Here is a 144,179-nt window from a genome sequence, read left to right on the forward strand (position 1 = left end):
CCCTTGGGCTGTAGTGAGGTGTGCACCTGTTGCACTCTTCCCTCTGAGCCTTTGGCCTGTGGAGCCACATAATCACATGTGCAGTGACGAGGTCTCCATTGCTCCCCTTCATTTTGTACTTCCTTTCTGAAATGGCAAAGAGCTCAGCCAGAATGTAGGATGGATGATAGGCTTTTCCAATACAACTTCTTGGTATGAGGATTTACTATAATCTCCTAAAACATACTGCTAATTAAGATAAGGCTAAGTAATGTTAATCTGATTAGCAGAAGGCAAGTCGTTAACTGCTTCAAAACTATACATATTTTTCCTTCACAACTTTTATGGTGCTGCCGCAGATTTGGTAAAATAGACATTGCAGTAACCTCATGGAAATTGCCCATAACTCTAGTTAATGGTCCATTTGATTGTTTTTATCTTTTTGTTTGATCAGAAAGAGTTGTCCCTTTGCAAGACAAATGTAAATTTACCTTCTCAAGGGTGGGCCAGCTGATTTAATTTGAACAGTGGTGGTTCATCTGGATGGCTACACAGCATGTGTCTGCAGAAACATATGGGTGTCTCTTTTGCAGGACATACGCTGCACTGGCCTATGTCACTTAAAAGGTAATTGCGTTGCCTAGAGATTTGTTGTTGATTGTCACTAATATAATGCCATATGTCATTCATACACACACACACCTATATAAGCAGTTAATGACTTGCCTTCTGCTAATCAGATTAACATTAACAATGTTAAATAATTAGCCAATTATTGATGTTAAATGAACTATAATATATAGAGTTCTTCATTTAACATCAATAATTGGCTCATTTCTTGTACCAAGTAAACAGACTGTCACATATTTAAAGAAGATCTCTCTAATATCCATCCTAATGTTATGTAAGAAATTTCGAACCAGCCTGGCCTGATTCGGTACTGCCGTCATGTGGCAGACTTGCTTTTGAAACTGATGTCAGACCAGCAGCGACTGAAAGCATCACAGCATCGGACCCACTGCTACAAGGTAAGCAGCACACTGAACTCGCATCAAAGTCAACAGGAGTTCAAAGCCCTCAGTACTTCACAGGATCAGACCCCAACTGCATAGCACCAAAGATTTTCTATTGCACCCAGTTAAGAGAGAGAGTTCTCAGCTCTGCCAGCCATTGCCTGACATTTCCCAATCAGTTTTGTGCACTGTAACCCCAGCGCTGTTCTGTGTCTGCACATGTACAATTGAATGAGAAGTGGGCAACAGTAATGCACTAAGGTTAGGACAGGTACGGAGGGGAAGCCTACAACAGCAGTGGAGGTATACGTACCTGTGGTTGGGAACCCCCACAGCACAACACCTGTTAGCAAGTTGGGTGATTTTTTTTTTTACAGGCTTATATGTGGCTTTCAGATTGTCTTGGAAGAGAAAGTAGTTGTATGTACATGGAGAAGAAGGGCACTTCAGAATGATGATGGTGAAAGTACTGTAGTCCATGCTCACTTGCTTGTCCCAGTTCCAAGCCTATGTCTCGGAGAGCTAAGAATCCCATTGATCTAGCCCAGCTGGTTAGGGTGAATAAGTGAAATCCAACAGTCCAAATAAAAAGAATCTAATAAATAAACATGGGTATGATCCAGCAGATGTGAATTAGGCAAGCATCTCTCACTCAGGTGTTACTTCCTTGTATTACAGGTAATACTGCAGAGCATTAAACTGAAAGTATTTACCTTTTCGTTATTGATGCTGGGGTCTTCCCTCCTCCTACCCAAAAAAATTTGGACAAGGGAAGTAGAATAGTCAGTGAAAGTGTTAAACACGAAACTGTCTGACTCATGCACTAGCCTAGTCCTACATTACAAATATGGCAGGTAAATGTTCGTATATTACAAATGTGGCAGTTGAACGTTTAAATCCCGCCAGAAAGTTTTAAAGATCTTTTAAAATATACAAACATCTCTACATAATCTAGGAATGTCACTCAGTATGTCACTCTGAAGCCTAAAATGTCTGAGTCAGTAAGAAGCGATGGAAGCAGCTACAAGCATGGCTGAGGGTTCTTTTAATTCAGAATATGACAAGGTTGAATCATCGCTGGTGTCTGGAGTCTGTTATCCAATTTTTAAATTCTCAGACCTTTTGATTTTATGAATTATGTCCATATGGCACATACCTACAGTGAGGCATGTATCTATGCCCTGCCAAGAGCCCAAGGCCTTTGTGATATCAGAGATAACTCAACCAATCACCACCCTTAGTCTACAGCTTATTTGCATTCAACAGTTTCATTGATTGTATGAGGGAGACTGCACAGATGGTAGATGACTTGGACCAACTGCTCACCCATGGGCCCAACTGCCACCCTTTCAAATCCACACAACCCAGACACAATAACCCCAAACACACACAGGCCCTTCCTGCACTACATAGCCCTCAATAATTCTATTGACTTCAGGGGGCATACTTATGTGAGGAAAGTTAAACATATAAATGTTTGCAAGAACAGATGCTATAACAGGGAATACAGCCCTGTGATTGTTGGAAAGCTCCAGCTTCAGTAACAAAATATAAAAAGCAACTAATGTATATGCTGCTTAGAATAAAGATAGGACAAAGAAGACAGAAAGGATGGTCCAGGGGTAAAAATGCTAGGCTGGGACTTGGGAGATCTACATTCAATTCCCAGCTCTGCCTTTGGCTTCCTATGTAACATTAAACATCTCTAGGATAATAGCATCTCCCTACCTCATAGGTGTTGTGAGGATAAATACAGTCATTAATTAATGAGTGTGAGGCACTCACATACTATGGTGATGGGGACCATATAAGTGATTTGGGGGGTGAGTTCATTTCTGTTATTGTACAATTTGTGTGTATGCGTGACAGTTTAACCTTCTAATGCATAGTTAGCATGCTGCTGTGCTTACCAAAGGAAGAAATTGATCAAGTTAGCACAGGGGTATGCCACACTAACTAAATTGGAAATATTATATGTAGTTAAAAACAAATTTGAGATAATCTTACATATACATTTAAATAAATATAAATTTGCTTCTATGATGAAATGTAAAAATAATGTTGAAATACAGAATTCCATATGAGGTGGTCACCTTCATTTTATTTTTTTTAAAGGTAAAATAATCCATTTGAAGAAATATACCATGCATTTTTCTGGAGTAGATAATCTTGAAAATTGACTCTTATGTCTTTCAATTGTATTCAAGTATCTACCTAGCTGCATGAAAGTAGCAGTAACAGAAATTGCACACACACAATGAGAAAAGGTAACACCCCTCCGGCTACAAAACACAGGCAATGTATAGTTAAGCGAATCATTTTGGCAAACCACCAGTTCTTCTGCAGTACTTTCTGACTATCTTTTATCTCTTCACTGGGCAAGCAAATCAATTTTAGAAAAATTATTTTCAAGTATATTCAGGCTGAATTATTATGAAAGTAGAACTCTTGGTTTTTATTATACCATAGACAGCTACTAAAATAACAAAAAGCTCTGAAATTATTACAGTAATTCCATCCTGGGATTTTAGTAACTATGTACAGTCACATGATTTTTGCCGTACTGATAATTAGCCCACCATATCCTGTATGTGACAGCACCAGCTCTTTTAGATGAAACTATGGCTGTATGATTTATACTTACTTGTTTACTAGGTATGTTACACCAAGTACCTGTCTATCCATCAGAGAAGAGCCATGAGAATGATTAAAGGATTGGGAAACACTTTATAGTGATAGACGCAAGGAGCATAATCTATATAGTTTAACCAAGTGAAGGTTAAGGGGTAGCTTGGTCACAGTTTATAAAACCTATATGGCAAACAACATTTTGATAACATGTTCTTCAACCTCGCAGACAAAGGTATAACATGTGGCTGAAAACACTGAGAGTAATGAGTGGTTGTAACAATTTACTTGGGGGTGTGGTGGATTCTCCATCGCTGGCTATTTTTAAATCAAGATTGATTGTTTTTCTAAAAGATATGCACTAATTCAAACAGGATTTAATTCAGGGAAGTCCTGTGGCTGTGTTATATAGAAGATCACACTAGATCGCACTGGTCCATTTAGGCCTGATAAATTTATGAATCTCTCTATCTGTAGTACCTGCATAAGTATATATCTTGCAGTGCAGTACTTGAGTGTCTGGTACTACACACTTTTATTTTAACTGGGTATAATAGTTTCAAGTTTTTCTAAATCCATTCCCAGAGATGAAATAGTATGTTGCCACTTCTGGGGAGCTACCCGAGCTAAGTGCTGCCTGGAGCCAGCTCCCCAAATCCCCTCCCACACCCCAACCCTCTGCCCCACCTGAGCCCCCTCCTGCACCCCAAACCCCTCAGCCCTGCCCCACCCCAGAGCCCACATACCCAACCGGAGCCTGCACCCCAACCCCTGCCCAAGCCCTGAGCCGCCTCCTGCACCCAAACTCCATCCCAGAGTCTGCATCCTCTCCCACACTCCCTCGGCCCCAGCACAGAGCGCCTCCCGCACCCTGAACCCCTCATCCCTGACCCCACCCCAGAGCCTGTACCCCCCGCTGGAACCCTCACCCCCCCACCCCAGCCCTGAGCCCCCACCTGCACTCCAAACCCCTCATCCAAGAGGCTGCACCCCAGCCAGAGCCCTCACCCACCTGCCCCAGCCCTGAGTCCTCTCCTGTACCCCAAACCCCTCATCTCTGGCCCCCCATGAGCCCACACCCCTCTGCCCCCAACCTCCTGCCCCAGCCCAAGCCCCCTCCCACACTCCGAACCCCTTGGCCTCAGCCCAGAGCCCCCTCCTGCACCCCAAATCTCCAGCCCATACCCCCAACAGGAGCCTTCACCCCACCCAAACCCCAACCCCCTACCCCAGCCCGGTGAAAATGAATGTGCATGAGCAAAGATGGGGGAGAGCAAGTGATGGAGGGAGGGGGAATGGAGTGAGCAGGGGTGGGGCCTCAGAGAAGGGGCGGAGCAAGGGTGTTCAGTTTTCTGTAATCAGAAAGTTGGCAACCCTATTTGGGGGGCTGGATGAGGGTCTCACTTTCAGAGCTACTCCCCTTCTAGGGTGACCAGATGTCCCGATTTTATAGGGACAGTCCTGATTTTTGGGTCTCTTTCTTATATAGGCTCCTATTACCCCCTGTATTTCTCTACCCCAGAAGTGGCTGTAGTATCTTGTCTAAAGAGCTGTAGTGTGTGACACACTGTGGGATCCTAACCATTTCCACCCGACACTGTACCTCCTACGCCAACTGTGCCCTGGCTAAAGATGGCGACTCCCATGCGCACCTTCCTGCCCTGACTAAAGATGGCGCCTGGTCACATCCTCCCTCGCTCTTCTGTTAAATGTGGCGGCTGCTCCTAGGACACCTTCTTTTGCCCTTACTCAAGATGGCGACGGCCCACATTCACTACCTCCTTTGTTCTTAGTCCTGAACGCGGCTGCCCGTGGTCACTGCAATGTCTGCCCTCAGGCAAGATGGCGTTTGACCACAAACCCAGCCTGTGCCCTTAGCAAAGATGGCGGCGCCCCCATCGATTTCTATCGTGCCCGCTTCCCGTGCCCTTCCAGATCGGCCTCAGCGGCTTCACAGTCGGCTATACAAGATGGCGGAAGCGGCTGCGGCCGTTTGAATTCCAACGAAGCCGCCAAACTCGGACAATAACAACCGGAGTCGCCGCCGCTGGAGGGTCCCTGCGGGGCTCGGAGCCGCCATGGACTCGCTGCCGGGGGAGGATCTCACCCTGCCCGTGGAGTTTAGCGGCAGGTAGGAGCGGAGCGGGACAGGCAGCCTGGGACCGTTTGGTTTGGAGGGGGATGGTGGGGGCAGGGCCGCTCGGGATTAACGCCCCCATCTCCCGGGGGAGGCAGGCGCGCTCCCAGGGGTCTGGCATGGGGGGCAAGGGCGCTCGGGATTACCCCCCCCCATTCCCTGGGCTGGATCTGATCGGGGGCGGGGGGGCAGGGCTGCTCGCCTTTGAGCCCCTCATCCCCTGAGTGTGAGGTTGGTGGAGGTTGCTGTTGCTTGGGTCTCACACTGGGGCAGGGATGCTGTTTATATCCCTCCGTCCCTTGGGTTCGACACAGGGGAGGCTGCTTGGCTCTTCATGTCTGATATTGGGGAAGGGGTGCTAGGCTGCTACCTAGATCCCATCCCTCCCCTCCCTCTCGGTATCTGTCCCGTACTGTGTGAGGGATTGCTGCTGGAAATCTTGACGGAGGAGGGACTTTTTGTGGGGTTTCTAAACTTTCCATCACTGCATTTGCCTCCTGTCTCGCTCTTAGCGTCAGTGTTTCCAGACTGCCAGATGTCTCCAGAGATGAACCTCGCATTGGCCTGGGAGTCAGTGGAGGTAAGGGCAGCTAACCTGTGATGGTGAAAAGGAAGGGGTCAAGAACACATTAAATGTTAATTTTAGGAGACTGCAAAATTAGGTTTTAAAGATAAAAATCTTATTTGCAGGGACTTAACTGGTTCTTACAGCAGTGAAGACCAATAGAAACATTTCTGTGATGTCCCTGTGATTGCTTATTTTTCCAAACCATTAATCATTCCCACAGCATTTGCAATCCAGATAGTGCAGCACTGAAGCTGAAAGTGAAACTGACTACAAAGTGAAACTGAATTAATTACCCAGCTGGTAGAAATGTCAAAAGTTAACAAAGAGCATAAATAGTGAAAAGTAAACATGAAAGTCCTATTCACTTTTAATAGATGTTAGTAACCGAATCAAATAAATCTTTATATTTGCAACATAAGATTTTTGAATGTCCCTTTAAGAAAATCAACAAACCTTATACATTCAAGCTATCACTGCAGAAACTGGTGTTAGTCCAAGATACCAAGCTATTAAGTTTCTGTTGTTAAAGTTCTGATCCTGCAAGACATTTAGCAGCTTTCAGAATCTGTTCCTGAACTTCTTGTACTAATCATCAGAGAAGATGGTGGTGGTTTACTTAGTGCTTTGTTTTAGGGATATCACATGAAAGTCTCTCACCAGACCTTCCAGCTGTAGTGCAGTTACACACTGCAGATTCCTTATACATCTATGTTTTAAAAAAAGCATTACCATCAGGTATTACTGAATTGTTTTGAGCAGGGATAGTAATTCGGCATGTTTTGCTTTATGGTGTGATGGCTGTGTGTTCATCTTACTGCAGGTTTGGGAGAAAATACAGCCTGAACTATTTATTTTGAAGTAACATAGATGATTATCTTTGAGAAGTCATGGAAGACGGGAGAGATTCCAGAAGACTGGAAAAGGGCAAATATAGTGCCCATCTGTAAAAAGGGAAATAAGGACAATCCAGGGAATTACAGCCCAGTCAGCTTAACTTCTGTACCCAGAAAGATAATGGAGCAAATAATTAAACAATCAATTTGCAAACATCTAGAAGATAATAAGATGATAAGTAACAGTCAGCATGGATTTCTCTCAAACAAATCATGTCAAACCAACCTGATAGCTTCCTTTGACAGGGTAACAAGCCTTGTGGATTGGGGGAAGTGGTAGATGCGGTATATCTTGACGTTAGTAACGCTTTTGATACTGTCTCGCATGATCTTCTCATAAATAAACTAGGGAAATGCAGCCTAGATGGAGCTACTATAAAGTGGGTGCAAAACTAGTTGGGAAACCATTCCCAGAGAGTAGTTATCAGTGGCTCACAGTCATGCTGGAAGGGCATAACCTTGGGGTCCCACAGGGATCAGTTCTGGGTCCAGTTCTGTTCAATATCTTCATCAATGATTTAGATAATGGCATACAGAGTACACTTATAAAGTTTGTAGATGATATCGAGCAGGGAAGGGTTGCAAGTGCTTTGGCGTTTAGGATTAAAATTCAAAATGATCTGGACAAACTGGAGAAATGGTCTGAAGTAAATAGGATGAAATTCAATAAAGACAAATGCAAAATACTCCATTTAGGAAGGAACAGTCAGTTGCACACATACAAAATGGGAAATGACTGTCTAGGAAAGAGTACTGTGGAGAGGGATCTGGTGGTCATAGTGGACCGCAAGCTAAAAATGAGTCAACAGTGTTATGCTGTTGCAAAAAAATCAAACATCATTCTGGGATGTGTTAGCAGGAGTGTTGTAAACAAGACACGAGAAGTAATTCTTCCGCTCTGCTCCGCTCTGATTAGGCCTCAATTGGAGTATTGTGTCTAGTTCTGGGCGCCACATTTCAAGAAGGATGTGAACAAATTGAAGAGAGTCCAGAGAAAAATGATTAAAGGTCTAGAAAACATGACCTATGACGGAAGATGGAAAAAATTGGGTTTGTTTAGTCTGGAAAAGAGAAGACTGAGAGGGCATGAATCTGGTTTTCAAGTATATAAAAGGTTATTACAAGGAGGAGGAAGAAAAATTGTTTTTCTTAACTTTTGAGGATAGGACAAGAAGCAGTGGGCTTAAATTTCAGCAAGGGAGGTTTAGGTTGGACATTAGGAAAAGCTTCCTAACTGTCAGCGTGATTAAGCACTGGAATAAGTTGCCCAGGGAGGCTGTGGAATCTCCATCATTGGAGACTTTTAAGAGCAGATTAGACAAACACCTGTTAGGAATGGTCTAGCTAATTAGTCCTGCCACAAGTGCAGGGGACTGGACTAGAATACCTCTCAAGGTTCCTTCCAGTTCTATGATTCTATGAAAACTAATAATGCACAATTATTATAATAATTTTTTGTGTTCTGGGAGCCAATTTTTGGCCTCTTATTTTGAATGTTATTCTGCCCACTATTCTTTTTTGTTTTTAGCCAAATAGTTGAAATTCAGTCTACAATATAACTTCTGCCATGCAATAATGAAAGCAATTTACATACACCTTCTCTGGAAGAATATTGAATATGAAAGCAAGCAATTATAAGAAATATATCTACATTGCAGTATGGCTATAATCCTGTTACTGTAGGTGCTCTACGAACTATCTATCTCATCAGGTTAATCAAATCTTCCAGGTTTGAAGACTGCTGGTTGGCATTCCTGGGAATATTGAAAGGCTGTTTAGAGTATATAGAATTACTTGATAACTTTGAAAGTACTTATTTCAATATTTCCTCTAAATTGTGACAACTCTGACCTTGGTACCTCAATGAGAGAGAGAGAGAATATAAAATGTTACATTTTGTGTATTATTTGGCTTCTTGAAATCTTTTGTACAGAACCTCTTTTCCCCCTCTTTTAAACGTTTGCATATGTTAACAGCAGCCTTAGTGCCATATTTGCATCCCTTGATAAATTTTGGTTCTTGCAGAATGAGTATATGGGGGAGAAACATTTTGATTATTTATAATCCATATATATAGAGAGAAGTAGTTAATATTTCTTTGCTACATCTTCCATGTATGCAAGTCTTGGTCTTGTGTGGGACAATACTGTGCAGTAATGAGCACCCTCAACTTCCATTGATTTAAATGGGTGTTGCTGGTGCTCAACACCTTATACAGTGATGCTTATGGTACATCTTGTCTGGATTTTCTTGTTTTTTGTCACAATAACTTGTTTAGTCCATAATGTAAAAAGGGGACATGAAATGACAAATGTGTTTAATGCTTTTAATACATTCTGATTATTAAAATAAGCTTTTTACCTCTTCCAAATAAAATTGTACCTTTGCATCCTTTGGTGTTTGGATCTATTTTAATTGTCTTCTCAAATGTCTAGCGTTACTGGATGTGGCGGAAGATGCAGTTTCACCAACCAGAGCTCGGACCATGAAGGATTATGAAAATGTAAGTACATTTGTAATGTAAATTTAGTGACCGAGTTGGTTACTAAATCCTATGCAGTGTGCTGCGGAACTGACTACTGACAGGACAGAGATGTACAATAACTTCATGGGGACCCATAAATAAATGCATGCTGACTTTGGGCTAAGACCTCAATTGGTGTCAATTAGCATAGCTCCATTGAAGTCCATGATTAACACCATTTTTGAACTGTAAATTTCAAGACTGAAGCAAAATCCTGTTGTTAGGGCTAGCAAACTCCCCATCTTAGTTGCCGAATAACAGTGGGCACAGCTCTGTGTTCAAAACTCCTCCTAAAGAATAGTATTGGTGTATATCTTTACAATACAATATATGGCATTTGTCTGACTTCATAATTTTACTTAAAAGGAATCAATTGCAGCCTCATATTTCAAAGAATTACTGAATGTGCATTGATTTAGGGACAGCATAATTTTTTAATGATTGAGTGCTATATCAATACCTTCTGCCATCAGATTTACTAGCCAAATGTGTTTGTAACACAAATAAGGAAATGCATTTTTGACTTAACAGGCAATGACATTTTAACTGATAGACTTATGTGGAACAGAATCGTACTGTTGTCAGATTCGGTTTGGAAAACTTGTTACTGGAGCTCATTGGAATATAATGAACATTTTTGTGAAAATGTGGGGGTGAGGGGTTGCCACTTTCCCAAATGTGAGGGATTTCAACTGAATAAATTATTTAGCAGTTTTTAATAAAGCTAGCAATTTCTGATCTCTGAATGGTTGTAACATAACTAAACCCTCGTATATGTTGTAGGATCTTTCTGGTATTCAAAAGATAAGACTTAATTACTTTTTGGGACATATGATTTTAAAATGTGTAGCTGATTAAAAAATTAGCATTGTTTGTTTGCATTTTGTAGATTGTTATGGCTGAGTGTTTATCTCCATTCTAAATCCTTCTTTCAGCTTCCTGTACCTTTCTCAAATTCTTCTGGGCTGTTCACAGGCTTGATGTCAGTCCAAACATGAATTGTTCTGGAAAGCTTTGGCGAAAGCTCTTACAAACTCCTTGTCTGTCTGATTCTCTTTTTTTGAGCCATCAAATATTAGATGGGGTAGGAATAACCTGCTTCAAACAACTGTTACTGTTTTTTGCATTCAGATGAGCTCAATATTTTAAACATAGCATGTGACTACCCAGTGAGGAATAATCACTTTGGGGTGGCTTGGTAATTTTAAAGATTCAGATTGTCCATTTCCAAGGAAAAGTGCTGTCGGAGAGTTGGGCAAACTCCATGAGATTCCCGTTGCGGAGTCTCTCCCAGATAGTTCCATGTGAGGAAAAGAGAGATGGGTTGTGTTTTCCTCCCTACAGAACAGGCACTGGATTTCCATCCATCCATCCTTCCTTCCTCCCTATGGTTCAGAACCCTCAAATTCTCAAGGTTGTCCTCATGGATGTTGGGTTCTGCTAGAGGCTAGGGCAATCTCTGCATGGGCCTCCATGCTGGCTCCAGGTATCCCCTTCTTAAGGGTCTTTTCTCCACTCCCAGTTCCCTGGCAGCTGCAGACCTTGTCTAGACTAGTATTTGGAAGTGTGATCTCATCACATCTTTAAATCCTAGTTCAGGCAAAGCTACAGATAATGCTTGATGTTGCCGCTTTCCATGTAGAGTGGCTGTGAAGAAAAGTTACTGTCTGCAGTGCATGCATCCTGAGGCCGCATTAACCTTTCAGTGGATTCTGTGCCGGACATGGGACGGGAATGGTATGCTGCTCTCCATGTGAGTGATGTCCCTGACCTGTATGAGAGAGGAAGAACAGAGCAGAGGAGGCAGTTGACCCCTGCATGGGCAGTGGGGAGATTCATGCAAAGAAGTTTCCATCTTTGTGCAGGCCCACAGGATGTTCTGAGCCCTAAGGAATTAGGGTGTAGAGGCTGAAGTTTGAACATGCATAGAAATAGGAATTTAAGTGCTTGTATGGTCTGGTTTCTTTGCAGTAGAAGGAATTTTTGCACCAAGCTTGCTTTTGTGTGCAACTGGAAATGCAGCTAAATGAGTGAAAGGAAAAAGACTTTTTAACTGCGCCCTTTCCCCATTTACTTTGCGCTGGTAAGCGGAAAGGAGGAATGTCTGGTTACGTGGCTAAGGACTATTTTTTTGTTTGTTTGTTTTGTTTTTCTTCTCAACCATTTAACTACAGTTTTGTTGTTGGAAAATGGCCTCCTCTGGCAGGAACTGTTACTGTGCAGTGAAACCACAGCCTGTGGTGACAGATGTCATTTTGTATAAAAGTGGCTTTATGCAAAAGTGAAATTGCAGTTAAATTGAAAAGGACAAGTGCTGTTTTCCCTACTGATGCTGTCATATGGCACCTGGCTGTATAGATCGTACTTGAATCGCAGAGTCAACTTCTCTCAAGAAACCTGTTGGGTTTATTTCTTTTTGTTTATATTTTGAAATAAGGAAATTTAAAGAAAAATAAGTCAAAACTGGAGACTCAGAGTTAAAATTCCTACAACTGTGTTAACTTGCTCACATTTTACATTGTGGCTTTACTGAGCTGTCATTTTAACTGCATTATGTAATCTAAAAAGTCTGTGGGTATGACAGAATTGCCTTTGCTCTGAGTTTGTTTGGCTTTTGTGTTTTTAAGTTCTTAGTTTATTATTGCATTTTAATTGTTTGCATTTAGGATGAGATTTTCCAAAACTCTCAGTATTGCCCTGGCTCTGCTCTGTGCTGCAGGTGTGATGAACGTAGGACTAGAAAAAAGTTTCACTAACATAACTTATGTTCAAATGTTTTTAACTTCAGTGTCTTTATTGGCCGAGCTATTTAAAATAACGGCAACCTGGAATAATCCGCTGGCAATTTAAACAATTAAGGGATAAATATTGTTTGTAGAATTCATACTTATAGTTAAACTGAACTCAGTGGGACTACTTGCTTGAGTAAAGTGGGCAGGTTTGGTCCCTCAGGGCCCAATTCTATAGCCTTCGCTTATATGAGAAATTCTTGACTTCTGAGACTACTGCAAAACAGGGTTTCTGTATCTTCGTATGCTCTAAGGCTGAAGTCCCCAAACTGTGGGGCACACCCCCTAGGGGGGCAGGGAGGAAAGTTTGTGGGGGGCACAGCTGGGGCCAGTCCAGCCCCCACAGGGCTGGGGAGGGAGCACCAGCTCCACTCCTGGCCCTGGCTGCTGGGTTTGGCTCTTGGCTGAGGCTCTGCTCCTGGCCCTGGCCCCGGCCCCGCCCCCACCCGCAGCTGTGGCTCCGGCCTTGGTCCCTTTACCCCCATCCGTGTCCCTGTTCCCAGTTCTGGCTCGGAGGGGTGTAGACAGGGGTATGGGGGGCACAAGGTAAAAAGTTTGGGGACCACTGCACTAGGGCTTGGTCTTAACACAAAGTTGCGTTGGTTTAACTAAGGTGTGATGTTGCACCAGTTTAATTAAATCAGTGCAACTTTGTGTGCGAATGCTTAAATTGGTTTGTGTATTCCCACAGATTTGCATTGGTCTAACTAAATTGGTGCAACAACACACCTTAGTTAAATCGATGTGGAGTGTGTGTGTAGACAAGGTTTGGCTCTATCACTCTTCGTGATCATTCATTTTGCTTTTTAGTGCTGTGGAGTGAAGACTTCCAAAGTCTGATAACGTAGATAACCTTTCTCATATTGCAGCAGTGTGTGCAGACTTTTGGCCCAGTCCTGAAAACCCAAGCTCCCTTGGGCGGTCCTTACTTGTGGAAGTAACGCTGAGGCTACTCAGTGAGCAAGAACGACTCAGCCTAGAGGAAGAGATTGCATTTTTGGGCTCAGGGTTAATTATTTTTGAGGAAAAAACTCTAACTTTTACAGGCCAATCATCTTTTAAAAAATTGTATTGTTAATAATTTTTACAAGCTGCACAACACTGTCATTCTAGAGAAGCCTATATAAATATTTTATTAGTTGCTCAGTTACATATTCAGTTTCTTTCTCCAGAAAGCAGCTGGCAAGAGGCACTTGTTTTATTTGAATAAATGTTTCATGCTTGGTCTCTTAAAAAATTTAAAAGGAGACTTTCTCTTTAATGAAATCATTAACTAATATGCCTTCTTCCTATTGGGAAAGTTAAGTCACAATTGTTAAAGGACATACGTACAAGAAGACTTGTTTTAATACCCTGCGTGTATTTATACGCTAACAGTTGTACTGTAAAGTATGTGACTCTGTAGGATAAAGCGTTGATTGGCATTTGATTGGGATGACAAGCCTTATTTGTGGCTTTGCCTCAAGATTGGTGTAGAGACATTCCAAGCTTTTACCAATAAAACCTTTATACTCCACACTTTCATGTATTTTGTTCAAGTTTCCTTTTTATAGGAAAATAACTACTACAAAAAATATTTTAAACCTAATTTTTTAAAATCCTTTTGTCTGTAAAGCCAGGCTGCTGTAATACTTGATTTGTAAGCTCTTTGGGGCATGGGCATTCCCTTCTGGTCTGCAAAATGTCATGCTAAAATGTAATGTGTTTATAAAATAGTTTTTGTGTTTTTTTAACTGTTTTTTCCCCTAAGGGCCAGTGTCTCATGGCCTTGGGGGGAGCTGTATCATTAGCAGTGGCGTGGGTGGAATAGATTCCTGGCTGTCCGTGGGTAAACAGAAAGCAGGTGTTTCTAGACTCAAGGTACTGGCCCTTATCCAGTCCCAAATTAGTAGCAAGTGTATTACCTATTCTGGATCTTGTGCCAGTGTGGTTTTTTTGGGCGGCGGCGATAGGCAGGAGGAATTCCACATAATGGAGAAGAGGGAAAAGGTGGTGGTCTCTTTTTCTTTCTCTTTGGATCAACGTAAGGGGTGAAGCAGCTGATTTGAAAGCTGTACAGAGGTTTAGAATGTCAGAAGTAGCCTGAGGGAGGGTAGTTTGGGGGCAGTGTGCATATGAGATGGTCCCACAATTCTAGTGTACTTGCAGAATATTAATTTATTACTTTTGACTAGGATGGTGTCAAGATGACTGTATTCATTTCTATTGTTGGGTAACTTTTTAAGTAGGGACTTAAAGTCTCATATCTTCATGGTCTGTTAATTTGTGATCTTTATTACTTTTTATTTGCCTTTTGCACTGTGAGGAGCTAAAACAAATACAATATCAATTTTACTTGTGAAATGTGGCATAGTTTATTTATTTCTCTTCTTAAACAGCAAATAACTGACCTGAAAAAAGAGAACTTCAACCTAAAGCTTCGTATATATTTTCTGGAGGAGCATATGCAGCAGAAATTTGATGGTCCAACTGAAGACATCTACAAAATTGTAGGTATTTAAAATCGTTGCAAGTAATTGTGTCTCTTTCCAAACATTTTCTATTGTGTGAAAAATTGATGTTCATCCTTTGCTGGAAATTTTCAGTATTGCCAGTTCTTTTCACTTCAGTCTAATTATATGCAATAATAAAGGGATTAAAATGACCTTTATACAATATGAAAGATTAATTTCAGTTTTTCAGTACTAGCTAACGAACAATTAAATTATTAAAACAATAAATCAGAGCTTCCTTCTCCTCGGAAATCTTAATTTAAATAACTTGTTCTTGTGATTATTGGAGCCTTCTCATTCAGTTATATCACTGATGGTTAATGTTCACAATGTAATCTCCCAGACCAGTCATAGCAGGAAGAAAATGAAAGGTCAAGTCTGCTACCTACACCACCTGAATGTCATACTTACATCTTCTGAATGTTAGTTATTTTTCCTGCTATGGTACTTACAGGAGACATGAAATTGACAAGAAAGTCCCTGCTTCCCTGGAGAGCTGCGCGGCTTGGTTCCCAGCTGGGAGCTGGGCCGAGAAGCCGAGGTGACTTGGGCCCCTGTTCCCAGCTGGGAGCCGGGGCTGTGGGGGAGAGGGGGTGAGAAGCCCTGGGCAATTTCCCTCCTACCCCCGCTCCCTCTGGGGAATGGGCAGGTCAGAGGGGGCAGCCCACTGGGAACCTCTTAGGTCAGTGGAAGTGCTCTTGGTGAGGAAACGCACCAGCGACCCAAGGAGGGTAGTGTGGACATGCGGTGGCTGTAAGTTAATGTAATATTGGTTGACTTAGGTTTGTAGTATAGACATACCCTAAATATCTTGTGTAGGCAAAACCGCTTGTATGGCTGTGAAGAACTCAAGGTAACTGGTTTGATGGGTTTAAAAAAAATGTCAGATTTTCTTGTAAATATGGTAAAAGGGAAAATAGTTTTTAATGTTGCTGTGTGACATATATACTGTGGTGTTTTAATATTATGATTTTTAAGAAGCTTTAGAGACTTTTACAAGGCTTGAAAATAGTCTCAAAATAAAGACTCTTTTGAAGGCTAAGAATCGGAAGTAATTTCCTATTTCCATCATACTCTGCACCTAATTTGTTTTTGAATTTGTTATTGCCTATTACAGGAAAATGTAATCAATATGCAGGGTTAACTTTGCATTGCATTGGCTTGTGTGGCATCTTATCATCTAACTTTATGTTGTAGAATATTGAGCTGAAGGTTGAGGTAGAAAGTCTGAAACGTGACCTGCAGGAGAGGGAAAAACTGCTCATCAAAGCCTCGTAAGTATGTTGTCTCTCTAAGGGTCTGCAATCTTTCTAGAACTTAGGACTGCCAAGAACTTGCCATGTATATAATGAGTCTTCTTGGTACCTTTCGTACATGAGGATCCCTGAGGATTTTTGCAAACTCATGTTTCGAAATTGCTTCACCTATCTCTGGAGTGAATTACAGTAATTGTTTAAAAGCACAAAGGACCATTACATAGTTAGAATAGGCAGTGAAGAATATCATATCAAATTGAACCTCCAGGAGTATTTTCAGGTAGATAGAATGTAATTGCCAACATTTGGGACTGGCTTAACATCCCAACACTTGTAAAAGATGAAGATATCCTCAGAGCTTAATGGTCACTTGCCATCAGGGCACCTGTTTTGATCTCTCATCCAAAAGATGGTATCTGAAGTGTCACTGTCAGCAGTGGTGGGACATTAGTTCAATACTGATGGAAAGTGAAACATGCCACTTCCCGTTCTTCAAACATCTAAAAAATGTGCACATTTATTATTATTATTATTTATTTTTTAAATCGGGGTTTCTAGTAAATTTGATGAGAATAAGCTCTTCCAATTGATATTATCCAGTGCATATTTAACTTGATTCTGACTTTATCAGTATGTTGTTCAGATTCTTGATTGTGAATGTTACTGTATCTATGTATAAGCTGGAAGAGATGTGTATTGTAGAAAAATTGGATGGCTTGGGAGGACTGGTAATTGGATATAAAACTCTTCACCTCCAGGTGCCTGGTTGAAAACCAATCTAGGTTGGTAGTGACTGAAAGCTGTTACTACCTAACAGTTGCTAAGTGGCATCTGTTCAGTGAATTTAGGTCTCTGTGTAGTTCACCTCACAAAGTATCAAATTGTCACTAATGAGTCCTCTTGTTGGCAGCCTGAAAGAGGCCAAGTTTCTAATGGGGCCCCGAAGACTGAATTGCCCAATTACCCTTAAATATGGTCCGTCCAGATCGTTGTCAAGGCATATGGCTGGTCAGTGTAGGGAAGCATGCACTACTGAAGCTCATGATAGGAAGCAGAATTGAGGAAAAATAATAGGTAAAGCACAATAAAGGTAGGATTGCCACTTCATTACATAAGAAACACAAAGTCCTGAGACTTTTTAAAAAAAGACTCATTGAAAACTAGGGAAAAGAGAATTGCGTAGGGATTTATATATATGTGTACCCTTCAACTAGTTCATTTTCTGTTGTAATGCTGCTTTCTGTAGAAATTTAACATTGCCAGAGGCTTGAGATAATTTTTTGAAGCTTTAAAAACATCAAGATAGTATCACATTTGTACACCTCTACCCCAATATAACGCGACCCGATATAACACGAATTTGGATATAACACGGTAAAGCAGTGCTCCGGGGGGGGGCTGCGCAGTCCGGCGGATCAAAGCAAATTCGATATAACACGGTTTCACCTATAACACGGTAAGATTTTTTGGCTCCCAAGGACAGAGTTATATCGGGGTAGAAGTGTATATATTATCAAAGAAATGATAAACGGCTCTTTCTTATCAACTGTGTCAAGACTTGTGTGGAGAACTCTCATTGCTTTACATCAAGCAGAGACAATACCCCAATCGTTGTTCTATAAATGTAGACCTTTATATTTAATCCGTAAAGTAACATGCAGGTACATTGGAATCCCTTTGCCTATATAATCTGCGTGCCCATGCTTTAAGTGCGTCATACTGTGCAACCATAATCTGATCATGCTAGTACAGTGTCTGTCACCTATGTAAAAACAGGAAAGCTGCCCAATTACCTTGTTATTTCTCAAAAATACAAGCACTAATTATGAGCATGATCCGCACTCTTTTTTTTTTTTTTTTTTTTTAACGCGGAGATTTCTACATCTTGTTCCCGCAGTAAAGCGGTTGAAAGCTTGGCTCAAGGCGGTGATGCTGAAATACAGCGCATGAAAGAAGAGGCTCATAAGAAAGTACAACAAGTGGAAGAAATTCTCACCAGCAGAATAAACCTTTTGGAAGAGGCAAGTCTCCAATATTGAAGAGTAATTGAATTAGTTATTGACTCTGCTGTGCAGAGCTCCCTAGTGCCTTTATGCTCTCAGCTGAGATATTTAGCGTTGTGACCTGCTTAAATGCTGCTTTCAGAGCCGCTGTTTCAGCTTCACTGGAAAAATAGCCAGAATAAAAATAGAATAAATGCCATGAATGGGGAAGCTTTGTCAAATATTATTAAATCTCGGAATGTGGAAGATGGGCAGAGCCCTATGAAGTACTTACTTTTTTAGTGGATTTTGGGTTTGTTTAGAACAAGGCATATTATCTCCTCATTGGGGTTGGGGAGTCCATCTCTTGCAAGGTAGGCTTTTGCAGGAGAGGTGAAAGGTTATCCGTGATACTTGGGGTAATGGGGAATTGGGTTGTGAAAGGTCTTGCCAGCAAGGTCTCTGCTTTGTTAGGAAAGTGAAACCATGCTGCAAGAGGTGGTGTCATTCCACAGGCCCCATAACTCTGGTGTTAGAGACCTTTATATACCAGTATGAGTCTGTGACATGGGGACTTCTAAAGTCTGTGCTCCGTATATGTGACTGAGTTGTGACAGGTCATCTGCAATACCTATTTCTGGAAAGATGGATTGAGAAGTACTTTCTTGTATTTCGCTCACTCGCCTTCCACTCCAGTATCTGCTTTGGTGCTGGTGGGAATTGGATTATGACATTCCATCTGCCAGGTGTTGACTGCAGCAGGAGTCTGGTAGCACATTAATTTGTGTGTCTCTCTGAGAAGGTATCTTAGCAAAACTTTCTGGAACTCCTCTGGCAGTGACGGGTTACCTCTGCCAAATACTGGTCATTGATATGGTTCTGAAGGATTAACAAGGAGCTTGCCCAAGTGTTCCCAACTAACTTATGATAAAACCTGCTGTTCTGGGACATGTGCTCACAGCTGAGTGGCCAGATATTGGGAGCTCTCAGATAGTCCATCCCCCTCCCCCCGCCCCCCCCGAACAGAAATGCTTTCTCATCATCAAGAAGGGAGGCAGAACCACTCAGCAAACAAATTTATATTAAGTGCCTTTTGCTGGAAATGCATGTACCTAGTTCCAGAAATATATATACAGCATATATTGATAACATATCACAACCTGGAACTTGTATAATTTGTCCAGGGGGGGTGAGATTTTGTGTGTGAGTGTGGGTTCCTTCTCTGAGAAAAGATTTCCCAAAAGATGTATACTTGGTGCAGTCTGACATGTTCCAAAGGTATACTCTCCCACTCAGGAAAAAAGAGATACTTTAAGAGAAATTGTTATGAGCTTCAGGATTGTGTTCTCTGTTGGGATGACGTAGCAGTATCCCTAGAGGGGGAGAGCTCCTTCAGAGGGATAGCAGCCACTCCAACCTTCCCTTTAGTTTGCTGGAATCTTAACATTTGTATTCTCAGAGTGTTCTTTTGCACTTCACTGGTGGTGTTAACTTAATGTCAGTGGATGGAGAGAATCCTCTCTGTGCCAAAGGGATCCATCAGACCATTGTTTGCCTAGAACTTCATCAAACAGAAGATTGGCAAATATTCTAATATCAAGGTTATTTTAGTGTTTTCATACAACTTGGAAAGAATAGTGTGGGCCTCTGAGGTTAATTTTCTTTATGCTTCTGAATCAGACAAACATAGGAATATTATTAGTGATATGTTTATATAACACCATAAGTTTACATAGCTTCAAAGGACATAGCCAAGCCATGTTCTCTGTCCTGAAGAGGTTTTGATTTAAAAGTAAACACACACAAGACACAAAACAACTTTTCAGGCGTGGAAGGGTCTGAGCATTACTAATAATAAAGGATTTCCTAAAGAAATCCTTTTTTTGTTTTTGTTTTGTTTTGTTTTGTTTTTTTGTTTTAAATAGCGAATTGAAGATGAGTTTACTTGGCAGATAACAGGGAGACTGTTCTGGGCATAGGGAGAAATGCTCACAGAAGGCACAAAGGCGAGAATGGGGGGAGTAAGGAAGATTGAGAAGTACATAGGGAGACAAAGACAGTGTTGTCTTTGGCTACAGGATATGTTAGAAAGTAGTCCAGCCGTTTGGTTATTTTCAACATAACCACTAAGATCAGTTGCTTCATGTACTCTGGGAGAGTATATATTCTCTTTATCACAGCCAACGTCCTCAGAAAATTCCTGAAGAATTTGGTCAGAATTTAACAGATCTTGCCTATGTTTTGGTTGGCGTTGGGGAGAAAATTCTCTCTGTGGACAGTGTGTGTTGATAGCAGTTCTTGATGAATACTGCGGACAATATATATTGGAAAGGGTACTTCTTGCTTCCATCATAGCTATGAATATCAATTTGATTTTTTACAGAGTAAAACATCTCCTTGATTTAACATCGCCTTGATTTTGATTGTAAATATTTATTTCTCAAGTTCAAGAGTTGTAGGATAAGCCTGCATTGTCTGGTGGAAAAAGCAAAGCATGGCAGTTGGGAGAACTCCGTTTTGTTTCCAGGTCCGCTACATACTTGCTGCAAGTCTCTTCACCTCTCTATACCTAATTTTCTTTATCTGTAAAATGCAGATTGTATACTCATTACTCACGGGTGCATGTTGAGGGTTCATTCATTAATGTTTATAGAGCACTTGCAGATCTTAGTGAAGGGTGAACTAGAGGTGCAAAGTATGTTAAGGATGTTAAACTTACTTAATGATTGACCATATACAATGTTGGGAAGGGAAATGTAGCATGAACTTGCTGAACATTTTGTTTTAATGTTCCAATGCATTATGCTTGTTTATTTTGAGTACAGAATCTTAAAGCTGCCCAAGAAGAAGTGGAAAAAGCCTTTGCAATGACAGAGAGGGAGAAAGTTCTAAGAATGGCTGTCGAACAAAAACTCTCTGGAGTTACAAATACACATCTGAAGGAGCTGGATAGTATTACAGAACTGCCAGAAAAAGACAGGTCAGATTTCTATTGGTAATCTTTCTAACTAATGGAAAATGTTAATTGTTAAAAGGTGATAAAAACAAACCAGTCAATATGAAATAGATTTTAAGGGCTTGATCCTACCCTCAGATGTATCCGAGATCCAGGAGCGTTAATACAAGTGTTGTAAAATGAGCTGTTGAACAAACACAGCAACCAGTGTTACAAGCTACATGTTTCATAGGAAAATTGAGCCTTAAATGTGGTCTGAAAATGAAGAGTGTGTAAGGGCATGTGACCTAGAAACGCATGCACTGCTTTAAAGCATGTTCGTGGCCACATTGCTTTTTATCTGTGTGCAAGAATAATATGCTTATTGAGCCATTGCTGAAGGGGGGGGAGGGGGCTATGATTTGTATGTTTGTACCCATTTCCTGCTTTCATAGTGTTCAATGCTATTCAATCCCATTGACCTGTCCATTGAGGTTAGTAATTCTAGCAGGAATAGAAAATTATTGTTCAGCAGTTTGGACTGTAAATGCTTTGGTTAGTTTTTGGAGGTCTTTGAGTTGATGGGAGATGAAAAGTGCCTGAATCATGAGTTGGTGACTATGAGGCAATGTGAACGTGGGGACAAGTTGGGGGGATGAGGGAGGGAGGGAGGAATATCCGGTTCTGTGCATTTTTCCTCTTTAGAATTAAAACGTCAGAGGTTCTGTGAATATCTGTGATAAAAATGTATATCTAGTCAGCAGAGGTCCTGGCAAAAGTTTTCAATTGTCAGTGAGAGTCTAGGGGAGCTCTTAAACTCTGTCTTCATGGGCTTAACTGTAAAGAATGTCTCTTCCGATTCTTGGATGCTAAACTACACAGTTGGTCCACACTACTAACAGGTGGAAGGTTACATTTGTCTGAGTCCTTTAACTTCCTACGTGTTCTTGGAGTAGTGTCTAAAACAGACTACTGGACTAATGGCAGGTTTAGGTGTGATATTTCATAAATTGTCAGATATAAATGTTTTATACAGTTGGAAAATTGTGAATCCAAACTCTCTAGTGGCATAAGTCATTCACTTGCCCTAATAAGTCTTGATACTTTACCTTAAATCATGCTGTACTGAATACTATGTTGCTTCTGCTTCCCCCCGGCCCTCCCAACTTCAAATCCATCATGATTTTACCAGCTACTGTCCTGAATCCCTTGACCTGGAAACAAATGCTTGATAATTCCTGAGATGTTCAAATCGGGTAAAGCGCTAATTTCTAACTGTAGTAGCTTCTGTGAGAGCAGCTGCTAAAGTGTGGGAGAACAAGGTAATCAGAATGTCTCAATTTTTATGGTCCAGTATTGCATTGATCTACCAGGGATAGATGCTTGGATGCTGGATCAGCACAAATACTTTCGGGCGTAGAAAACTTGAGAACTAATGGAGAAAGTTTACTGTAAGGGCTGAAATATTCACTATGCATGGGTTTGGCAATGTAAGAGTCTAGGAACTTCAGTCTTGAATTACAACCACAACTCTGAGGATATATTTCAAAGTGTTATTCCACCAAACACTGGTGGTGATCCACTGCTTTTGCTACACAGCAGTGGATCTCCAGCTCTTAGTCTGCAGACCACTTCATTGGAGAATGCATCTGTTGGACCTACCTGTACGCCCAATCCCTCCATTATTTGATCAAAAGATTTTATTTTGTAGATTATCAGGAAGACCTCTGTGGACTCCTGGTGGTCCATGGACAGTGGTTTTGGAACTGCTGTTAAATGGGGCTGAAAATTCAACTGTGTTGTGTTTTTTATTTTATTTTTATTTTATTAAATCAGTAGAAGCAAGTTAGATGCAATACAAGCACTTGAGTAAGGAAGGGACTATAACTGACATTTGTCAACACATTCTGTGCAAAGACATTAGGACTCTAATATGTGCTCTAGCTTACATACTTCCTTCCAGTTATATTTTAATATATACATGTTCTACCATTCATTACTTTGTGTGTGTAATATGGAAATTGGTAGGAAGTTGTCTGTACTGATGACTCTTAAATATTAGAGAGCATTTAGATACAGCACTGTTCATGTGGAAAATGTTAGGATGAAAGGGTTAAGCATTTTACTTTCTTACCAGTACTTGAGGAGAGTATTGTTCCTAAAAAATAAAAATTAATTTGATTCTATTAGTTGCTTGCTTTAAATGTTCTGGTTACTATGGAGGGAAAGAGAGGGGTTGGTAATTTGAGAGTGCTTTCCAAAATGTTACCAGTGCTGTTTGTCCTACGGGAGGCCTCCCATAAAATCTACCGCAATGGTTTGGTATTTAGTTTTAGACGATGCAAAATTAATATCCACATCTTTGTAATTTTTTAGACTTATAGAGCAACTGACTCTGTCTCTGAAAAGTAAAGAAGCTATAATTCAGCACCTTGAGGAGGAAAAGTCTCAAAGTCAATCTTGTGATGGGAACTTACCTGCAGAAAAAATCCGAGAACTTACTGTTGCTTTGAGGCATGAAAAAGATAGTGAGATAGAGGTGAGGAAACTGACTGAAAATCTGACCGTTACAAATCTCCCATGGTTAGGTCTTAAGAATAACTGTAAGTAAGTGACTTGAGCTAACTTTTTAGAGGCCTCCTCCATCCCAAATTCCTTTCATTGGTCACCTTGTAGGTTTGGCAGCCATTGTTGAGCACTACTACACTTCATGCTTTTCATTGTTTAGATGTCACATCACAGAGTTTTTTTTTCATTTTTGGGCGGTAACTTTGTTTTCTACACAATTCTGTAACACCTAATATATCACTGTCTCATAACAGAAATCCAGAAATAATCTGCTAGATGTTTTGAGCTGAAGCCAATAGGCATGTAATTCTTATTAAGGCTTCCCCCCTTAATAGAGAACTTTCCTTATGTAATACGGAATATCACATGAAAGTTAAAATGATCTCTTCACTGCTGTGGTCTGCATGGGAGGCTTTGATAGTAGAGGTAGGCCTAACCAGGTCTCATGGAAATAGAGAAGGCCAACCCCCAAATTCTGCAGAGGGAACTATCTACCAGTCACCTGTCTATTTTACGTGCCTTGTGGAGAAAGTCAAACATTATCTTGAATATTGGAAAACAGAAGCAAGTCTTAAGGCTAGTTTGAGGTCTTCAGGGCTCTCCTCATTTATGGTTTGAAGATTGATGGTAGACTCCAAATGATAAATAATGGAAGCTGTCAAGCTTCTAAGAAATTTTATCCTTGGTAGGTTTTGGGTTTTTCTGCTCAAGATAGTGTCTTATGTTCCAATCAATATAAAACAGTGCCTTTCCCTCCTTTCGGCCCTAAATCAAAAAATAGAAAGGAGATCACTTTTAGACTCAGTCTGAGCAGTGGACTTAAAAGTTCAGAAGAGCTCTAGCTCTTTATAGAAACTCATTGAAAGGATTGAAACCTTCAGAAAATCTACCCTGGCTTGATTTGATCAGGAATATCATTTTTGAGGTTCATCAGGCTTAACATAGTTCTTTTAAAATCAGTTTATGGCATGAGGGCCAAAATCAGTTCCTTTATTATTAGGTGACCATGGCTATATCCACCTTAGAAACAGTATTCTTTTCTCAGGGTGTAATAGTGATGAGAGAGATTTGACTAGTATTACTGGTACAATAAATAACCTTTACTGCACTGTCCTCTTAAAGCAGTGGTTCTCAAACTTTTGCACTGGTGACCCCTTTCAAATAGCAAGCCTCTCAGTGCGACCCCCTGCCCCTCCCCATATAAATTAAAAACACTTTTTAATATATTTAACACCATTATAAATGCTGGATTCAAAGCAGGGTTTGGGGTGGAGGCTAACAGCTCGCGACCCCCCATATAATAACCTTGTGACCCCCTGAGGGGTCCCGACCCCCAGTTTAAGAACCCCTGTCTTAAAGATATATAAAAGTATAAGTTGCTGCTGCTTATCTCTCTCTCTTTTTCTGGGGGAAAATTACCCCCCAAAAAGTCTTACTTAAAATGGAGCAGTTTTTAGTAAATCGACTTTATAAGTGTGCCCTGCTGTCATAGATAACTGCCCCTTTAAAAATGCATTTTTTAAACTTGTCAAGCAGAGTTGTCATGTGTCATCAAGGAACATGGCTTTCTTTAGTTTTCCATAGTACAATTCTGTAGAAAGATGTCATTTGGGAGAGTTGTTTTCTAGATGTCTACAATATAGTCTTGTCATAATGTTGGAGTCCTATAACTATACATTTTATTAATTAACTTGGTTTGGAGGCATACTTCTCTTAACAAGCTCCAAAAGAGAGTCTGTATATGAAGTACTAACGGTTTGATTTTTAATAATTAATGATGGTACCCAAAAGCTTAAAGTATTTTTACTTCAGAGTGACAACTATTCTGTTCTTATAGGCTATTAAAATGGAACTTAGAAATGAGAAAAATTGCTTTGAAAAAAAAATCCAGGTATGTTTAAAACTTGTTTCTCTTTGAACATTTATAACATATATGTTGGGGAGTCTTTTTTTTTCTCGTATGTGTTCTTAGATGTAAAGAGTTAGTAATTCAAATTGGATTAAGGCAGAACCTTTGGCAAAATTTCTTTTGTTGTATTAGGAGACAAAGCCAAGGCTCAGTTTATTTCCAAACAGCAAAGTAGATAGTATGCTTGATACTCATGCCCATCCCGGGAGATCAGCTTTCCTTCCTCATATTCCTGTCACAGATCTGTAAGGAGACATCTTAGAGTTGGTCTATAGTCTGCTTTAATAGTTTGACTAATGAGATGTAAGAACTGCATGAGCTAGTGCATTTAATACATACTGTGCATTTATGGTGTATTTTAGTATGAACTTTTTAACTTAGTGCAACCTAATGTAATCTATTTAGTCTCTTCAAGAAGAACTACGAGAGAGGGAGAATGAGCTTAGTGTTGAAAAGAAAAATGGTTTGAAAAGGGATAAAACCATTCAAGGTCTAACTCTTGCATTAAAAACAAAGGAAAAAGAGGTATGTTGATTGTATGTTTCTGGTTAGAAGTATCCAGGTAATTTAGGAGCTAATCCATCTGAAGCCACTGTCTTTCAGTTGATTTGAGTAGGCCTTGGAGCAGGCCAGTAGTACAGATCCAAACAGTTCTGTGGAAGACTGTAGGTCATATTTGCTACTTGAAATCTGAGTGTGATAGCTGGAGTTTTGATATTTGGGCCATGGAAAAAAGATACATGACTGAACTGATACACTTGCTCTTGAGAGATGGGAAGAGACAGCTTCTTACTGAATCCTCAGAAGCAATTGTAGAGCTGGCAGAAAGGCACAAGCTATAATACCTTGTGTGGTGAGAATGAGCTTAATATTAACAAAAGCCAGGGTAGTGGGGGGCCACCTTCAAATGAAGGTCAGATATTTGTGGAACATTGTGGACATATAGCACAAGTTATTGAACTTATATGTATAGTTATTGTACTGCTTTCTTTACATACAAAGCTCAGTTGGGCATTCAGTGTTTTATGAAGTTTTTTTTTTTTTTATGTTTGGGTGAATAAACAATTTGATAGTTTATTATCCAGCTCTGCCCATTTAGAAAGATCTTTGTTTTGACACTGTCACTTTTTTGATACTTGTATTCATGCATCCATGAGTATTTCTTTTGTCTAAAGAATGAAGAACTTAATTCTGAAATTGAAGAACTAAATGTTTCATTGGCTAAGGCAAGAGAGGCCACACACAAAGCTCAGATCCAGAAATTCAAGGTAAGATACAAACAATTTCAATTGCTTTTCAATATTTTCATGCAGAAGGTGCACTGGGTGAGGAAACTAAAACTAATTTAAAATGTTTAATTGTTCTAATTGTTAAGCAAATTGCCTAAAGTAATTCAGTTTAAATTATGGAACACTGAAAGTACAGCTGTCTCATTACTATCTTGTTCCTCAATTCTTTTTCTTAATAGCAATTGTGAGAATGCATAATTAAATTAAAAAGAGTCCTCTTTAAATGTAAAATAAGAATAGATTTTCATAAATTTCCAATATTATGGAGGCATGGATAGAAACTCCATTTTTTAGGTGTTGTAGAGCTTTCTTACTTAGTGTAGGAAGAAAAAAAACACTAGCTTTGGTAAACTCCAGTGATCAGTTTAAATTTGTTGATGATCTCACAAGAGTTGAATAAAAATGTACTGCATGTGTTGACACTAGTCTGGACCATGCCAGGGAAGATAGAAGCCACTCAATTTCTTTCCTCTCAAATCTCAACTGGTGGTGCTGGGTAACTTCTCATCCACTACAGAAGTCTTTCTTGAGGGTTTTTGAAGAGTTCTTTTGTTGTTTCTTTTATTCGCTTATATGAGACCACTTGGGAAGATCGTGAAAGATTTTGGGCTGCATCGCCATAAGTGTGGTGACGGCACACAGCTGTCTCCTTTTCATTAGCAGACTAGGAGTGGGTGTGTGAGACTTGGCGTTTTTGTTTTTATTTTGTTTTTTGTAATAGGTGTGAAATGTTTATTTTAGAACAGTGGAATGTTTGTAATAAAACAGTGGACGTTAATAACTTCCATGTGTGCAGAGGAGAAAAGGACTTTGTTAGTTCGTGCAATATAAAGGGCTCATTTTATGGAACAGGAGGCCTTTTGTAAAATGAATATTGGACTTCAAAATAGTTCACAGAACCAAAAATCCCATCTTATCTTTGTGCATTTGTCTTCAATCCAAAAACTAATAAAACACAGATTCCCAAAGTGAGTAACTAAAATAACACTCACTCATTAAAAACAGAAAATGATGTTCCGTCATGAGGTTCCTTCTCTTCCTGATCTCTGTGGAAAGAGACGCAGGAGTGTTATATGTGCTAATGTATGTGCACCAAAGCTACTGAGGTATGTCTACACAGCAAAGACAAACCTGTGGCTTGAGCTTGCTTGGGCTGTGGGACTCTCCCATCCCGCAGGGTCCTAGAGCCCGGACGCCATCCCAAGCCCAGAAGTCTACACAGCAATGAAACAGTTCTGCAGCCTGAGTCCCATGTGCCTGAGTCGCCAGCCATGGGCTTTTCTTTGCTGTGTAGATATACCCTGAACGGCCTGAATCTTAGTGACTGCTGGCATTTTTGCTTTGAATTGAATTGAAGCAGTCACAATCTAATGAAACAGGAGCTTTTAGCTCAAAAATTAGTATTGCTTTATAAATTGATCTCGGAAATGAAAAAAGGTTTAAAATAAAAAAGCAACACACTAAACTTGGTGTAAATAATAAACTGTTATCCCCAGTTCTGTAACAAATAGCTTTTGGCCTCTGAATGGACATGTTGGAACCCTTTCAGTTTTACACGAGTAGAGTCCCATTTAGTGAAATACAGTCCGTCCACCCTTCCTTTTATAACTTTGGTCTTGTGAATGGTGTTAGTTTTATAAAGTTGAAAACTAAACTCTCCTGTCTGCAGAACCAACGTAGCATGGTGGGTGGCAAAGCGAACCTTTCCCCTCATTATCTTGCCAGTTAATTTCAACACTGCGTTGAAGGGACCTCTGCTCTGGGTCAGTCAGTAAATCAAGCTGCATGGCCCATTCCTTCATTATCATTTCTGCTGTGATCATTAACAAGGAGGCCAACTACAGTGGTTTATATGATCTGAAGTGAACAGCGACTGCCTTCCAGTTGATATGCACAACATGCTTAAGACTTGGTCACCACTGATAGCCTGGATGTGAAAAACTTTATTTACTATTATCACTTCCAAAAGCCCCAAATTATTCTCATTTTCACTCTAGACTCCTTTGCAGTTCAACTTTTATTGTCTAAACTTTAAGTTACCGAATTACTTGTTAGCCCAACCTGGATCTCATTGAAGGCCTTTTTTACACTGAAAATTATCGTAATTACCCCAAAGAAGGTAATGTTCCTATGCTATTTGGATAATTGATATTGCACTGAATTTTGCAAGTTGAATGAAATGTTGGAGGGAGAAAGGGGAAGAAAAATAGGCAGGAGTGTAGACTTCTGAGCTTCATAAAGCACATGTACAGATGATGAATGCTGCTTTCTCTTCTAGGGTGCTGAGGATTATCAAGCTCTCTTGATGGAAAAAGAAACCCTCCTTGCAGAGCTGCGTTCCGAAAACCTTACAAAAGATACAGAGAACCGTAAACTACAAAGGAGGATTAAAAGGACTGATCAAGAGCTAAATGATTTGACTCTAGAGAGAGAGAAAATGGAGAGGGAACTGGATGAAGCACAACTACAGAAGAGTAGAGGCGACAAAACCATTAATGTTGTTATCACATTTTTCTCTTTTTTTTTTTTTTTTTTTAAATAGTGGATGAAGTTTAATCTAGCATGTCTTTCCTTTCTAATATATTCACTTCTGCACTCTAAATTTCAATTGAATTGTTTTGAAAGTTAAATGCAAGTGTCCAAAGTCAGTCTTCAGGACGATATGGCTGAGAGGATTAAGACAAGTTTTGGGGGTGTATCTTTTAAGTTGTTCTAACTGACTGGGGCATGTTCTTCAGATCTTATTTTTAATTAAAGCCATCTGGTTGAGTCCTATATAAAATCAGTAAATAGAAAAAAGTTAATTTTTAGACAGTCTCTCAATCTTCCTGTAGGTAGAATCTCTAATTTTTCTAGTAGTGTACATTTATGATAATTTTGTCATATCTGTCAATTTACAAAATATGTAGCCTATCTTAAATTACACTACTCTAATTTAAACTATTTTCTTTCCAGCCCTGTTATAGTATAATAGCAAATTATTTAAGGGTTACAACCTTGAGCTGAATTCTTGCTTGTTTTTACCATCCCATCTTGTTCTCTGTAAATTCTGTACTTTTTAATTTCCGTTTCTATTTGTAAAAATCTCATTAACAAAGGATTGGCTGCTCACAATCCAAAACAAGCCTTAAGTGCTGTGTCTGTTTGTTAATTTCTCTGCAGCTCTCTACTTTAGGACCTTTCACCTTGCTTTCCTGTCTAGACTAGCACATTCTGTTTCAGAAAGCAAGGCTCCTGCAACAAAGTGAAAGAACAGGTTTCCATCTTTCCTTATTTTGAGTAAAAGCTGTGCCTCGTGCTGCGTGCCTAGCTTAAAGCACAACTTTGTCTACTTGTGTGTCTGCTCATGTGGATTTTATTTTAATCTTCTCACCTGCTGCTTCAGCGAGGGCTGGTTTGTTCTGACAACAGCAGGAACAAAGGGGTTGAGCTTTCTCCATTGGGCATGGTCAACTCATAAAAATCCCTATTGCTGCCTTTCAGCAAGGACTGACCTTGAGCCATGTTGAATTACACAGAAGACGGAATGAGCTTGCATCTGTAGACAAAAAAGATTGCACAGACAGACTGAACTCTGTTTATTATTAAAGGGTGTATAGTTACATAGTGACAGGCTAGTCATATGAAGGTGTCAATGAGGTTATGCTCTGTATTCGAGCAGCTTCTGCCACTGTTAAATGTTCTCGGCTGGGGGCACTGTACTCCAATTATTAAAGGCCTCTCACTGCACCAATTATAGACGAAATTTGCAGTAGACTCTTGCAATATTGTCTAAATCCAGTAGAGGGGTCTCTTTCCCTGTAAACAATATATATTTTTCTCTACAATATCCGTTTATTTTAGTTGTAGCTTTAGTTTGATCTCAGGTGCAGTTCATTTGCCATCGCAGAATCTCTGTCCCTGCTGTTCCTTGAAATTTCTTCAGTGTATTGAGTTTAGAAAAAAAAAAAGAGAATGGATGATTCCTGTCATTACAACAGCCATAAAAAGCACATTTTATTGATTTAAAGTATTTTATCTTCAACTGTCTTCTCTACCCACAACCTTCATCTTCTCTTAAGGGAGCTGGAATATAAATGTGTACAGGAAGGACAGTTTTGAAGGGGGATTCACATAGTTACAGCCCTTGGAGAAGTCTGTTTGACTCAATTATGGCCAAGTTCTTCATGTATGTGATTAAGTTCCTTGGGGAAAAGTGTCCCTGCCAAAAGATGAGCAGTCTTAAAAATTACATCCCTCATCTACTCCTACTCTTAGGTAGTTTCACCACCTCTGCTTCAGTTGCGGAGCTGCAAGTACATTTGGATCTAACATTGCCTGTGAATTGTGGCTCACTGAGTAGAGGGTATGTGGGAGTAAAAATGTATGCTATAATATCTTGCTCTTTAGTAAAATGGTTTTCTGTTTCTCAATCTGATGCAAACATTTTATGTGAGCAGCCTTAAAAAAGCTGTTCTATTATTATTTTCACATGGCCTGGCATACAGTTAAATAGACATAAAACTAACAAAATGGACCTGAACTGTATAGGACCCTTTATCCAAATTCATAGTTAGATGCCATTTCATCTCTTTCCTGTTTTTAAGGTGTTTGGGATATTTTTAATGACCTTTCACACAGAATAATCATTATCTATTTCTGTAAATAACAATATCAAAACAAGCTAGTGGGATTGTGTCAAAGAGAGAGGCCCATGAGGGGTGCCTCCACCCAACTTCTGACCTGGGCAGTATAGAATGATCAAGGAAATATTTTGGTAGAGTATGGGGTAGGCCTGTGTATTGGAAAAAGTGGAAAAGATCAGTTAAGTTTAGTATGTGAAAGACTTGGAATTTGTTCACCCAAACCATCAACATAAATCACTAAGATCTTCCTCATGATGAATAGGAATAGGGACTGCTTCAAAATGGCTACTCTGTCCTACTTTCATATCCTCTTTGTTCAGTGGATTTGTAGCTAGCTTCAACTAATTAAAAACAAAACAGGAACATCAACAACAAAAGAACACACCACCCCAGCCTTATGTATTAGCTGGCACTTAATCATCTGCTATTTTTTTGTCTTTAAGCGGGAACTATCTTTGGACAGTATCTCAACATTATCAGCTACGGCTAGTTTAGTTGCTAAAACAATCAACTATTGAGATACACCTTGTTTAACAAAGTGCTTCTTATAGAATGACCAGGAATAAAGATCAACACATCTTAAATATCGTGTGTGTGTGTGTGTGTATATGTGTGTGTGTGTGTATATATACACATACACACACACACACAACATGGTCTCAATATTAGGTAAAATTCAAAATCCATGAGTTTGTTCAAACTCTGATGGTGAAATATGTTAAGTAGCTTTTCTATCCTGTTCTAAATACAGGCAATTAAGGTATATTTCTCCGTTATAGTCATGTTTGATCAGTTGGTTAGGAAGTGCACAATAACTCATTAGCCAGAATTTACCACCCGCTCTTCCCTCTTGAAATTAAACTGAAAGAGAGGTTTCGAGGCTTCAAGCCTTAATTATTCATCAACCTGTTCCCCATCTGACAAAGAGGGGAGGTACTCCTGTGTTCAACCAATATTAGTTATAATCTTTCAGATTCATTTTTTCTAAGTTCAACTAACTATCATTAATCATAGAAAAAATCCCTTGAGACAGAGGTTGGCAGAAAGCATTGTAAAGGGCTGTAGCTACCATATTATCCGTGTAACTCAATGTATAGAAACCAATAGACTTTCTCCTATTCAAGCAATCTACTGTAGTGAGGGGTAGTTTTGTGTGTTATAGAATCCTAGCCTATGCAAAGAAAATAATTTTCAGTTCCGGTCATGGCTTAGTCTAGCAAGGATTTGGAAATCTCATGGCCTGCACTACTGTCTCTACAGATGGACACATAGAATCCTTTACATTCTACTACACTACATATTGTCCATTCAAAATCTCCCCCTTCCCCCCTGCCATTAATATCTGTTACTCCAGGGAGGAAGCAGTCTCTGTGCCTTTCTTGACAAGTACTGCTTTTTAGATCATGTAAGGAGGAGAAAAAAGGTTCTTTTCTGTCCATGCCTGCTTACGACTTCTCTCCATAAAGCTGTCTCTGACTCTTCTTTATCAAAGCTAATAAGTTTCTGGGCTCTAGAAGAGTGTTAGATCACAAGTGTTTAACTTTAAAGTCTTAGCTGCCTAAAACAAGATGAAGGTCGGTCAGTCAGTCAGTCTCCAAATGTAGTGGGGAAAAATGCAAAAATTAAAGTCAAGGTGTGAGCTATAGAATGCATCACTAAAATCATAGCTCTTCAGTCAGGCCTTGAATGCCAATTTACATGTTGCAAATGAACATGATTGATGTGACCCAAATAAGGAATTCCATAACTTGGAGCCGAAGCAACTACAGTCATGCAATTTCATACCACCTTCAAAAAGGTCATTCTGTCCTACCCTGGAAGTTGTATTAATGGTCACTAACTAGGTGGAAATGGACATGCATTTGAGGACTAGTGTATGTATGAGAGCGATGGTGGTATGCCTTCAGCAAACACAAAGTTTGGGACTGATCCTTCAGTCTTCACTTAAATAGTCTCTACTCCAAGCTCGTAATCCCTCTGAACTCAGCTGGACTACTTGCATTAGTTAGTTTGCAGATTTGGGGTCTGAAGTGGCTATTAGTGATTTCTTAAAGTGAGTGCCAATATTCAGCTAAGTAAAGCAAAAGGCAGTGTAAATAATTGGTATTTAATGCACAAAAAAAAAAAAAATAAGGGTCTGATGTGAACTTCCATAAAGCAAGTAATTAAGTCAAGAAAATCACACACAACTTAATAAACAGATTGCCACTAAAGTATAACCATTGTTATTTCTCTATACTTAGAATAGAAGTAACTGTGATGTGTTAAATACCAGTCTGGGTAAATGTTCTTTATGGGTGACTACTGTGTGTGCAATATGCAAAATATTTAGAGCATACACTTCTTTAGTAATGAAAGTTAAGCTAGTGTTCCGTAAAACTCATCAGGGTCTACGGGGTTTTAAAAACGGTTAAAGTAACGCAAACTAGTGTATCTTTTAAATGACATCAAAGCAATTTTTGACAACTGCTCTTTTGTTGGTAGGCATCTTCTTCCATTCTATTATACAATCCTTGCACTGAACATTTTTGAAATAAGAGTTGTCAAACAAGACCAATATAGAAACAAGACCACTATAGGACACAAGCTGTCCCTCCTTCCCTTCTTACTCTTGAAACTTCTAGCAAAATCACCATAAACAGATCATTTTACATGGAAGCAACTAATGACTGATGCTGGAAGTAGGGTGGGGGGAAGAGGAAGACTGAGAAACCAAATTACCGTTATGTTTTGTTCCCTTGTCCTACGCTGCCTCTTTCCTCCATACTGTGACTGGAATCTGTCTAGTAATAAAATGTATCGTGCTAGTGCTTGATCCTGTAAACACTCTCCTATATATAGTTCCATTGTTTTCAGGATCGATCCCTTTAGTGGTCAAATGTTAGGAAGTGGACATATGTCATTTTTGAAACACACTTTGCCCAAAGACTTCGGATGGGATGCACCCTCTTGACCCCACATATAGCCTTCCCTGAAGATGAAGGACTTCAAACAGACAAGGGAAATGATTGATAGGAGAATTAGGAATGTAAATAGGTAGAACATATGGAAGTTTGTGACTGTCTCTCTGACAAAATAAGGGGGTAGTATTATTTGTATTACAGTAGTGCCTAGAGGCAGCAACCAAGATCCTGGTCTCATTATACTTGCCCTTGTACATGGATCCAGTTAGAGACAGTCCCTGTGCTGAAGAGCTTACAGTTTAAATAGACACGACATGAATTTGACTGATGGGAAACTGAGGCACAGAGAGAGTACGTGAGGGTCACACAGGAAGCATTTATGGAGCCCACTCCAGTGCTTTAATCACAAGACTAACTGTTCTTCCCTGGTTGGTGTCTAAAGCTCATGCCATAAGGGAAGGGAAATGTTTTAACACTTCTGCCTTTTGGTTAATGCAAGAGCAACTAGTAAAACAACCGTAGTGCAAGGATTTCTATGGTGTGAATGGAAGAAGGAAAAGATGACAAATTGAATTACCACTAAGCCATTTTCTCCTATTTCTGGCAAAGGCATAAAATTGCTTTGATTTAAGAAATGAATGTTCATGCTGACTGACAGTGACAAAGTGTGTGTGTGTGAGAGAGAGAGAGAGAGAGAGAGAGAGATTTTCTACTGCCTTTGAGTCCAGTTATTCTGAAGGAAAGGCATTAAGACAATAATACCATAGATTAATGTAAGACAGTATTGACATCTCACTCTTAAAGTTTTATTGCCTAAACTTTATTCTTAAGATGCTAAAAGGAAGACAGTGACTTAGATACATTCTTTAGAACATTCAGTGATAGGAGTAATTTAAAGCAATGGAAAGTTAAACTAATAACATGGGTTGTCACTCAAGTTTTTTGTGAAGCTGATTTTCTAAATATTCAGTTTCATCTTTTTGTAGGACCTTAGAAATCAGCTAGAGAAATTACATGGTGAAATGATTGAGAGAGAAAAAGCAGTGGAACATCATTACAATATTCTTTTGAGTGAAAGCAATCAGAAGTTGCAGAGTCAAGAACTAGTTATCAAGCGACTAACAGACAGTGTCAATCAAAAGGATCTATTGCTTCAGGTAGGTAGACTTAAGCTGAAATGAAAAATGAAAACTTATCACTTGATTTTGTATGAGGAATGATTACAAAATCCCATTTTTGTTTGGAATTACTGTTGATTTTCATGATAATCCTCTACTTTTTATAATATTGTATTTGCAGAATAGATACATAGCTGTGTCGCTTTCAACAAGAGTTCTTATTAGGGTTTATGAAATTTAGGGCGGGGGAGGGAGGAAGCTTTGCCAGTGTTCATGTAGAGATTTTGCTGTTGTAACGAGGTGCTTTAAAAGGTCCCAAAGCATCCAGGGTATTCATAGAAATGTAGGGCTGGAAGGTATCTTGAGAGGTCACCAAGTCCATCCTCTCACATTAAGGCAGAACAGGTGTTTTTCTAACCACATCTTTAAAACCTCCAGTGATGGGGAATCCACACCCTCCCTTGGTAACCTGTTTCAATTTGCTCCCCAGAAACTAGAAGTTAAGGAATGGGTATTGATACTGAACTGCTCTCTCATCCTTATAAGGAAGTTCCTTCAAACCGGGGCTAAGGTACATTGATGGGCAGCTCCAGGGATGCCTGTAGTGCTCCTGCTTAAACCTGTTCTGTGGATAAAAGATGCTCTCTAGCAAAGTCAGTAGGAATTGAGGGTGTTTGCACCTTACAGGATTGAGCCCAAACTGAGTACCATACTTTAGTGTATCAGTGCTGCTAATTTGGCATTTTCTATGCTCTCTAATTTAACTATTTAAATATAAAAGAATTTTGAACATTTTGGACATTAATGGGCAATCAAAGAGGGTCAATATGCTATCTTTTTCTCCTACTGTGGTTTTGCATTGGACTTTTTTTCACCAGATAACATAGAATGTACTTGAAATAAGTTGCTTTTGAAGTTTCTATTAATAGTTATACATTTTTTGCACTAGTATTAGTAAGCTTTGCAGGATTTTCATTACATGCATTATTTTGTTTCGCTAGAAACTTGATGCAGCAATTAAAGAAAAGGATGTAGAACTTCAAGGACTTGTTAAAAAGTATAAAAACCTTTTAAAAGCTAAAGAAGATCTTGAGTTGAAGAATGAAGACTTAATAAAGGAAAAATGTGCTTCCGAGTCTCAGCAGTCAATCATCAAGATTGTCAAAGAGTTGGAGGTAAGTTTCACTCAACCTTGGCCTCTACAGATAAATAGAAACATTGGGCCTGATCTGCCTCCGATTGGAAATCACTGGGGATTTTCCCATTGATTTCAAAAAGGTGGGATCAGGTAAATTGTAATTAACCTATATAGCACAGGGCAGTGTTTCTCAATCTTTTCAGCTTGACAGCCCTTATTTTGGAGGGTAAAAACAAAATAAAAGACCCCTTTTATAGTATATGTAAGAGTAAAAAATGTATCTTTGATAACAATGGCTCTACTTTGTGTGTGTTTCAAGAGGCTGTTTGCAGTGCTTTTGTAACCATGTTGGTCCCAGGTTTTTAGAAAGACAAAGTTGATAGAGAGAATACATGACCTTGAAGGATAAGGGAGTGGGGGAGTGAGTTTTTCTTTGCTTTGAAATGTAATACAATTTTCAATACCTTGTGACCTTTTTTGACCTCTTGGAGGTTGTGATCAACAAATTGAGAAACACTGACATAGGGTAATAGAATCAACCCATTATAATTTAGGGTAATGGAATTAGCCAGTGTAAACCAGGATTAACCCATTAAAATTAACTCAGTTCAGGATTATTATAATTTGTGCAACTGATGAAACCTTTGTGTGGCAGGAGGAAAGAAACCAGCCTTGATTAATCATTTCATCATCTATTTTCTCTAATAGCTGACTTCAAGGTCTTAAGAGTGTATATTATTATTATTGTTTACATAGTACCATAAGCATACTCTGCACTGAACACTAGTGAATTATGTGAAAATACAAGTCTGTGCCCCAAACAGTTTAAAATCTGAAGGCACAAGCAGGCAAAATTCTGTATAACGCAGAACAGATAGTTGTATGGTCACTATGGCTGGAATATTTCACTGAACATTTAGGTTTTTGGATATGTTACTGAAGGAGGAGGAGAAGGGAGCTTGGTGTACTTCTAACAGGGAAGAGGAAAGAGTGTACGAAGTTGAGTGAGCAAAGGAGACAAAAGGAGCAGTCAAGTAAGAATTTTGTGTACAGTTGGGGCGGGAGATGTAGGTGGAAATGAAGGTAAATTTAAGGAAAGAATACTGTACTAAGTTAAAAGCGAAACTAGTACAGAGACTTCTGAAGTGGGGACATGTGGTGAGAACTGGAGGATGGATAGATAACATGGCTGTCTCTTTCATTTGACAATATAAAGAAGAGTTAGGATGGCTTAGAGATGTCGCCAGAAACCTGAGGTCATAATACAAAATCATAGTATATACATTTTGGTTACTATATATAGTACTCTGGTACCAGCAAAACAATCACATACAGATGTGAAGATTTTAATCCTATTGTGAGACATTACCTACTGTCTCTGTCAATGTATGTTTTTGTTCTTTTAGTGCTTTTATCGTGTGCAGGTAGAGAACAAATAGGCTTCATTTGAAGGCACACATTAAGTTTCTTGTCTTTTTCCTATTATTTCAGAGAACTGTTTAAATTCAAATCTCCAAAAGGGCAGTTAAATAGAAGCAGTAATCACTTCACTTGTTTCACAGTGTACCATTCATTAGTGAAACCTGCTCAAGGACATACACCTGCTGTGCTATGTAGACTGTTGAATTAATTCCCTATGAGGGTAACAACACCATTGCCCTGGGCAAACCCAAAATGAATTAGTAGGGGACACATAAGCACAGACTGGGACTTAGTGGATGTGTGGTAAACTCACAGTTGAGGAGACGTATCAGTGTTGGCTACAGTATGCAGCAAACCCATAAGCAGAAAAAAATAAAACCTGTGAAAAGTCAGAGATTTTGCCTCTATATTTATCTGCAAGAGAAACACATCGAACAAAACCGACTAGACTTCATTCACAGAGCTGCCCCCATGAGGAAAAAGTAAGATGCTACAATGATCTCCATCTCTGGAGATATTTAAGAGTAAGTTAGAGAAATGTCCATCAGGGATGGTCTAGACAGTAATTGGTCCTGCCATGAGGGCAGGGGACTGGATTCGATGACCTCTCGAGGTCCCTTCCAGTCCTAGAATCTATGAATCTATGATGGACTCGTATAGAATTAATGAAAATGAAAACTAACTGCCCCCTCTTCGACCGTACCGTCCCATACAGGTGTACAGCCAGAAATGAGAACAATGACAAATGGAGCTATGCATAGTAATGACCCAATGTCAACTTCTAATCACTAATCCATTCTCTTGTGCTAGTTCACTCCTTGACTGAGAACAATACCTAATCAAAGCCCATTCTCCTCTCAGCTCCACCAGTGTCTAAGATCACATCCTGGAAGAGCCCACAATGGCATATTAATAGTACGTCTTTGGACACTGATTATCCAAAGCTGTGTTCTCATTGGCTGATTTGGCCTCTTTGATGAAGTTACAGAGCTGCACCATTTCCCAGCCAAGTGCGCAGTTGGAATCTCATCACCAATAAATACAAGACACTAAATCCCATATTTTAGCATAGCTGCTGCTTTAAAGTTTAAGAAACCAATTTGGGAGGTGCTGCAACTTAGCTCTTAATATCTTTTTACTTTAAAAAAGTAAAGATAAATTTTAAAGCAACTCATCTGAAGCACTGCTGGGTGCCTTGGCCAGGATGGGGGAGATAAAAGGCAGTTTCTAATTGAAGTTTGGATTCATGAGCCACAGTAGTGAGCTAGTGGAGAGAGAGAATGTGTGCACTGGTAATTGGGTTAGTCATGCAACTGCGGACTCCTCTGATATCTGTGAAGTCTCAGAATGATGCATTGTGGGGTTTACCACTAGAGAATGCAGAAATGCAATGGACTCCTATGTAATTTTGAAAATATTTGTTATTTCTGTACTTAATGCCCTTTTCCCCATTCTCTCCACCCAGCCTTGTTAGTGGGGCCATTTGTCACACACATATATTTTAATTCAGTTGTTCCAAACTTTGCAGTTCAATTTAGTACCAACAAAAGCAACAGAATTTATGAGATGAGGCTCTTGCTCAATCCTTTAGTTATGCTTCCAGGCTCTGGTGTTAAAACAGGGTGCCCATTTTGTAAAGCATGTGCTTCAGTAACTGGGCACAGAGGTATCCGTTTTTAACTCTAAATTGATTTTGTAGGTGTAAATAAAATCTGTATAATTATTGTAATGTAGCTTTTCTGTGCTAATGCACCTTTCCAAGAAAGCGAGCTACTTTATACAACACTTGATGCGGAAATAGGAAATCTCGTTAGCTGATACCCCCATGGTAAAACTGACTTCTCGGCCGACACAAAGCACATCCTGTCTAGGGTTACCATATGTCCGGTTTTTCCCAGACATGTCCGGCTTTTTAGCAATCAAACCCCCGTCCGGGGGGAATTGCCAAAAATCCGAACATGTCGGGAAAATGCCGGCCGGGCACTTCCCCTCCCGCTGCTGCTCTGCTCCTCCCCTGACTCTTCGGCTCTGTTTAAGAGCTGAGCGCTACGGGCTTTGGGCAGCCCCCATGCCTCCGGACCCTGCGCCGCCGGAGCCCGGGAGGGGAAGTGCCCGGCCGGGGGCGCAAGGTCCGGAGGCATAGGGGCTGCCCGAAGCCCAAGCGCTACCGGCTTCACGGTTTGCCGGGCAGCCTCCAGACCCTGCGCTCCCGGCTGGGCGCTTCCCCTCCCAGGCTCCAGCTGCGCTGGGGAAGCGCCGGCCGGGGGCGCAGGGTCTGGGGGCTGCCCAGCAAACCGTGAAGCCGGTAGTGCTCGGGCAGCCCCTTTCGCGTGGCTGGGAGTGGGAGGGAGGAGGGGGCGGAGTTAGGGCAGGGAATGGGCGGGGCTGGGGCGGGGCTGGGGGGGTGGGGAAATGGGCGGGGCCAGGGCCCCGCGGAGGGTCCTCCTTTTTTTATTTGTTAAAGATGGTAACCCTAATCCTGTCATCAGCTCATTGTTTGTCTTTTGTTCTAATTACTTCAGTATTTAGGGAGTTAATACTGTGTGATAAGGGAATTGAAGAATACTGTGTGCATACAACTGTGGTGTTTAATTTACTGTATTCAGAGAATTATAGTCAGTGCACCAAAGTTATTGATATGGCTCGAGGATAGCTGTTGATGTGTGCCCTGAGAATTGGAATTGAGGCAGTTGTTGCAGTACTGCAGACGTGTCTCAACTATTGAAATTGATGCAGTGTGCACTTTGTTGCTGAGTCATCATGACTGTGGAAAGTGATGCAGTTGACATGTTTTTTTAAACATGTGTCTTCTCTATTAAATTGTGATCAGCACATTGCAATCATTGCATTCAGCTTGTTGAAGCTGAAGTTGTAAACGCATTACTAGGGAAGTGATTCAGTTCCTGATTTTGGTGAAGTGAGCTTATTGCTGAAAAGAACCATCTTTTTGAGGTTGATGTCCATGCATCATCACACTTAAATGTGCTGTTTGTTCACTACCCTGCATGTGGCCTGATGATTGAAATGGGCATAGCTAGTGCATTTACACATTGACTAACTCCCCTATACAGGAATTTCTCCCAATGGAGTAACACCTCTAATGCATATATAGCTCTGCCTTACAGAGCAGAAAAAGGAGACTGGTGCTTCAAGCCCTCAGCCTTACGGCGTTTCCAACTGTTGTGAATATAACATGTACCAAGAAGAGTCACCAATAGGAACAGTTGTTATGCTATTCTTCCTCTCTAGACAGAGGACTCGGTGATATCTGGCAGCGCCACTCTCCTAAGGGTGCCACGCTCCACAAGGGTTTGTCTGAGCTCATTTCAGGGCAACCTTGGAGGAAGCTGCCAACCTCTGGGGTGCCTAGTCACATAGGAGTTAGTCAGTGGGGAAGCGTAGGTTCTAGCCTCCTCTCAATTGAAATCAATCAAGACTTCAACCTGTAGACGTTCCCAAATGACCTCGATTTTGTTAGAAAACTCTCTCTTGCTTACATGAAGAAATAGGATACTCTTGTGACTATGCTGTTGTGTTACCTACTGTGGAAATTTATATATCCTTTCCTTCCATCACTTGCCATTTAAGAAATCTTTAGATGGAAATAGCCTTCCAAGTCCTCTAGCATTTCTACTTAGCAATGGATTTTCAGACTTGAATGGATTAGGTTGCCTCCTTACATAGTCTTGTAGTGAAAGTTTAATATTTCTATCCTACATGTCTTGCGGCTATCTGCACTAACTTATTTGCTCTAACACTATATGTCAAGAGGTTTAATGTTTCATTAACTCCGATAACATGGTAGTCTAGGCTAGGATGTAGGTTACATATCTGCCTCACTCTCATGAACCTTTGGGGATTTGCTTCGAATAATTCATTCCTACACCTTGTATAGGAGTGACAGTAATAGTACACAGAAAAGGAGAGGGTGGATCATGCTATGTCTCTTCATCCTTCTTGATTTTCAGAAAAGTAACAACATTTCTTCACATTTTGGTTCATTTGTATCTAACTTCTAGCTAGCCAGTTGAATTTACAGGTCACAACAAACTGGCGACAGTCCTGACTGGTGCCATGAGGCTTGTGGTGTTCATATCTCCTAAAACTATTCTAGTCTGAACTACATGCGCCATTTTATTAATAATATACATGCTGTTTAGGTTTCAGTTCTCTAACAGCTTTGGTCTTGGTATTCATGAGGGATTTATTCTGTGGAAATCTTCCAGTACTAGGAGATATAGGATGGTCCGTTCTAAGCTAATGAAGCCTTCCCTTGAACTCCTCACATACTTGTACAGCCTGGCTGTCTCTGTGGATTTTGTTTCTGGTGATAATGACCACAGCCAATGGGGTGAGGAAGCTTCCAACACAGACATGGAACCTCCTTTTCTAATTGTGCTGTCAAAGATGGCTATTGCTTGTTCAGAGAAGGATATTCCCTCACCTCTACGCCCTTTCCACCAAGATCGTACTTTTTATTCAACCAAGATTGATGTATAAAAGTCCTTAGGCATTTCTCTAGAGAAGTCTAAAGCTTCAGGAATGTCAGTTTAAGTTATTTTTTTCTGCCACTGGTTCACTGATCAAACTTCTTTTCCATGTGAATCAAGATCTATATATTGTCTGACCTCCATGCTTAGAGGTTATTCTTGACACACTACAATTCCAAAGTTTTGGTATGACGCTCTATGTCTGGTAACCTGAATTAATTTTCCTTTATGCTTTCACAAGATACTTTCTGGAGACTCTTCACCATCCACTGGAAGTTTAGATTTACCCTTTTAGTCTTCAGCTCTCAATTTTGGTTGAGAGTCAGCATCTCTGCTACCTCCTATCGTATTTACTTTATTGATTATAGGATGTCTCTTTAAATACTGTAGATCTTGCTAATCTGAATACTTTGTTGTTTGTGGATATAAATTACCCTTTCATATGTATCTTGCAGTCGTGGCCAGAGACCCCAGTCAGGAGAGGACCACTACTGTGGTAGGGCATAGTACAAACATATATAAAGATATGGTCCCTTCCTGAAAGATCTTATAGTTTTAAAATGATGTCCTATCTTCTTTTCTTAGAAAGCACTGTTAAGCTATAATGAGGTCTAAGTTGATCAAAACATTATTACTTTTTCAAAATATAGAATGAATTGAATGTTGAATATTTACAAAGTATGAAGTTTTAGCATAAATAATGAAAAGTAAACTGCAAATGTCCCTGCTTTTGTATTGGTTGGTTTGTTAATTTGAAAAATTCAGTAATTTGCTATGACTCTTCACATCATTAGTATGAATTAACGAGGTTCTACTGTAACTGGTCCTTGTTGCAGTGCTTTGCTTTGGGATTGTAATTGGAGTACTAACAGCTGGTTGAAATCCACAGTGTAGGTTTCTCCTCTGTTAATGATCTGTTCACTAATGATAAAGTGTCTCTGGAGAATGTAGTTTCCAAACTTGTGGATGTAATATGGAGAAAACAGAATTACCTTTAATTCTTGTTCTCTAAATGTATGTTGCTGTAATAGATCAACTCTTAATTTTCTTCACAAAGCTGGAGGATTTGATTTTTGCTCTCTGTATCTTTGGTCAAAAAAGAAAACTGATGATTACGGGCACTAGGAGTTGTTATTCTCCCTCAACAAGAGCAGAAAATACAGTGGTTACCGTTAGAAAATCAAAAATTGCCAACTGATATCCCACAGCTACTCCAGTTACTTCCTGTTCTGGGCATGGGGAAACCAAATGTTGCTGGCTGCAGGTATGCCACCTGCTGAAAGGGACACCTGAGAACTCAAAAATCATAGAAAATCTCTCTGAGGCATATACTGGAAACATAAGACCTTTTACAACAGCATACCTGCAATTCTTGCTCTCAAAAGGCAAATCATTTGTTTTTCTGGAACAGATATTTAAGTATCTGACTCATAGTAATCAGGCTTATTGTTCAGGAAGTTGACTCAATGCATGCATGTCTCTGACATGTTCAGCCTTTGTCAGCCATTTACAATCCCTTTTCTTAAATAATAGAACCGGGGTTCTCAAACTCGGGGTTGGGACCTCTCAGGGGGTCGCAAGGTTCTTACATGGGCGGTCGCGAGCTGTCAGCCTCCACCCCAAACCCCGCTTTGCCTCCAGCATTTATAATGATGTTAAATATATAAAAAAAGCATTTTTAATTGATGGGGGGGAGGGGTCGCACTCAGAGGCTTGCTATGTGAAAGGGATCGCCAGTAAAAAAAGTTTGAGAATCACTGTAATAGACCAAAAAGTTTGTTGCTAGAATTCCCTGCCAATAGAAAGTTAATTTTATCCAAAATATAGCAAGTACTCTTTGAGCCATAGATGCCGACTCTGTGGGTGCTCCGGGGCTGGAGCACCCATGGAAAAATCTAGTGGGTGCTCAACACCTGCTGGCGGGCCCCTCCAATCAGCTCCTCCCCCTGTTCAGCTGCGGGCAGGAAGTGCTGGGGAGGAGGGGGAGGAGCGGGGGCAGGAAGAGGTGGGGTGGGAAGAGGCGTGGCGGGAAGAAATGGAGCGAGGGTGGGCCTTGAGGGAAGGGGTGCATTGAAGTGGGTGGGGTGCCCCTGGGGAAATCAAAAAGTCAGTGCCTGTGCTTTGAGCAGCGTTCTAAAGTGGAGCATGAAACCCTCAAAATACCTGCCTGCCAGATCATTCCCTGGTTTGTTAGTGTGTAAACTTTTGGAAGTGAGGAGGCTGGGGATAGGAAGAGGGTAGGAAGCTTATTTTGTATACTGTGATAAAAATGATGAACCACTGCTTAGATATGTGACTGTTTCATGATAAGTAAGTAACAGAGCACTATTAGCCTTCTTTAATAACAATTGTTTTTAAGTAGCATGAATAGCTTTCAGATTCAATTCTGATTCTATTCTGCTACTCCAGCACTAGGTGTTCTTTTGCCTTCTCTTAAAAGCAGAGACTGACATAATTGTCATCTCTAGAGAATATATATATATATATATATATATATATATATATATATATATATTCTTACGCATGCACACACACTTAAAATCACTTTCTTGGATTAATATGAATTTATTTTTAACTCAGGAAAAAAAAGAATCTGAATATGAAGAGTTGATTCTTGTTTTAAGAAAAGAGCAGCACATTTATTCTACTCTAGTGAAGACTCTGAAAGATTCAGACAGGTAAATGTTATTTCGTCTTTGCTTGAACGTCATCTGTGCTACAAGCTGGGTAAGAAGGTGCAATTCCACTGTCAAATCAGTGGATTTTCATGGGTTTACGCTGAACTGGAGTTGGCCCCAAATATCTCCTTTAAAAGGGGGGATACGTGGACTAGTTTGTATGGTCCAAAATAGCCCAGCTCTGATGATACTCAGGATTTGTTGGAAGGCTCATTTTCTCCTCCCGAACATTTGAAATTTAAAGAATTATAATGGTTGGGATTGCGAATTGCTCAAGGGGCTGGGGGATTTGTGGTGTGTTATGTAAAAGTCAAAATGCAAGTACTGCAACTTATCTGAAGGGCATCTAAATCCTGTTGATGTGCCTTTTTAATACTTCTATAAAATGAAATCAGTCGATCATGAGAGGATGCATTGTTTAGTGGCAAAAGCCTAAGCATGGAAGACATGAGATCTGGGTTCTAACCTTGGCTCTGCCCCAGATTTTCTGTGTGACTCTGGGCAAGTCAGTTAGGGTAAAATTAAAAAAAAATATTTAGTCACTTAGGGCCAGATTGTCATAGGTATTTAGATGCCTAAAGATGCACTGCTGGGATTTTCAAAAGTGCCTGTGAGTTTAACTCCCATGAAATCAATCACTTAGACGCTTTTGAAAATTGTATCCATAATCTCTTTGGGCACCAAAATGAATGGTTAGATTTTCAAAAGAACCTAGCCAGGGTTCTCTAAATTGAGGGTCCAGGTCTTTTGAAAATCTGACCCAAACCATCACGGTGTGAGTTGCGGGGTGCTGAGCCCTCTTGAAAATCTGGCCCAATGTGGCTTAGTTTCTCCTTCTTTAAAATACAGTTAATACTTACCTGTCTCAATGTGGGGTGTGAAAATTACTTCATTAACTTTAAATTTATAGCAAAGGAGGTAAGCAGATTTTTGGGGAAGTGTAAAAAAGAACAAGATGATTGTATTTTTATAGTATGTGTTTTCTTTAAGGTATTCCAAAGTGTGTTACAAAGCATGAGTTAGATAAGATTTTGGTGGTGGAATGAATATTTAGCAAATCATGATAGTCTTTATGTATTTCACAATAGCTCACATACATCTTTAGGCTATGTCTATACTACCTCTTATGTCAACAAAAAGTATGTCACTCAGGGCTGGGAAGAACACCCCCCTCGTGAGCGACATAAATTTTGCCAGCATAAGCGCTCATGTGCACAGCTCTATGTCCAGAGGGGGACACTCTCCTGCTGGACATAACTACCGCCGCTTGTTAGGTGGTTTTATTATGTTGACGGGAGAGCTCTCTCCCATCAGCATAGAGCGGCTACACGAGCACTGAACTGCTGTAAGCTTGCTAGTGTAGACATGACTTAGACAGTAGAATCTGTTTTGTTGAGAGAGGAGTTAGTGGTCAGAAAACAGGGATTATTTCCTACTGTAATGGGATTATTGATTTCTTTTTGAATAGTCAGCTGACACATGTAGAAGAGAGTTTGGTTTAACATCTCTTTTGAAGAACATAAGAATGGCCCTACTGGGTCAGACCAAGGGTCCATCTAGCCCAGAATCCTGTCTTCCGATAGTGGCCAGTGCCAGGTGCCCCTGAGGGAATGAACAGAACAGGTAATCATCAAGTGGTCCATCCCCTGTCACTCATTCCCAGCTTCTGGCAAACAGAGGCTAGGGACACCATTCCTGCCCATCCTGGCTAATAGCCATTTATGAACCTATCCTCCATTAATTTATCTAGTTCTTTTTTGAACTCTGTTATGGTCTTGGCCTTCACAACATCCTCTGGCAAAGAGTTCCACAGGTTGACTGTGTGTTGTGTGAAAAAATACTTCCTTTTATTTGTTTTAAACCTGCTGCCTATTAATTTCATTTGGTGACCCTGAGTTCTTGTGTTATGACTTCTAACACTGAAATTCCCTTTTTTAGTATGAAGACTGCAGGGAATAGGTGTAATATTAGTAACCAATACTTAGCTTTGATGTGGCACTTTTCATCTATAGATCTCAAAGCCCCTTACAAAGTTGAGGAAGTATCATTGGGCTCGATCCTACACTGTTCAAGACAAAGGGAGTTTTGCTACTGACTTCAATGGGAGCAGGATCATGCCCGTTCTATAGATGGGGAAAGTGTAGCACCGAGAGAAGAAGTGACTGGCTCACGGTCACACGGGGAGGCTGTGAAAGGGCTGGGAGTAATAGCCAAGTCTCCTGACCCCCAGTCCAATGCCATGTACATCGGATCGTGCTGCTTAAATCCTTGAAGCCAGAACCTGAAGGTCCAGTGTGCTACTAGATAAGCCCTGCAGATAATTTCCACAGTCATGTGCTGACCTTCATTAACAAAAGGATTTTAGACAAAGAATAGATCCTGGTTTTGGCTGACATGTGTCCTTTTCTTAGGCATTATTTATTCCAAACCACTTTAATGGTTACATTTTGGAAGAGTCCCTTTCTCAGAGCCAGGACCACGACATCTCTTTTGTCTCCCCACAGCAGGGAATTGTTGCTTTTTCCAGTAAAAGCATTAAGCTGTGAAGAGGAGATGGAAGTGTGCTTACTTAGCTTTTAGATGTGCGTTTTATTTTTGCTGAGCATTTAATAGTATTGAAACCTTTCTCTTAGAATATATTCTTGAGTGAGGGAGAGTTGGTTAAAGCAATCGTTGTGGAAAAAATACTGACAGCAGCATGCTTGTCATTTTGTTGGAAGATGGAATGAAAATCTTTTTGTACACAGGTCCTTAATAGCATGAGTTTTGCTGAAACAATTTTCTTTACTATGCATTTATATGCAATGCTACTGCACTCATGCAAGTGTAATGTGCCCCAGTGTAATCCCCTGCAAGCTGGGCCTAAATTCTGTTGAAATGTCCCTGGATTCTAAGCTACTTTGGTGCAGTAGGTTGGAAATTCTGCAGCAGCTTCATTTATATTAAAATATTGAGGTTCTGCATGAATTAAATATGAAAATAAATATATAATCAGTGCAGTAACACCTTGTTATTTTAATATCGAATTCCAATTATTTTAAGCTGTTTCATTTTCAGTATCTACTGCAAGGTTTCAATATACCGCAAGGTTTTTTAAATTGTTCATAACGTATCATTGAAATTGCTGGGGGGTGTGGTGGAGTAAACTGAAGCTTTTCTTAGCTACGTAGGGGACAGCTGGGTCTGTTGACATCCAGGAGGAATGGGAGGCAATTTGGGAGTCTAGGATAAGCACATTAGGTGAATGTTCCTGCTAAAATGCTCTAATTAATTTAGTTAATGTTGACACTTAAATTGTCATCTTTAGGTTTTGGAGTTAACACCCCATTGAGATAAATGAGACAATTTATACTTCTCAGAGCTATTTTTCCAGAGAAAAACAACACTTCAATCTACATTTGGTTCACATTTTCAAGATTATCTTTGTGAGTGATTCCTCCCAGAGTACCACCTGGAATTGGGGTACCACTGAGCCCTCTGTGATCCACTGGCCTGGGCTCCCTCTCACACTGTGCTGCTGTGACAAGTTGCAAAACCCTCCAAGCTTTCACTTTCACCAGCATTCACCCAGGTAGGGACACACCCAGTTGAAGTTACATGCAGGCGCTCTAACCACCAGCCTAGGACCCCAGAGCAGTACCATCCATCCCTGGTCAAATCTGGCCAGTATATGGTTTAACACCCGTTCCGCCTCTCCCTCAATGTGAAGAGGACCATGCACGCTTGTGGTAATCAAGCTGAGATTTTCCCCAGACACCTTAGTCAAATGCACGCTGGTTTGGATTAAAACATAAAATAAGTTTATTAACTACAAAAGGATAAATTTTAAGTGATTATAAGTGATAGCAAACAGATCAAAGCAGATTACCTAGGAAATAAACAAAACCGCAAACTGAATTTAACATACTAGATAGGTAGGATATGAATTAGCAAATTCTCACCCAGAGTGATAAACAGGCTGTTAGATTCTCAAGGCACAAGCTGCCTAGACTTTGCAGCTTGGGTTTCCCAGGTTTTCATACACAGACTAGAAATCTCTTTAGCCTGAGACCACCACTCCTCCCCCTCCCCCCCCCCCCCCCCCGTTCAGTCTTTGTTCCTCAGGTGTTTCCAGATGTGTTGTTGTAGGGTGAGTGAGGTACCATCATGATGTCATTTTCCCCCTTTTATATCTTCTTCTCACTTGCTGGAAAGCTCTTTTGCTGTGACTTGGGTCAAACAGTTCCCATTGTGTAGTGTTATCTCTGAGAGGTTTCTGTTGTACACAGTTCCTGGGGTAATCCTTGTGCTTGTGTGCATTTCCTTAATAAACCATTAACATTGTTTGGCCTTTTACTATTGTACCTGAAAGGCTGCTTTTGGGTGTTTTCAACCTCACATGTGTTCAGTAACACATATCTAGCCAAACTTCATAACTTCACTTACGATGATAACACATACAATCCAATGAGTCATTAATGTCTAGCAGAGCAAGACTTTTAGAATGATACCTCACAAGGCATACTTTGTGCAAAACATATCCTAATTATATAACAGTGGTGAATAAGGGGGTGCCGGGGTGTCACAAACGTTATAAGCATAAAGGCTAGATACCTGTTTTTTTAAACAAAATCTTAGATTCTATAGAACAATTGTATAGCAAGGGGTGGATTTTGCCACAATTTCCATGACTGAAGTATGATGGAATACACAGGGCCATCAATATAGCATATTAGTGATACCTGTCGGATGTACTTTTCATAAGCTAGTGATTTTGATTTTCCTAAAAAAGAATTATTTAGAAGTTGGCCTGTAAAATATATCTACCCTGTTCAGGGTGACTTACAAATAATAGTTCTCAAAACTGGTAGAAAGGTGGCATAGACATAAAGGTTTATTTTCATCTTGCTATGTGGGACTTGTTTATTTTATGCATCAAGATAAGATAAGTGTATGATGAAAAACAATGATTGCTACTGTGGAATAGAGTCCTTATGGAAGCCTTGATGTATAAAAGATGCTGTGGTCGGTAACACAGCAAAACATTTTAAAAGTTTTGAATTGAAACGTAAAAGAAATATTTAAAACTTTCTGATTTCTTCTTTTTGTTTAGTATCAATAGCTTGCAAACAGAGTTGAATAATATTTTTTTGTTGCGAAAACAACTGGAGGAAGATATTTTAGCGAATCGGAATCTACGGAAGGTGCTGGAGGATCAAATTAAGGACACAAAAAACAGAGAAGGTTTGTCTATTTGTGGTAACATGGTCCGGTCCTTTATCTTTTGCACCCAAGAGAACTGCTTTTATTACACTCAGTTTGTTGCGATTGTGTAGAAAACGTTGAAAGTAGATAAAGGTGTAAAAAGCTCTTTTGTCTGTTTTCTTACACTGATCATCACTTTGGGAATTTGTAGCTGAGTGGCTTTGAGCATTCAGGGTATAGGACAGCTTTTATCTTCTCCTGCAGCCAGTGTTAGTAATTCTGTGGCAATTCTGCTGCAGTGATCATTTCAAGCTGTCTACAATTTCATATCCACAGAATTTACTGTTCTCTGCGGAAGTCAAGGATCCCTGGCTTTGGATCATGTCATGGGCATGGGATCACTTCCTGGTGATGGGATCTAATTCTTTCACCATATTTGATAAACAGCCTCTGTTTAGAGAAATGGATAGATTCTTCCTAACATGACATGCATTTTCAGAAGCAGAAAAAAAATGTGCCAGTTCTATTATGTGGAAATTTCCTTGAAACACGATAGAGCTTTTTAATACAGTAGATCCTCAGAGTTATGAACACCAGAGTTACGAACTGACCAGTCAACCACAGGAATAGAACTTAGATGTCTCTTTCCTATTCTAACCACTAGATTACATCCTCCATATATAAATAGAGTTTTACTGTGTACTGTATTGGATATGAACTGGTGTTTTCATTGTTTGCATAAAAACAAATCACTTAACACAATTATATAGGAAAGGAATAAGCAGCTATCTTCTATTCAGTCTGTTGAGCCAATGGCAAAATAAAATTCACTCACTTTATTTAAGCTGGCTTTTACCATTGAGATTTACAGTTCATTTTCTGGCTAAAACAGAATAACTATTCATGCCATACTTTTCCTCACTGAAAATTATTTCTAAATGTAATGCTAAATATGCAAATTATAATTCAGAATTAGATTCACAGTGCATGCTGATAACCATGGAAAATACAGCATGTCTAGATGTCAGAGGCACAAAAGAATGTAAGGGGAAAGTTCTTTCAATTAAACAGAAAGCTTAGTGTGAGGGATGAAACATTTAACTCTCTAGTTCCTATGGTTTTAGTAGTGTGCACTTATTTTAAAGTGTCCTTATTTTGCATTTCTGTGTTGTATTCTCATATAAAGGAGTAATGTATCTGAAATGATACCCACTCTTGGTTATTTTGACAGATGAAACCTTTTCTTTTTGTGGAGATCAAACATCTTATATGAGTATTTGCCTAGGAGAGCACGATCATTTAAACCTACAGGTAGACCATCTGTCTCTTGAAGAACTTAAAAAAAAGGTATAGATCTGTTTTATTATTTACTGTTTTTAATGGCTTAACTCTCCTACATTTATAGTTCTCTCTCTCTCTCTCTCTCTCTCTCTCTCTCACATAAAACCATTTTGATCATTTAGGTACAGTTGGGGTATTCTGAAAGTATTTAAAAATTCTCATCTGTGACAAGAGGTCAGACTAGATGATTTGGTGGTGCTTTCTGGCCTTAAATGTCTGGCTCTATATAAACCCCAAATAAATTCTTTTATCTGTAAGCCTCCCAAGAGCAGAACATTTCACAAATGCCTCCTTAATAATAATAAGATGATGGTGATGATTATGATTTGCACTTCTATAGCACATTCCATCCAAGGATCTCAAAGTGCTTTGACAAATTTGATGTATTAAGACTCACAATATCCCTGTGAGGTAGACTAGAAGTATTACCTGCATTCTGTAGAGGAGAAACGGAGACACAGAGAGATTAAGCGACTTGCCCAAGGTGACACATCAAGGCTGTGACAGGGTACAGAGCCCAGATCTTCCTCTCTCCTCATCCTGTGCTTTAACCACTAAACCATGCATGGGTTCATCCTAAAGAATGCTTTTCAATATCAAAGTCCTTTGCAAATATATATTAATGAAACCTCACATCAATCATGGCCAATGAAAAGATAAGTGATTGGTTAAATGAAACACAGAAAGATTAAGTGATTTGTCCAAGATCATACAGAGAGTCAGTGGCAGAATCCAGATTGACTCTCAGTTCTATGCTCAGACCATTAGACCATGCCTCCTGTGTCTCTGAAGTATATATTTGGCTCTAAATTTGGGCACACTTATTAACAAAAGACATTGATACGCCACCTGAGTATAGGTTGTTAATGTCTGCTAAAGTGTTTTGGGACCTGATTTTCCACTCTGGTTTGCTACTTTTACATAAGTGCAACTCCATGAAGTTATATTGGCATAGAAATGGTAATAGATTGGAGACTCGGACTCCTTATTTTTAAATGCTTCTCAGTGAATGCTGCTGCTCTGTTCCTATAACACAGCTTTCACTTGCATCAAAATAACTTTTTTCCCAGTCAACCTGCAGGCATGATAGAACCTGAACTTTTCTCTTGCTAGTGAATTTTGAAACCTGAGCTTCACGATTGAAGTCTTCCAAATTAGCATTCTTTGAACACTAGCTTCTAATATATTTGTATAATGTTACTGGTTCAAATGCATACAATCCCTTGGGCAGTGATGGAAGCATTAAGCTTTACTGGAAATAACTAACGTTATAATTCTGAAGTTTAACATATTGTATAGCGTTATTTAGAGAAATTTAAATGTCTCTAGTTCTTTATGTATTAGGAAGAGCTTTATAGTTTCTGATTGTTTTCCTGTGTGTATTTAGGTTGCTGAACTCATCTTGATGGTTAAGGACCTGCATTCAATTAACCAAGAGCTAAAGAAAAAACAACTTGGACTCTCCAGATCAGAGACTCAGGGGAAAGAAACACTGAAAATATTAAACCAGAATGAGGTAGGATCTCTATATTAAAATATTGTGCCTAATTCTCAGTTGCACTGCACCTTGTATGGTCACTTATATCCGTGCAAAGCGGGTGTAAAACACTGCTAGATCAGACTGCTAATATTTTATACTCCATTTTAAAATGATGTAAATAACTGTACAAGATGCAGGGCAACTGAGTATCAGGCCCAAAGTATTTTTAGTGTTCAGCAATATTTTCAATTGATTTTTAAGAAAACATATATTTTAAAATATTAATTGGCTCTATGATCTTTTAATTTTACAAATTTGCAGGTAAGAGTGGTTGATCTTATTTTTCGAAGAAAGTTGCAACCTCCATAACATTTAGGTGTCCCTGAGTGGCTGCTTTATGCATTCCTCAGCTATCTGAGAACTGTTCTCACTTCAATGTGCAGTCCTATTAGGGTGTAGACCATATCTGGTCCATCTCCGAGGCCACGTAAGTCCCTCTGGCAACAAAATTGGGATGGTTCCACTATGCACCTGTGTTTTAGGGATCAGTGCAACACAGAACAGCGTACAAAGAAGGGAGCGGAGTTGTAGAAGATTGGGCTGATAGATGTGCAGGGGAAGGAGCATTGGGTCCTCTGTTCTTTTTGCCTATGACTGGGGTTTATTAGGAGTAGAACTGGGGAAATAAAAAAAATTCGGCAAATAGTAAATTTACCAAAAAATGCATTTCTTAAGGTGCCAAAACTATTTGTGAATTTGGGTCAAATTTAGCAAATAGTTTCTGCTGAAAACACCCCTGAAAACAAACATTTTGGAAATGTTGAAGTGGTTGATTTTGGTGTTTTGTTTCAAATTGACATTTTTGAAACAATGGCATTTCAAACTGACATTTTCTAAATGAAATGTCATTTCAACCCAAACAAAAATGTTCTGTTTTTTGTTTCAGTAAGTAAAGAAAATACAAAATCTAGTTTCCATTCAAAACTAGATTTTATTTTTTTGATTCAGCCATCAAACAGAAAAATCAATTATTTGCTCCCTAATTAGGACTGCTTCAGCAATGGGGCTGAAATACCCACCGCATAGCAGCTTCACAGTCTGATGGAAAAGATTCTGGATGTTGGGTCCCTATATTTGTCCTGTTATACAAGAAGATAAGGGAAATAGTGTACATGTCCAGTTCACTTTCATGGCTTGTCATAGATTATTCTTGCTTTAAATGCTATTGCTAATACCTTTCTCTTCTTTAATTTCACCTTCCTTGTGCACTACGTACTGAATGATAATGAGATCAAGAGCAAAAGGGACAATGAGTGTGATCAGCATGTTCTGTCTTGAATTTCTAAATCTGTTTAAACCCAAAGAACAGAAAATGCAGTGTTTAAATAACACGTTCCAGTTGTGTTTAGGTATTGAACTCATTTGTGGGCTGTGTGGCATGTATTGCCTAGGTGTTGCACAGATCCCTGGGCAGCAGAGGATGAGTTTATCATATATGCTGCAGTTGAATTGTAAAGACAATTATCAAAATTCAGACTAAATTTCCTTGCTTTTTGTCATTTAAGTCAGGCCTCTCAAGTTACTTGTATTTTTAATTATAAATTAAAGGTACTGCTTTAGGTACTCTTGGGATAACATCCATTTTAAAAAAACAGTTAACTTACAGATTTATAGAATAACTAGGTTAGCACTGAAAGTCTAGTGGGTAAAATATACATTTTAAAAATGGGGGTAAGTACATATATATTCATATTTCCAGCAATTTGTTTAGCAGTCCTGTAGAGGGCACTGCCCCCTCACTGATTCTACATTTGATGCCAGTGGCAGCACTGGTATGTGCTGAGAATATGACAGCCCAGAATATTGTGCCCTCCTGGGCTTGTCTTGGTGCAATTGGAACATGAAAGGCCATTCAGTAAAGAATTATATACATGGACCTAGCTTTAGAATAAATAAGAGAGAAATTTGTAAAGTAACCCGTGTATAAAATGCTGGTAAAGGCAAGGAGGCAAGTAAAAAATGCTGTTCAAGTCAGTGCCAGAGTGACTAAGGTACTATTGAACCCCAAGGTTAAAGGCTCAGCAATCCAGTGTGTTTCATTTTAAAGGTTTATATGGGCCATATTATCAGTCCTGTCAGTAAAAGACCTGCTTCATGATTTTGGGCTATGGACCATGACTGGTGAATTTTTACAAACTGAAAATAAATGAGAAAAATACTGGATTCCGCCGGTCTTGGTGCTGCATCGGTATCTGTTAGCATGCACTGCTGAGAAGACACTAGTGTCTGTCCTCCGTATGAAATTTGGCAAGTTATAACAAGATATAGCACTCTTGGGTGCTTCTTAAAATGAACAGACCTTTCTTTTCTTTAACAAAACTGGAATTCAGACCAGATAAATCTGCACCTTAGATCCTCTGCAAGGCATCTTTCAAAAGACTGTCAGCCCTGAGTAGTCTGTTTCTTGGCTCCAAAGTGGTGGTGGTGGTGGTGGTGTACAGATAAAAGGGCTGTTTTTGCACTGTCCACTGAACATCTGCTTTCTGTGAGAGAAGCAGCTTCACTGATTCTAGCCTTCAGGGCTCCAGGGATCTTTGCAATCCAAGCATATCAGTGGTTCATTTAGGAAAAATGTTCTCAAGGTTTTCAGTCTCTAAGGAAATATTTTAAATAGGCAGCTTATTCTCAATAGATTTCCTCCTGGCGTTAAGCCACTTATTTTCTTTTAATATTTTGTTGAACATTAGATTGTATTCCTTGGAGCACAGAAAGTTTCTTTTCAATCTCTGAGACGTTAGCAGCAAAAGACTCAAATTGCAGCCAGTTGCTGTAATGTTATACTACAGTCTGTTTAGTCTAAATGTTAATAGTTTCATTGTGAGCAGCATAATTTATGGATTCACATATTGACCTGGAAAGGGGATACACCCCAGAAAATGATGCTGATTAATACACCTCTACCTCGATATAACGCTGTCCTCGGTAGCCAAAAAATCTTACCGCGTTATAGGTGAAACCGCTTTATATCGAACTTGCTTTGATCCACCGGAGTGCGCAGCCCCACCCCCCCGGAGCGCTGCTTTACCGCATTATATCCGAATTCGTGTTCTATCGGGGTAGAGGTGTAAAAGACAGTTGTTCTGTGTTGGAAGCTGTATAAATTAGGTAAGTATGAGCACAAATGAATCTAACCAGCTTTAAAAATAAAGCTTGGCCCTACAGCCTCATTTTGAAAATCAGACCCTGGTTATAAATTTTTGGATGCTATAATTAGTTAATATTTTCCAATTTTTTTATTTTAAATAATCTGTGAGTAAGCTTAGTGTCCATGGAAGTCAGTGGCTACAGTCAGACAAATTACAAGCTATTCCAAAGCACAGCTTTACCTGTACATCACAGTCCTGATATGTAGCATCCCTGCTACTCCAGTTCTGAGACTGCCGAAAATGGGGATTTGGATGAAAATACCAAATTAATTCAAATCTGAGACCCAAACCAGGATTTGAATATAGGGCTCTAGAGATAAAGGGAAAACTACTAATACACTGCACCGTCCAGCTCCCACTATTATTTTGTTTTTTAAATTAATACTTAAAATTCACACGTAAACAAAAGTAGCATGGTTTACTTTGCTGGAAGGTAGAAGGCAAAAGTGCTTTTCTCATTCACTGCTAGTACATACACCTCTACCTCGATATAACGCTGTCCTCGGGAGCCAAAAAATCTTACTGCGTTATAGGTGAAACTGTGTTATATCAAACTTGGTTTGATCTGCCGGAGTGTGCAGCACCCCGCCCCCCCCTCCCCCCCCCCGAGCGCTGTTTTACTGCGTTATATCCGAATTAGTGTTATATTGGGTCGTGTTATATCGGGGTAGAGGTGTATATACATGGTAAACAAGTCACAGTAAGAAACCCACTTATACGCTCCCCACTGCTCATAGAGAAAAAGATATGCACATATCCCCAGTACACCTGCAGAATTCTCTTAATCTGAGACTGGATCCATATGCCTTGAGCCTTGTGTCTTCAGTGTGACACATCGGGGAAGCAGGTTGATCTTTTCACGTCATAACTATTGGCACTGTCCTGCACATGCATCAAGGCTATAAATTCAACATGCACTACTTTTAGTCATCTGCTCCTTTGCTCCCAATGCATCTCTAAAATGCTGTGTGCCCCAGGGCTCAATGAACAACTGCTCCCCTGGCTAGGCTTAAGAATCTGCCTTTTTTGTCTTTATTGAATTTAGGGTAATTTTTTTTTAGTCTAGGTCAGAAAGGAACTGACTGTTAGATGCACTAGTGTGATATTACTGCCTTTAAGGCATGTACATTATAGCCTTGCTCCAAGACTAAAATCCTTGTCTAATAGAGCTATGAATCCACTCTCCCAATACCTTGTATCGTCTGTAGATTAGATAGACAATATTACCTTCAGAAAACGCTACTTACAGGTAATAGATTCTCCTGTGTCTCATTTCCATTTCTTAATGATCTTCCAGCACCAAAGTTCCTTTACAAAAATCTCTTAATCAAATTACTGAGAGATGTTGCTGTAGAATAAGACTCTATTGATACCACAGTACAGGCTAATTCTGCTGAAATGCCCTAAACATTTGGTGTATATGGTGCAAAAGCAGCATTACTGGGTACTTATAATCTGCCCAATGTTCTCTCTCTCTTCCCTGGCCCTGAAAACCATTCTAATCAGGAACATAAATAAACTTTGAGCGTTTGTGCATTGAAACCATTGTTGAACTTGGATGTATATGAACAAAAACGTGGGCCAAGGCCTCTCCTGGAGTTCTACTCTGAGGCACTGTTCACAGAATAGTGGAATGACTTCACTGCAGCTTAGTTTCAGGGGAGCCAAGTTTTTGGTGGAAAACTCCTTCCCTGCTTTCCAGTTGCTGTGTGAGGGTTTCTTGCAGGGACTTGCCAGAATATTGCTCCTTAATGTAATCAGATTAATCATTTTAAAATTAGTATTGTCGTCATTGGAACCTTTTTAGATGCCTCTAGACAAAAGATTAAATTCTGACGTCTGTTGCCGGAGGGGAGCTGAGCTGTGGTGTGGGAGCATTCTGCCTGCGTGCCTCGGTCACTCCTGCTGTTGAATTCTAACAGGCACAATGCAAGGGGTTCCTGGCCTTGCTCCCAGGTTGGCTGGCCAGCCCTCTTGGAGGTTTGGAGTGCTACTGGATAACACTAGACAGTCGGTTTACTCGTGGAGTGTTAGTAGCAGCATTCTGACTGGGTTCTGGGGAGGGGAGGGTAGGAAATGGGGAAAGAAAACATTCTTGGCACCCTCCTCCTTCCCCATGGTACATCAGTGAAGGACAAAGCAGTATTTAGCCTACAGTGTAATAGTAAATCTTTTTATTGTTATGCCAGACAGGGTCTGCCCTGCTTAGCAAGAGGTTTTTTTTTCATGAATGCAGAAAAAGATCATAAAATAGTAGGAAATAAAAATAATCATTAAATGGAAAAATATGACAGGCACAATGGAAATATGGCTTGGGGAGGAGGAAAGGTGTTTGCAGAAAGGGGCTAAATTAGCATTTTTGTACAGTTCAGAAGGATGTGCAGCAGTGAGGGAATGTAAAAATTCAGATTTCAGTGTACTATGTATGAGTTATTTCTGTTTTTTTTGTGTTAACTCCCTTTTGATCTTACTGGATAAATCTAATCCAATGTTTGTTACTTTGTATTACAGGCATTTTTTATTTTTCTTTTAAGACATGTCACTGACTTATTTATGCATGTTTCATACCACATTATTTTTGTGCTACATTTTCACATCGTTCCATACTTTGTATAGTTTCTTGAAAGAACAGAGGAAACCATGACGCAAGCCGGAGATTTTGACAATAAGAATGCAGAGAGCTGTCAGCGTTCTGAGAGGACCAGTGAGGTAGGATTGTGTCAATATCATTGTATAATATTTTTACCAGAGAGTTACATGTTCTGGGTGCACAATTACAGCTATTTAACTATATATATTCCAGCTGGGTTTCTTTTTGCTGTATGTTTAAAGTATACAAGTCTAGCCTCTGCAATTCCCTGTAAGCAGGTAGAGTCCCCTCCATGCTCTGAACAGCAGATACTCTCACTGGATATAATGCAAACACCTTTTTCTGTTTGAATTTTTTTCTTAGCTTAAATAACTATAAATCATAAACGTCAGCGTAAGTTTTCTCCTCAAGTTTGTCTGTTCTTAGGTTTTTCCCTGCAGGATCTCCTCTGTCCCAGTCCCTAGTTCCCTTTGATCCAGAGAGATACTCAGCCTCTCTTAAGGGGCCTGATCCCAAGTCCCTTAAAGTAAGTGGGAGTCTTTTGATTGTCTTTAGTGGCCTGTGTAATCATGCCCGGAGCTTGGCTGGAATTAATAAGATCCACCTGCTATTATGACTGAGCAAAAATTACTGTGCATCTTTGTATAGGTTTCAAACGCCTGATGTCAGGGTGACTCAACAGAAAACCTCCATTCCTGTGCAGAGTCCTAGAATCTGCCATCCTTTTTTACTGGCATTCAAAAGAGATATAGTTTATTGTGAAAAACACATAACTAAGATAAATACCATGTTTTCCGTTCAGTTCAAAATGGTAATATTTTTAAAAAATGACAGTGTGATGTGCCTCACAATGTATAACTTTTACATATCCTTACTTATCTAGGCATGTCCTCAGTTGCCTTTGGATCATCATCTTGATCTGGATATGCAGGTAAATGATACAATATAAATAGCCTCTCGTTGTGTGTGGAGAAGCTTGTACTAAGTATGTACTTCAATCGCTCATTGCTAATGGCTCCAAAGTCAACAGGGTTCATCATGAATGGGCCCAATCTAAATCGTATTGAAATAATTGAAAAGACTCCCATTGATGTAAATGAGAGTTGCATCATGCCCCATGTGTGTGCATCCTGAGTGCGGATCTGTGGAGGTTACTAATTCAGAGAAAAATAGCTCTGCTTCATGAAATAGTCTTTGCAGATCTTAAATGTGCCATGCTTTGTAAGCTGTGGAACCATTTAAAACACTAAAAAGTTAGTTTTTTTGAGCCTGCATCTGGATGTTCCAAACCACAGTTATGAAATGGCCTTTCATAACTGTCATCCTCTGAGTAGTTACAGAACCAGCTCTGATCCTTAGTCATTCCCTGTTTGCTGAGTTCTTTAACCAGATGGCCTCTGCAGATTCGCACTGGCCCTCTGTATTTCCCACTTCTTCACAATCTTATACTTAGATTTCATCAAGATGGAGAGGTATTGAAGGAACTTGATCGGAGAAGTCTTTTATTACTGCAGTTTGGAATGTTTGGGTTGCTGACTGATGTACCCTATAGTGGGTTCTACTGCTTTTGGTAGTTCTGTGGCTTCTGAGATAGGTTGTACAGCTGATTCATGCTATGGCAATATGTATGGAGAATTTTAGAGTCAACTAACCCAATTTTACACACACAAGAATGGTAATTCTAAACACTTCAGACCACATTCTGCCCTTGGGCATTCATACTAACTGGGTCAGCACACGGGCATCAGAGGGCAGAATTTTATATTTAAAGACACGTGATTCAAATGTGAACTAATCATGGAATGAATTACAATGTGGGGGCCACATACCAACAGCTTCATTAGCCAGGAGAGCATTCATAGATAAACACCATCAGGGAAATCTACTTACTGCTAAACAACTGATCTCTATGAATTAACCATATCAAATTGATGTTCATTAGTTCCTGTATTAATAAACAGTAAGTTGAATGTCTGTGACTGCTTTATAATGTAGATTAAGACCATCAAAGATTACAAACCATGATTATGAAAAGATTGCAGCCCTGAACATAATAGAACTGCATACCTGCCTAATAAGAAAACATTTGCAATTTTTTCCCCCAACAGATAGCTCCTTCAGACTATTCAGATGGTTCCTGCAAAGATAGACATTATAGGAATCCAAATAAGCCTCGGTTTGAACATGATATAGCTGGCAAACACTTTGGCAGAATAGAGATGAGTGAACATGAAGTAGAAGAGATGAGCCTGCTCACATCTCTTTTAAATGAAAATGGAACATCTGTACTTGAATCTAGGTAAGCCTGAGGGATAGACACTACTTTTGACAGTATTTCTATTTGAGGAGAGAATAAAGTAATTTTGCTAAAGTGAATTTAGATAATGGCACTAATTTACCTGAGAGATTGGCAAGGCTCCTTCAGAGCCATTTCAGTCTATCATACAATTAAGTAATTACGAAACATACTATCAGTAGGAAGACATCCTTATGAAAAATCCGTTACAAGAAAAGTTTCTCTAAAGGTATTGCTTCATAGATCCTTACTATGGGAACTGATCTTTTTCAGGATGTGGGACTGGTAGTGTTAAAGGGCTAAAATAATAATACGTTGTGCTTGCTTTTTTTTTTTTTTTTTTTTAATCCAAGTATCTCGAAGCACTCTACACACAGTGAATTAAATGGAAAAAAACCCCAAACACTGCACTGGTGTACGAAAGTTGTATGTGTGAAACTGGGGAGAAGTGACTTGCCCAAGATTATTCAAGAATGAGAGAGCAGCCTATATAACCCCATAGTTCTGATTCTCAGTCCCCTGCTTTTAAATATGCCACTAGTCAACACTGCATCCTTCAATAGGAATTTTTTTAACCCCTGTGACCTTAGGTTGGAAGTTGAGGCTAGAGTATGGTGGGAAATAAAATAATGCCTTTAACCGCAGGTACCTTTCACTGTAGCTGACGGATCGGTGAGCTTGTTTTGCTTGCTTGTGAGAATGCTTGTTTTTACTGACATCACTGAAAAGGAAGTTTACAGCTTTGACTGTTTTACCGCAGCATCAGTCCTTTAGCTTTTTCAACAACACATTAAATCTCTTTTAAAAAAAACCACCAAAAGCGCGAGTTTTAGAAGAGGGTATTTTTAAATTGATTTTTTTTCAAATATATGTAATTTAATGTTAAATAAGAGCAGATGGCCCTCCAATGGTTCTCTGGCTGCATTCACTCTCAGAGCTGAGGTGAACTTCAAATCATTCAGTCTGTCCTTGTGCAGTTCACTTCAAATAGAGACCCTCAAGTGAGTTACAGCTTTGAATTCATTCCACAGTCTTATAATGTTGTGTATAGGACTCTCCATGCTATCCTTTTACTGTAGTTGGTCACACAGGAAGATCTACGGACAAAAGACTGCTGGAAATAATTACCTGTTCCTCAGCATGCACCCCAAAAGAGCAGTGAAGATATAATGTTAATAATAATATTCACTTCATCTAAAGATTTCAAAGCATTTTACCAATACAACTGATTGATAAAGGTTCACAGCATTCTTGTGAAGTAGGTAAGGATTATCCCCACTTTACAGATGGAGAAACTGTGGCACAAAGAGGTGAAAATGACTCATTCACAGTGAGTAGCTGAGTTGGAACTAAGGCCATGTCTGCACTAGGAACACTTTATGGGACAAAGCACTCCTACTGCTGTTGGAACTACACTGGCAAAGCTGTGCTTTGTACAGGTATAGAAAAAAACCAGCCCCCACAAGTGAAACACGCTATATCACAATGACTTATTTCAGAGGTCATCAACATCATTCCTTTAGCAAACCAGGAAAGGTTTGTGGAGAGTGATGTGAAATACCTTCCTCATGCAATGTTCTTAGTGGTCCCACCTCCAGGAGTTCAAAGCCCAAACTCTGATCCATCATGTGGCAAGGCATTAAACTGCCTATAGGCAGCTACACAAGCCCAACATCTGTCTTCTGCATTTGAAATCAGTTCTACAGTTGGGTCTACTCAACCAGTCCTATGTTTCTACATTACTATTCAAGCCAGCCAAGAAATGTAAATGATTTTAGTCATCAAGAAAATACTGAGTGGCAGATGAGACAATATTACTGTCTTAAAAGATGAATATATAATGTTGTTTTATTTCTTAACCTTACTTAAAAGTCTGGTAATGAGCAATTCTTTCACAATCATCTTTAGCACTCTTGTGTATAATCTTTTCTGTGTCCTAGTATAAATTACCAGATTGACTATGATGAGGCTGTGCTGTTGGGTAACTTAATTCTCATTAATGATATTAGATGCCAGAAAAAAAGACATAAAAAGCGTAGTTAGCATCCTCCATTTCAAATGCCAGCTGTATAAATGCAGTTGTTTTTAAATGCCTGTTTATATGTTTAGCGGCACAAACAGTTCTTGATTGGACACATTAAATCAGCTGTAGAATTTGAGGGTTGTTTATAATCTAATGTCCCTTGTTTAGGTTCTCTTTCATCTTAAAATATAGCTTTCCAAACTGTGGTCCACTTGTTATCTGTGGAACATTTGCTGATTGTCTGTGGAGAGCAAGACTGTCACATTCTACTGGCTGCTTCTGCATTTTACTAAAAGACAGCTGACTATATATGAAGGCCCAGATTTTTCAAAAGAACTCAGCACTCGGCAGCTCCCTTGTTTCCAATAGGCACTTCATTAAGATGCCTATAAGGGAGGGTAAGATCTTGAAAATCTGGCCCTACATACTCTTCTGATTTTATTTTATGTAAGCAATTGCTGTGGTTTCCACAGGTTTGTTATATGATCACAAATGGGCGGAGGGGATGTGATCTACATGATCACAAATGGGAGAGAGAAGTGTCCACAAGACAATCTCTCTATGAAAAAGTTTGAGAAGCTCGGCTCTAAATCTACCGGAGGAGTCTACAGTATATCATGGCTCTACAAAAGTGTTCCTTAGGAGGTGTTCTTGTTTCCTTAAACAAAAAAGCAAAACGTGTTTTTTTTTTTTTTTTTTTTTTTCCCCTCTCCCTGCATAAAGCAGACAAGAACAAATGAAAATCGTAATTGCACTGTTAGATCATCTGAGCACAACTGAGCAAGAATGTTCAAGTGAAGATATAGAGAATAAGGATGAAAAAGATCTTAGGCAAATGATTATTCAACTAAGAGCTGAACTGAGACATTCCAAGCAGGTCAATAAAATCTTAAAGCAGCAAGTAGAATTGAAACCAACTTTTGATGGAAAAGAGAGGCTTTATCCAGATACAGCTCCACAGGTTAATAAGGATATTGAATTGTTAAAAGTGGAATTGAAAGATACAGCTACACAAACAATGACTATAGAGGGTAATGTCATGAGACTCAAACATGAAGGCAAAAGAGGAGAGACAGAAGAAAAAACAAAATACTCAAGATTAAATACAGAACTTCAACAAGAAAATGCGTATGAGAAGGGTGAGCAGCATGAGAGACTTTCTGTTACAAGTAGAACAAATAAAGTAAGTTTATTTGAGATTTCCTTTTTAACAGTTCAGGGCAGACGTAGAGATGAGAAGTGTATTTCATTTCTGAAGTTAATCTTGTTTTTCGTGTAATTTTAAAAATAAGTAAAAGGGATTTGTGCCAAATATATTTAAGATAATTGTACTTACTGTAGTGCCTTTCATCCTATACTTCAGTGTGCTTTAGAAATATTAATTAAGTAAGCCTCAAATCTCGCAGGACTTGATACCAGTAAATATCGTATCAATTTTACAGGTGAATAAATTATGGCATATGGGTCTTGATTTTCTACTGCCTTTTTACTTGGTATAGTTGTTCATGAGAATGTAAAGTGTTTGTGAAAGTATACCATTCTGACTTGGTACTGTTTTAAGTCTAAGCAGAGAATTAGGCCTGGAGAATTGAAGAGACTTGCCTAATATCTCACAACAAGCAGTCCTGAGTCCCAGTCCTCTGGTTTAAATGAACTTTTTACATTGCCTCTTATTCTTAGACAAGTACAGTCACATTTTCAAAACTGGCCTCTAAAACCGAGTTCTCTAATTTTCGAGTGCAGAGTACGTTTGCATGTGTAAGTCAGGTGTTGGACACCTAACTGCCTGACCTGCACATGCATAACAGCTTATGGCTACAAAAATTGTGCATACATTGGTGTGAAAAATTGTGTCTACAAAAATGTATATATGTATAGTTGCATCAGAAACTTTAGAAGCTGTGTTGAGGCCACTTTGAAGATTTAGCCCCCATGCAACAGACGAGCACAGCTTTTGGTATTGTGGGCTGCTGATAGAGAGTTTGTAATCTCTTCTGCATAGGGAGTAGCCCGTGTGTTTGTATTGATTAAGAGGTTTCTGTGGGATAGCAATAGCAGCAGCTCATTAATTTTTTCTGGATCAAGCCCTAACATGGAACTGAAAAAAGTTCAGGGTTATTAACACATTTTAATAAAAAAAACGAGGAAGCTATCAGCATTGGATTTATTTTGCAGCCTCCAAGTGATATTGTGTTCATATGTACCAAAGGAATTGAGTATATCATTAGGAAAATGGAACTTTCTTTTTATTATTTTAAATTGTGTAAAGACTATAATTGGTAGGAAATGAATGTGGAAAAATATTGCAGAATACAAAATAAAAAAAGAAATTACAGCACTCGTGATGCTGGTGGAGCAACTACATCACAAAAGGAGTAAATCAGATGTATTTGAAAATATTATTATTGATTTTTATTATTATTGCACACAATTCTGTAGCATTCATCAGCATAGTGTGTGAGTTCTCAATTCTGAGATCTCACTGTTTCGTTTCTCCAATTTGGACAACTAGGACACATTTAGGGGAAGTCCTCAAAAGGTGCCAGGATGAAAATGTGACAATAGATTATTATTTATTACGAGACTTAAAAAAAAAAATAAATAAAAAATCCAATAACGCTACCATACCAGTGTTGGGGTAAAGAGAGGAAGAAATGAAGAAAATACCTTCTGGACTTTGTAGAGAAGGGGTGGACAAAATTTTTGGCCCGAGGGCCACATCTGGGTATGGAAATTGTATGGTGGGCCCTGAACGCTTACGAAATTGGGATTGGGGTGCAGGAGGTGTGAGGGCTCTGGTTGGGGGTGTGGGCTCTGGGGCGGGACCAGAAAGGAGGAGTTCAGGGTGCGGTAGGGAGCTCTGGGCTGGGGCAGGTGGTTGGGGTGCAGGAGAGGGATCAGGGCTGGGGCAGGAGGTTGGGGCATGGGAGAGGGTCAGGAGTGCAGGCTCCAGGCAGCGCTTACCATAAGCAGATCTTGGAAGCATGGGAGGGCCCCGCTCCAAGTCCTATGTGGAGGTGCTATCTGCAGGCGCCGCCCCTGGAGTTCCCATTAGCCCCAGTTCCCGGCCAATGGGAGCTGTGGGGGTGGTGCTTGGGGTGGGGGCAGTGCGCTGTGCCCCCGGCAACCCCTAAACATAGCAGCTGGTGGAGGGGGGACATGCTGCTGCTTCCGGGAGCTTTGGTACGCATGCGTGGAGTGGTCGTTGACCCTGCTCCCCGGCTGGAGTGCGGGAGCAGAGCAAGCCCCAGACCCCGCTCCCCAGCAGGAGCTTGAGGGCCGGATTAAACAGGCTGGAGGGCCGGATATGGCCCCTGGGCCATAGTTTACCCACCACTGTTGTAGAGGGTTGAGGGGATTCTCTGTGGAAAGAAACAATGAGTTAGGGGAAAGGCACAGAGGTCCAAAAGGAACTAGTGGTTAGAGAGGACAAATGAGATGAGTATATATTCCTCAAAGGCGCACACAGTCTAGACTTAACAGATATACTTTTAGATTAAAGGCCTTTACCAGTAGACAGTCAATCTGCCGTCTTGGTTCCATGCCCTAGAAGACACATGGCATGGGGCTTTGGATTAATAAACAGCATTTACCTTTAGAAAATTCTAAGGGCCTGGGCCAGGAGGATATCTCATTTCCCTGTGAATGCTCAAATTCTTTGCAAGGATATCGCTGTCTTGTTTCCAAAATTACATAATATAGCACTTAATTGGTATGCACAAAGTTTTACTAGTTTTTTTTTTTTTCCTGGTGATCTTGTTTATTTTCCCTTACCAAGTATCTCATACCCATTACCAAATCCCATGTTTTATTGCATCTATCTTTCAGAGTGATTTCATTTATCCATTCAAGAAATCCCGTTTACCCATTCCATTAAAATCATCTAGATCATTAGGAAACATTCCCTTAACCTCCTGTACACAGAAGCCAGACATGCATCTGCAGCACAGGCTCATGGCACTTGATGAAGGTCTGAAGGAATGTGAAATACAAAACAAACAACTTCACAAAGAGTTATCTTTGAGCGGATCTGTAATTGAAAATCTGCAAGAGAAGCCCGAACAAGAAAGAGTATTGGTGAGAGGTAAATAAACATTTGCATTTAAAGAGCAGATAAAATAACATCTAGTACTGCTTGAAATATTTTCTTCTTTTCTTATAGTGGAAAGAAAAAATAGATCACTTTTACATATATACAATACTGCTTAATCTTACAATTTGCTTGGGGACAAATATATATCCTAAAAATACTTAGTGTTGGTTTTTTTTAGTTAGATTTGTCTTTGCAGCCAAAACATACTGGAACTTGGTATGCAATGAAAGTGCATGGTATACATGGCATAAAATACATAATAAATGATAGTCTCATAGCACATTTATATAAATATGGGTTACCCTAAATATTCATTTACAGGTTTCCAAACCTAATAGAAAACATGGAGAGATGAAAGTATAGATGCACTGTATTTGTTCATGTTTCAGAGGAAAAGCCATGTTAGTCTGTATCAGCAAAAACGAGGAGTCCTTGTGGCACCTTAGAGACTAACAAATTTATTTGGGCATAAGCTTTCGTGGACTAAAACCCACTTCATCAGATGCATGGAGTGGAAAATGCAGAGGCAGGTATAAATACACAGCACATGCAAAGATGGGAGTTGCCTTACCAAGTGGGGGAGGGGGAGGTCAGTGCTAACTAGCCAATTCAATTAAGGTGGAAGTGGGCTATTCTCAACAGTTGACAAGAAGGGAGGAAAATCACTTTTATAATGCTAATGAGTTCAATGTAATCAAGGTGGCCCATTTCAAACAGTTGACAAGAAGGTGTGAGTATCAGCAGGGGGAAAATTAGTAGTTGTAGGTTTTATTTCTTCATGTTGCATAAGTGAATGTACCTGATTTACCATTGATCAGTCAAGGTGTCAAATGTTTTTTTTTTTTTTTTCCAGTTTAGTGAGATTAATTTAAATCTAACCATAAACAAAATACCTATATCTGCAAAGTATTACAAATTATAAGAGAATTGACTATATATATATATTATATAAAGATGCAGTATGGTGAAAAAGTGTAAGATCAATAGCTGTAAGATCAATAACTTGCGATGGTGGAAAGGCATGGCTAGAGGGGAAGAGAGATGTTTTAAGGAAGTGAAATGAGAGAGAGTCAGAATTATAAAGTATGGTGTGTTCTACAAGGCAACAGCTGTGGAGTAGAAGGCTTTCTCCCCAACAGCAATGTTGTGGAAAAGGACAGTGATGACCCAAGTGCTTAAGTGAGTGTATAGGGGAGTAGAATTGGAACAAGGGACCCTGTCCCACTCCTATTAATACTAATACTTTGTTCTCATCGAGTGTTTTTCATCAGTAGATCTCAAATCACTTTACAAAGGAGGTAAGCATCATTATTTTACAGATGGGAAAACTGAGGCATAGATAGGGAAATGACTTGCCCAAGGTCACCCAGCAGGCCAGGAGCTGAGCCAGGACTAGAACCCAGGTCTCCTGATTCCCAATTCAGTGCTCTATCAACTAAGCCACAGTAATACCATGCACATAGTGCTTCCCTTTATTATTTATTTGTTTTTATTAAAAAGGATGGGAGTTTGGTCATTAACTTCAGTGGGAGCAGGATCTAGCCCATGGTCTGTGAAGTAGGCAGGAGTAAAGTTCCATGGAGAATTTTAAGAATGAAAGTACCGTAGCTTTATATTGGATTCTGAAATGAAAGGGTAGCCATTGCAAGGTTGCAGTCCTTTCGTCCCCTATACTCGATTATTTTTGCATGTATGCCAATATGGGTAGCAGCAGTCTGCCCCTTGCTGGAATCCCAAGACCTGGGGCTCACAGAGGTTGTAGAGAATGAAGTTAGAATTATTGCTTAAATTGGTGAAATTATTTATCTTCATTGTAAACATACATAAAAAATAAAACCCTAAAAATCAATTGAATATATAATAAGTGTACTGACTGCTTGCATGTGTTCATCATGTGATGCAGAATTTTGTGGTAAGATCTTCATCTGGGGTAGGAAGCCTTGGACATTCAAATTTATAGTAATTATCTTGATAGTTAATTTATGTATTTGAAAAATATGTGCTTAGACAATTTCACATGATCTGCATATTTGTGTTTTTATGTTTACTACTGCAGTTCTTTATATGACTTCACCATTCTGAATTGTTGCTGCATCACTTGTTTTACTATCCTACTTTATTTTCTTCTTCTTTTTTAAAGTCACTTAGCTAAGTTTTTTTTTCCTTATATTTCTCTAGCTGAATCATTGGTCAGAATGGATTGCAAAGAGATCCAGGTGGATTCACAGGCTGTTGGATTTGATACTTATGAAAAGAATGAAAATAAGATGGTCATGGATCAGAGAACCAGTCAAGGTAGAGCATGGATACAAAGTGATAATGAGAAAGCAGCATTATGAAAGCTACTAATCTTAAAATATATTGTCATATTGTTTTCTGTAAATAATTATAGATAACTTACTCTACTGTAGATAATTGCCCTTTTTTACCATTACTTGTTGGTTTTAAATATTGTTTACTTAATTAGTACAGAATAATGGTCCCCAAGTTAGTGTCTTAAGGGTTATGTTTTTAGAAGGGTCACATGAATTTATGAGCACAATTTCCAATAAAAAATAATGAGTTGTGTACCTAACTCCCAAACACTGTACTGCAAACCTCCTCAGTTCCTCTGATCCATTCGGTGAATTAAATATGTTCATTACTGTGCACTTGCCACACTGTTATGAAATGCAAGGAGGAAGCAATAGAACGATAGCATTCAGCTTATCTGAATTATTTGAAGGCATTTGGCTTAGTTGAAACCTAACTGAATCATTGAATGAAAATGTAAATGGGGTTAATTCCATGTACTATGTGCTTCTACATAATCCATTTGTCTTTTTGAGAGGGCTTGAATGACCTCTTTATCTAGTTGCATACAGAGTGCTGAATAGGAGACTAATTCTGGAATCCTTACTCACGTGTGTAGTCCCCCTGAAGCCAGTCAGTAAGGGATTGCAGAATATACATTTATTACCTGTGTGTGGTACATTAAAGTGTGCTAGCAGTTTCTGCTTTAAAGAGCAACTAATGCCTTATGAAAAACCATAACAAGCATTCTAATTAAAAACAATACTGCTTCCAATTTTTCTGGTTTTCACCCCCTCATATTCTTTAGTTCTATACATACACACACACACACATATATATATATATATACAGACAGACACCTATCTCATAGAACTTGAAGGGACCCTGAAAAGTCATCGAGTCCAGCCCCCTGCCTTCACTAGCAGGACCAACTACCAATTTGTCCCCAGATCCCTAAGTGGCCCCCTCAAGGATTGAACTCACAACCCTGGGTTTAGCAGACCAATGCTCAAACCACTGAATGTGAGCTGAGGGGTGAAAACATTATCTACTATTTGTTCTTATCAGTTTAATATCTGATATGTCCTTTATTTGAGCTTAAGAATTCATCTGGTTTCACTGTTTGTTCCTCACCTGAATTCACAACCTTCTGGGACATCTTAATCATTACAGCAACCAACTGCAAAGTCACAGAGGATTGTCTTTCTGGTGAAGAATAAGTAGGAGTAGCTAGTGAACTCTTAAGAAATGTATCTTATTCTTCTACTCAGGATCTCCCCATTAATCCTGGTGCAATGACGTTTTCTCAAGCATATTGCTGTCTTGTGACTCAATAGCATTTAGAATGTTGAACAACGTAAGTGAGCAGATGCAGCAATCGCAGAGCATTATCCTGCCCTTCAGTGCACATGGGATAGATAGCGCAATGTAATCACCTAATTCCTTGCCCAACCTTGGATTCTGCTTGCAGAGTTATTTTTATTTGCTTGTGCTCATTCTTAGCTCCGGCATCCATATTCATTCCACTCCATTCTTTTTAGGAGTCCATTGAGTGAGACTTTGGATTGATTTACGGCTCAATCCTGTGAGATGCTGAGCATCTGCAGTGCCCATTGAAGCCAGTGGTAGTTGATGGTGTTAAACACATTGCAGGATTAACAAATTAGAATGAAAGATCCTTTCTGAATGTATCCACTGGTGAGCGATGGGATTTTACAGTGCTGTTCCTCCTGTCAGTATTGCCTATTTCCAGTCCCTGTGGAGGAGGCTGTTGAACCTCCTTGTTCTCACCTCAAGAAAGTAGACAAACTCTATGATAGCCTTAAGCCGGTACAAACAATTGACAGGCTGCCTCACACTAAATGGAATTACTATAGGCAGGGGCGGCTCTATGTATTTTGTCGCCCCAAGCACAGCAATCAGGCGGCTTTCGGCGGCACGCCTGCGGGAGATCCGCCGGTCCCGCGCCTTTGGCGTACCTGCCGCTGAAGCTGCGGGACCGGCGGACCTCCCGCAGGCATGCCGCTGAAAGCCGCCTGACTGCCGCCCTCACAGCGACCGGCAGACTGCCCACCGTGGCTTGCCGCCTCAGGCACGCACTTGGTGCGCTGGTGCCTGGAGCCGCCCCTCACTATAGGGTCTTCACAGTACGTTGTCTGTAGTTGGCTTGTACAGCCAAAGGACCAGATACACACTATCTAAGGAAAACAGAACTGATCTGTCAACGGAACTGATCTGTCACCAGTCCTTCAGAATCCTTCATTATTTTATCAGCAATTTCCAGGCTTAGGTTTATCTTCATTTCCATTTGACAGTTTGCCACTGAGATCATAGGATTTATGCTTTGGGTGCCCTGCTTCTAGAACAATTTGGCTTTACCAGTATGTTACGCTTGTCCAGAATATACATGTAAGGGGCCCTAGTCTTGCTTCAGGATGCTCCAGAAAGAGGGAAGTAAACAATCTCAAAATATTGGTGATCTTTTGCAGAGCTAGCCTGATAGTAGGACTCTGTTTCCTGGTAATGGGAAAATTCCAGTCCCCTAGCTACTTATATGTACTCTCCCTACCCCAATAAATGTAGAATATATGATGTATAGAAGTATAAAATTTGTACTGGCATGAATCTCTGGTGATGGCATTACCCATGAGTGGATTAGCTAAATGTGAATTGTTTAGGGCATCCCAAATGAGTACCAATAAAATCTTTAACCCTGCGTAGTATTATGGATTTTATTTAGGCCACATTTTAAAAAGAACTTATTAGAACTTCTTTTTCCAACTTACGATATTTATTAGTAATCTTTTAAAATCCTCCGACTTTAAACTCCACTTGGCTGTGTATGGATATTGGAGCTGAAGAGAAAATAAAATTAATTTTTAAGAAGTTTTTTAAAGTATTTTGGTCCGTTTGTAAATCAGTGTTATAATGCCTTGTGTTTGAGGGACTCACCTTGGTGTGCTGAAAGATATTGGACTTAGCAATAGTCACTTGTCTAGAACGGAATATAACAAGTGTAATTTTAAATCCCTACCTGGGGAGAGAGCTGGTTTTATGTATTGGAAATTGGTATTTGGAAGCTGATGAGAGGTTTGGAATGTTAGAAATGTAAGATGGATTAGTGGGCACAGATAATGAGGTCAAAGATACAAACTAAGTGCAGTTTATTTTATTCCCTTGTTGTGAAAGTGAAGAGATTTGTTCAAGTGCTGTTATGAGCCAAATGTCAAATAAATATTAATGCTCACATACAATCCTTTTATTTTCAGAAACAGAAACTCCTCATAACATTAGCGATATGAACATTCTACATTCATTGAAAGAGCTAAATAAAGAGTTTTATTCCATGGATAACCAGGACTTTGACTCAGCTACAACATATTCAGGTTCCAAGAGTCTGCTTTCTCTCAAACTGAGTGTAGCAAGTACAGATGCATTTGATGACTATGAAGTCATAGACGACCTGGAAGAATTGAGACAAAGAATTAAGGATATGAAGTCTGAGCTTGAAAAGTACAAAATGTTCATATTTCATTTGCAGCCTACTAATCCTTTTTTGTCCAGTGATATTTTTAATATAGCTTTGAATGATGCTGAATTGCCCATGGAAAGACATGTTATACAAATGCAAGATACTGATGGACAAGAGACCAAAACATTTTCTACGGTACATCAGCAAGTGGATTATGAAATCCACATTGAAAACTTGAATTCACAGTGTGCAGAAACACCTGATGAACAAACATCACAAAATCTTAAGCAGCTATTATTAGAAAATGAGGCTGAACTTGAAAGAGAGCAAATTGCAAATATGCACCTTCTCGATGAAGTATATCATCTGCAAAACAAACTTAGAGAAACATCACCATCCAAGTGAGTAATGTTAACACATTTTCAGCCCCTATGAGTAAGTGCAAACACCAGTACTGTAGGAGGTAATTCCAGGGATATTCATATTTACGTACCTCCACAGTGCAGTGTGGTGAAGGCTAAAATTCATTAACATTAATGTAGAGTGACAGAGATTTTTACTTAGAAGTTGCCTTATAAGAACAAAAATTATTTCTACTATTAAAGAACTGCTTCTAATCCTAGGGTGACCAGATGAGAGGAAGAAAATATCGGGACACGGGGGGGAGGAGGGGAAGGTCGGCTGGTGGAGAAAACAAAAAAAAGCCGAGTGCTGCCAGTGGAGCAAAAAAAAAAAATGCCGGCAGAGCGAAATATTGGGACAAACACGTAAATATCGGGACGTCTGGTCACCCTATCTAATACATCCATATCATACTCCCGTGATGGTTTTTATGCCACATGCCCTTCTTCCTCCAGAGGCCTATACAAATCTTCCCTGCAGGATGCTGTCTCCTATTTGATTTCTCGAGTGAGGTTCTCCCTTTTGCAGGTTTCTCTGTGGGAGGTGATGATTTAAGTCAGATTGACAGAGACCCTGGGGTTTTTTCTTCTTCCTCTGCAGCATGGGGCACTAGTTGCTTGCTGGTCTAAACTAGAGTAAATGGTGGATTCTCTGTAACTTAGTCTTTAAATCATGTGTACAGATGTGGTCGCCCCATCTCAAAAAATTATATATTGGAATTGGAAAAGGTTCAGAAAAGGGCAACAAAAATGATTAGGGGTATGGAACGGCTTTCATGTGAGGAGCAATTGATAAGACTGCGACTTTTCAGCTTGGAAAAGAAACGACTAATGGGGGATATGATTGAGGTCTGTAAAATGATGACTGGTGTGGAGAAAGTAAATAAGGATGTGTTATTTACTCCTCCTCATAACACAAGAAATAGGGGTCCCCAAATGAAATGAATAGGCAGCAGGTTTAAAACAAACAAAAGGAAGTATTTTTTCACACAACACACAGTCAACCTGTGGAACTCTTTGCCAGAGGATGTTGTGAAGGCCAAGACTATAACAGGGTTAAAAAAAGAACTAGGTAAATTCATGGAGGATAGGTCCATCAATGGCTATTAGCTAGGATGGGCAGGGATGGTGTCCCTAGCCTGTGTCTGCCAGAAGCTGGGAATGGGCAATGGGATGGATCACTTGATGATTATCTATTTTATTCTGTTCATTCCCTCTGGGGCACCTGGCATTGGCCACTGTTAGAGGACAGGATACTGGGCTAGATGGACCTTTGGTCTGACCCAGTATGGTCGATCTTATTTTCTTATGTTCTTATGATTTGAGGACTTCAGTAACTCAGCCAGAGGTTATGGGTCTATTAGAGGAGGGGGGCGTGAAATTCTGTGGCCTGCAGCGTGCAGGAGGTCAGACTAGATGATCACGATGGTCCCTTCTGACCTTAAAGTCTGTGAGTATAAGCCACAGTCAATGCTCCCAGAATTTTGCAGCACTCACATTCTAATTTTTGTGTCAAGAGTAAGGAAATTCTACATCAAATCTGAATTAGTCTGAAACACTTCTATGGGCAGTTGGCTGCCAAATTCCTGGGAACCTTCTATGTTGCACTTGTGTACAGTAGTGCCTTCCATTCAAGTATCTGAAAGCACTATACATGTGAAATTAATGAATGAAGCCTTAGAATAGAAATTCAAAAACCAGTGTATCCTCCCTGTAAGGCTTGGAAGTATCATCATTTTACATATGTAGAAACCGAGGCAAAGAAAGTTAAGTAGTTTATCCACAAAACAGACTGAAACTGGCCATCCTAGAATCTGGATCTCCTTATACCCAATCCTGTGGTTTGGCAACAAGACACTCTTTCCCCTAGGGAATACCTGATGGCAGCAGGCGGAGCACAGAAATGTCTCCAACCCTTTAGGTTTCTCCATAATTCATGATTGATGATGCTTGCAAACCCTTGATGTGGCACTTTAATGTTAGCTTAGAAAAATACACACCTGCTCCATAAAATATATGAACTTGCATCCTAGAAAATACACTTCACACATATGACATACATAGATCTAACTATGTAATCTAAGGGATGGGATGGGATGGGCTGCTATAAAGTTTTTATTGCCATGGATTTGGTATGACTGCATGACTCACAAGTGACCGAGCCACACATGAGTTATACATCCTCTCCCTATACAAGCAGAAATAAAAATGTTCTAGCAACCCACGTTGTCATAGTTTTTGTTTATGCCCCATATTTTGTTAGTTTTTTTCCTTTTTCAGTCCCTTCCTCCCCCAAGGTACATATTTCTGTAGAAAGAAGCATATCAGTGATAGGGACAATTGCAATATAAAGTGGACATCTATATCCACAAGTGCAGTATAAATTCAGTTATTTTGAGCTGAAATTTATATCCTACCTATTGAAGTACAAGAATTTAGGCAGTAAGTTGGTTGTCATGATCACATCTGTAGTAATAAACACAGGAGACAGTAACCTAGAATTTGTCATACTGGATGAAACCATTAGTCCACAAAGTCCAGAATCCTGCCTCTGGCAGACGACAGTATGCGATGTTTCAGAGGAAGGTGGACCCCATCTGACTGTCTTGGTCCTTCAGAGACAACCATTGTAGAGATGTATATTTTTAGCCTCTTTACTCATTTCATTATAGCTCCTTCAGGTGCCATCTGACTCGCCTGTTTGTCAGATTCTAAGAATCAGGTTAATACTGGGTGTTTGGGTGGCCTACAAGCGAATTCATCATTTCAATTCCTGCTTATCTTATAAATTAAGCAGTTACATAATGCATGATAACCTGTAAGTTGTTGGCGTGAATACAAAGCCTAGTAGTAAGGGCAAGACATCTTTGTCACTGTTGCCGTAGGGCATTTTTAGAGAAATTGGATTTACATAACCTAACATTCTCGTCTAGAAATAGAATTGTAATTCATTTTAGTTTGTTTTTTTTTAAATGTTCGTTATGGTCAAAACATTCTCTTCAGGGATCATTTCATTTTCACAGATATGATTCATTAGTTCATTCCCAAGCTCGAGAGCTCTCCTTTCAACGCCAGCAAATTAAAGAGATCCACAGCATCTGTGTCACCTATCATCAACATCTGACCAGCCTTATTAAAGCGTTTGAGGAGCTGCTCCAAGCCAGCGATGTTGATTATTATGTTGCTGAAGGCTTCCGTGAACAGCTGAATCAAAGTGTGCAACTGTTTGAGAAGCTGGAAAAGAAGTTTCTATATGGTAGGTAGCTATGTTTCCCAGCCTGTTGTCTATGGTACATAAATATTTTATTGAAATCTGAAGAATAATATTTTTGCCTTGGAAATCAGCTTCTATGTATTATTCTTATGTTTGTCCTCATGTCACTCACAGTGGGACCTTCCCTCTACAGTTCTTTCAGTCAGAATGCCAGGCAGACAGCTGCTGTCCCTGCCACTGCATGGCAGATTTAATTCTAGTGCTCACGCAATGCTTGATTTTTAACTTTGTAGTTGTCATTGCAATTGGGTCCTTGCATCTCAAGTTGTTCCTGTGTCACAAGACACACACACCAAGCAACCAAAACTACTTGGACTAAAGCCACAGGGTACAGCAAAACCAATGACACGTTTAACAACAAATGGACTCCAGGATTTTTTAATATAGGATCCAGGCTTTATATACTTTTGAATCATGCCTATGTATCTGATCAGCTCCCACTGAAGTATTCATAGGAGTCTTCCCATTGACTTCAATTGGAGTTGGATTGGGCCCATAAAAAGTTCAGAGGTTTTAGAATATCATTGAAGAATGTGCCTTTTTTGTTTAGTGCTATACATGTATTAAATCCTAAACAATGACTTGTGCTTTTAATGCAGATTGTCATTTATAAATGTGGAAAATGCATTACGTAAGGTAGAGCTTTTCCATTGCAATACAGGAATTGCCATAACTATGGGCCATCTAGTCTCTGACTGTGGCCAGTACCAGATGCTTTGAGAAGGTGCAAGAAATGCTGTAGTGGACAATTGTGGAATGACCTGATGGTAGAGGAAGTCCCTCCCTAACCTTCATCAGTTAGAAGGTTGGATTATACTCTGAAGAATGAGTGTTTATGCACCTGAAAAATTTCTGTCTTTTCCGGGGAGATATTTCTTGGGTGCTCTGAGATCTCTGTCCAGTCTTAGTCCCCATGCACCCAGGCTGCAGTAAGGCATTAGGCTGGAGAGCAGGTGCCTGGAACATCCAAGCAGTAGGACTCTCCAAAGCTGTCGGTCATTTGTGTATTGTTCCTTATGTTTGTAGGCTATTTTAATCAGAAGGTGTGCTGAGATCCAGAATCTTGTTGTAGAAGGGTCTGTGGGGACATAAGCATGGAATAGCACGGTGACGGAAAGACAGATTTACACCTTAAATCATGGCTATTTAAAATGCAATACTGTTCCCTAAAATAGTCATTGGAATTGATATTTGTCATCCAAAGGAACAGAGTGCCATAGCCATTATCCTAATCGTCATTCTTTGTTACTGAGGAAGTTTGAGTGACAAAGTGATGGCAAAAAGAAAAAGGAATACTACGATGAGCAAAGTCCACCAAGAAAGCTTTTTCCTAGCTCCTCAAGGATGGACTTTCCCAGCATATCTCAGTCAACTAACAGCATTTTTGCAGGTGTCAGCTGCAAAGTTATCTTCAAGCAAACACTTGAGGTAGTCTTTTAAAAGGGGGACACTGAGCCCAACATTTTCTTGTAATTTCCTGTAGAAGACTCTTTCTTCTGAAGCATTCCGTGGGCAATCAAACAATGGTCCCTATCTTGTCCTTCTTTAAAAAGACCCGCAGCATGTTGTCGCTGTGATTACTCATACTAAAGAGGCTGTATATGTGAAAAAGATGCTATAACTAGTGTGTCATACCAATCTAACGAAAGATTGAGTGAATTCAGTAATTTCAGTGGATACTTGCATTACAAATCAGAAGATTTTGTAGTGCATAAACATTAACATGCTTTAAACCCCCACCCCAACCAACAGATGGTTTCCTATATACTATGAAAGTCATTGACAACTGAGACAGTTCAATATATCTAACACAATGGCACTGCACTGAACCACACATTAAAATAAAACGTCTAGAGCAGGGGTTCGCAAACTTCATTGCACCGCAATCCCCTTCTGATAACACAAATTACTATATGACCCCAGGAAGGGGGGACTGAAGCCTGAGTCTGCCTGATTCCCGCTGCCCCGGGTTGGGGAGCAGGAACCAAAGCCCGAGCGCCACTGCCCTGGGCGGGGAAGGGGTCAAAGCTGAAGCCCAAAGGCTTCAGCCCCAGACAGGGGGCTTATAACCTGAGGGCTGAATCCCTCAGGCTTCGGCCTGGGGTGGTGGGGCTCAGGCTTCAGCCCCAAGCCCCAGCAAGTCTAAGCCAGCCCTGGCAACCCGATTAAAATGGGGTCCCGATCCACTTTGGGGTCCCGACCCACAGTCTGAGAACTGCTGCTCTATAGGATTATACAGAACATTTGGCTTACTAAGAATTGACTGTAAAGCAGTAGCATAAATAGCCTTCTGCCTGTGCATTTCAATCCTGACCTTCAGTCCAGACCTCTGAAATTCAAGTTCTGCGCCTTTCTTGAGCCAGGACTGCCAGTTGTGCTTAATAACATGGAGACTCAGCACTGTTACCAAGTGTGTGTTTTTTACATAGGCTGGTATCTATTTGCACTTCCCAGGTCACTGTTCAATTAGCACTCAAGTTATTCAAATACGTTAATGCAGAGAAAAAGATTAGATAACCAGTATTATTTTGAGTGCACTTTTCTTCCTTTTTAAAAACAATATTTTTATTCTGCAGGAGAATCATTGGATGCAGAAGTTGCCAAACTTTATGAATTAGCACACAGGTAAGAGTACCATTGAAGACTGGCATTAAATTTGTTATGTATTTAAATGATAAAGAGCCTGTATGTTTTATAGCCCAACTTCAACTCTATTGCTCTTTTGAGATGACTGTTGCTTATACAACACATGTTCCATTAATATCCATTTTGTTAATAAAATATTCATAGAAAACAAGCTGTCTCTCCCTGCTTTTCAGGAGAGCCACTAAAGTGAGGTGTCAGGTTACTAAGACTCTGTTACTTTTACTAGCATAAATAAAATTAGGATAACATACTAGGGCATATAAGCATAAATATTTAGGCTGGATGCTCAGCACAACCGAGAGAAGAGGGTTGGCAAAGGTGTCTTTAAGCTACCTTTCTGCTTCCCCTCACCCTGGGACTGAACTGTAGGGACTAGCTACGGTACTCGTTGCCTTGGGACGTTGTGAAGCCTAAAAGTATAACTGTTCAAAAAAGAATTAGATAAGTTCATGGAGGATAGGCCCATCAGTGGCTATTAGGCAAGATGGTCCGGGATGCAACCCCATGCAGTACGGGTCACAGGGAAGTGCTGGTCGCTGCTTTCCGCAGCTTCCATTGGCCAGGAACTGGAGCTGTAGTCACTGGGAGCTGCGGGAGGCCGTGCCTTTGGACGGTCAACATAAACAAAATGTCTTGCGGCCCGCCAGTGGATTACCCTGATGGGCTACGTGCCAAAGGTTGCCGACCCCTGCCCTAAACCTTTGACTGACAGAAGCTGGGAGTGGACGACCGGGGATGGATCATTCAATGAATTGCCCACTTCTGTTCATTTTCTTTGAAGCTTCTGGTGCCCGCCACGATCAGAAGACAGGATACTGGGCTAGATAGACCATTGGTCTGACTCAGTATGGCCGTTTTTATGTTCTTATTACCAAAATGCATTGCTCTTCGGCTTCATTCTCAAAGCATCCTTACACTAGAGGTGTGGAGAGCAGGTGCTGTGAAGTTACCTAAATTGGTTTTATGCCAGCCCAGGATTATCTTGTGCTGGAGCAATCCTTAAGATAGCTGCAAGTCCCCTTGCCACAAAATGCACTTAAAATAGATCAGTTGCGGAAAATGAACTTTAAGGGTGAGATCCTGGCTCCCTTGAAGTCCACTAGTGACAAAACTTCCATTGACTTTAGTAGGGCCTGGATTTCATGCTAGATTCTTATCTCTGATATGTGGAGGTATGTCACTATGTATCTTTAAAAATCTGCTACTATACGTGTATCCTGTGAATTTGACACCAATCTCTCCCTATTCATTGTGCTTCTAAAGCAATAATTATCATTGTACATTTACAAATATTTTGCTTGACACACAAGGGATAATGAGAAGACCACCACAATGTACCAGCAGCTTAAGGATGAGTCGCCTATACCCTCTGCTTTTCATAGCTTGTCTGACTTTGAAATGTCAGAAAAATCATCTATTGGATCACCTGAACCTAAACAAGACCTAGTGGAGGAAGAACATGACAAACTGGCACTTGTGCCAAGCAAGTTTCCCCCAGGTAATTTTTTCCCCACTGAAGATTTACTATATATTGGGGGAAATTAGATAAATTCATAAGGGAACTAATTAAGAAATAATGTGGAATGTATATCTGTTTCATCTTTCCAGTATCTTGCATAATCATTGTAATTTCAGTAATCATGCGTACCAAGATGACAACGATGGAAGCTATCTTCTCTTTGAAACAAAATTAGCTATGATATTTCGTGCCTTTGTTGTTTTGGACTGTCATCTTGTACAGTACTCTAGATGGTCCTTAAATAGACAAGCATGAGGGAAAACAGACATTCTCAAGAGATTAATAAATTAAAAAAAAGAAAACAAGACAGATTTTCTAATTTTATAAAACCCAGTCTTGTGTTTCCTTGAGAATTGTAAGTGCTGCATAATTAATAACTGGTGTCATGTTTGACCTGGATAGTTTCAGTAACTGCAACTGATGGTCAAAGTAGTTTGCTGTAGACAGAGATGAAAGTTTAACAGCTGAAACAGTGTGTGGTGTTTAGGGAAATTTTTTTTAAATAAACCAGCAGTAGATGACATGGATAAACTGACAAACAAGAGTCACAATTAGAACAATAAGTTCCTGACTATTGCTGAAACGTACAGCAGTGAAGAGGAATTGTCGAATGGCAAAGCAAAAAGGAAAAGGTACTGTCCTGAAACTAGGTAGAAGAGACTTATTTGTTAAGGCATGGAGTTTATTATACACAGTGTACATCAAAGACTTATTTTATACGTGAGTTACTTTAGTGATCATCCTGTTGTTATATGGGAAATCATATACAGTTGATATACTAAGTCTAGAAATGAAGTTGTATTGTAAACTTTAGATTCATTACCAAATAAATAGAACAGTTTAACTAGAAAATTGTGTAATCACATACTGTTTTTAAATAGAAGAGATTAAAACTAGCGTCTATGATTATTTGAGAACACAGAATAAAGAGTTCATGAAAGGAATGTTTAAATCTAAATCACAAAATACAGAATTCAGTAAGACTCATGTAAGTTATTGAAAAGGCCCACTGTGAGTGCCATTCATTTAGCCTCTCTTGCTGTTTTTGTAAAAGATTTTCTAGCTCTTTTACCACATCACACACACTGCTCTATGTACTGTACCCATTGTAAAAATAATATCGTTTACTCAAAACGAAAAGAGAACTCTTGATTTATTTAGAGTTATTAATGGAGCATCTTCAAGAAATTCGATCTCTGAGACAACGTTTAGAAGACTCCATTAAAACTAATGAGAGATTGAGGCTGCAGCTTGAACGACAAGTAACAGATATGGAACTAAATCAAGGTAAGACCTTATTTCATCATGAGTGAAATACACTTTTGCTTAACGTCCGAGCGATTGAACTCTGCTGGAGGAATGTGGGTGGGTTGAGGGGTAAAACCCAAAGCTAGGGTACAATATGGGTGTAATTCAACCATCCCATTGGCACTACTCCATAGTGAACTGGATTAGCAGCTGCAGCCCCACCACACTGCTTGTTTATTTGCATAAATGTGGATCCCATGACCCTTGTCTTTGACTTCCTCCATTGCATGAAGTATCCAATCCTGATGCAGAGATCCCTTCTATAATGTACAAGTGTCCCATATGGCTATTCCACCGACAGCGTCGCACACACTCCCCAAACAGGGTTTAAATGCTGTGGAAAGTTTTGTGCTAGCTCTCTAGACCTTGGGTGAATTTCATCCTGGGAATTGAAAAGCCCTTTTAGACAGCGCTGTTGTCACGTAACAACCTAGATTTTCTGGATTTGTCTTCTGGTTTTTATTGCTGACGTGACTAAAACCAGGCTTCTTTGTGTTTCACACGACTTCTCCTTATAGTCTTCATTTTGGAGTCACTGTATCTAAGTCCAGACAGGGGCAGCTGCTGCAGGGAACTAGTTGCAGCTACCTAATTTTAGGGCTGCCCAGCTCTGGTGTAAATTAGAGAAAGAGGAGTCCTGCTCTAACACTGGTTGCTGCCACTGATGGCATAAGGGTCTCTTACTCTAGCTGAGGTTTGAGTGTCGTAGAGCTCATCTTTCTCCCTCTTCTCCCTTTTATACTAGGGCTGCTGGGAGTGGTTAGCATAGGATGTGGCTGCACTACCACTATTAGCTTGGTGTCAGTGGATATTCCCCTACGTGATGGGGGCATTCTTCACAGAAGTCTGTGGATGTTTTAAGGCCATTGTGTGCTGCGTAGCAGCACAAACTGGCCTTCATGGACTGGAAAATGTGGTCCACTCTCTGCAGCTTGTCGTTAGAATTGCTTGCAGTGAGAAGTTCTTTCCTAACAAAACAGCATTATGACTTTAATTGAGGAATACTCAGCAGAAACTGATGGCATTTTTAAAAAGTCACTTTTTATTCAGATCTCTCTAATGTCTGTGTATGAAAATATGTAAGTCAACAGGTGCGTTGGGTGCTCAGCACCTTTGAAAACCAGACTGTTTTTAATGTTTTTTTCACAAGGAATTAGCCAGTCTTTAACCAAGCAGGCTTTTATAGCAAGTATATGGTACAATGCATATTTTTCTACACATAGCTTTGTTTTCATTCTCCTTCCCCACACTAGGGTGACCAGACAGCAAGTGTGAAAAATCGGGACAGTGGGTGGGGGGTAATAGGAGCCTATGTAAGAAAAAGACCCCAAAACCAGGACTGCCCCTATAAAATCGAGACATCTGGTCACCCTACCCCACACTTACCCCCAGACCAATATATTAATCTGCAATATTACTTCTATCAGAAGCAGGCAACAAGTACATGCATGCTTTCCTCATATTCAGTTTCACTAATATTAGTATTAGATTCATTATGTTTACATCATCCCCAGAATCCATTTCTGTTGTTATTTAAATGGATACTACCTACAAATGGCAGTTTGCTTTCAAGAATAATTTACACTGATGGAAAGGTGTATAAAAGGCACCCATTTCATTCATGAAGTATTTATGCTGCCGGAAAGCCATATTGTTCTCATGAAATAACCATACTGAAACAGTTCCAACTGTTTTACAGCTTCATAAAGATTCTGGAAAGGGCATCCATTCATTCAGTGAAAGTATATTTTCTTCATAAACTGTCTGTCTTATGCCTTCCATCTGTCTTCTTGCTACTTTAGTAGATTTACCAATGCATAGAGGGAAAATTCGGAGAGGAATGGGAAAAGTAGCTATTTATTACAACAAGCCCCTCTTTTGCTACATTATTCTCTCAGCATTTCCTATTGCTTTTAAGATGTGTTTTGGGTATAGAGATGTGTGTTCTCTCTTCAGATGATAATGATTGCCACTTTGCTCAAGATTTTTACACTGTTTTGTGTTTTAATTTTGAATTTGGCTATAAGAACAAACTTGTGGCTGAACATGAACTAGTTTTAGGCCTTGGATATATATTTTTAAAAACAGATGGTTTTAAACATGTTTTTATTTAATATCTTTATTTTGTTTTCCTTAGAAAACAAACAAGTTATAACATATACTTGAATTTAACAGGCTGCCTATCATCATTTATTTTATATCAAGTTGTTTATTCACTAAACTCTAATACCAAGAATTACTTTAGTCTGTCTGATAAATATTTTATATATGTACATACATATGCCATATTTTGCCATGTTACCATGTTATTTGTAATATTTACTTTGTCTTAAGTACTCGGAAGCCTCTGGGTTTGTAGCACCTTATAAATCATGGAGGTGGTGGAATGACTCCATAGTTAACCAGACTTGAGCTGAAATTTTTGCTAAAATCAGGACTAAAATATTTCCGTCATTTCAAATGCTAGATTTTTAAAAAGTTTAACAGTTAATTCTGAATTTTCTAGGTTTCTAATGCTTGTTTTGGCATTTTTAAATATAGTAATAACAGTAAGGCTTTTTATCCTCAACTTACTGATATGTACAGTCATAGTTCAGTTGCAACCTCAGCGTATTTTTTGTCTGCGGGGGAGGGAATATTTATTTATCTTTGCTGCTGTTTTCTATGGTGCCCATCTCTCTGTCAGTCTTCCCTTGGAAACCTATAAGGTCTACAAACCTTTTTGTGTTCACTGTTGCGATACATGACTTAACCAAAACTCCTCAGCGTAACTGCAATCATAGGCCCTGATGATTACACTCCTGTCTGCTAGCTAGACCCAGGCACCTGACCTGTGCAGAGCCCCATTGAAGTTAGTGGGGCTCTGCACAGGTGCAGAATTCTGTGCTAGTGGGTCTAATTGCAGGATCGTGGCCTTATTACCATTGGGGCTACGTTTCCGCTTTATTGGGTAACAGAACTAATAGTTAGATTCTAGAGCCTTTCAGTGTAACTTGTCAGTTAACATGAGAGCTGGGTGACGGGCAATAAATTAAATTGGGAAAAAGATGAGATCATCAAGTTCAGACCCTTCAAGTTGAATTGCTTTGTTAAAATCTGAAAGGCAAAAATCTTTAGAGTTCACATAGCTACCTTAATTCTAACACATAGATAGTAAAATGCCGTTAGTGCCAGGCTCCTAGAGCCTTTGAATCTTTCAGTAACAACAAGAAGCATGTATCATGGCACACTACATCCCAGTTAGGTAGTGGCTAAGAGCTTCAATTGGGATTGCAGTAAAATGAGGTTAGTCAGAGAAAGTACAGCACATCAAATTGAATTGCTATAGCTGAAAGGCATCCATTGCCTGCATTCAACTATTTCTTTGCCACATGGTTATTTCTCTATTTATCAACTGAGCAGTTGGCACTCATTTAGTTGTCTTGATCTTTGCTAAAGCAGTAGCGTTTGGGTCAACCATTCAATAAAAATATATTTTAAATAGCACTATTAATCCCAACGGATCCTGAAGAGCTTTGCAAGTCTAAACAGATGTACACGTTTTACACAGGGCTAGTGCTTCATTCATCATTGAAATGTAGCCACCCCGGGAGTGGAACATGGCACATCATTGTAGGGCACATGAATAATGTTCTATCCAGTTCAAACTGCACGTGGCATTTAGGGAGGTAGAATGATTCCCCAGGCTTGTCCAGGAAACCAGCGTTAACTCCTTTACTTGTACAAATGCCATTGGATTTTTAGTGACTACAAGTAGCCAGGAAGAATCTGTTTTTAATCATAGGCAAAGGACAGCAACTCCAGCAACACATTCCCTTAGCACTATGTTGGGTCAATGATTCAGCATTAACTTGGAAGCAAAATGTCGTCAACAGAATCAATACCACTACTTCCCTGTACGACCCTAGGTTTTCCTTGAAGGTCTCCTATGCAAATACTAGCACAGTCACACTCTGCTTAGCTTGTGAAAACTGAATGGCTCTCAGACGAGGTGGTATGGCTAAATGTAATACAGTTTGAACACAGGAGATGTACCGGAATTTATCACATGTTAAACTTCAGTACAATACACTTCAATTTAAAAGTGTGCGATGGTCTCACAGGACTTCTTGCAATTTGTCGCACTACATTTTTTGGCTGTTGCCCGAAGATGGTTGCATACCAAATCTTCCAGAGATAATTTAGCAATTTTGGTAACGTTAGCACAATGATTGAGGATATTTAGGCTGCGGAGCTTTGGTTTACTTAGAATTTACCCGAATTGCCTTTCAGTCTGCAGCAATGATAACCTTCAAAATATATAGGGGATAAATATCTTTCATAACTTGTTTTTCTGCTTTGTTTAAATTGTTCTTGTCTGGAAAGTTTAATCTTTACTGACCTAGAGATGACTCATAAATCATTTTTATGGATATATTTATAGGTTCTGCAAACATTTTTATCCATGGTTCAGAGCAATATAATTCCCTGACTTCTGAAATTCATTTCCTGAGGAAGCAAAATCAAGTTCTGAATGTAATGCTCGCAAAAGGATCTAGAGGTAAAATATGAAACTCTGCTTTAAAGAAGCGGCTTGCAATTTGGAAAGCACCATGCGTTTTTATTCCAATCAGAAAACAACAAAATATTTACATTTCTTTCATTAAATTGCTTCCGCAGCTCTCCCCACTCGTGAAATTGCACGACCAGCCTTTGTATCCAAACGCAGGATAATGGGGTGGAGGAGTTGGAATAGCAGCGCCCTACCAGTATTGTGCTGCTCCTCTCTCTGCCCATAGCGTTATCCTTTTTTGTGTCCTCTTTTTTTTTTGCATGTGTGTGCATTCCTTTTTTCCTTTGTGCTATTTTCTCTCCTTCCACCCCTGTTTGGTGTGCCCACTTTCCCAAGCTCTGTGTTTAAAGACCTGGCCAAAGGAAATTGGCTAAAATGAACATGTTTCATTCTGAATGGAGCTCCTTTCAGGCAGAGCTGGCTGCAAAGGGAAATCAACTAATTTCCCTTGAAGTTCTAGAGCCTGATGCAGAGGGAAAACTGGATAGTTCTAGTCAGTTTCCCTCTGCAAACACTTTACCTCAGTTCCATTATTTTTGAATAATCCGTTTCCCTTTGCACCTTCTTAGCTTGGCTCTTAACTCTCCTCAGCTCCACATGTGCTCTAAGCAACAACGTAAAATTAATTCAGCCCCTTTAACAAGAAACTCTTTAAAGCATGTAAAGCGAATCCTTAGGACAGATGCTTTTCTGTGTGTGCACAGTGGTGTATGGACCGTTCGCATAAAAGAAGCACGTGAACTCTCCCCCAGTTCATGTTTTCTGATCTAGAATCACTTGGTCTTTAGCAGTTTATTCAAGGTTTATCTTTCACACTGTATAAGCTAGTGTTGCTCTTCTGTGTTGCTTTGTTTGACAATATGTTTCTAAAGTCAGGACTTAAGTTTTGTAAAAATTATGTCTAAGCCCTACAAACTTTTATGTTGATTTAACTACGTCGCTCAGGCGTGTGGAAAATCCAGACCCCTGAGTGACGTAGTTATACCGACTGAACTCTGGTGTAGATAGCGCTGTGTTGATGGGAGAAGCTGTCCCGTCAGCATAGGTAGCATCTTCACTAAGTGCTACAGCGGTGCATCTGAACCAGGGCAGCTGCACCCCTGCAGTGCTGTAAGTGTAGACAGGCCCTAAGTAACGACCATGACAGGAAGGCATTGTTGCCTTTTATTTTTAGTACTGGGTCAATTTCCCCAGGGGAAGATGCCCACAAACCCTTTTTATCTTGAGAATAAATACCTCCTGCTGCAGAGTTTTTTGGTCTCTAGTGTCTGTCCAGTGTCAGCCTTACCTCTCCTCTTGCGGTATTAGATGAAGTCCTGTGGGCACCTCCTGTTGATTTTTCTGAATCAGTGCACTCTATTTTCAATGCAAAGCAAAAGGATTTAGTCACAATACATGTGAATATGAATGGGAATCATGTGGCTGAATCCCCACAGACCATGCTGCACATGACTCCATTTCCAATTCCAGTATTTTATTTCACCCTGTTGTTTTGCTCGCATATATTCATAGTTGGCTTATAGCTCTGTGCAAAGGTATGGGATCTAGGATTGTACCAGTATATTAATATAAAACTAGAATAGTAGATTCCAGTGATATTAACCCTTTGGATCCTAGCTACTACCCAGAGGTTCTAGTGTCCTTCTGCAGAAGGTAACTTCCAATGAAGTCAATGGAAGGTATTTGAATCCTGGAGGAAGAGGATTGGGACCCATGCATTTTAAAGCCCTTGGGAACTTCCATTTTCATAGACTCAGCTAGGTTGCTCTGCTGAGGAGGGAAGATTTCTAATGGCTGGGAGATGGAACGATTTCTCCCTGCTTGACCCCCAGCTGGGAACTTCCTCTCTCCTTACCAGCGCTGGCTTCCTAACATGACCAACTGCCCCTACTGACTGTTCTCAGTTAAGGAGCCAACATGGCTCGGGAGGCTGGTCATGTCAGAGGCACGGGAGAACTGGCAAGGTACTGATGGCATGCATGCCGATAGTGTTGGGAAAGAGCATTTCAGCATTCAGTGGAGGGAATGGAAGGGTTCATTGTGGGACAGCGAGAAAGGTAGGAGTGGCCTTACTCATACCTTCTCCCCTTCAACAGAAGACAAGTTTACTACTCAGTAAGAGCACTCAAGATGAATATGCTCCCACTTGGAGCCTAATCCTGCAAGTAACCGAGCAGCCCCTTTCCTGCTGATTTTGTCAGGTGGAGGGTGTTTGACATGTGTAAGGTAGTGCTCAGCTTCTCATAAAATTGGGCCATGACTGTTCTAGGGGTTAAACTCTACACTCCATTCAGGCACATTTATCTACGAAAATTGCATTAGAAAACTGGAGTACTAAAATCATAAAACTCACAAGAGCATCTTATTTCCATTATTACTCTGCCAGTGCTTAACAAGTTGAATTCGTGGAGTAGTGTTGTTTGGGTACATTGTGGGAATTGCAAGCGACTTGTATTTTTTCTTATTGCAGATAAACAAAAGGAAAATGAAAAGTTAAGAGAATCTCTCTCTAAGAAGAATGCAATCATTGAACATCTTCACCAGGATTATGAATGCTTCAAGAAAGAAAATGAAAAGTTGCAAAAACAAATTGGCAAAAAGGAGGATGAAAATAGACATTTGACTCACGAGATTTACAGCAGTCGTAATGAATTAAACAGGTATTGATCCTGTCTCTGACTATTTTCTCCTCCAAATGAACACTGCGTGTCATGCATGTGTTTAGCAGTGGCCATTAACATTAGTGAGAGCTGCATAATTACACTCAAGGAGTGGGGAGAAAATTAGAGGGGGTGGGGAATTTTAGATTTTAAAGGAATGAATGAGCAAAATTTACCTTTGACTTATGAGTACATTGGAACTTAACAGGTTGCAGACAGAAATGAATGTAAAGCAACATCAGCTTTCTGAGAATGACAAATTACTGCAGTCACTCCGAGTTGAGCTAAAGGTGTATGAAAAGTTGGACGAAGCAAGGAGAAGGAGAACAGGTATAAAATGCACTGTCATGTCTGTGCTTTGTTATTGCAGCCACACCAGCTCTGGCTGTGATCTTGTCAGATTACACAAGACAGGAGTTGGGCTGATTCGGTATTTCCTTGGTTTTACTTAAATTTCTATTATTGCTACAAAAAGTGATCATAGAATCCTAGAATTGGAAGGGACCTCGAGAGGTCATCTAGTCCAGTCCCCCGCACTTGTGGCAGAACTAATTATTTAGACCATTCCTGACAGGTGTTTGTCTAACCTGCTCTTAAAAGTCTCCAATGATGGAGATTCCACAACCTCCCTAGGCAATTTATTCCAGTGCTGAACCACCCTGACAGTTAAGAAGTTTTTCCTAATGTCCAACCTAAACCTCCCTTGCTGCAATTTAAACCCATTGCTTCTTGTCCTATCCTCAGAGGTTAAGAAAAACAATTTTTCCTCCTCCTCCTTGTAACAACCTTTTACATACTTGAAAACTGTTATCATGTCCCCTCTGTCTTCTCTTTTCCAGACTAAACAAACCCAATTTTTTCAATCTTCCCTCACAGGTCATATTTTCTAGACCTTTAATCATTTTTCTCTGGACTCTCTCCAATTTGTCCACATCCTTCCTGAAATGTGGCACCCAGAACTGGACACAATACTCCAATTGAGGCCTAATCAGAGCAGAGCGGAAGAATTACTTCTCATGTCTTGCTTACAACACTCCTGCTAATACATCCCAGAATGATATTTGCTTTTTTTACAACAGCATTACACTGTTGACTTTCATTTAGTTATGGTCCACCATGACCCCCAGATCCCTTTCTGCAGTACTCCTTCCTAGGCAGTCATTTCCCATTTTGTATGTGTGCAACTGATTGTTCCTTCCTAAATGGAGCACTTTGCATTTGTCCTTATTGAATTTCATCCTTACTTCAGACCATTTCTCCAGTTTGTCCAGATCATTTTGAATTTTAATGCTATCCTCCAAAGCACTTGCAACCCCTCCCAGCTTGGTATCATCCACAAACTTTATAAGTGTACTCTGTGCTATTATCTAAATCATTGATGAAGATATTGAACAGAACCGGACCCAGAACTGATCCCTGCAGGACCCCACTGCTTATGCCCTTCCAGCATAACCGTGAACACTGATAACTACTCTCTGGAAATGGTTTTCCAACCAGTTTTGCCTCCACCTTATAGTAGCTCCATCTAGGCTGCATTTCCTTAGTTTATTTATGAGAAGATTATGTGAGACAGTATCAAAAGCTTTACTAAAGGCAAGATATACCACGTCTACCACTTCCCCCCATCCACAAGGCTTGTTTCCCTGTCAAAGAAAGCTATCAGGTTGGTTTGACACAATTTGTTTTTGACAAATCCATGCTGACTGTTACTTATCTTATCTTCTAGATGTTTGCAAATTGATTGCTTAATCATCTTTCTGGATACAGAAGTTAAGATGATTGGACTGTAATTTCCTGGGTTGTCTTTATTTCCCTTTTTATAGATGGGTACTATATTTGCCTTTTTCCAGAGTTCTGGAATCTCTCCCATCTTCCATGACTTCTCAAAGATATCCATTAATGGCTCAGATATCTCCTCAGTCAGCTCCTGTTGGTAGTTTAGGCTTTCTCTACACTACACAGCTTTTAGCTATGTGGCTGTGGGCTAAAAGTCAGGCAGGGTAAACGCTGTTTGTCGGCACTTTTGCCGACAAAATACTTCCACCCACATCTCCTACATTGTGTCAGGGACAGTGTGCTGCTGGAGGTACTATCCTTAGACTCATAGACTTTAAGGTCAGAAGGGACCATTATGATCATCTGGTCTGACCTCCCGCATGATGCAGGCCACAAAGCCGTCCCTACCCTTTCCCTTGACTCTGCTGTTGAAGTCCCCAAATCCTGTGGTTTAGAGACTTCAATTAGCAGAGACTCCTCCAGCTAGCGATCCCTGCCCCATGCTGCGGAGGAAGGCGAAAAACCTCCAGGGCCTCTGCCAATCTACCCTGGAGGAAAATTCCTTCCCGACCCCAAATATGGCGATCAGTAAAACCCCGAGCACGTAGGCAAGATTCTCCAGCCTGACCCTCATTAGCCATTATACTATTTACCAGTGATGGCACGCTGTTCCTTTGACTAAAATCATGTTATCCCATTAGACCATTCCCTCCATAAACTTATCTAGATTAATCTTAAAACCAGACAGGTCCTTCGCCCCCACCGTTTCCCTCGGAAGGCTGTTCCAATATTTCACCCCCCTGACGGTCAGAAACCTTCGTCTAATTTCAAGCCTAAACTTCCCCACGGCCAGTTTATATCCATTCGTTCTCGTGTCCACATTAGTACTAAGCTGGAATAATTCCTCTCCCTCCCTGGTATTTATCCCTCTGATATATTTAAAGAGAGCAATCATATCCCCCCTCAGCCTTTGAATGGTATGTAAAATTGAATCCCTGCCCACTTGTGCTTATTAAAGCTGTAGGGGAAGGGAATGAAACCTACCTGACTGCTTCTTCCACCTTCCAGGAGCAAGGGGGCAGAAACCCTTCTGAATGAACAGCACATTGGTGGAGGTACGGAACAGCCCCAATTTTCATTGCACGCTTCCTTCAAAATCCAATGGAAATCCTTGCAGAAATTAATGCTGTTCTTTGCTATGTTAACTTGAATCCCCTTTATAGTTTGGTTTAGTGCCCAGCTGCAGCAGAAGAACCCAGTTGCAAAGAGACAAAGGGAGACATCTAGAGGGGTTGACTCAAGGATAGAACTAAATTTCTCTGCAGAACCTGCAACATCCATGTAATTAGAGGATTACAGCAAACTTCCTCCTCATGCAGCTGCAAACCCCTTCCTGATGGGTGGAGAACCTTTTTGGATCTTAAAGTGCAGGACGTCAGGAAGCCCCTTTTGTGCTTTGCCCGTGCTATGAAAGGGAAGAACAGTGCCCTGAGAGTTTGTCAGTTTCAGGTTGGTTCCTCTAGTTGCCAGGTGATCACAATTCCCTTTGTCCCTTGTGTGAAATAAAATTATCAATTGTACTCCATCCCTTCTCCTCATGCCAAGATTACCCATTCCTTTTTTTTCTTCCCCCCAACTGTGCATTAATGCACTTCAGATTTTATAAATCCTTTCCATTCTACTCTCTTATTATGCATCATCTTGCTTTTGGCGTGCGACTTATTAGCTTTTATGGACAAAGTGAAAAATAATTTTCAGCTCTTATTAAATCGTTTGAGGGTAGAAGCAATTAAAATTTCCTTTTTTTTTTTTTTTTTTTGTCAAACCACTATCTTAATACTGTTTGTAGTTAATTCTTAATATTGAGAATAAAGCTGGCTATAATTTACTTGCTAAGCATTTTGATAATGTCTAACGTTATTTTAATTGTTAACAATGTTAAGTGCTTCTTTTAAAGACATCTTGGATCCTGGACATGAAGAATTCCGAAAAGATCAAAATAATCCACTTGACTTACATGAACTATTGACTGAAATACAGAGTTTGCGAGTGCAGCTTGAAAGAAGCATAGAGACAAACAAGACTTTGCATGAAAAATTGGAGGAGCAGCTTTCAAAAGAAAAGAGAGAAGAAGCGGCCTCCGTGTCAGCTGTGAATATCAACTACCTTTTAAAACGAGATTCACAGCATTATACAGGAATGAATGGTACTGTGCAGTACTTGCTTTTATAACACTGTATAGAAACCTGTGCCGTGTTCTTCAAAGATTCCTCTTTCTCCTAAAGCCTTATATGACATCAGCTACGTTATTTGGGAGCTGTCCATCAGCTTTTCAAATCTCTTCCCGTTTAGAGTTATTAGTGCATGCAGAGGTGAAACGAACACTGTCTGTTAGCCTCTAACTGTCAGTTCTTTTTCATTCAGAAAAAGGTTTGCAGATGATCTCTGGAATGGAAGGATGACTAGGTTAAGTTTCCATAAATTTTGCTTACTTGGTGGTTCTTTATTTAATGCACAGCTCTATAGCATTTACTAGAGGTGGCCGTGCATTACTCAAGAATGATCGGTGAGTGCACTGGCTGGTCTTTGTATAAATCAGCTGTTCCCTTTATACCCTGAGGAGTATTTTATCTTTATTTGCACTGGTATTCAGTAATAGCATTGTAACAAATCAGAATTCAGGGGACAATGTAGTGAAGTGTTTTACACAGAGGGTACAGAAGGCACAAGGATCCTGGGCTCCTTTATGTCCCTCATGGACCCTGCACTTAGGAGAGCACAGACTGTTTCCCCTAGTGCCCTGCTGGCACAAGTCACCCAATAAAGAAACTTTCCTCACACTAGCCTGCCTGAACACCCCACTGCATACAAAAAGCAGGTCACACCAGCCACCGGGGGATTGGGAGAGTTTCTGAAGCAGCAGGGCTCTACACACACACACGCATCCATGTGGGTCTATCTAGCCCAATCTTACTTGTACTCTGTATAAGTTATACAGATTCTCATCCAATCACCAATTACAAACCTCTCACTGACTTATGGACTGGACGTCATCTCCGCACCTCCCCAAACACCTATGAGAAAAGACAATGGCAGATTTTATTCCACCTCCATGTGAGGAAGACCCTGAATGCAGCAGAACCAGAATTCTGTGCAGGGTTTTCCCTGCATGCAGACAGCACCTAGACTACTGTAACATTTTCTACATGGGCCTGCCCACTTGGGGCCACTCAGAAGCTTAAGTGGGTGCGAAATGTTGCTGCTCACTTGCTGAACAATACTATAGGTCGTGCAGGGAGCCCATAACACCAACAAGTGCACTGGTTCTAGATAAATTTCTAGGTGTAGTCCTAGATGCTGGTCTTGACTAATATCAGCCTGAATGATTAGAGACCTGCTTATCTGAGACACCATTACTTTCTGCCATAGCTGAGACTGGAGGGTTGGGAGGGAAGGATCAAGATGTGGGTTATTTGAGTGCAGACAGGGTAGTCTATGAAGGCTCTGTGCCAAGGCCTGGATTTCTTAGCCTTCTGGCCATGGTCCAGTGGCTGTTTTTTCTCATAGGCATTTGGTGGGGGGAGGGAGGGAGATGATGGCAATAAGATCTTATGATGGCTGGGCAGAGTGCTTTTCTTTTTGTGGAGTATCAGTGAGAAGTTTGTAATTGTTGATTGGATGAGAATATTTTACTGATGCATTTCCAGTGATTAGATTTTTGAGAGGTACCCAGAGAGTATGTGCTAGAGAAATAAATATATGCATGCCCTGAGTACTGGAGAGCTCCGCTTTACGGGGACACCTGCTGCTGAAATACTCAGATTTGGGGAGTAGGGCCAATGAGAACTTTCTACTGAAAGTATGTTACCTGCTTACTGATGCACTCTCTTTCTGTTCTGGATGTATAGAGGTTGGCCACAAATTCTCTGCTCCAAGCAGTAATGTATGTGAATTACAAAATCGTGGACATGGCACATCACCAGGAAAAGCAGGTACACCCAAGGACAAGAACACCATAAACAAGCAAATGTTCTGTATCTCAGGTTTGCCTTTTGAGATTGAGTGCAGTATAAATTACTTCCACGTTTTGAAAGGATCAGGCTTTAAAAATTAAGTTAAACTTATTCCCCCCCCCCCCCCCCCATTTTAGAGACACAACTAGCAGCTAAAGAAGATTTAGACCGCTCTTCACGGTGCAGTAGCAGCTCATCCACTGGCACATCATGCACTCCTCGTCTTGTTCCCGGTCATCGTATGTGGGCAGACAAAAATGGACGCCATATCCTTGGCTTGATTGAGGATTATAATGCTCTACGGAAGCAGATCTCAGAAGGGCAAAAGCTGGTATCTGAAATGGAGGCTCCTCTTAGAGAGATGACTGGGATGGAAAACCTGGAACCTGGAGTAAAGGTACACATGGAGAATGAACGGGGGAAATGAATTTGCCTAGTGTTGTAAAACGTATAGATCAGATAAATGAGCTTCCCTAGAACAACTCTGCCAAAGCACCTCAGCCTTGACATGTACTACTCCTAGGTCCCTTCTGAACACAGACGGTCAGCTGCATGCTGATTTAATGAGACGTGGACAAGTGATCTCCTCCTAGTCCTGTGTGAACAATCTCATTTTTATCTAATGACAAGTTTCAGAGTAACAGCCGTGTTAGTCTGTATCCGCAAAAAGAAGAACAGGAGTACTTGTGGCACCTTAGAGACTAACAAATTTATTAGAGCATAAGCTTTCGTGGACTACATCCGAAGAAGTGGGCTGTAGTCCACGAAAGCTTATGCTCTAATAAATTTGTTAGTCTCTAAGGTGCCACAAGTACTCCTGTTCTTCATTTTTATCTGTGACTCTAAATGGGTTTTAATCTATGTGTCTCACAGGTGAAACTACTGCTTCAAAATAGAAGTTAGGATTTATTAAATTGGAAATATAATCAGAAATCAGATAATAAAAACATGAAGACAAACCATGTTAAAGTGGAGTGAAGGTGCAAAAGTCAGACTTTGCATTCCGCAGGAAATTTCAGAACAATAAGTAGAATTTTCAAAATCCCTGGGGAGAGGAAAATCTGAACGTTTTGTTTTGAAATAATTGGAACATTTAGTTTTGAAAATTTCAACAGCAAAAAAAAGTTGAATGTGGAAATTCAAGCCCCAGTTTCCTGGCTCAGCCATGACTCCTTAGGTGTTTAGGTTCCCCATTGGGATTTCGTAATTATTCCGAAACAGAGTATTACAAACTCAGGTAATTCAGATTTAAGGTAATTTAAAAGAAATCCAAACCTGTCAAAGTACAGAAATGCAAAATTAAAGTTGATTGGGTGCCTTAACTCTGCCCTGTAATGACTCCATGAAATAACCATGCAATTATGATTGATACATATTAGTGGTCGTTGTCGCATACTAAGTGAAATCAATTTTTGAATAAACGGTATTTGCGCCCCACCCCCCCCCCCTTTTTTTTTTTTTTTTTGGTGTCAATTGAGTATAGGTGGGAAATCAGCAGCTAGTCTAACTACTTGTAAAAAATACCCACTTCATCAGGCGCATGTAGGGCAGGTAGATGTCAAAATCCCACACAACTGACGAAGTGGGTATTCACCTTCACCTACGAAAGCTTATGCTCCAATACATCTGTTAGTCTTTAAGGTGCCACAGGACTCTTTGTTGCTTTTTACAGATCTAGACTAACACGGCTACCCCTCTGATACTCTAACAACTTGGGAATTTCCCAACTGGTCAAGTTTCAGTTTTCAAGATACACTGTACTGTGTATTCATCAGGCTTCCAGTTGTAGCATACTGATATGGAGTTATCATGTATGGGCCATACTCCTAGATATAATAATCTATTGTGCTTTTTCGTTAAATAATCCAAATGCTTGGTTTGATGTATTGTAGGAGGAATATGTTGTATTGAGTTTTTCCACCACTTTCCCTTTTATTCAAAAGAAGAAAGGGTGCTTGATTGACTATGTAGAATCTTGGACACTGTTCATATCCGTTACTAGATTCAGTTAATAGACTACCTACGTTAAGGTTGTAGAAAAATCCCTGCTGGCCTTTAAAAAAGGGGGAATAATTATATCCTGTTAAAATTGCAGTGCTTCTTTTTACCAGTTTCATATTAGCAAAGACATTGAATGTAGAGCCCATAACAATTCTGAACATTTTTTCAGGCATTGTATGTGAGCTTATACACTATAGCGATGTCTGCATGACACTTACGACTCTCTGAAGTTTCTCACATTTTCAGATGACCTAGTTAAGATACTAATAATGACTGAAGAAGTAATCTCCCAGCATGATTGTAACTTGTTTTGTTGGTGTAAAGATAAAAGCAATAAGTTTCACAATTTGCAGTCTACCACCAAGCTTTACATCTCTGAAGTTTCAAACTACTTAGCAAATGGGATATTTTACATGACAGGAGGCTTGTTGTTAGATAACAATGCTAAATAAGCATTCACATGGCATGCTGGATGTGGGAAGGCAGAACAAATGCTTTTCTCCCACTTCCCCCACTTTGCCATCACTTTGGTAATTCATTTGCTCCCCATGCATTCTTTCCCTCCTCTCTTCCCTTTATTTCACATCTATGCATTTTTGTCAATTTGGTTTTCTCATCTGTCAGCAGAGGAAAACATTTTATATGTGCCTTGTTAGTTATTTTAGCATTAAATGGAACAGTTTAAAGGGTCTGCTAAGGAAGAAACATCTATATTGCTTAAATTGATGTCTGGAGTCATTTGACTTTCAAATAGCATGCCATGAAATGCAAATCGGGAAGGAAAAGAGATGCCAAGTATTTTCCACATCATAGCAAATACATTAAATGTAGCCCATTATTAATCACTATTATTGATTAGGATAAATCCCTCCACCCCCTCCCCATTTTTGAAAAATGTATAATTCAGCACTCTCTCTCAGCTATTAAATTAGTTTATCCTGGCACACAATAGCTTTGTTCTTCATCTTAAACATGAAATTCATAGGTACTGGATTTATACCTTTAATTAAAACCTACATTTTTATAATCTTTTAAAGATAAATATCATGTTTCTAATCCTACTGTACAGGTTCCCGACCAGGAATCACTGAATATCTTTTCTGCAAACATTCACACGGTACAGCAGAATTTAGAAGAGGCTGCACGTTTATTGAAACTTCTCTGGAGAGTTTCACTTCCTATGAATGTTGTCCACAGTACTGCTCACTGCAGTCAGGTACAATGTTGTTTCAGTGTGAAGACAAAAGCAATGAACCATTCAGAGGTTGTTCTGAAAGTTACATAAGATGGTCATATATGAATCATGAATTTATTTTGAAGGTTATAAACCAGGAATGGGCAAGCTGCAGTCTGTGGCCACATTCACCTTTAATATGCAGCTGTAGCCTACGAAGATTTTAAGACCAAATGTGTGATAGTGATAGCCTCATGATCTGAGCCAACTCTACTTAGATCAAAATGAAGCATTGCATGCTGTGGACTGTAGTCACCCCAGGGTGGAGATCCATAGTAAGATAAGAGCTCTCATCTGCTCTATTTTATGCAAATTAGATGTTATCCTTGGGTTCCAGGCAAATGGACTTTCAGCTGGAAAAAATCTGGAAACCCCATTATCAATCCATACTCAGTCTGATTTATATATTATAGTAACACAGTAAGAATCTCCTTTCCAGTTAATGATAAGCTCTCTATCTCATGGCTTTGATGTAATCAGAGGGCTATGTTTCACCTTCATCACTGGGACATCTGATCTGTAAAATAGAACATTTTTTAAAGTGCAACAAAACCCCAAAACAACTTTTATAACCTTTTTAACCGAAAAGGATTGCACTATGGAAATCGTGCACTATGGAACTAACGTAAACGGAATGCATAGATACATGTCAGAATATCACCACTCAACACTGAACTGTTCCAAGCTAAAAATCAAATTGTGGCTTTAAAATTAATTTTTTTTCTCCTGAATGTTGTGTGTGTGTGCGCGCGCGTACGCGCGTGAGAGAGAGACAGAATATTACTAAAAATAAATGTGTTGGAAGGCAAAGGTTATTTTAATAACATTATTTTGTTAAAATGTTGCACTATCTTTTAAAAAATTATAAACAAATGTAAATTGTGCTGTCCAGTATATCACTTGAGTTATGATTCTGTAGTTAGTGATGCTATCAGAAATCCTTGAAGGGGTGTGTAACTCAGCTAGTACCATGTGTGTTTAAATGTTGTGTTCGTTCTCTGTGCGTTTGTGTGTCTATATATAGGTGTGTGTGTGTCTATCAGCCGGTCTGTCACGTATTAGCCTATACTGCAACACATGTGCATACTTGTCTGAACATACATGTATATTTCTGCACATGTATAGACAAATTCACATACTATATGCATACACCACTGTCTCTCAAAATACACCAGATACAGAAAAAACTTAATTTGCATGCACATCCAAACCATGATGATAAAGATCAAGGCCTGCTCAAAATCTGTCCCCATATGTTCAAGAGAGCTCAGCTTCCAGGGGGGCACCTGAATAGAGGCCAGATTTCCAAGAGAGCTCCTGACCCAACATGCGGAGTTCTCTTGGAAATCTGGCCACTTACTTTGGTGCCTAAATGGGAGATGAGCTCTTTGGAAAAATTTGGCCCTCTATGTTTGATCCTAAAAGGCACTGAGCACCCAACACCTTGTGTGATTCTGCAGGAGCTGTGGTGAGTGATCAGTGCCACTGAGGAGCGAAATGCTGGATGAGAATTCCAAGAAACATAAAACAAAGTTCAACAAGTGACACAATGCAAGTACTGCTTGTACTTCAAGCTGGAGTTTGTGCAAGGATCCAGATCAGTGACACTGGCAAGTGACCATGGCGTTCTGTTTAGTAGCCCTGTCCCAGAGGATAATAATCGCACCAAGATGATGAAAATGAAGCCTTTAAATAAACAGGACAGATTGTAAACTAATCTTGCAATCACACTGCTCCTATCACTGTTACGATGCATTCAGATCCTCTGATTAAAAGCCATTTTATATATATATATATATATATATATATATATATAAAATATGGAAAGCAGTAGTACACAGTAGACCGGGTTTCCCAACTGTGCTCCACGGACTACTTGTAGCCTTTTGAACACTTGCTGGTCACACGGTATTGGCTTGCCTTATAGTTTCCAGTGGAGACAAAAGAACTGATGGGAATGGAAGATTAAATAAAGAGCAGCCGTAGACAGTGGTGTTAGACTTTTCCCAAAAGGCTAAAACATTAATTGCATTAAAGACAACTAAAAATACACAAATACTTCCCTCAAATGAGTTTTCGGTGTAAGCAGTTGCTCTAGTTGCCTCTTGAATGTTTCGTGATTACAGATGGTGCAGTTGAGATTGGGAGGGGAGGTGGCCATGACACTCTCTATGAAGAAGTTTCAAGGCTCTTTCACTAAATTGTTTAGCAGTTAACTATATGCTGTAATCTATATAAGAATTCTGAAGTCATTATGTTCTTTCAATGTAGGATGAAGGAATGAAAACAGAAATACTTAGACTCCATAAGAAATTGTCTGAGCAGGAGAAGAAGCTCCATAGTACTGTCAAACGCTTGCACTCTACAAACCAGCTGAAGGAAAACATGGAGAAAGTCATCATTGATCAGTGTTAGTGAATGATCTGTTATTAGTGCCTCAGTACCTTCTATTTTATTTCTGTAGATGGTTAACTAACTGAAATGAAATGAACGAAGAAACTGTTTTTAGTATGAAACTACTGTTGAATATATTTAATAGCTAGTATTAAATACTTCCTGGACTCCAAAGTATATGCTATATAAAGCTTGAGGCTTTGTTCAGCGAGGAAGAAATTTATCCCCATGCATAAGGCAGGCCGGCACATAGCTCTATGTACCATGTCACTCCCCTAACTTAAGTGTCATGTAGGGACTTGTGCAGGCCTGTTGTAATGGGCTGAAATTTCACCCATAACCCATTGTTGTATGATCCTCAATGTCTAAATGAAATAACTCAGATTCGTTTTATGTACCAGTTTCCTATCTGCAAGGATGTCTATTAAGGGGAAGCAATTTTTTTCTCTAGTTCATTACATTTCTGTGGCCCTTTACCTCTCAAAATAGTGATCCTACCAGAGTCCTAGTAAACCTAGAATTAGTGAGAGTTTTCTGGTGTGTTTACCTGTTGCACATCTATCACAGTAGCTGGGAATAGAGTTGCTAGTCAAAGAGAGGTGCCACAAGCAGCAGAATCGACCATGTGGAACATCATGGGAAGAGATGTCAACTCTCTAGACTGTATTAGAGGATTGCAGAAGAATTAAAAAGGACTCAGAGGATGGGGAGCTTACTACTAAGCATGGCAGTCCTGATAGGAAAAACTAGGACAGGCTGTAAAATGAAATTTCATTCTTAACAGCCATGTCCAGAGACTTATATGAAACATGAATTAAATCACCCGCTTTTAATGTAGCTTCCAAAAATTTGTCAGATCTGCATATTCTGTAGTTGTATCAAACACTAAACACAGTCCAGTTCCAACACAAAAGCACACCGTTCAGGAACCTTAACTATTACACAAGTACAGCCACCAACTTGAACATTCAAAACCAGGAAATGTACAGGTATGGCAGATGCACTACAAAGCAACTAAACAATTTATATCAAGCGCAGTCTTTAACCAGCCCTATTTAACTCATGCGCCATTCACCACCCAAACTAACCTCCAGTACAACACCCTTAACTCTGACCTGTGGTTACTGGCTTACAGTCTTCAGTGTTTTGTTTGTTTTATGCCTGCCACTTCCCCACCTGCTCCCTCCCCCCTTCGCTCAGTGAATTGGCAATAACAAGCCTTCAAGAGAAGTTGGCAGTCCCACTCTGCTCATCCCTTGGACAGTAGAGAGGCTCCTACATCCTGCCATTTGTTCTTTAAGCCCCACTATCCCCAAGCCACTAAATGATTCTCTTTTGACGACTCTCATTGATTAGCAAATAGGCAATAGGGAAGGAAGCGGGGAAGGAGACTTTTGGCTTAAGAAAATTGTAGTCCCATGTGCACACACTAGTGCATTTGATAAAGCTACAAAACTGTAGAAAGGATTTACCTTTACAATTTGGTGGGATTTTTTTTAAAGGTGAAAGTAAAGCAAAGAAGTTTACATGTTACCCACCAATGGTCTGATTGGTGAGGAACCCATCTAGTCCCAAGATACACTTTCATTGGCAGAGTCAGATTGCATCTGCTAGCTGCGCAATGCCAGGTGAACATACTATGGGCTACAACCCTTCTGCTTCAGGACCTCATCTATTCACCAGCAGGGAGCGGGAAGGAGCCACTTCTCCCCTCTCTCCGTACTATATTATTGCACATTTTGGTGCATCATGGACTAGATGGCTCACAGGTCTCTTTCTGCATGACATAGTAGCAGCTTCACTATTACTTTCATATACGCTAAATTCTGTCCATGTATGGAATTTAATATTTTTGATTTGGAAAAAAATCTAGTTGTGTCAGGTAAAATGAATTTACTAACAGTGCTTTATGAGCGGAGAGCACTGTGTTACACAAAGGGACCTTGTTACAATTTTCTGTAAGTTTAATTGATTATGGGAATTATGGATGTCAAGTTACCATTGCCTTTTAGAACAATTTCAGAAATGTTTCTGAATTGCATCTCTCCACAAACTCCTGACCATGCATAAAGGAAGATAGGTGAATCAGGGGAAGCTGCTAAATATTATCTTCATGCTTACAGTTCCTGTTTTAAATAGCAAGAAATCACAAGGATCAGAGTGGGTGACCTTGCCTTCCAGCTCATGCTCCACAATCCAAATTCCTGCTAGCTGGGTAGCACCCCTAAAAGTCTACAGCCTGCTTCAAGTCCCCTAGCACTATTAGCTTGAATATTCCTAAAAATGTTTAGAGGCCCAGATAGGCACATTCTCATGGCCTCTCTTACACGTCCTTAGGATGAGAGAACTCTGCTTATAAACCTCATCTGAACATATAACCACGCAGAGCCAATTGCTGCAATCTGCCAGGGCTAGAATTATCTCATGTCAGCTCGATCCTTGGAGTTGGTGGGTTCTTATTATTGTAATGAAAAAGCTTTATTATGCCTAAATGGTTTATTTTATTTTTTTTAAGACTGGAATATTAAACTGAACAGCATTTTTGAGCAGTTGAGCCGAGAGCTTAGAGAATCACATTTTTAACCTGGCATTTCAAAGATCAGTTCTTTATACAAACAACCCCCACCCCAGTCTTAGGTCTTTTTCTCTCTCTCAGGGGCTAACTAACCAGATTAATAGATAAAAACTTGGAACCTTTCAGAACAAGCCACTCTTGCATGATTTCTCCAGGGGGTATATAGGCTGTCATGTCCTTGAACTGCCAGTTCCTTCATGCTGGAGGAGCTGGCTTACATATTTTGCCATCTGTCCTTCCCACTGCCGCGCCCCCCCCCCAATATCTTTCCTCTGTCTCACAGAACTGATTTTAATTGGGTCATGCTCCATCTCCCCTTTCCATAGACTTTGACTTCCATGGGGGCTGTATTAAGCCCTTACAACATAAGCTTCTTGGGGCAGGCAATCCATTTGATCAGTATTGTAGAGGGCTGTGCACATCTACGGCGCAAAATAATAACGTTTAAATACAGTGTTGCAATATACATGTTGTTACACGGTTAGTCCCTGTTATGGGGGGGAGTATTTTAAAAGTTTTCACCCTTTTGTTCTGTATATCTGACAGACAGAATAGACGGGTGGACCGAGCACAGGCCTGGGAACTAGGCAATCATGAGTTCTAGTTCTGGCATTGCCACTGACTGCCCCTATGGTCTTGGGCAAGTTACTTAGTTGCTGTGTAGCTGTTTATGAAATTATACCCACATCCCAGGGTCGTTGTAAGCTTACTCAGTGTTTGTACAACACTTTATATCATCAAGGGATGTCAGTTCTCTTAGGTTTTGATAACTAGGTTGAAGTGGCCAGGGGAAAAAGGTGGATTATTAGCCTTGATGGGCTGGGTGGTGGGTCATTTGCCCACTTGGTAGGTTTTGGTGTGTATTTTTACTATTTTTTAACAGCCCATCTAATAAATGCAAAGAAAGAAGTGTAAGTGCTAAGTAGTATTGTGTCTAATCTATACTCTCTCTTTGCAGTGGCTTTAACCCATGATGTTTTAAAGAAGGCTAGAGGAAACCTAGAAGTAAGTAAAATCTGTTTACATTAAGTGCCCTGTGGTACATAGTACTATATATTAAATGTACTTACAATAGCAAATTGCCATGTTAGTAATATACTTTGCAGCATTACTATCAGTTGTTTGGTTTGTATTTCCCACTGGCCTGGTGTAAACATGAAGGGTTGGTTACATTCATTTAATACATTTTCCTTAATATTTAATGTTTAAATGTTAAAATTTAAATTGCACATTATAATGAGGCTTGAAAGGATTAGATTTTGTCGGTAAATGTCAATTTGTCTTACTTTTCACCGGTTTGTGTGTGTATTTCCATCAATCTAAATTTACAGATAGGCAAGGTAAGAAAAATGCTGCTTTGAGAACTGACTAGCATTTGTTTTAAGGATATTTACCTTGCAAATGTTGACATGGTTATGTTTTATAGTTATAAAGCTTTAATGTTTTGAGTCTCAATATCTACTGTCATTAAATAATTGATGAATCCCCCCCCCCCAAGAATTCCCAACCAGTAAGATTATTTTAAAGCATTTTTTTAATTTTTATCAAACATCTGTCAAAATTATAAAAAACATTAAAGTCAGATTCTGCCAATCCTACTTAGAATGAGTGTTTACCGGGTAACTGGCTCATAAGAACATAAGAACGGCCATACTGGGTCAGATCAAAGGTCCATCAAGCCCAGTAGCCTGTTCTCTGACAGTGGCCAATGGCAGGTGTCCCAAAGGGAACGAACAGACAATTAACATCAAGTGATCCATGCCCTGTCACCCAATCCCAGCTTCTGGCAAACAGAGGCTAGGGACACCCTTCCTGCCCAATAGATTCATGGAAGATAGGTCCATCAATAGCTATCTAGATCCCTTTTGAACCCTGTTATAGTATTGGCCTTCACAACACCCTCTGGCAAGGAGTTCCAAAGGTTCACAGTGCATTGGGTGAAATAATATTTCCTTGTGTTTGTTTTAAACCTGCTACCTATTAATTTCATTTGGTGGCCCCTTGGTCTTGTATTATGAGAAGGAGTAAATAATACTTCCTTATGTACTTTCTCTATATCACTCATGATTTTATAGACCTCTGTCATATCCCCCCTTAGTTGCCTCTTTTCCAAGCTGAAAAGCCCCAGTCTTATTAATCTGTCCTCACACGGAAACTGTTCTATACCCCTAATCATTTTTGTTGCCCTTTTCTGAACCTTTTCCAATTCCAATATATCTTTTTTGAGATGGGGCGACCACATCTGCCCACAGTATTCAAGGTGTGGGCGTACCATGGATTTATATAGCGGCAACATGATCTTTTCGGTCTTATCTATCAGGCTCAACCCTGTCTCCTTGCTTATGCCTTTTGTAGCTTAGTCCTCCTATCCTTTTCCACCTCATCCAGTTGTTCATAGTCAGCACAAGGCCGCAGTCCGGTAACCTAACTTCCAATGCTCTATCCTATCTTCTGCCCAAGCTCATGAAGAAAATCTTATTCTGTGCTGCCTTAGACATGTCTTAATAGTTGGCTTTGTTTTTTAAAATCTAGACCCAGTGCATAAAGCTTCTGCAAATAGACATTTGCTAATGCAACCTTTTAAATTAGTTTGAGTTTCTAAACTGTCTCCTTTTATATTCCCAGACCTGAAGAAGAGCTCTGTGTAGCTCGAGAGCTTGTGTCTCTCACCAACAACAGTTAGCCCAATAAAAAAATATTACCCACCTGCTGTGTCTAATATCCTGGGACTGACCCGCCTACAACAAAACACTGCCAACAATCCTTTCATATTTGATTTTTTTCAAGCACATTTAGACTTCACATACTAGAGCCCATAGCACAGTAACTGTCTGTCCTACTCTTCCATTCCTACCACCCTTTAATGACTCCCCTGCTTGTAAACCATTTCCCACTTTCTCCACCAACTCCCCTCCATCCTTTTACAACTCTCATCTTATGTGAATCATTCCTCCATTAGCCCCCTCACCAATGATTTCTCAAAGCTTTTTCTTACCCAGGTAGGGACAACAATATAGTATCTAGATGAGAACCTGATCATGCAAAAGGATCCTTATTCCTACAAGGAATTGTATTACGTTCAGCCGGTCTTCATGCAGAAGTAAGAGCCCATGCTTGCAGATGGTCCTTTTGCAGGATCAGGGCCCTATAGCATAAGATATGTCGATTTGGGGGCTATTCTAGATCTTGGAAAGTCCTATGTGAGTTTAAAGTGCTATGAAATTTATTAATAAGTGCTTTTCTTACCAGGTTCAGCCAGCTGAAAATCAAAAAGCAGCTTCACATACCAACAAGAAAAGGATTCTGTGAAGGAGAAAGTTCTACTAATAAAGCCTGTTCCTTCATGTGATCATTGTGTAGGCTTCTTTACAGTTTAAGCCTTAATATTGGTTGGTTTAAAAGGTTCTCTGGGCACTTCAATAGCTGACACCGTTTGACAAAACCATTGGGAAATAACTTATTTAACATAGGGTAAAGATTGGTTTTGAATATTTATTATATGAACAGGTACTGGAGCTATTGAAGAAAAGTGCAGAAAGTGTTTAAAATGGGCTCATCTGAAATTTTCTACTTTGTTATGCTGTAATTTTTTTTTTTTTTTTTTTAGTAGATGCATTCTGTTTCTTCTTGTGGTACGATATTTCCTAGTGCCTAAAAGACTTAGTCAAGGTAGTTAGCCCTCTCCAAACTTTTTACAATGAATACTTGCAGCAGGTTAACAGATTTTCTTTAGGTCGGCCTTGCATCATTGGATTTTAGGACTATGGGAAGCTTTCAGTATTTTAAAGCATTGTCAATATGTGCATGAAGGATTTTGCTGAGAGCTACCTGATGTTGAGCTAACATTCTAAAGTAGCAATTAGAATCTGATGGTAGGTCTGAAAATGTGAATTAAAATCAGACATTTGTTAAACCTGTTCATGTTAATTATTTTGTTTGCAACTCCAGAGATTTCGGAGCACTATCTAAACATAGACCAGATGTGGTCAAAGTCTTCCCAATTGTTGGCTGGGTCACTTGTTTTCTCTGAAGAAATATGGAAGCATTCCTGTCCCTCTGGTGTTCAGTAATCACTCAGAAGGTAGTTGGAATTGAATGAAACAGATCTCTGTCAACTGCCTCTGCATTACATAACACAAGCCTCTTAGTACAGTTCTTCAAGTGGAATACACGTCTACATGGGGGTGCCCAGCACGCCAAGGTCAGAGAACTTTGCTTAGTAGTAGCCGCAGGGGCAGCACTCATGGTACAGCAGCCCCTTCTCCCAGGTATTTAAGGGTAGCGCTACCTCAACCCCCCTCAGTTCCTTCTTAGCACCTGCTCCTTGAGTCAGAGCACTGTGTGGTACTGTACCTCATGCTTTTTCTGTCGGTGTTTATGATTTATAGTTCATTATAGTAATATCCTAGGTTTTCGTTAGGTAGTAATTATATACGGTTTAACCTGGTGGGATGTCCTCACTAGCTTTTAAACACTATCCATCATGTGGGGTAGCTGTCCTCAATAGTGACTCCCCCACCACACACTTAGTGTTTATGGGGCCTGCTGGAGGGGCATCTGAAGGAAGGTGCTCTATCTGTAAATTGTTCAAGAAGAGAACACAGGTGCCAAGAGACTTGTGCCTTAAGCAGCATCTTCTGGAGCAGGCCATGAGATGTGCTTTGGCCCCAGTCACACTGAGATGTTGGTCCAGGCCCACGGGTATTCCACTGCCAGGGGCTGTACTTCATTACAGAGAGAGTACATCCCCACTGTTGTCATATGTGAACGTCTCCAGAGACCCATCTCTCTTCACAGCAATCAAAAATTCCTTATTTCCTCACAATTCACTTACAAAACTGCAGCAAAATAATTTTATAGTAAAAGCCCTTGAACCCCAGCAACTATTGGGTTTTCTCTTTTACCAGCAACTTTCAGTGGGAGGTGTACTCTTACATCACACAGGTGTTTTGGAAAACCAAACCCTTGATCCTTCCGTAAGTGTCTCAATAGGAGCTAAGCTCTCTACACCTAAAATTGGGGCCAGATTTTTCAAGAGTGCTTGGAAATCTAGCCCACCAAGGGAAGTGAAATCACAAAAACTGAGTGCTGCTGTCTTTAGCTGACACCAGGGGGAAGCAAACTCATTTGGCTGCAGTGATAGGAATACATGGTAAAAATTAAAAAGTTAAAAATAAACTTTGCAAATCAAAAGGAAAAAAAAAAGCATATAGCCAAACTTGCACTTCTCTCATTGTGCTCACATCTCTTTAAAAACATTGAGTTAATTTTACTAAGTAGCTAAATTATAGACACTCAGATGTAATCAAAATCTGCTGTACATTTCAACTTTCAAAATTAATCATCCTCCGTTTTTGAGTTACAACACCTGAAAGAAACAGCTGGGCATCTATATATAGTGTACTCGTAGCTATTGGTTTGCCTGCAGCTTTTATTCACACCATCTGTATGGTTCTTATTTGCCTTCCCTTCCCCTAGATGCTCTGCCACTTTGGTCTTAACACTTCCTGCCACTCCCCCCCCCCAGAATGCTACGCCTGATCCCTGGCTCCCACCCTCAGTTGTGAGGGATGTATCCATTTTAAAAAGACATGTGCCTCTCCTAGCATTTGGATGGGGGCGGGAAAGGGGTGGGAAATAAAGCTGCTGTTGAAATTGGGTCAGCTGAAAATTCTTTTTAAATACATCATTACCTCTTTAAAAAGAGATGATCCTGAGAGATCAAAGTATTTCAATTTAATGAGAAGTTCCTCTTAAACACACACAATTTATTGGGGCAGTTTCAAAATAATTAAAAGAAAAACCTTACCAGATGGAGTGCCGCAAAAAAGACAAAACTTATGGTGTGTTAATTTTGTTTAATGAGAACCAAGTTTAAATTTTCTTTAAAAATTGTATGGGGAAAAGACAGGAGGGATAGACAGAAGGATTTGAAGAAGTCGTTTGATTTCTGAGTGCTCACCTTGCTTTTGTTTTATGCTCAAAGGAGATAGAGGACTTGGTGGCCACATGGTCTGGTAACTAGGTCACTGGACTGGAGTTAGAAGACCTGGATTCTGTGGAACATGGGCCTGAATGAGAGGCCTGATCTCAGTTGGGGCCTAGGCGCCATTGTAATACCAAAAAAAAAAAAAAAAAAAAAAAAAAAATAGTTTTTTAAATAATTTTTTCCTCTCCTCTTTAGCACATTGCAGTAATTACTATACAGCACCTCATACAGTGCGGTCCTGGTCCATGATTAGGTGCTACAATAAAATGTTACTAAGCGTATCCCGCTCCAACTCAAGTTCTTTCCTGGTACCCTTTTTAAAGCCTTCCCTTTTCAGCCACTAGATGGCAACACAATGTTACATTTGCTTGAGAAACTAACATTGAAATTAGGCTGTGAAAAAGAAGCCCTGTGTCTGCCGTTCAGCAAAGAAGTGCTGCTTTGAAATCCTCAACCACAGAGGGTTTGGTCCTACTTCTTACTCCCACCAATTTCCCCTACCAACCGTGCAGGCTCAGGCCCCTAATCATTAGAATTTCTGAAATTTAAATAGACCAACCCCCTGTCTCATGTACTTTAAAAAGACTTAGGTTTTATTTAACATCTGCACCCACATGGAGAATAATGAACCAAATACATTAGTCAAACACATCCTTGCTCAGAACCCACCTGAGCTCCTGGGGACAGGCACATACAAATATGCAGCTTAGCACAGATTTCAAAGTCCAATCTAAGTTCTGAACACTGTTCGGGGTGGGTCAAACACCCCCATCAGCTCTATTCAGTAAAGGAGCCACTTTAGAAATTAGATAGTTCTTCTCTAGCATGTCCTGTTAACCAGTGTGGTTCAACTGTGCAAGGGAGAGCAGCAGAGATCTGTCCTGTCCTGCATTAGAGGAACATATGCAGAGATCCCCTTCTGCATGGGGGTTTGAACCTGGGACAGTCAGTATTGTAGCAGAGGCTTCTTTCATGAGCTAGAAGAGCAACTCCATTAGCCAGCAGCAGCAGCCGCCTATGGTCCTCCTGGAAACCAGCCACTAAAAACGTGGGCTTATCGCTTTGCTATATCACCACACACCCAGGGTCGCTTGGGTCTTCGGGCTGCAAGAAGCAGTTCTGCAGATTTGGGGGGATTCTACCTGCCCTCTTCACTCTGTGCTGTTCCCCCCTGCACAACTCAGCTACCGGGCTAAGGAGCCAGCCCCTTTACTGGGACGGACTGTGTGGTCTATCTAGCTAAATCACATAGGGAGCAACTGCCAGTTGGCAAGCATTAATACCAACCCCTTCCTTCAATTACCTGGAAAAGGGGGCGGTATCACGTTTAGAGCTTTCTGAAGTTTTGAGCTTCTAATACCATCTGTGCTGATCCTGAAATGGCTCCTCATTCATGCTAAAGGTGAGTCTGAAATTTATTCAAATAGCTTTGTTAATAAAACTGCTGCAGACACCGCAGGGAAAAAAACCCAACAACCCACCCCACCCCACCCGGTTCTCCACCAACCATTGATTTGCTTCTCATAATAAAGGTGGTTAAATGCTCCCCTTCCCTAGAGGAGATGCTGATGTGACTCGGATAGGCACACCAGTGAAATGGAAGGACCGAAAACACAAACAGAACATTCAGTTTCCTTCTGCTGGGAAGTTTGATTTCCATTTGGATCCAAAATTAAGATGCCTAAATTGGATAAAAACCAATAAGGAATGAATTCCAAATTGGAGGCGCTCACCAATAATTTCTGCAGCCCAGGAATTCTGGTGTCTCTGGGGAGTCCATAACCTCTGCTGTGTATTCCAAATACTAGGAGGGAATTCTGTGCCAAAAAATAAGATTTGCAGAATTTTAAAATAGTGTGTGCAGAATTGTTGTCAATAAATAAGTGTGGGGAGCACAGGCCACTGGCTCATGGAGGTGTGAGATCCCCCTGAAGCCCCCCACCTTCTCCGGTACAGGGACTTGGCAGTGAGGCTGTACCTGACCCTGACACAGTGCAAGGGCTGGGCCTGCCCCAGAAACACCCTGGGGCCCTTCGCCTCTGCACCAGGTGCACTTGGTGTGGGTGGGCTGGCTCAGCCCAGCAGGATCCAAGTGTGGAGGGGCTTAGTGTGTGTGTTTGTGTATGGGGGGAATCCAGGTGGGGGGTGAGAGGTTTGTGTGGGGGGCAATCTGGGTGCGGGCGACTCAGTGGGAGATCTGGATGCACAGGGTGCTGGGGCGGGGGGGGGGGGGGGGGGGAGGTTCCCAGATGCAGGGGCAATGGGACTCTGCAGGGGATTCAGGTGAAAGTGGTGGTGTGAGGAGATGGGGCTTGGTGGCGGGGGCTCAGTGGGGCTTGCTGTGGTGGAGTCCAGGTGCAGCTGGTTGGGGTCAGTGGGGTGGGGTGGGGACGTCCAGTAGGTGTAGGTTCAATGGGCCTGACTAATGGGGGAACCCCAGCTGCCACTGAGAGGATGCCGCATGCCGGGCTCCTGCTTCCTGTCCCCTTTTCTTCTCCATCTTGGCCCCCTCCCCCTGCCCTATTCCACTCCCCCTTTGTTCCCCACTGCCTCTTACCCAGCCCCACAGCAAGCACTCCCTGGTGCACAGAGAGCAGGAAAGCTCCCAGCACACAGAAGGGGAGCAGCTGCAGAGTCCAGACAGCCTCCTTCAGCTGGGCAGCTCTGCGCTTGCAGAAATGAGGGGGGCAGTGACATATAACCCTGTGTGACCCCCATGCCTGGCCTGTTGGGGGACAACCCCCCCCCCAACTGCATCCAGGGTCATCCTCCTGCACCCCTGCAAATTGCACCCACGGTTGTTTCCCCTCCCTCCCCCCCCCACCTCCCGTGCGGCTTCTCTGCCGTTTTCTGCAGGGAAGCACAGGAATTCGGGGAGGGCATTTTCTGCAGTCCCACAGAATTCCCCCAGGAGTAAAATATTGCCACTTTTGCTAGTCAAGAATAGGTGAATTTAGACAGCATTTGGACTGTCTATTGCCCCATTGCAATGATCCCGTGCTTGCATAATCTTCATCTTTAATTTTGAATTGACCCCCCCCACACACACACACACACACATTCATAAGAGCATCGCAGCCCCTTTTGAATGTGATCTTGTGGCTTCTTTAGAAAGATATTTGTAATGATATTTCCCCCCCGACTAATGTACTTGGATAATGTATTAAACTCATTTGCCACGGCATGCATTATTCAGGAGATGCGCTTTTTAGTTTGACCCCTTTTGAGAAAGTACACCAGTTGAGTGCAGAGTCCCACAAAAAAAGCCCGAATAGGAGAATCTCCTAAACCGTGTGCATTTTTAATTTTTTTTTTAAATAAGCACACTGAAAAATTGGCACTAACTCTTGAATCCTGGACATTCAGAATTTCTCAGTGCTGCTCAACACCACACGCTCCCGAATGATGTGGATTTATTCTGCTATTGCATAAAACAGCGAGTAGCCCTAGTCATGTTCTCCATATGAATCCTAGTGATCAAAAGGGCTTGGGTGGGACTCACAAGTCTCTCTTGTGAGTCCCACCCCAGGTGGAGTGTTGCAGAGGTTAACTTACAGGCACCCTGCCCGCTAGTGGAAGTCACAACCCCACTTAGGTGCCCAGGCTCCCCCTAGCCAATAGGAAATGCTGGGGAGGGGAAGGTGGCCTAAGCCCAGCCCTCAAAGGGAGTTAGGCGTTTAACTCAAGGGTGGCACCATCCTCCACCCAGGAGTCACGGCTGCGAACCCTCTCTGGCGTTAGGTGCGCAAGCCAGAGCAGCCCTTTTACCGGGAAGGAGCTACGGGGCTAAAGCACTTGCTCAGGATTTGAGCAACCCAGATTCAACTCCCCCATCTGCCTAATATGCAGCAGGGACTTGAACTGGCGTCTCCGGTCACCCAGTTGCGTTCACTAACCACTGGCCTGAGGCAGCTGGGCACATCCTTGCTGCAGAAACTTAGGTGCCTAAAGTAGGCCCCAAACTGCTAAGTTCAAAAGATCCTCAAAACCTCCACTCAGATTTAGGTGCCTACAAAGTTAGGTGGCAACTAAGTCCCCCTTGTGAATTCCACCCTTGGTTTGCTCCATACACATCTCACACAAGCCCACGAAAGCAAAGGACTGGAAAGTTAAGCCTCTTGAACAGTTTATACCCACTCCTCCTCCCCCCCACCCCAAGCACGAACCTTCCCATTCCGGCTTCAGTCTCCTCTTTCACCCCTTCAGCCCACTACCTTCTCCCACCGTAGCAGTGGGTGTTTGGTGCAGTGCAGTGCTAGGATGGGGTGGGGTGGTTTGGTACGTCAGGGTGATAGAAGCTGGTGACAAGGAAAGGTCAGACTGCTAAGGACAAATATCAGCCGGAGCCCAATGCCAGAGCCTTCCTATTAATTTCTGATGAGGAACCAAACAAAACACTACATAAAGAAATTAACCTGTGTGAAATGTGTCTTCAGTTTTCTGTGTCACACCCACAGGCCAGCTACTTTTAGAGAAAACGAACAGGTGCCTCAGATGTGCCTCACTTTAAGCCTGTTTCAGAACGCAACCCTAACGGTGGTGCTGCTACTAACCTCCCATTATAAGACAGGTCCCAATTCCCCATTGCCTTGTGTAGCCATTTACACACCTGCACACTGGTATGGGTGAAGGGCGGATTCTGATAGAGTACAAGATGGCCTCCTCCGGGAAGGCCCGCCATGCCAACTGCAGCCAGCGGTGCTGCTTGCATGCACTTATCACAGCTCAGTCAAAGTGGGCAGTGTCTCTTCTTAGAGGAGCTGAGGTGAGAACACTTTACATGCCAGGGGTATGCCCCAGATAACATGAGCTTTTGTGACTCAAGGACTTGATTAGTGAACCCTAAGGCCTAGCCCTGACCTCCTTATTCACAGCCAGAACATCCTCCTTCCTTCTGTAATTCTACCTGCAGTGACTCTCAGGGCAGACAGCTAGGAAGCAGGGCACAAACCCCAAATTGGTTGGTGATATCGAAGTATGGAACTCACAACCAATCAAGTGGAAACCCCTCAGGACTGTAACAGTCTAACCATGGAGTTTCAGACAGTCCCCTTGCCACACAGGTGAGCCTGCCTTCATGAGCAATGGTCCCTTACATCAAGAATCACAGCAATATTCAGGTTATAGCCAAAGAACCAGTCACTGACCCCCGGGTCAATCAAATCTTTGGTCTCATACCAACAACGCTTTGTAGCCAATCCTCTATACAAGGATTTATTAATTAGGGAAAGGAAACAAGTTAGTTACAAGGTTAAAGCAAGTGAACATACGATTGCAATGCATTTGTATAGCTAAGGTCAAAAGGGAATATAGAGCTTGCTTATTATAGAAGCTTCTATGTCCTTTAAGGATAACCCAGGCTAAGCATCTCTAGCTTATGCCTAGAAAATCCTTGCCCTGCAAAGTCCAAGTGGCATAGAGTGTTTGGAGTGTTTTTATCCCCCTCCTACCATGTGCTCTGAGCTTCGAGCTCAGCTGACGGGAGGAATCCATTTGCAAGACTCATCTTCACGGGGAGTGGGTGGAGAGCAAAGTCTTTTGTCCTCTTTAATGTCTCACAGTAGTCTGGTGTCACTGGACCTTGCCTGTTGTGAAGGACACAACACCTTCTGTTGAAGATCAGCACCTCCCTCTAATATCTCTCTCCTTTCTGGTAAGTTACACAGTGACCGAGGTGCACAATAAAAACTGCTCAAATATTACCTTACAACATGGGATACAGATATTTTAGTGAGATTACTGAATGCTTGTGAGTTACTGCTGCCTGCATTAAAGTCTAAACACATGCTTAGATTTCTAATACCTATTTTAACACCACTAAAACACAGGTGAGCCAGACTGATTCCAGCCCTGTATTTGTCAGTGTTCAGTTAAGACACGGGGCTTTTGCCATGAGCTGGCACCTGATCTGCCAGCGTCATGCCTGCTCTTTCCCATGGAAGTGCTGAAAGCCTTTGGAAATGGCTTGACTTTACTGGAGGTGGCTGACTCTAAATAGCATCATTTCTCCCGTCCTGGAGTTTGGGGCCCAGCTGAAGGAGATGAACAAGCAGAGCTTGGAGATAGCTGCTCTCCACAGCCTCTTACATTTCCAAACTCATGGGGGAAAGATTGTTAGTGTTGACTCCCCACCACTTACCCCTACCCACACGTAAACTCCCTTCTGGGGCAGGTGTCTGAGGACTGGGCACAGAGAGATCACCGGAGCCAGGTTCCTGCGAAGTCAGGGTCCCAGGGAATAGTGGCAGAGAAATGTAACCACTGCTGCGCTGCCCTAAACCCATGACATTTTCCCCATGGGGTCTTGGGATGTGTGCACATTAGAAGGGCCACACAGCTGTACTACTCCTCAGGGAGTGGCCCACCTACATGGAAACCCAACACTAAGATTTATTTGGCCTTGCCTTGGTTCTAGACTAAGGGGGGATATGAGAGAGGTCTATAAAATCATGAGTGATGTGGAGAAAGTGGATAAGGTAAAGTTATTTACTTATTCCCATAATACAAGACCTAGGGGCCACCAAATGAAATTAATAGGCAGCAGGTTTAAAACAAATAGAAGGAAGTTCTTCTTCACGCAGCGCACAGTCAACTTGTGGAACTCCTTGCCTGAGGAGGTTGTGAAGGATAGGACTATAACAACGTTTAAAAGAGAACTGGATAAATTCATGGAGGTTAAGTCCATTAATGGCTATTAGCCAGGATGGGTAAGGAATGGTGTCCCTAGCCTCTGTTTGTCAGAGGGTGGAGATGGATGGCAGGAGAGATCACTTGATCATTGCTTGTTAGGTTCACTCCCTCTGGGGCACCTGGCATTGGCCACTGTCGGTACACAGGATACTGGGCTGGATGGACCTTTGGTCTGACCCGGTACGGCCGTTCTTATTATGTTCTCCGCCCCCCCCCCACTCCCTCTACTTGGGGCATGATCTGTCCCTTAATCCTTACTTAGGCAAAACTCCCACTGGCATCCCAGTGTAGAGATTTCACACCTTGGTCAGTTGTATCAGACAGCATTTCAGCTCATCGTTAACTGGGCAGACTTAGATGGAGCAGTCAGATGGAGCAGCTGCAGTTTCCAGTCGTCAACCAGCATTGTGGATGGTCGGAACAACAACTTCCCTTCTTAGGTCTCATTTTCAAATGCCTCTAATGATTCCTAGTGCTAAAAGCAGACGTTAACTGCTCCAGATAAAGGACTCAACTCCTTCATCCAGCAGCTGTAGCAGGCTCTTTTCCTGTTTGGTGGATCAGCCACTGAAGAGAGGCAGACACCCCTGCTTGAGTTATATCAGCACCTCTGAAAGCCAGGACATGTCTATGTTGTGGCTTTCACAAAACCTGGGGAAGAAAAGAGCAGTTCAGACATGAGAGTAAGGTAGAGTTAAGAACAGAATGAAAAAAAGGGGGGGGGAACAAATGTAAGGAAAGTGGGTGAAGAATAATAAATAAATAAAATACAAACGGTCAGAGAATAAATATGAAAGAGGGAAAAGGGATAAATGGAGAGGAAAGGCCTAGAGGATAAAATGGCTAGTAGGATATTCAGCCAATTATTTCTGATTCTTTGGCTTAAGCATGATTTATCACTGTAATAAATGAGTTCTTAAGACAGGTAATGTTGAGGCCAGAGCTTGGACATTATTGAGTCAAATCACGATACTAATGTTCACAAAAGCTACCTGTAGCCCAAGTCTCCCCTGTTCACACGTTCTTCCAGTCATTCAAATAAAGGCCTAGTCAGTGAATGTGCCCATGGATGTGGGGGCAGTTTCCTCAGACAGGCATGAAGGACAGGACAGGTATTATTATAGCAGTGCTGAGGGGTTTCAACCAAGATTGGCACTTCCATTGCCCTGCTCTAACCCACTGGCCAATGTGCTAGACACCCCGCTCCGTGCCTGATCCACAGAGGATGAGTGTCATTTACAGCTTCCCAGCTACGCTGTCTCACAACTTTGCTCAAGCTGGAGAGAGACACACACAGCTCTGAAGGTCTCTGGTTCAGTCCTTGGTGTGCTGGCTGAGATGGCGGTCACCACATATTACTAAGAAACGAGCCCTCCCTCAGAGGACTTACACAACAATCTACAGAGATGAAAGGTGGTGAGAAAAGTGTTTTTAGTTCCTATTTTAGTGCTGGGGAACTGAGGCACAGACACGCTAAGTAACTTGCCCAATGTCACAGGAAGCCTGCAGCAGAGCTGGGAACTGAACCCAGGTCTTTTCAGTCCCAGTGCAATGCATTCACCTCAAGATTATCCTTCCTCAAACCTTCAGTGTCTCAGAGGGATAAATGCAACAGATGGAAAGACCTATTAGATCATCCAGTCCACTCCCTCGAAGGCCAGAATTGTCCCTCAGACAATGCTCTGATCCATTATATGCTGAATGGATATTTTAAATGTACCATAACAAAAGAGGGAGGGGACAACAATGAACTGAAAAATATCCACAGCTATTAAGCCAGGTTACAATCCTTCATGATTATCGTGCTCTGCCCAACTGGTTAAGCCAGAGAGAGTCAAAGCATTTTAATACATTCTGACATAGAAAAGATTATTCAATTTCTTCCTGTTTGTTGCAAGCTTTGTTTTTATTGTCTGTTATACATTAACCGCTAGAGAGAAACAGACAGACACACACAGGAGACACACGCCCCCATCCCTCATTAGGAAGGACAATTTTATTATGGGGAAACACATACCATTGGCCTGCTGACCTTGGCCAGGGGACATGGGAGGTGGTGAGTAGAGACTCAAAAATGCTTCCCCATCCCTGTCCATCTCAAGTCTAGCGCATAAGGCTGAGGGCTGGACCAAGGGACGAGTTACAGCCTCTCCTCAGAGCCTGGTGGACATGCAGGAGTTAATAGGGCACCAAAGCAGCATCGACACCTGCCTTGGGCCAGCGTTCCTGGAGGGGGGCATGTGTGGGCAGAGGAGCTGGTGGCTGCAATGGAGGAGGCAGCTTCTCTTCACACCAGAGAGGCTGGCAAAATGTCGTGGTTGCTCCATCCATTCCTCTTGCCTCTTCCAAACTCCCCCAAGCCTCTCTGCTCCCCAAGATGGGCATTCCAAAGAAACTCTGACATGAACCCCAGAATTTCCTGAGTCCGCCATCCCCTCCTGCTCATTCCAGAAGGCGTCTAGTCCCAATTTCAATGGAGTCTCTATCGCTGCCCAGGACCGGTCCCTTGCAAAGCCTGGCATGCATGCAGGACAAGAGTGATTTTACAGTCTTAGACCCTCAGTAATCTGTGGGCATGTGGGCAAGACAAAATGAGAGAGGCCGTGTGTAACAGAGAGAGAGGATGAGGTAAGTTCCATTCTAATATACCCCCTTAGAATTCCTTACATCTGTTCCACCAGTGTCCACAAGTGTCTTTGCCATACAAGGGGCTATAAGCGGGAAGAAGGTGTGAGTTAAAAGGGAGGAGGGGGATGAACCCAGGTGTGAATGTGTGGTGGTTGGGGACGGGGGTCTCATTTGATTCTGGCCTGGAGAATCTAAATAGGGACGTCTAAGACCATATCTATGCAACATAGGGGTTGGGGCAGGAGCAGAGCCGCAGCTGGGCTGTGGTGGGGTCTGGCAGCCGGGCCTGCGGCTCTGCTCCCAGTCTCGCCTCCAGCCTTGTACCTGGGCCAGGAACAGAGCTACGGCCAGTGGCAGAGGCTGGGGGCTGGCGCAGGGTCAGGAGCGGAGCCTCATGGAGGCTGGGGACGGGGCCAGGTGTGGAGTTGGGGGTGGGACCAGAGCAGAGCTGGAAGTGGAGATGGGCTACGTGGCACTCCCATTCTGTACCCCGTGGGGGCTGGCCTGGGCTCTGCCACACACCCCCAGACGGTCTTCCACACTCCCCTAGGGAGGCGTGCCCCAGAGTTTGGGGACAGCTGGTCTCGAAGGAGTCTGATCTGGTGCAACATACACAGGGTGGGGTGTAGAAAAGCCCCAATTTTTTCCACACGAGAAAGTTGCACCACTTTAAGCTCAGATGGGATGTTAAACTGCTGCTAAATTGTGTGGGAACAGTTTAAATCCGATGCCAGATAAAGCTGAAGAAAAATAGGTTGCTCTTAACCCATGCCTGGCGGGGGGGGGGGGGGGGGGGGAGATAGAGGGGGGATGGACTGGTGTGACTCCTGTGTTTTGAGAAGGCCTCTGTCCCACCTCTACATTTAGCTATGAGGTAGAGCAGGAGAGTGCATGGATCTACATCCCACTGAGAGCTCAGGGTTCTCTTGCCTACACACACTTTGGCACCAATTGTATGGCTTGTCGTGCCCACAGGGCATTATCGAACGGAGCTGAAAGAGCGTAGGCGAGAAAGAGCAAGAGCGTGTCAGAGAGACAGAGAACCTCAATAATTGTACACAAATGGGGTGAGGGGAGAGACTGTCTGAATGTCCTCTCACAGGTCAGCGCTGTCTCCAGACACATGTAGTCTTGGAGAGCGAACTTCTCTTTCTTAAGGGAAATACCAGCTGCAGCGTTTGCCCAATAGAAGCATTGGAAAACTAAGTGCCACTGCTGCAATTTCTGGGGTGGACATTTTGTGTGTAAGCTAATGACTAGGTGAGACCGAGTCTTTCATCACAGCCACTGCACCATAGCTCTGCTGGCAGGGAAGAAAAAAAATCATTATTCTGTATGGAGGAGGTATATAGAGAAATAGGAACTTTCTAGGCGTTAGTAAAAGCTAAGTGGTTTGAAACACATTGTGCCGTGCTTAAAGGCACACAGACACCTGTGAGGGTTAGGAAACCCACCCTCACATGCGCCTTCCTGCTCCTTCAGCTGGGAAGGACACATAAAACAGCTGGGTAATTAGAGTTTATTTCTTCCCCCTACGCTAATGTAAAAAGCCTCTGAGTTGAAAAAGAACTTTATATACAGTGCCTCATTCTTCAGACTGTGTACACACACACACACACACACACACACGACTTAAGAATGGACATTGAAGTCCAAGAACTAGGCAGTATGTGGTGGTACAATTACAGTTGTGGGAATCAGGGGTTCTTCAGTTCTACTCCTGACTCAGTACCAGACTAACGGGTGCCCTGGGTAAGTCATTTCACCTTTCTGCCTCAGTTTCTCAACCTGTAAAGTAAGGATAATAATATATGTGGTGAAGATTAGTTAATGGCATTGAAGTATAAAGATCATTCCCTAGTTTGGTAACTAACAAGCATATTTTGAAAACGCAGAATGTCTGTTTCCTAGGGTTTGGTGTGGATCAACCCACTGTCCTGTTGTTTACATGAATAACAATACTTTGCACTTCTGTAGTATTTGCCATCTGAGGATCTCAAAGCACTAACTTTGTCCCATGTGCTTTGTCCCATGAGCTCCCTGGAAACAACTACAATGCTATCTCATTAAGGAGGGATTTGAAGGTGAATAAAGCTCTCCTTTGCCATGATGCCTACAAAACAAACAAAAAAACCAATGATGCTTAGTGCATCAGTGACCTTACACCACTGCCCATCATGCTGACCAATAAGGTCTCACTCTTTCCTTCTGTTCCCTCATCGGTTGTCTCTCGTCTTATACTCGCATTTTAAACTCATTGGGGGAAAAAGGACTGTCTTTTGGTTCTGTGTTGGTACAGTGGCTACCACCATGGGGTCCTACTCCCTAGGACTCCTAGATGCTATGGGGATACAGATAATAGTCACATTTCTAGTGGGTTTTTTAAATTATGAAAAATTATTCAGATCTGCCATATACGATGTTAGTAAATGAATGTAGGTTTGAATGCGATTGGTTTTTGCAAACCATTTTTATTTTTTTAATACAATGTTGTGTTGCATGAATTGCCCAGAGTTATACTTCGCTTCCAACTACATTTTGAGCTAGGTTTTCAGGTATCCACTAATTCCAAATAAAAGGTGGAGTCACCACATTCCCATTTAATAATTCCCAACAGGAACATCGGATCTCATCACCATTGAACTCCCATGTTGTTCCTTCACGGGAACTTTCCCGTATTTTCTTCCACTTACAGCTCGTTCAGTGCAGGCACTGGTTCACTCCAGGATTGCCTAGTCCTGCCTAGGGCTTATTGACAGAACCGGGCAAGGCTAAATATGCCACCAACCCAAAAGCAAATGAATCTCAGCTGGTTTCATGTTCGTGGGAGAGGCCTTGGGCCCGAGATAAGCGGAGCACCCTCACCTCCCATCAACGGCCCAGTATCTCTCAAGAACAGGCCTCAAAACTGAGCCAGCCAGATTTTGATTGAGAACCCTTTTGTACAAGGTTTTGATCAGCTTCCCCCCTCCCCCCCCCAACCTGCTAGCCCCGCTGGAGCAAAACCTTTTGCAAGGAGTAGGTGCAAATATCCAGGGCATAGTTAAGATGCGTGGGAGTAACTGTCAGCCATTGCCACATGTTTTTACATGTAAGTATTCCCCGCCATGCATGAGGATTTGTGGGCAGAACCCTCATTAAACACTGGTGGGACATGGCTGGATGTCCCTGTGCCTAGCGCTGAACTTATGCGGCTCTTCCAGCTGCTCATGGTGGCAGTGTCAGTAACAGAATGATGCAAAAAACCTGTTTTGCTTCAAGTAATCACAGCAAATTTCACATTCTGCAGAAGCCACATACGATGAAATTAAATAACTCCATTGTGTGTCAATCTTGCATTTTATCGGTCATGAATAGAAAAGGCAAGTCCTTTGCTTCCAAAGCATAATTTCAGCCCAATTTCTCCTTTTCTCATATTTCCCCCCAAATGATGCTCAACCTGAAGGTTACATGGTGCTTCCGATGTACCATTCGACAAACAAATGCAACCTCCTCCTCCTAAATCTCAGGAGCAGCCTCACACACTCCAGCACTCCTGTAATATTTTATGGCTTAAAGGGTAAAAGAAAAGAACTGGCGAGAGAGGCTAGTACCATCCTATCTATGGTTATGCATTCTCACTAAAGCTATGACAGTCCCAATCAGTAATATGGTTACTGGGCGTCTCTGGTGGGATTTTGATTTGCATGGTTTGAGAAACATTTCCTTACATCCTGTAAACATGTAATGAAGTTCTCTCAATGCACCACATTAAAGATTTTAAAAAGTTACCTTCTTCTGAAAGTCCTCCACACAGAAAACTAGTGTGAAGGAATGTAAAAATACTAGTGGTTAGAGAAAGAGAAGCCTGCTGTTACAGTTTCACTCAGTGGTCCACCCTTATCAGAGAAACACATAAAATAAATGTGGAATAAAATTAAAATAGCTTAGGAGAAACCTATTAATTTATAATTCCTGCAGCTGGGCAGGGGGTTAGGCTGAAAGGCCCTTGCTGTCCCTTCTAAGCCCATGATTCTATAAAGAAGGAAAATAAGAGGGTTGGGGGACAGTGGAGGGATTTTAAAGTGACTTGCTTTATTGAGTCCACCAGATGTCACATTGGCATTTAAAAATCTAAGGTGGTTTGTTCTGCTGTACAGATTGTCTTGTGTTTGATCTTCTAAACCCATCTCCATCCATCATAATCATAACTGTCAAGATAACAGGAGACAAGTTTTGATTGCAGCCTGATTATCTTTGTCTCTCCAGCAACAAAAATATATACACCGTTCTGGTGCCTGAAAAAGTCTTTAAACACAAACACAGACCATACGTCAACCTCTAGAACTCTGTAGTATTGAGTGGAATTCTCCTGCTGGGACAGAAGGCAGGCTAAGGCCCTAATATATATATTTTAAGTTGCTCTTTTTTTCCCACATTAGGGTCAAATGTAAGATAAAGCTGTGTGGCCTGGTAACACGAGCAAACATGGTGCAGAACTTGCATCGAGAGTTAACATGAGGAAACAGAGACAACATATGAATTTTATGAAGCCTCTTCTCTGGAAAAACAGCCTAATGCTCTACTCTCTCGAAATCCTCAAGCTACGGCACTGCTACGATCCTCCCTCGGAGACCTGCTTTAGCAAGGCAAGTTGTGGCTCTCACCAGCGCTCCGCCTACTGGCTTGCATCGCCCTAGGCTCCCCTAGTTGGTAATCTTGGTAGAGAGGTCAAGGACTGACTGAGCCAGGGAGAATTAACTCCTCCCACACACCCCTAGAGGTGTTCCCTCCATGGCTGAGCTAAGTATCTATGCCCATTTGGAAATCCCAGTCTCACTGTACACTAGTGGGTGGTCTGTGACAAACATGTAACTGCTACTTCTCATGCTTGATCCTTTCTATAGGCAGGAGACTGAAGTCTCTAGGGCTACTGATCTCTACATTCCACAAGTTTTTCATGCAACCACCACCATTCATATCTATGCAAAAGCAAAGAGCATAATCACCAGCACAGCATCCTCCCCTGCCCCTCCTCCAAAAGAATTACATTCTGAAATGGGGAAAACTAAGGTTATATGGCTCTTAACATTAGGTGCTTCTGCAATATCAGAGGCCTTGGTTATGTTGCCCCCCCCCCCCGCCCCAACTGTGCTAGGTGTTATGCAAGCAAATGTCATAGGGCCAGATCCCACTTGATTCCTACAGGCTGCTAAGTAATGGCATCAGGGTTTGACTGTATTCCCCTATAGCAATGCAGCTTTGATCAAAGGTTTTATCCACATGCTTTTGTGGGGGCTGCATTATTTACAAGGGCCAGTGAATCATTTTTACCACACCATCACCTAGTCCATATGTGCCACCTCATTCTCCTGGGAAGTATTTTAAAATGCTTTCAATGTTCCTAGCAGTACTATTCTTTGCATCCCTTTGGCTATAAAGCCAAGCAGTCCTAGTACCATGAATCCACAGGCCTCGCTGGGAGAGGGAAACTAATAAATAAAGCTTTGAGATCATTTGAGAGCTTTCCAGCTAGCTTCTCTGTAAATCTGAAGGTCTCCTCTTTAAGGTCTGATCTCTCACAACGTATTCATCCGAGAACCAAACGTTTCATATGATTGGAAAGGGAAGAGTTATTTGGCATTCTTTAGTGCTATGAAGCTCCTATTTCTAATCCCAATGGCTGATAAGATACTGGATCTTAAACTTATTATTTTGGTCCTGGACTGAATGGTCCCTGCTCTGAACCTCAGGACCAAGGTCGCTTTGAGAGAAGTGCCACATTTGGGAAAAAAAAAAAAAAAGAAATTGTTACAACCCCCCCAAAAGTGGCTGGCTGAAAGGCTTGGAATGTTCACAGCAGTTACGTTAGAGATGGAGCCATGGTAGAAGGCGGGGGAGCTGTCCAGACATGCTTGATTGCATTTTGTCACATAGTTCCACAACAGATCACACAGTTGTCACCTCCAAATGATATAGTCTAACATTTTCAAAGTCAGATGCTTGAAGCTAGGCACCTAGACCAGACCCTCATTTAGGAAATGAAATGTCACCGGAGACTCTGAGCAAACACCAACTCTCAGTGACTTCAGTAGGACTGTAATTCAGTATTATGTGGTTAACAGATTTTCCGGCCAGAAGGAACCATTATGATCATCGAGTATGACCTCCCTGCACAGAATTTGACCCAGGAATGCCTGCATTGGCTAAATAGTGCCTCACTCATTAGTCAGGTCTGGAGTCTGTGAGCAGTTTTCACAGAGCTGGGCAAAGGATGTCCTAGACTCCCTGGTGAGTTCAGTGGCTGTAGGCCTCTTCTAATGGGGTGCCTGACCAGACTTGGAGCCCCCCTGCCTTCCGATTGGGGACACTTTTGGCAACCATGTGAATGATTCAGTGACTAGAAACAGCAGGTGCATCTTTAAAACTGTGCCGATGACAAAAAACCCAGTGACTATATTATGTCTATCTAGCTCTATATCCCCGTTTCGTTGACCTACTGCCAATATTTGTTAGTCTAGAGGATCCAGAAAAACAAAGTCACTTCAACCAACTTCAGTTATTCGTGAGGGTTTTTTTTTTTTTTGGTTTTTGTTTTTAAATTATCTGGTCAGTCAGTGTAACCTTTACAAAGACTGTATTTTCCCCCAACACCATGGGAACAGTCTGGCATCTTATGCCAGGTCATGAGCTAATCTCTCTAAAAATGGAAACTTTTCTAGGGTCTGGCAGTGGAAACAGAGATAATCGCAATCCAGTAAGGACCTGGATTGGCCCAGCCCCCTACGCATTAAGCCAAACGGTTGTTTGTTTAAGCACCAGCACTCTCTTTGCAGTTGCAAAGGGGTCTGAATCAATACCAGCTTCTGCTGTAGTTCTTGCACTGAGAATAATCATCTCTGAAGCCCATCTGACCAGTTAGCCTTGCTTAATTTGCATTCAAAACCAGAAGCTCCTTAGCGGGCATGGCTAATAGAAGTTGGGGACACCCTACTCACAACATGGTGCACTCATTAGTATGTAGAGTAGAGATAAAAATCTGATTGGCTCAGTTGTGTGACAGGCACAATTCTGGCTCCTAATGGAAATTCTCCTTTGGCTTAAGTGTCAGTGTCCAACACGCTTAGATAGGGAGGGTCTGTGTTCTAAGTCTCATCTCACCATGACCGTCAGGGAGGGTCTTGGTGCCGTTTCTCGCACTGGTGTGGTCAGTGCAGTGGAGGAGGCGTGTCTATATTTATGCCTCTACTTCCTGTCTCTTGCCTTGGGCTCGGCAGAAGTCCTGGTGCAGACAGTACTGGAGGTGCCCAATGCCTCAATGATGTGGTGTCAGCACCGAGGACAGCGACCTAGCAGGAGATGGTTTTTTTTTGGGGGGGGGGGGGGGGCATGGTTCTCTCCGCAGAGAGGTCGATGCTCTTTTTGTCAAAACTTTCAAGGACTGAGTCCAGTCTTTAGTAGATTCTGAAGCCAATGGGGAGCCCCAGAGGAGGAGGTCTGTTGTCCCAGTTTGTGGTTTGGTTGTAGCGATTTCTCTATAAGAATTAGTTTGAGGTGGAGATCATGGTCATGCTTGGCTCTTGCCTTTAGGTTACTACAGTGAGTGCAGTTTTGAGGGATGTGTGACTCACTGGGGCATCAGACACACAAGGAGCGTCTGTCTCAGGCTGAGGACGGTTGAGAAGGAACTGAGGGGGTTGGGTTGCACGCGCGCCAGAAGAGGTACCAACGCCACCGTGAGATAGCTACTGCGCATGTGTGACCCAGACTGACACTGCTACTGAAGGTCTCCAAGCAACGGTGGCAGGACCTGAAATGGAGCACCCACAGGGGGACACACCTTGAAGAACCTCTGTTACTGCACAAGGTGAGTAGCCTTCTCTGTCCCAGATCTCACCAAGAAGTTCTAAACAGTCTTGGGCTGCATCACAGTAACTGAAGTGAATTCCTACATGGCCATGGTTTTGTTACAATATAAAACTTCCCCTTTCACTGCACAGCTAGCAGAGATTTTAATTCGGACAGTGCAGTCCTAAGAAGGTGACTTAGCCTGGATGTAAACAGTACAAACTAAAGGACAGTTCCATCAGGTAGATCTCATACTTCGGGGAGTGTGAAGAGCTGGACTCTGCAGTCCTTATAAGGCTGGGAAGGACCTCCTGGGTCATCTGATTCCTGAACAAGTGCAGGAGTGGTTCTATCATCATTTCTTTCGATTTCCTTTGAGAGAGAGGTGAGTAAAACACTAGAGTTGCTGACAGGTATTGAATTGTTAGTCCTAGAAAAGAAGTCCTGTGTCTACAGAACAGGAACAGGAGGGACAAGGACAATGCAAATCTCTTCCCTTTTCCCCTACAACATGCCTCACCTCTTGAAACGATCCTTCCAGGTTTGGGTTAGGAGGGGAGTTCAGGTCCATGGTCCATTTGCCTATCAATGGAGATTGCCAAAAAGGAATCCAAGTAGTCCTACCCAGGATGGTGGGTTGTACAGGGTGGACAGCCATTTACAGCAGATCATTTCACACAGATCAACCAGCCCTCAGAAGGCTGCAACAATGTTCAGTCTCTACTGACTTGAAATATCAAATTCCTCTGCATCCAATTTTCCTTGGACACTTTTACCCCTACGGCTTTCCCCAACCTCCCTGGGTGAGCTGTTCTGTGGCCCCTAGAGTTGAAAGATATCTGTTCTCACTATCCAACTTTAGAGCCAATTTGGGGGTTTTCTAGTTTTGGGCTGTCACTCCTAGTCTCTTGTTTTAACTACCTTGATTCATGTTTTTCCAGGAACAGAGACAGCTGAAGGAGCAGAGAAATTGAATTGTGTCGGGTTGCCTCTGGCCTTGATAAATTCAGATTCTTATTCATGAGAAGGCTTTAAAAACACACAACAAAAAAATAAAAAACCCTAATCATTGGGATCTCTTTGTTCAGAAATCTGTATTCCATTAACACTCTGGCATAAGACAAGATGAAAAACAACAGAACGGGAAACCCACAACAGTGGGTAGCCAGAAAACAGAAGCAGAGTAAATTATTAACATACTAAATGTGCAAAAATGAGCAGAGGACCTTGACTCAAACAAAACAGTCCTGATGGGAAGAACAGTCAATAACTTCTCAGAGTGGGATAAAAGCATTTGTCCAGGAGGGTACATGTGAATTAGGTAGCAGAGATAAGAAGGAGCCAAATTCTAGCAAGCAACAGTTTCTTTAAACTGATTAGCAGTTTCACTTGAAGCCAGAGAGGGCCCTTCGACACAACAACATGATGCTTGGAAAATACAAGTGATTGTGAGTCTCCTGACAGCAAAACACCACGTACAAAATGCCTGATGGAAGGCCAGCAAACAACAAATTGCAATAATCTAGCTACACGGTGACAAAAGTTTGCCTCTGCATCCTAGTGAGAAAACAAGCAGGGAAGTTGGACAGCCCCTGGGATGATGAAATGCCATTGACACATTCTAGGTGGACGTGACAGGAAAGCTCAAGATTCCAGAACAACTCAGTGATGATGGAGGGTTAGCAGCCTCGGTAACAGAGCTGTTTTGGGGGTAACCAGCAGGGAGGCATGTGACGAACTCCAGTTAACAGTAATTATCAATTTCATCAGCACCTAGCTTTAGAGAGGTGCAGGACATCCATGCAGCACCAAGGTGCAATCAGGCAGCATAATGCCATGTGGGGAGGGCGGGGGGGGGGGGGGGAGATTGGAATACTGGTTGCCAGCTCCTAAGGGCACTGCAGAAGCAACGCAAGTCCTTCAGGAGGAAAGACGTCGTATTGTTCTCGAGTGAAGCCCTCTGGCCAATGCACAAAGCAGCACTGACTGGTTCAGAAGGGAGCTTCATTCAGATGGGATTGGAAATGAGAGTTTGCCATTCATTCTCATTTGGACACTAGAAAACCAAAAGGGATCAATACTATTAAATAATAATGGCTAGGCAGGTTGCAAACCAAGACAACTGGCTTATTACACTTAGGCAGCTGGCCTATGAAAAAACATGGTTATATTGTTGTTCCTCCTCCTTTCTCCACTGCTTACTACTTGTCTTTATGGAGAGAAGCTTTTGGGGTGGGCACTGTCTATTATAGGTCTGTACAGTGCCTAGCACAACTGGGATACAACTTGGTCCACCCCTGGAGGCAATCATAGGACTGGAAGGGACCTCGAGAGATCATCTAGTCCAGTCCCCTGCACTCATGGCAGGACTAAGTATTATCTAGACCATCCCTGACAGGTGTTTGTCTAACCTGCTCTTAAAAATCTCCAAAGATGGATATTCCACAACCTCCCTAGGCAATTTATTCCAGTGCTTAACCACCCTGGCAGTTAGGAAGTTATTCCTAATGTCCAACCTAAACCTCCCTTGCTGCAACTTAAGCCCATTGCTTAATGAACCTACGGAATGGCATAGCCGATCAGCAATAAAGCTGGGATAGATTGCATGTTTCCTGGCTCCCACTCTTATGCTCTAGCCACTGAACCAAGAGCAGCCTATAGATTGATGATAGCAGAGGACTCAGGATAAATCCCTGGAAAAACTCTGAGCTAATGTCTGCCACACACCACACTTATTAACCTAGGATGTGACAGTGGGAACTTAAAGGCAAGAAGGTATTTTTAAAGATATTACCCCACAAAGCAATATATAGTAGGACCTCACTTATTTACACTTTGCCAGTCTACATATCCCATACATTGATCAAGATTAGCTGTTTCCCCCCTTCTCCAGAGACTTATCAGCACAGTTGCTTGTGGAGAGGTCTTCTATTACTAAAGCTGTGTTATTTTTGCAAGATCCTGCAGAACATTTTCTAGGATATTATTTTTTCTAACACTTTTCCACCATAAGCACGAAGTCCCTCCGTGCTCTCACTTCGTCGCTAACCTGGGAAGCACTCAGAAACAATGAGATAGATGCCAGTACAATACCCCACCCCAAGACAGTTGCATGGGGCTTAGATACCCTCTGTTAAAGAGACTTCTGAAAGTACCCTAAATAGCAGCGCCTCCCATGTTCCTGGTGCATGTGTTTGCTTTCAATTTGTTCAGTTGTTTTGGGTTTTGTCTTCTTATTTCTTGCTTTCATTGCTTCTCTGCCAGTGTGCCCAGGTCTTGATGGTTCCTGGGAAGATGCCATGTAGTAGCTACTGTGAAGGCTTAGCATAAATAAATGAAACGGAGCTATACTTAGCAAATGAACAGAGAACATCCTGCATTGAATTATCCTGGCTTCTTATCCATGGGCCAGATGCTCAGCTACAGTAAGTCAACGGAGCACCAACTTCAATTGAGTTATTTCTACTGGCTGAGATCTGCCCCTGCGTTTGTTTGCTTACGACTTCACAATGGGGCTCCCTGGCATTGCTCTAAATGAGCAAGGCTCTACCAGCAGTTCCACCACTGTGGCATTTCTGACTGAACAAGAGGTTGGGTAACAGAACAGGCCAGATTTTCCTCTCCCTTTATAACTCCATGGAGTTAATTCTGATCAACGCCGGTGCACTGGAAATGAGAGGAGACTCAGACCTAATATGCGCTATATAAATACTACCAGCTAGAATGCACTCCTTTTGTATGAGCTTTCACATTGCTGCTACCCCTAATCATGGTGCAAAACAAGAGATTTGGCATTTCTTGCCCAGTCACTCATTTGTGCCAAAAATCCAGTATTTGTGACATGACAATTGCTACAAAGCTGTCACAACTATACCAGGATTGAAATAGGAGTGAACACAAGTTACATCTAGCCCATCCTCCTACCTGCTTCCCTACAGAATATTCTCAGTGCTTGGCCCAGTAGAGTTTTAAGGTTATACATGAGACTACGCTATAGTGTAGAGTCAACATTAGGGCAATTTCCTCCTGATCTTCCCCATGATTTTTCCTTTCCCATGAATCAGTTTTATATCTTCTTGTACCACCCAATCCATTTTCTCTTCCTCTTCTAGGCTTAACTCTCTTCACTGGCTCTCAAAAGTAGGCGCCAAAGAGCCCTTCCTGGTAGGTCTGCAGAATGAAATAGGGAGGGTCATGTAGTGGGCTATTAGAGCGTACGGAAGGGAGGTGGAGTCCATGAGAGGATCTGTTGCATCACATTATCTGCAGAATGAAAAAGTTGGAAGAGCCTCGTTCTACAGGTACATCTCTTTGGTGTCATCATTTAGCCAAACTAGAATGTATTTGGCCAAAAGCATCCCTAGGGTAACTCTACTGATCTCAGTTGCCATGGTCCATTCATTCTCAGGCTTCTTTGCTGAGATTGCCAGCATGGGTTTGTTACCAGTTCTGATGCTGGCTTCTGCACATTGGTACCAGCCTGATCTTCCAGTAGGCAGATATCTGCCCACTCTTTTCACATGGGCCACTGCACACTCATATGATTATGCTCAGTGGTCGCTATTTCACGGCTTTGTAACTGTGTGGGGATACAACTATTACAGTATCCTACTGGTTTCTTCGAGTTAAATATCAACTTTGATTTTTCTTTTGGGCGTAGGGGGAGGAGGACACCAAGGTTTGCTTAGTTCCAGATGTTAGAAGCCAAGACAATGGAGACTAAGAGTGAGAGGACTATTTACTTTTCAGCCTACACTAAGACAGCATCTCTTCTCCATGTTCAAGTTCTTGCTGGTAACGTTGCATATAAAGTGAGTGTCAAAGATAATACAATCAGAATTATTTTATTCCAATTGCACCAGGAAGCCCCAGCTGAGATCAGAGCCCCATTATGCAAGGCGCTGTACAAACACATAGCGAGAGGCAGACTCTGCCCCAGAGAGCTTACAATATAAATAAAAACAGAAAGGGAAACAGAGCCACAGACAGGGGAAGTGACTTGCCCAAAGTTACACAGCAGGTTGGCAGCACAACTGGGAATGGAAGCCAGGTCTCCTGATTCCCAGGCCAGTGCCCTATCTGCTAAACCATGCTGCCATCAGACTGGATTAAGGAGTCATAGGGATAGAGAGGAAGATTTGGTTCACACATTTAAAGGACATTTAATAATTCTTCACAGGAATGGGCACCGTGGGGAATGCCAGCTTGGAGGGAAGCTGTGGGATATGTTGTATTGACATTGATCTCAAAGTCCCCAGGAGCTAAAGGTGTTCTATAAACTCTTTCACTGTCATCATTAAACAGTGATAGATAGGTTTGGGGTTATTATTTTACAGAGGCACTGGTTGTTTGGACTCAAACAAGTGCAAGAAAACCAGACCAAGAAACTGTATATCATATTCAATAAATGAACTCGGCCCATTTTTCATGGTTAACTTTCAAGCAGGCAAAAATTATGTTACTGTAACATCTTGCATCCGACGAAGTGGGCATTCACCCACGAAAGCTTATGCTCCTATACATCTGTTAGTCTTAAAGGTGCCACAGGACTCTCTGTTGCTTGTAACATCTTATGAACTTTCACTCTCTTCTTACATTTGAACTTAGAATAGGAGTAAATCTGTAGGCCCAATAGTCAGAATAGGACACAGGTGATGTGAGTGGACACAAGATAGTCAACATTGCTGTGCCCAAAAGGAGTGAAGAATGATATTCACTTTCTGTGCAGATCCTCTGCAGAGGGGTGCATTTTACCAGAAGAGATAGGATGTAAGGAAATGCAGAAACTTTCCAGTACATCCCAGGAGGGCATTTAAAGTACCAGCAATCCTAGTGGGGAATTCTGCTTGAAACCAGCCAGGAAGGAGTGCTGGCACAGACGCCAAATGGCATGGTTCCTACTTGTCCAAATAGGCAGAGGTGATTATGTGATGCCAGGCAAGGATCTTTCCAGCTGGAGGTATTTTAAACACATACAAAATAATGTCAGAATTATAGGACTGCAATCTTTAAATTATATTAAAAAAAGATGCTCAAAGCATATATCATTGAATTATGAGCAGCTTTGGCAGCTTTATTGATGATGTTGAATCTGGTTGACAGATGCATTTACACTGCATAAGCATTTGAGATGCTAGAGTAATTGCTTATTAGTCTTGTTGTGAGGCAAAACACCAGATTGAAATAAATAGAAGCTCATGAACAGAGAATTTTGCTGCCTCTCTGATTATTTTTTCAAGCTAACCATCTGCTAAGCATCTGGGATTCTTAGAATCCAAGATTCATACCATACACAGGTGGGAATTGAAAAAAAATACAAATAGAAAGAACTTGAAAAATCCAAACTATAGTATAAAATGGTTGTGAAATGACTAAGGACGTTTTTTTGACAGTGTAGTGTACAGATCTGAATGCAATATTCCAGTATTGTCAGGACATAAAACATAGGGCACAATTCAATATAATATAGATTTAAAGAAAGTTAGATTCCTACTGGCTGAAGTTTACCCCAGGCAGGGGGCCAGCTCAGGACTTACTAAGCATGTTAGCTGGGCAAAGCCTTTGTGCTCGCTTCTGCGCAGAGGCCTGATGGTTAGTTAAGACCAAGAAAAGACAATTCTACTTGCAACAGAAACCTCTGCACCCCAATAACGTGACTTCAGGGCCTGGTCCAAAATCCACTAAAAATCAATGGAAAGATTCCCCATGATTCCTTTGGGCTTAATTCACAGGAGATTTGCAGAGACCTCTGATAGTTTCCTTTTGTGTGGATCAAAAGGCCTCAGTTTGAGGAGCCCAAACTTAGAGAGAACTGCCCTGATCTCAGATGTGAAAGAAATTGCTTAGCAGGGGGAGGAGTTTGGAATTCACCGAGGCTCCTGGGGAATAACAAACCCACTGTGTGAGCCAGGGGATCTCTCCCCAATGGTGGCAAGCTTATTTCCTCCAGCTCCACACTTAGTTTGTTTAAACACACTGGGCTTGAATCGCCAATGTCTTGATCAGTCATTTACACCCCCACAGAATGGGCTGTAAAAGAGACTACACAAAGTGCAAGACAATGGGCGGGGGGTTGTGGGGGGGAAAATCAGGCTTTTTATCGGTTCTTCCATCCAAGGACCTCACAAAGCATTACAAATAAAGTCATCCTCATCAGCTCCCTGGAGCTGGGTGTTATCACAATTTTACAGCTGAGGAAACAGGCACAGAGAGATGAAGTGACTCTCTCAAAGTTGCACAGGGGGCCTGGCAGAAATGGGAACAGAACCCAGATCTCGTAACGCCCAATCCTATATCTCAGCCATCTCACCTCTCAGCTGAGGGGGCGGGGAAAACATCTCAGAATGAGACACTTCAAAAAGGGGGGTGGGGAGGAAATTCTCAGTGACTAAGTAACGCATAGACCTAGGTTTGGCATTCTGTACATTTTCCACTCCCTGTGACCAAGAGAGGATTCTATTCCCAGCCATCTCTCTGACCTGCTGTGGGATCTCAGACAAATCTCTTCCCGTCTCGGCGCTGTGCCTCTGTTTCCCCTCTCACACACTGCAGACTTCTCTATTTAGACCGTCAGCATTCTGGGGCAGGTGTGTCTATTGCTAAGCTTTTGTACAGCTCCTAGCACATGAGATCCTGCTCTCAGCTGAGGCCTTGAGGCACTGTTGGAATACAATTAATAACAACAAGAAGTCCAAAGCAAAAAGGGGTAACATTTAGGATTCAGAAAGGAGAAGTTTTGTATTTAATTTATCATTCTTTGCCAGACAACAGTGTTGATAAAACAAAATATTTGAATTTTCCTCAGCTGCTAATGCATTTCATGCTGAGAAAGGAGAGCTAATAAAAACAGACAGCTAAATAACTGTCCAACTAAGGCAAATAATCATAAAAAAGGCTATTTATTTTTCTTTAAAAAGAAAAAAAAACCTGAATTGGACATGCATTTTTCAGCATAAAAAGTGCAATTATAAAAAAGCTTTTAAACTAATATTTGTTTGTAGTTCTGAATTATTAAGAATTTCTCCTAGTCACTGGACAGAGCATTTCGGTTAATCTCCCTTGAACAGACACGCACAGGTATTTCTAAGACTTATCCCTGCGTTATGATCTGTCGCCTCAAAAAGCAGTAAATAGTGTGTCAGAGAGCAGAGTTTGTGTGACAAATTCAAGATTAGGTGGATTCCGATCTAAAAAAATAAATTACGTATCAGAGAAATATTAAAGTAAAATAAATTAGAATCGCTACTGAAGATTCTAAAAGTAATTTTTAAAATTAATTAGAATCAAAAAGATGGATCTCAAAGGATAGGACAACTCTAATTTAGACAGACGGTAATTAATTCCTTATTTCAGAAATTCATTAATGGACTGTAAGAGCAAATCATTCCTTTGCTGACGTTAAACTCCTGAGAGGTAGATTTATCTGGAACTGGAATGCGTAAACCCCCTCGCCTTCCCCCCCCCATCCCCTGGCACAGTGATGTGGAAATTCATACCAGCAAGCCTCCTACTGGCATGACCACGTTCAGACCCTCGATCCACCCGGACTTAGGCGAGCTGACTTTCAATCGGAAAATCCTGGCCGAAATAGCAATTCTTCCTCCCTTTGGAGCTATGAAGATGCCTCTCATTACAAATAGTGCAGGACAGACCCTGGCCCTGGAAGGAGTTTACAAGGAGAGATGTAGAAAGAAGCATCATTCCATTCATACCTCACTCCCCAGCAGTAGACACAGCCCTCGTTCCTGTGCTCTGCACACGACCACCCAAAAGGAGAGCGGGGAAGTAGTACCATGGAACCCTACCTCAGCTGCGGCCAGCTGATGGACAGTGGAGCATGCTTGTTCCCCCTTCACAGAGGCAATGGGCCTGTCTCAGGCACAATCAGGGATTAAAGGAAAGTGGGAACATCTCCCACTTGTTAAAAAGAAAAGGGAAGCTCCCACCTTTTCTCCCTAGCTTGGGTACGCCACAGATCCCTCCCATCCCATTTGTTGGTGAAGCAAAGAGCTCCCCTCCTCCTGTTTCAATGTATTTTAACCACTGGCCAGAATACCTCATGGAGTTCCCCCTGGGCCAGCACAGCTTCCCACCGACCACTCGGTGGCTCTGGGCCTTAAAAGGGAGACAAAGACTCTGCAGAGACAGGGACATACTGCCTGGCTGTGAAGTTACGGTATCTGTGGACACCAAGGAAGAGTTTAAAAAGGATGAATTTCCCTGCTTTCTCCCCCTTATAAAAAACACCAGACACATATTTTGTGGCTCTGAAATAATAAAAATCCGCATCAGCTTCACAAAGCAATATCCAGGAATGAAATAGCTGGAGTACAACAATAGGCCTAGGGCATCAATTTCCACTACCAACAAATAAATCCACTGGCAGCCTGATCTCATGATGCCAGTCAAGGCCTGGAAAACATTCCACTGGCCGGCATCTGGACCCCTTTGATAACTAGCTACATTTATAGCTTATCCTCGGAGCTGGAGGGTTTGTTAAGGAGAGGATAAGCAGGGCATGAATTGGTTCCTTGCATCAACTGGACATTAGCCCAAACCAAAATCCTGGATGTGCAAAGACCTGAACTTTGGATCTGGATACAACCTCTCCTGCTAGCCCTTCTCCCTGGGCTGGATTGAGACAAAATCCTGGATCTGTAACGTTACCTTTCAAACAGTAAACTCCTTGGGCCAGGGACAGTGCCTAAGACAGCGGGGTCCTGGCCGGCCTTTGGGCACGACCACAATATAAAAAAAACCACACACACACACACCCCAATTAATTTATGCAAGTTAAGTGATTAGGTTTTCAGTGGAGACAGGCCTGTGTGCTGCATGCACAGAAGCCTGCAGCCATCCTTGGCTTAGAGACAACAGGAATGTCTAGGAAGCAGGATGTAGAAGGTGCAGAAGACGTGTCTAATGGAGATTGGAAGATAGTCTTCCCATGGCACTAGAACAGGGGTAGGCAACGTATGGCACGTGTGCCGAAGGCGGCACGTGAACGGATTTTCAGTGGCACTCATAGTGCCCGGGTCCTGGTCACCGGTCCGGGGGGCTTTGCATTTTAATTTAAATGACACTTCTTAAACATTTTAAAAACCTTATTTACTTTACTTACAACAATAGTTTAGTTATATATTACAGACTTATAGAAAGAGACCTAAAAACGTTAAAATGTATGACTGGCACGCGAAACCTTAAATTAGAGTGAATAAATGAAGACTCGGCACACCACTTCTGAAAGGTTGCCGACCCCTGCACTAGAAGCTGTTACCGTGGAAGAGGAAACGTTGGAAGAGAAGGGCAGTTCAGAGAGCAGTTTACAATTCTACCTTTAGGATAATAAACTAGGAGCATTTATGGGGACATATATGTCACACACACACACACACACACACACGTAATAGGCAATACAGGTCGAAACACAAAGCAGGGGTCTCAAACTCAAATGACCATGAGGGCCACATGAGGACTAGTATATTGGCCCGAGGGCCGCATCACTGACACCCCTCCTCGCTGGCGCTAGCCCTGCCCCCACTCCACCCCTTCCATGAGGCCCCACCCCTGCCCCGTCTCTTCTCCACCTCCTCCCCTGAGCGCGTTCCTCCCCCCTCCCTCCTGGAAAATGCTAAGCGTTATACAGAGCATACAGATCACTGCTGCTCCTACAACAAGTCATTTCCAAGCAGTTTTAATAAAATATATACACTCAGTAATGCACCTCACGCAAAGGACAAAACATACACTTAGTTAGATTTACTTCTGTTAAAGCCCCAGCACTGCACTGGGCTGCACCACCACAACGGCGAAGGGGTCTGAATGGTTTTTGTTCCAGCTGTGCCTACAGGCAGAAGAATGAGCGAGGGCCGAGCTCAAGGAGATCAGGCCAACCTCACATCTGGCCCATCCCGAGAATGGTATCAGGATCTGCATTTCTGAAAAGCCAACATCTTCTTGGGGGCTGCAGTGTGGAAAGGCTCCCATCTGCCCAAGTGATTTATTTCTGCTGTGTTTCTTAGATCCTTCCCATAGGAACCAAGAAAGGAAATTGCGCTCTCAACTGGGCTCATGCTGCAAATTCTGCAAAGGAAATGAGATGGCTCTGGCAACATAACCAGCTTCAGAAAAAAGCGTTGAACGTCACATGCCGTCAATGCAACAAGGACAGCTATTGTATATATTGGTTTAGAAGTCACCCCTTTACTATGCCAGATGCAGAGGAAACCCATTATATCTAATGATAGCTGTTAGCTTCCAACTAACAAAAGTATCCTACTTTAAACAAGGCTTCTTATGTTATGGATTTCCCTTTTACATACAGTTAACCTCTAATCTTCCCCTGAATCCCTCCCATACCTTATAAGTGCGGGGCTACTCAGTGTACCAAGCACGGTCAGGGAAAGGCGATACCAGTTTTCTCCTCCTCCAGCCAGCTGCTTCAATCAATTTTCTTCCGGACAAGCACTTGAACATTGTGTTACAGACAGCTTCCTTTACAGCTCACTGAATCAAATGTTCTCCACTCTACAGTGTTGTCTCTTTCATTTACTGTGTGACAAATGGCAGAAAATTGTTTGGTTTTCTGTTATTATAACCCAGGGATATTAAATTTACATCAAAACAGAGGGACTAGAGCTAGGGAAATGAAATGTTACCTCTGGAGAGAGGAAGGGACAGGTTTACCTTTGATTACCTCATATGGCTTTGGCTGTCTACTCTCCCCGCTCCCGCTTCTCCCATATTACGTGGGGACCCCCACTCATTTTGTTTTCTGATTTAGGGAAACAGGCCGCAGCTGGGCAGAACAGGGTTAGGATCAGGCCTACACCAGCAGGTGGAAATAGCCCAGGCAAATATTTGTCAAACAGTTGATATGTGCAGTATTCGGAGGGATAAATAGAGCTGGCCCATATAGTGAGTATGGAGAAGTTATTACCTCCCCTTCCCAATCCCATGGAGAAGATTGTTCTGAAACCACCTGCCCTTGGACCACACAATTGTGCCAAAAAGTAAACAGGAGTTTCATGAATTATCCCAAGAGACCAATGCAGTGTAGGGGGTGAATCTCCCCCCCGCACTCCAATTCATAAACACAGGGGCATGTGTGTGAATATCATAGAATCTCAGGGTTGGAAGGGACCTCAGGAGGTCATCTAGTCCAACGCCCTGCTCAAAGTAGGACCAATCCCCAACTAAGCCAGTACATGCACACCCAAACCTCATCACCCGCGGTTTATTCCGACACTCCTGCAGCTTCCCCGTACTTCAATCCTTAGGAATCTGGCATACTGCATCTCCTTGTTTTATTTCTTCCTTCTCTTTTCCCTTTCTTTGCTCTATTTGTTCTTCCTTTCTATCCCCTTCCTTGTCCCTGCATTGTGCTTTCTCCCTCTCTCCTCTCCAGTCCCGAGAGTCAGAACCACTCCCTCCCAACCCTAAGTCAGGCATGCTCAGCCCTCACACAGTATCAGACAATAGCCCCAACCCACGCAGCAGTACAGCAAGGGCCAAGAGAAGAGGGGAAGCGGGAGCTGCTGCAGCTGGGGAGGTGCATTCAGTTGCAGTCTTTTTGTGGTGTGTGCATGCACTATGGGGTCCTGAGCCACGACTGGGGGCCCTAAGCACAACCGTTAAATAACTTTAGCTGGTGAACTCTGATGCAATAATGAACAGATTCTCTCCTCAGACTCCCCCCCCCCCCTCTAGAAACGGACAGCAATATGAGGGGATCACACAGCATATGGCCCATCTACCCCATCACCAGCTTGAAATCTGCCCTCCTGTACACCCAGGTGCTTGGGAGCACCTCTGGCTTACACCGTACTCTCATCGTGCGACGAAGTCATTGACACTGAATTGGAGCAATGGCACGCCTGCAGTGGGTTTTGGTTTGAAAAGTGTCTCCTTTACACGGGGGACAGGGGCCTATCAACACCAGGAGTCAGCTTGAGAGCTTTTTCCAGGAAGGATCATAAATCTCCCCCCCCCCCCCCCAAAAGAAAAAAAAAGGCTCAAGGAGTCTCTTATCCCTCCTCCCCCATCTCCAAGTACTGAATAAGAAGCAGGAGGCCTCAGCGCAGACATCTCCACCAGGAGGTCTCATCCTCTTACTGGAGCCAAGCAAGCTCACAAACCCTTTGCCAGACACACTCTTAATCCATTAGCAACCCCCTTGGTAGCCTCTCATCTGCTTCCTAATCATCAGAAGGCCTCTGAATCTCTGTACGGATACCAGAAAGCATCTTCTCTTCAGAATAAGCTTCTTATCGTCTTACCAAAAAGCACACGGCATTTGGTGAGCGGATAAGAGACAGTCACAGCGCACTCATTATCTCACCTACCAAAAATCCCTTTTTATTTATTTTTCCCCTCCACAGCATCAAACATCCCCCATCTTTTCCAGTTGTTGATAAACATGGAAATCTATTCTCCTTCCAGCTCGGGGAACAAGGAATCTTTTACCCTCTCCCTTAAAAAACAGGAATAAGCCTCTTATCCTCTTACCAAGATCAGCCTCACTCGGGTTAGGGTTGTTTGCATTACGTGAAAAGATTTTATAAAGTGGCAAACAAAAGGCAGATCATTCCATTCCTTTATCTGAAATATCCTTCCAGCGAAGGCAGAGTTGTTTAGGAGTAGATTTAATTGGCTATTATTCAGCATCAGGTTAAGGCAAATTCTCCAGTTTCCCACAAAGAACTTCTGGGCTAATTTGTTCCTACTTGAGGATAAAAGGTCATTTTGCTGACTAGGAAGTTAAGTAAACAAAATTAGCATCTGATTTAAGAGACTTCTTATTCCCTCTGGTGTAAATTAGTGTAAAAATTAGCAGGACTGTCGGTTGTCTCTGTTTTCTGCATTTCAAATGCATCCGTTCCCTCAGTGTAACGGTGGAGAGGCTTACGGTTTCTTTATTTAAGCAGGGGTGTGGGGGAAGCTGGGAGAGAAAGGGCTGAATACATCTGCTTATGAAGAGGAAGGTACTCAATGACAATAAAAGCAAGGCCAAGAAGCTGACAGCCACTGCAAACACCAGGACATTCAAAGATAGAAATTTTAAGCCATGTTTCTAATACAAACACAATCTACCTGTGGAACTCTTTGCCACATGATAGTCCTAAAGCAGAAAGATTGGAAGGATTTTATATTATAAACAAGAACAGAATACCTAGTTACATAGGCTAGGATAAGCTTTTATTCTGGATATCAACCTTGTTCTTATGTCATACTCAAACTCTGGAAGACATTTTGATATCATGGTGATATTTTTTAAAGTCAGAATCACAGAGTTTAAGGCCAGAAGAAACCACCAGATAATATAGTCTGACCTCCTGGATATCACAGACCACCACCATCACAGATGCACTAACCCCAACAACTGAAATTAGAACAAAGCACTACAGTCCACAGGAGACTTGATATGGGCCCCAGGAAAAGAAAGAGATGGACTGAGATGCACCAGTGCCCAAGGCCCTTGCAATAGCATGGAAATGATTAAATGAGATATACCCAGATAATCCTGGCAAGTGACCTGCACTCTCAAGCTGCAGAGGAAGGTGAAAATGCCCCCACGGCAATGCCAATCTGACTTGGGGGGAAATTCCTTCCCGACCCCACAGATCAGTTAGACCCTGAGCATGTGAGCAAGGATCAGGCAGCCAAGCACCCAAAAGAGAGAATGCTTGGTGCCATCTCAGAACCCTGTCCAATGTCCCATCTCCAGCTCTTGCCATCTCTGATGCTTCAGAAGAAGGAGAAAAAAATACCTCAACAACCCCTAAATCCAGAATATATTGAGGTGGGGGCAAAATCCTTTCCTGACTGCTGCAGGTGGCTGGCTAAAACTCTGCACCATGAGCTTTTGGGAACACAAGACAGAGATTAGGAGTGAGCCCCAGGGCTGCTGAGCCCTGATGTCTGTCAAGTCTGGGCATAAAACCCAATTATTAACTGCCTGGGGTTAGGAAAATAGTTCCTTGAGAGGCAGGTTACTGCAAGTTCTCCATTACAAGGGATTTAAAATTTCTTCTGAAGCATCTGTTCCTGGTTACTGTTGGCCAGGCCAATAAACCACCAACCCAAGCCTGTCCATTCTTCAAGTGGCCAAGCAAGAGGGACCTTGCAACATGTGCACAAAAGTTAATAAATTCAGCCTCTGGGGCGGAGGACCAACCAAAGGAGGACATTTTAGAGTCGAAGGGCCTTCTCCAGAGAATCTGCCATTAGCAGGAAGTGTGTCTCCTGGCTGTGGTAGGATAGCATCTCAGGTAACCCAAACCAAATCTTTTATGGCTCTTAGAGCCTGTACTTTGCATAACATATGCTGTTAGAATGAGTGGTGCATAGAATTAGGATTGGAGCCAGGCAACCATTTGTAGCAAATAAATAGTTTACCCTGCCAAATTTAACCTTTTTTCTTATTGGAGTTGTTCACAAACAGACTTTGTTTTTTAAAGATTTGTTCATCAAAATTGCTCGAGGCTTGAGGAGAAGAGATTTCAGCTTGGGGGTGATATTTGTGAACCCTTCACTATGATTATTTGTTATGCAGGGTTTGTGATGGTTTTCTTGAGATCCCTGCTGCTGTTTCTGCCTGTTGACTGGATGACTGAAGCAATTTACAAATTAAGATGTTGGAAAAAGATTTCAAAATGGCTGCCTGAACACTTCTAGCATCAATTTTTAAATGAATAAATCTGTATGTTTTTGGCAATATAAAAAGAGCGATCACTGTAGCACTGAAGCACCAACACAACACTGACAAGCCCTTTCCTTTCCTCAAACGTTCTTGTGAACAACAGAAAATCTCTCCATGAATGTTCCCAGAGAGTGAACTTAAAGGATCACAAATGCCATCAAATCAAATCTGGGGGGTACTGATTCACAGTGAGCCTAGAAATAAGGGGGAAAGTTTTTAACGGTGAGGGTGATTAACCACTGGAACAATTTATCAAGGTTTGAGGTGGACTCTCCATCACTGGCAGTTACAAAAATCCGAGGCTGGATTTTTTCCTGAAAGATGCTCTAGGAATTTTTCCGGGGAAGTTCTATGGCCTGTGTTACACAGGTCACACTGGATAATCACAGGCCTTGGAATCGATCAATACATCTGCATAGGAACATAGGCCTGGAAGGGGCTTCCTGGGTTGAGTCCAGTCCCTGGCTCTGCAGGCAGCCCCATCAGATCATCCTGTTCATAAGCTTCATGATTCCTCCCTTGAAGTGGTTGCCCAATTCTAGACCCTTATTCTTCTCTTTGGCCCTGATCCTGCAGTGAGCTCCGGGGGAAAGGGGGGGGGGGCAGAGGGGAGATTTAGGGGGATTCATGCCCTCAGACAGAGCCCCCTGAAGTTAGTGAGGCTCCATTCCACAGAGCTCATTGCAAGGGCCTTATTTAAGTTTCTTTGTCGGAGGGTCTATCTATGCTACAATCAGAGGTGTGACTGCAGCGTGTGTAGACACACCAGAGCTAGTTTTGATCACAACACGGGCAGCAGTGGGGGCTAGCCTTCCAAGTACTTACCCACGGTGGGACCCTTGTACAACCCGTGCTGCCGCTTTCACAGCTATTGTTATTGGAGCTAGCTAGATCAAAGCTTGCTCAGGTGTGTCTACACCAGTGGAGGTCATCCATCCGATTGCAGTGTAGACAGACCCTTAGCATAGTCGTACCCCTTTGGCAGAAACACCAGTGCTCGCGGTGACTTTTAGGGGGAACGCTAGTCTCTGAACTAGTCTGTTTCCAGAAGAATACCCACCGTGAGATGGGAATCAATTTATCAAGAGTCTTCTCCTAGACCCATAGCACCCCCAGATGGCGCCTGACCTCAGGCTACCTTTTTCAGACAGGTGGTACTCGCATTCCAATGATGCCCTCCCACAGCCATATTTTTAATCCACCATGCCACTAATTTGTGTGTTGATTTTCCGCTATGTAATTCGCACATATTTCCACCTTAATTGGTAAAAATCAATCCCCCGGTCCCTGAGAAGGGTGTAGCATTTTCACCCGAACTCATCATTTTTAAGATGATTGCTTGTTAGCCCAAAAAGACGGGGAATGGAGAGCAATATGTTAAAATGAAGAACATGAATATTAATTCCCCTAAGAGCTATGGAATCTGTCTATTCTACCAGCTAAGCAAAGGGAACATTCCTATAGCCCCATAAGAGACATGCAAGCACCGAAGTACTCATTTGGATTCCAATTTAAAATGTGAGAAGAAACACCAGTTTTACTGCTAAACAGCAGCACAACTATGGAAATTCTGATCCTCCTGGGTTTAGGGTTTAGTAGATGCCCCAGAACAGGGTTTGAGCTAAAAGGAAGGCAGAGCTAGAAGGAAGATGTTGATGACGCATGCTGCGTGTCCCACA

General features: G+C 41.4%; 1 protein-coding gene across 4 annotated transcripts; it reads left to right on the plus strand.

Moving 5' to 3' along the window:
• Positions 1 to 5,417: 5,417 nt before the first annotated feature.
• CDK5RAP2 (CDK5 regulatory subunit associated protein 2) lies at positions 5,418 to 107,015 on the plus strand. 4 transcript variants are annotated; one of them, XM_054007341.1, is made up of 39 exons: positions 5,418 to 5,751; positions 6,270 to 6,337; positions 9,654 to 9,721; positions 14,910 to 15,020; positions 16,221 to 16,297; positions 18,177 to 18,300; positions 21,087 to 21,241; positions 23,573 to 23,735; positions 25,602 to 25,655; positions 26,079 to 26,198; positions 26,849 to 26,941; positions 29,241 to 29,459; positions 35,477 to 35,647; positions 36,610 to 36,783; positions 45,239 to 45,336; positions 50,429 to 50,559; positions 51,752 to 51,867; positions 53,249 to 53,377; positions 59,164 to 59,256; positions 60,021 to 60,068; positions 61,246 to 61,436; positions 64,180 to 64,639; positions 67,285 to 67,540; positions 69,728 to 69,844; positions 73,111 to 73,714; positions 76,738 to 76,970; positions 79,565 to 79,613; positions 80,945 to 81,132; positions 82,315 to 82,440; positions 86,885 to 87,001; positions 89,484 to 89,673; positions 89,882 to 90,003; positions 93,407 to 93,655; positions 95,358 to 95,492; positions 95,600 to 95,859; positions 98,533 to 98,679; positions 100,969 to 101,107; positions 104,625 to 104,671; positions 106,916 to 107,015. In XM_054007341.1, exons 1-39 carry the CDS (start codon positions 5,699 to 5,701, stop codon positions 106,973 to 106,975), a joined length of 5,955 nt encoding a protein of 1,984 aa, XP_053863316.1. In that variant the 5' UTR covers positions 5,418 to 5,698; the 3' UTR covers positions 106,976 to 107,015. The 4 variants fall into 4 exon arrangements, with proteins under 4 accessions (XP_053863316.1, XP_053863319.1, XP_053863318.1 ...); XM_054007344.1 differs by having other exon boundaries at positions 95,358 to 95,441; XM_054007343.1 differs by having other exon boundaries at positions 5,419 to 5,751; positions 64,183 to 64,639.
• The last annotated feature ends 37,164 nt before the right edge of the window (positions 107,016 to 144,179 follow it).

This window comes from Malaclemys terrapin, chromosome 17, assembly GCF_027887155.1.
Source record: "Malaclemys terrapin pileata isolate rMalTer1 chromosome 17, rMalTer1.hap1, whole genome shotgun sequence".
Taxonomy (NCBI): Eukaryota; Metazoa; Chordata; order Testudines; family Emydidae; genus Malaclemys; species Malaclemys terrapin.

Bases quoted from the DNA above. Each gene is read 5' to 3' on its own strand.
- CDK5RAP2 (XM_054007341.1), top strand. From the start codon at position 5,699: ATGGACTCGCTGCCGGGGGAGGATCTCACCCTGCCCGTGGAGTTTAGC. The intron at 26,199-26,848 runs GTATGTTGATTG...TTTTGTCTAAAG, and splicing joins TAAAAACAAAGGAAAAAGAG to AATGAAGAACTTAATTCTGA. The intron at 98,680-100,968 runs GTACAATGTTGT...CTTTCAATGTAG, and splicing joins GTACTGCTCACTGCAGTCAG to GATGAAGGAATGAAAACAGA.